General features: G+C 28.7%; 9 protein-coding genes and 1 long non-coding RNA gene across 19 annotated transcripts; 5 read left to right on the forward strand and 5 right to left on the reverse strand.

The window, feature by feature from the left end:
* Positions 1 to 15,158: 15,158 nt before the first annotated feature.
* Positions 15,159 to 15,907, reverse strand: LOC114194224 (uncharacterized). Its single transcript, XR_014984105.1, has 2 exons — positions 15,730 to 15,907; positions 15,159 to 15,484 (listed from the first exon to the last, which is right to left on the reverse strand). It is a non-coding gene; the product is annotated as an uncharacterized LOC114194224 (long non-coding RNA).
* Positions 15,908 to 31,520: 15,613 nt separating this feature from the next.
* On the forward strand, positions 31,521 to 32,196 carry LOC146884028 (uncharacterized). Its single transcript, XM_085665531.1, has one exon. It carries the CDS (start codon positions 31,606 to 31,608, stop codon positions 31,915 to 31,917), a length of 312 nt encoding a protein of 103 aa, XP_085521657.1. The 5' UTR covers positions 31,521 to 31,605; the 3' UTR covers positions 31,918 to 32,196.
* A 3,656-nt stretch (positions 32,197 to 35,852) lies between these two features.
* LOC114193025 (Ubiquitin carboxyl-terminal hydrolase family protein) lies at positions 35,853 to 40,428 on the forward strand. Of its 10 annotated transcripts, none has more exons than XR_003606203.2 (5): positions 35,853 to 36,090; positions 36,866 to 38,227; positions 39,234 to 39,320; positions 39,652 to 39,798; positions 39,981 to 40,428. XR_003606203.2 is itself a non-coding variant. In XM_028082718.2 (3 exons), exon 2 carries the CDS (start codon positions 36,898 to 36,900, stop codon positions 38,224 to 38,226), a length of 1,329 nt encoding a protein of 442 aa, XP_027938519.1. In that variant the 5' UTR covers positions 35,853 to 36,090; positions 36,866 to 36,897; the 3' UTR covers position 38,227; positions 38,870 to 39,060. The 10 variants fall into 10 exon arrangements, 3 of the variants coding, with proteins under 3 accessions (XP_027938519.1, XP_027938518.1, XP_027938517.1); XR_003606202.2 differs by lacking the exon at positions 39,981 to 40,428 and adding an exon at positions 36,345 to 36,497 and having other exon boundaries at positions 39,652 to 39,933; XR_003606201.2 differs by lacking the exon at positions 39,981 to 40,428 and having other exon boundaries at positions 36,844 to 38,227; positions 39,652 to 39,933.
* A 5,900-nt stretch (positions 40,429 to 46,328) lies between these two features.
* On the forward strand, positions 46,329 to 46,913 carry LOC114194225 (basic leucine zipper 4-like). Its single transcript, XM_085665245.1, has one exon. It carries the CDS (start codon positions 46,414 to 46,416, stop codon positions 46,822 to 46,824), a length of 411 nt encoding a protein of 136 aa, XP_085521371.1. The 5' UTR covers positions 46,329 to 46,413; the 3' UTR covers positions 46,825 to 46,913.
* Positions 46,914 to 59,074: 12,161 nt separating this feature from the next.
* ZCF125 (P-loop containing nucleoside triphosphate hydrolases superfamily protein) lies at positions 59,075 to 66,438 on the forward strand. Its single transcript, XM_028083391.2, has 18 exons — positions 59,075 to 59,296; positions 59,382 to 59,471; positions 60,423 to 60,541; positions 60,639 to 60,752; positions 60,858 to 60,939; positions 61,041 to 61,108; positions 61,206 to 61,283; positions 61,370 to 61,512; positions 61,608 to 61,710; positions 61,800 to 61,880; positions 62,484 to 62,552; positions 62,624 to 62,683; positions 62,820 to 62,960; positions 63,160 to 63,450; positions 63,952 to 64,044; positions 64,482 to 64,640; positions 64,734 to 65,000; positions 65,937 to 66,438. Exons 1-18 carry the CDS (start codon positions 59,146 to 59,148, stop codon positions 66,285 to 66,287), a joined length of 2,460 nt encoding a protein of 819 aa, XP_027939192.1. The 5' UTR covers positions 59,075 to 59,145; the 3' UTR covers positions 66,288 to 66,438.
* Positions 66,439 to 71,153: 4,715 nt separating this feature from the next.
* LOC114195512 (uncharacterized) lies at positions 71,154 to 72,556 on the forward strand. The gene is made up of 3 exons (XM_028086011.2): positions 71,154 to 71,713; positions 71,799 to 71,878; positions 71,988 to 72,556. The coding sequence occupies exons 1-3, from the start codon at positions 71,274 to 71,276 to the stop codon at positions 72,542 to 72,544; spliced, it is 1,077 nt and encodes a 358-aa protein (XP_027941812.1). The 5' UTR covers positions 71,154 to 71,273; the 3' UTR covers positions 72,545 to 72,556.
* A 446-nt stretch (positions 72,557 to 73,002) lies between these two features.
* PRP40A (pre-mRNA-processing protein 40A) lies at positions 73,003 to 88,172 on the reverse strand. The gene is made up of 28 exons (XM_028084223.2): positions 87,987 to 88,172; positions 87,040 to 87,088; positions 86,302 to 86,637; positions 86,015 to 86,200; positions 84,192 to 84,259; positions 83,973 to 84,042; positions 83,075 to 83,127; positions 82,922 to 82,979; positions 82,456 to 82,820; positions 82,297 to 82,357; positions 80,517 to 80,615; positions 80,340 to 80,408; positions 80,180 to 80,257; positions 79,925 to 80,011; positions 79,816 to 79,850; positions 79,609 to 79,714; positions 77,583 to 77,663; positions 77,403 to 77,495; positions 77,288 to 77,341; positions 77,092 to 77,208; positions 76,920 to 77,018; positions 75,948 to 75,995; positions 75,764 to 75,856; positions 74,965 to 75,072; positions 74,813 to 74,877; positions 74,600 to 74,702; positions 73,536 to 73,832; positions 73,003 to 73,436 (listed from the first exon to the last, which is right to left on the reverse strand). Exons 2-28 carry the CDS (start codon positions 87,070 to 87,072, stop codon positions 73,302 to 73,304), a joined length of 2,997 nt encoding a protein of 998 aa, XP_027940024.2. The 5' UTR covers positions 87,073 to 87,088; positions 87,987 to 88,172; the 3' UTR covers positions 73,003 to 73,301.
* A 2,960-nt stretch (positions 88,173 to 91,132) lies between these two features.
* LOC114193281 (protein BUD31 homolog 2) lies at positions 91,133 to 93,602 on the reverse strand. Its single transcript, XM_028083011.2, has 4 exons — positions 93,329 to 93,602; positions 92,538 to 92,639; positions 92,254 to 92,441; positions 91,133 to 91,562 (listed from the first exon to the last, which is right to left on the reverse strand). Exons 2-4 carry the CDS (start codon positions 92,629 to 92,631, stop codon positions 91,407 to 91,409), a joined length of 438 nt encoding a protein of 145 aa, XP_027938812.1. The 5' UTR covers positions 92,632 to 92,639; positions 93,329 to 93,602; the 3' UTR covers positions 91,133 to 91,406.
* Positions 93,603 to 95,819: 2,217 nt separating this feature from the next.
* On the reverse strand, positions 95,820 to 96,588 carry LOC114193677 (uncharacterized). The gene has a single exon (XM_028083564.2). The coding sequence runs from the start codon at positions 96,513 to 96,515 to the stop codon at positions 96,066 to 96,068; it is 450 nt and encodes a 149-aa protein (XP_027939365.1). The 5' UTR covers positions 96,516 to 96,588; the 3' UTR covers positions 95,820 to 96,065.
* Positions 96,589 to 109,737: 13,149 nt separating this feature from the next.
* On the reverse strand, positions 109,738 to 113,906 carry LOC114194340 (growth-regulating factor 1-like). Its single transcript, XM_028084501.2, has 4 exons — positions 113,187 to 113,906; positions 112,259 to 112,477; positions 111,585 to 111,939; positions 109,738 to 110,944 (listed from the first exon to the last, which is right to left on the reverse strand). The coding sequence occupies exons 1-4, from the start codon at positions 113,584 to 113,586 to the stop codon at positions 110,098 to 110,100; spliced, it is 1,821 nt and encodes a 606-aa protein (XP_027940302.1). The 5' UTR covers positions 113,587 to 113,906; the 3' UTR covers positions 109,738 to 110,097.
* Between the last annotated feature and the right edge of the window lie 30,273 nt (positions 113,907 to 144,179).

The raw sequence follows: 144,179 nt of genomic DNA on the forward strand, positions 1-144,179 counted from the left end.
GACAGTTTTCAATTTAACAATAGTTATTGAGACTTACCTCCCTTTTTACATTTATTTCTCTTACAAATGTCTAATTATTTTTATTTTTTTTAAATAATATGTTTAGTTTTATATTTTTTTTTTGTGCAGAAATGTTAATTGTAAATAGCTAAAGAAATATTGACATGTACTAAACTTTGTCGTTAAATCTTTCCATTAACATTTTATTAAAAATAATTTATATTGTTATTATCAGCGCAAAAAATGCAAAACAATAATCTAAAAATTTAAGGAAATATATATATATATATATATATATATATATAAATTATTCAAAACGAAATTTATCTTAAAATATGTTCATATTAGTACAAATGTTTTACTTCCACTAAATAATTTAGTGATGATTTATCTTATAATTTATTTTGTGAAACAAGCAGAATCACATGTATGTCATAATTTATATGTAATTTACTTTCTACATATTAAAATGTTACGTGGATTAAGATCTCCCCGTGACTTATTAATTACATGAGAAAAGGTTAAACTTTTACTTTTATTCCTAGTTGTAACTTGAAGTTGTAACTCACAAGAAAACTTGTTCGAAAAAAAAATTCAAAATTAAAGAAAAAGGTATTATATAAATTTTTCAAATAAGTTTGTAATAGATATATATATATTATTATGAACTTGATATACGTTACATTGACACCTTCAAAAAAACCATCAATAATTTGTTATTGTATGAAATTTTATTAAAAACAAATACAAATATATAGAAAAACTATATCTATTATAAAAAAATATAAATAATTAAATGGTAATAAATATTAAATCTTTATAATAAAAGTTAAATTATTAAATTAACTAATTTTTTAATACAATAATTTTTTTTTCACGGAAAATATGAGAAATAATGCATATGTCAAGAAGTTAGAATTTGATTAAGATCGTGAAGTATTCATATAATTTTGTCGATTACAAAATTATAATATGATGATAGAATTCAAATATATATATCATTAAACACTATATGAAAATAAAATCAATTTCTTTATCGATCCTTAATCAAACTAAGTTTACAAAACTATCCTTTCACAATACTTCAAACTTAATGAATCTAATTATAAATAATTTAAATTTAAACAAAAACTAAAAGAGTATACACGTACTTTTAACTTGTCAATGTTCTGGTAAATAAGAAGAAACAAAAGAAAATATGGTAGGATTTGTAGTCTTTGAGTTCTAGTAAAGTATACTTTATCGATAAAATAATTATTAAATTGTATTAGAAGTAGAGATTAATTTAATTTTATCTTTTGAGGTTTTAAATAGAATGTATGAAAATAATTAATATAATAAATATGAGAATACAGAAAAGAATACAAATAAAATAACAGAGTGAAAATAAGTTATAACAACTTATTATTTTTTTGCGTACATTAAAATTTAATAAATTGTATTATAATTCTCAAGAAATTTAATAAGGAAAATATATCAAAAGAAGCCATCTATTAACAGGTCATAAATAGCATTCATTTAAACTTCTTTATAAAAAAATAATAAATAACAACATTATGTTTCTTTATACAATAATTAATAAATACTACCATTATAATTAATAAATTCTAATGTTATTATACTTTGTGAATATGTATATACAAAAGAAAGTAGAAATGCATCTGGCTGAATGTAATTTAATTGTATAATTGAATGACATTAAATAAAAATATCAGGTTGGCATTGACTTTATAAAAAGTAATATGAATATTTATACTATATAATATCAGTTGTACAGTACATTAACTATATGACAGATAAATTATTTTAAATAAAAAATAACATAAAATAAAATGTAAATGTAAATCATACAAAAAAAATATAAGAAAAAAAATATATTAGTCATCTGACGAGTAAATAAAAATAAAAAAAATAAAGTAGGCATTTTAATATATTTGTAATTTTATAAATATTAATAATAAAATATTTATAATTTTATTACTATTAAATATGAAATGAAATCATGAGAGTACTTGAATACAACCAAACCTACTCATTTGAACACCGGAATGAAATTCTTATTTCCTTTTGTGAATAGTCAAAGAATGAATAATTGAAATATCTTTATTTATTTATATGAATTTTATGATTAATATATTAACAAATTATTATTTTTACATAATTGGCACTATCTATATAATCAGTATTTATACAACTTTTATTTTTTACTTTAATTGTTTATTTATAAATATTATAATATTTTATATAAATTTTAAACTAAATTCACTCTTTTAAGAAAATCTCATATTATATAGATTTTTTTTATAAATTTATTTAAAAAATTTACAAAAAAAAACTACCTTTTTTAAAAATCTTAATTAACAAATAATTTTTTATAAATAATTATTTTATAAAATTATAAAATTCGTAAATATTTTTTACAAAATTTATTATAAAAAATATTTTATATTAAATATTTTGTAAATATATTGACAATAATTTTTTGTAAATTTTTTTATAACAAAATTTATAAGTATTTTTTAAAAAGAATTTAAAATAAAATTGACATAAATATTAATTTTTTTAATAATAATTTTAAACTTTGTTATAAATTCATTTCTGTCGTATAAGTTTATTTATTCGTTTTTCTTAATTTCCTAAAATTGTATGTACGCTAGAAGACATTTCTTAAATCACCAGATATATAAAAAAAAATTACAGTTTTAATATAGCTTGTTAAAAAGAGTTTATTTTGATTTTTTTTTAGCTTATCATCAGTCAAATCGAACTGTTTTTAGAATGGACAAGAAATCTATGGAGAAGGCACAAATGGAAGTGATATGCACATGCTAGCATAATTGAAGCAGGAAAGTCAAAAACAAAATATTTGATAAGTTTAAAATGAAAATTAAATTATTTTATAAAGATTAAAATTTATTAAGCAAATATTATTAGAGAAATATCAAGATAAAAGTTTGTTCATTTTAAAACATTAAAAACATATTTAAATTTGTGGAAATTAATTTTGATAGAAGATTGTGATTCCTTTCCCTAATATAGAAAAATATAATCCGCCATTTTAAGATAGATTATATAAGAGAGGACAAAATTAAAATATATTTAAAACTAACAATATGAATAAAATATATTATTATACAATTTGGAAACATCTATCAATTTAACAACGAATATTAATTTCACGAGACACACATGCCCCTTGTCGTGATTGAAAAAAGAAGAATACTGAAAGAGAAAACATTAGCTTAATAAACAAAGCCGTACCGCGTTATCATTCTCCTGTTTGGGGTTCCATTTGCCAATATATCACCTTTTACAAAAACAAAATATTTATTAGTCTATATTTTCCAAACTCTTTCCATTGTTTTATAATAAATTCAAAGAACAGGTGAAGAACAAGTTTCCCTTTTAATCATGCTCTTAGTGATCTTCTTAGGGATAACTTTTCTCTTCTTGAGAAGGATCATGGACTCCTCATATACATTAATTATTTGTAAATGAGTTCAAAACCATTGTAAATCTAACATATATGACTATAACTTTCATGAATACTGCAAAGTCTAATTTGATGAACATTAAATGAGATTTGTTTTTTAAATCTCATTTGTTTTTGAACTAATTTTGAACAAATTTTTTATTCACTAAACTACTCCTACTTCTACTTCTTCCAGGAGTGGTAATGACAACCGGCTCGACCCATTTAGATCTGCATTACAAATGTGGACTGGACTGGCTCATCCTGCATTAAAAATGTGGCTTAAAAATTTGGTTTGTCCCACATAAGTTCTAGCCCATGGGCCTGTAAGCTGACATTTTTTTTTAATTCTTATGATAAAACTCTCAATATTCAATCAATTTGGAAACTTTAACAAGCTCACAAAATTAAGCAAAAATTTTGGAAAGTTGAAAGATAAATTGATAATTCAACATTTTCATCATATTCATATTCGTACTTTGACACACACGATGCATTCTTCAAATTTTATAATACATTCAAAAATACATAGCACTTGTGTTTTCCACTTATGCAGGAATTTAGAACATTCATGCAAAATTTCAAGATAAAAGTAATCAATATATACAAGTGCAAGTTTTGTTATACGGAACGAGGGCTAGCCCACACTAACTGTGGATTATGCAAACCAAAATTTTGCAGACCAACGAACTCTATATCTCAATCCATCCCACATTTTTTTGACGAGTCTTTAAATATATCTGCGAGACCAAATCCACATTATTATTCCTACCACTACTATTATTAGTAGTACCACCACCACCACCACCTTCATTATGATTACTACTACTACCACTACGGTCAGTATTAGTGATCCAACCAAAACATGTTAGAAGTATTAGTATTAGAAATGTTGGATTGTGAAATGATTGCTATCATATTTTTATTTTCTACTAATAATTCATTCAAAGTTCAAACTAAAAAGAAAAGTCTTTTATCATTTACTTTATTGTTATTATCATTCAACTTATGTAAATTCACTTAAAAAAAAAATCTGTATACAACTTAAGTGATGATTTTTTTTCTAGTAAATTAAAATCACTCAAAATTAGGAATGTAAAAGTGAGTTTGATTCGTAAGAGCATGTGAGGTTGGTGTTTCAATCTGTTAATCCATTTTAGTCCGTCAAATTGACCCGTCCATGGCTTGCTGGATATTTTAATTTTTCTTTAATTCTTTTAATTTTTAATTTAAAATAATTAAAAAAAATTAATTTTTTTATATTATATTTTTGTATAAATTTAAATATTAAATACTATTATTTAAATCATTGACACTTACAACTTAAGTTCCAATTATTAGTTATAATAAAGTAATTTAATCTGTAAATATAATAATTATTAATTGATCGATTAAAATTCTAAAAGTTATTTTTATGATTGAATATGCTCTAAATATTTAATAATAAATGTATATATATAAACAAATTTTATAAATAAAAATTTATAAAATTATATAAAAAAGTGGCCGGTGCGACTTTTCCTATAACAGGATGGATTGAAGTTTTTGGTTCATTTTTAATTATGGGTCAGCTTAGATCAACCTATTTTTGGCTGATCAAGAACGGATTGGATCAGGATGGATCGGACTGAGTGGTTTTGACACCCTTCTTACTCAAAACAAATTTTCTCTCTCAAACTAGGATCTCTGATTAAGACTAATCAATTTCTTGTACCATTAAAAGAAATAATTTGTGATATAAAAAAAAAAGTAAGAATACTTTATAAATAATTAATTATTACTCTTAATTCACAAAAGAGATTTTAATAGTACAATGGTGAGAAAAATGAAGAGTTTAGTTACAGTTGTAAGGTCATTTTCACAAAGTGGAGGGAAATAATTGTTTATTAAGCCACTGATCAGGAGGCGCCCCTAGTATTTAAAGAGAGTGCAAATGAAAAATTACATTTCTACCATCTTCTACACCCTTCTATTTGAGTCCAGATTTTTTACTGGTTCTTTTATTTTTTGATGTTGTCTTTTGTTGAACATTAAAAATACACTGTGTTGATATTTTAAATATTTTTTAATATATTTTAAAATATTAAAATTAGTAGTAATCAGTATATTATAAAAACACAATAAAAAAATAATACAACAAAATCCAACAGAGAATTTAAATTCCTTCTGCTTCCATCACCATTCCATTCACAAGAAAGAAAGAAGACGCATCTGTGCTTTTCATAGGCTAAACAAAACAACAACATCCAGAAGAAAATAAAAACAACGGAGGCTTTATGTTCCAGAAGAAATTAAATGTTTCTCACATTGGCAACTCAAAAATATAATATAAAATAAAAGTGGTTGAATTATGATTGACCTTCTTCTCTCACTTTCCTTCTCACAACTCAAATCACCGACAAATATGCCGAACATTGTACAACTCAATCTACTGCAACAACTTATCATCAATTTTATATATTTTTTTACAAATTATAGTCACAGTATTTTTTAATTATAAGATTAAATATATTTTTTAATTATAAAATTAAATATATTTCTTTCTTCAATTTTTAGTAAAAATCTAAAATAGTTCTTTTTAGAAATTTTGAACCAATTTAGTCAATTATTTTTATAAATTAGTGAATATAATTTTTTAAATCAATTTTTTTAAAGTTCATTTGACATTTCAAATATATTTTTCAACTAATATTGAAGCAGAAATGTGTCAAACGGTGTCAACAAACTAAAATATTATAATAAAATACGTTTAAAACGTTAAATAAATTTAATAAAATTTGGTTAAAAACAATAAATTCACATATTTATACAATAAAGAGAGTAAATTAGTTTAAAATTTTTAGAAAAGACTAATTCTAATTTTTATTAGAAATGGAAGTATGTAAATATATTTTTCTCCTTAATAATATTAAGGAGACATGATACTCGGAAGTACAAAATTTAGTTTTTAAATTATAAATTTAGTGTCTCTATGTTATCTGTAAAAGCTTACCATTACAATTGATTAGAAAATTTTGATCCGAACATGAACTCATATGAATAAAAAAAGCAACTTTTAGTTTTGGTGTAATAAAGTGATTTGTGGAGTGAATCCGTCACTCTCACTCTTCCTGCACAGAGACAAACACCACGTGAAAGTCAAAATGGAAGATTCAAAATGAAGCATTGTGGATTTAAATTCAACCTTTTTGTTTTAATATGCAAAAAACTGTGACAAGTCATGTCCATGTAGGAGAAATACAATTCAACAACGATGTCGTGTTTTACGGAAGAACATATTGCTATTATACACATCATCCCTAATCTATTTTATTCTCACCTTTCTAGAAACATAAATTAGAGGAAAATAGTATTAAGATATTTTTTAATATCTAAATACAAATTCAATATTCCTTTTCAATGTAATAGATTATGTTTAAATTCTTGTATTGAGATATTTTTTAACACAAAATCAACTTTTGTCTGATTAAAATATATTTATTTTTATTCAAATTGGTAATAAGTTCTGTCATAATCTAACATGTTAGCAATAGTTTTTTCTTCTTCTAATTCACTTAACTATATATGTTTTTTAAAATATTTGGAATAAAAGGATGTCTTTGTTTTTAATATAGATTTCATCAAACTTTGAAACATATTGAAAACATCTAGGTAGAAGAATATTATGTATACATAGTAGATCATTAACAATTAACTTCTAGTTGGACATGAGTAGATTAAAGCATTATCATCTATGTACAAATCATCTCTATTTACTTTTGACTTAATTATCATTTGGATTTCTACCTGAAACATAGTCTAATAAAACTATTTTTTTTTTGTTTAATACCTTAAACATGTTCTATTACTTGTTAATATCAAAACTAAAAGTTGGTCACCACTTTTAGTCTAGTATAAATTCCTAGGACACGATTCACTTTTACTAGTTAGGTTCAAAATCCTTTATATATGTATTTTTAATGATACCAAACATTTTATATTGTTTTTTTTAAATAATTTAAATGATATTTACTTGTTATTAATGTTATGGAAGATATATATATATATATATATATATATATATATTTATTTATTTATTTATTTATTTGGGTTTTAGTTAACACCCTAATGAAGATTAAGCATAACATTGAATAAAGTTTACTTGCATATGATGTTACATGCTAATATTTTTCAAGAGGAAACTTAATTGGTATTTTGGTCAAGAAAAGTTCTTATTTGAATATTTCATACCGTTAAGAAAAGGTGTTCAACGCTTTCAATTAAATTTTCAAAACCTTCTCTCCACGTATCAAACACACATCGTAAGAGCAAATATTTTTTTTTTTTAACAATTTCCTCACTTTAAAGATGCTCAATTAAAATAAACATGATTAACATCGGTTCAAAATTAGATTGAGTCCAAGTAACTATATTAGTAAGTAATGTTTAATAAAAAAAATGGGTATTGGAATTCAAAGCATAGATTTTGCTTCAATTTTCAAACCGTTAAATTGAGAATTGTCAAGTCCTGAGTATAAGGAACTGTGACGAGAATGTGTCCAGTGTTGTTGCGTTTCAACTTTGAATAATTGATATATACCTTTGGTTAAATAAATATTAAACATCACTCAAGCTAAGAAAATAGTTAAAAGTCACTTCATAAGCAATATTACAAAGTCGCAAAGAATAATATAATATTTTAGAGGATCAACGTATCTTTTGCTTATTATTATTTTTTAGAATATAGATTTTTTTTTTCAAGTGTGAGCCAGGTTAATCATGTTTAAGAAGAAAATAATAATCTAGGAAATTTTAGTTTAAATATAGGAAAATTGAAACTAATTTTGTCGTATTTAGTGATATTATTCTTAAAATGATTTATTTTTCAATTGATGTTTTATACTCAACATCAGATGTAGTGTTTTAAAATTATTTTCCAGTGATTAATATCATTAAAAAAACTTTTTTATATTTTTTATAAAGATCAAAACCTAAAACAACAGAATTATAAAGATCTGTTTATATATGTTGTGGAGCGAACAATGGATTAAAACTGGCCATAGGTTGGATAAAAGTCAGCCCAATTAAGAGATAGGCCCGATAATATGTTACGAAGATGTTGTACATTTTCTCTCCGGCCGCTATTTCCTGCACTCATTTTTACTTTCTGCACCCCCAAATTTATTAAAATCCCATTTTACTCATATGAGTTTATAATATAATATCACTTTCTTCACTTCGCCTTCTTCCTTATACGCCTCAACCCCTGAACTTTTCTTCATCTTTTTAAAGCTTTGTAAGAGACAAACAAGGATCTTCACTAACTAAACAAAAGTATGAGTTTTGTTTTTGTTTTACTGTGTCATAGCTGTTAGGTTGGGTGCATGTTAATTTAGGATTTGTGTAATTTCGAGGTTGATGAATCCATAATATATTTCCGGAAAAGATATTTCATTGTGAATAATTCGAAACACATTTGATAGAAAATGCATTTTTGAATTTGAAAAAATATTTCAAATTATACTTCTGAAACATATTTTTATTTCGAAGTGTTCAATCCAAAATAATCTTCTAGGTCCGAAAATATATTTTAGATTACTCAACCCCCCAAAAAAAATTTACATGTTGCAAAATGTCCGGTCAGAGAAAATTGTAGTGACCTTTAATATTATTAACTCCATGGTTTTGATCACATACCACTTTCGACCATGAATGTCCCATTGAGCAACGTAACAACAACGTTGTCATGGACATGGCTCAACACTTTCTTCCCCAACAGCGTCAAGTTTCCATATGTAACAGATATCCCTGCCCCCACACAGTCATCTTTCTACTCTTCATGAATCGATAAAAAACACACACACAAACTCGAAATGGTTTGATTCAAATCAACGGGAGTGCAATAATTGTTGCATATGGAAAGCATGGGCATGGAAAAGTGGTGGCGTGACCTTGTGCTGTGTGATCTGAATGATGGAGAAGAGGAATTGTTGAAGCTTCAAAGTGGAGTGTGGGAAGGAAAACGGGGGGTTTTGGTTGTTATTATTATGGCCCTTTCATCTTGGCCTATGTGTGCATGTTTGCGACACTAGTGTAAGAGGATGATTTAACTTCGCGGTTTTAATTTCAGAAGAAAAAAGAATCGAAGCCTTTCAAAAAATATTGACAATTTAAAAATTATATGTACAATTATAGTCTTCAATTATCAAAAAATTGAAGCATATATTAGCCTTTGGTCGGTTTTTTTTGTATTTCAGGGTTCATTTGAATTTAAATTTGTAAAAATAGGTTCGTTGATTTTTTTTTTTTTGTAAAATAGGATCAACTCGTCATGGTGAAGGATGACATTAAAGGTGAAGTCGTCCTCCACCATGCCGGTTTCTTTTTCTTTTTTCCAAAAAGCAAAACCGTATTGTGGGAAGCCGGTTTCTATCATTGTGCATGACGATTTCACTTTTTAATTATTTTTAGTTCAGTTTTATATTTGGTTTTTTAAAATATATTATTTAGTTTTTTTAAAAATATTTGTTTATAGTAAAAATATAAAAAAATAGTTTTAAGAAATTCTAAAATACTTAATCTTTAAACCTTAATACAAAATTAAAAAGATAAAATGATACAAATTAAAAATATTAAAAAATCCTTCAATAATTTTATTTAAAAATTTAATATGTTTAGGTTTATTTTATTTTATTTGTATTTTAGTTAGTCTACTGACTATCAAATAAAAAGTATCATTTAATAAAATACTAAACTTGTAAAATCAAACAAATATAAAGTTTAACATTATAAAAAGAATTGAAAGGTGAAGTCGTCATGCATAAGGACGACTTCACTTTTGAAGTGAAAAGAAATCGGTCTGTCACAGTACGGTTTCACTTTTTGAAAAAAAAAATAAAGAAATCGGCATGGTGGAGGACGACTTCATGTTTAATGTCGTCTTCTACCATGACGACTTGATTCTATTTTACAAAAACAAATTTAACGGACCCATTTTTACAAATTTGAGTTTAAATGGATCCCGAAATACAAAAAAATCGGCTTCGGTTCCTTAAATAAGCAAAACCTATAATTGTGCAAGTATTTACAAAACTGACATTGATGACATTTTTGAAATTATTTGTACATTTATAGGTTTCGGTTCTACGAATAATTCATATTGGATAAATCATTGATATAAGATTTGTCAAAGATGATTGACAAATATAATGTTCTCACACTAAATTTAAGTTTAACATTTAAGTTTGACCCTCTGAGGTCAAACGTAAATTTATGTTTGTTCTCGATGGGTAAGACATACAAATAAAAATTTGCGTTCGAAGAGAAGGAGTCAGACGTAAAAACTCATTAAAAGAAATCTTAGAGGCAATTTTTTCCACTTTCTCCTTCACATAGAGCGTATAGAAGCCCCTGAGAACAATGACGACGAGAGTTGCGACTTTCATAGGGCTTCTAGTGTTGCTCAAAGTTTCTGTTTAGTTCCTCTGTGGTGTTTACTGCATTGAAAAGCATCATTCCCATTAATTATTTTCGACACTGAGGTTGGTATTCTTTGACTTTTCTCTTGAACTTTGTCTTTGCGTGATGATGTATAAACATGATAAACTTTATGCTTTGTTCCCTTTGGATTTTGGTCTTTCTTTGAAGAATAACCTTTAGTCAGTGTGTGACGATGAAGGATGTATATAGAGGTTGATTTTTGTTATGAGTTTCAGATATTAAATATTTTTTATTTGTGAAAAAGAATGAGAAAGAGAAAAAGAAGAAAAAGAAGAAGAAGAAAAAGAAGAACGAGAAGGAGAAGAAGAAAAAAAAATGCAAAGAAAGAGAAGATGAAGACGAAGAAGGATAAGAAGAAGAATTTGGTGCAAATCTGAAAAAATAAATAAAAAGAATTTATGTATGCTGTTTTTGTAACATACATAAATTTAAGTATGTTATAATTGTAACAGATGTAAATTTATGTCTCCCACAATTATGTTTAACTTACAACAGAGGCAAAGAAAAAAAAAACCTAAAATAACAGACGTAAAATGTTCTTTGTGTTAATGTCTTCCTCTTCTTGTTCCTCATCTCCTCCTCTTTCACCTTTCCACCTCGATCATCATCATGTCTGCACTATATTATTGTCAGCTTCCTCCCAACTCTTCTTCTTCCTCTCCATTCATCTCGTTCTTCTTTTCCTCTTCCTCCACCTCCTCCTCCTACAACTTTGGTTGCCACTATTACTATCATTGTGCCTCTGCCTCCACCACCAACTCCAACTTCTCATTCTCTTCCTCCTTCTCCTTTACTTCTTCCACCCTTCTCTTTTATAAAAAAAATCATTAAACTTTGCGGTAAACTTGTTGTTTATTTTTCTAATAGATTTAAAAACGAAAAAAATCTATCAATAATATGATATATAAATTACCCATGAAATTTACTAATGAAATTAACTTTCGAAGACATTAATTGCCAACATTACTATTCATTAATAATATAAATTTTAATTTACCGACAGATTTTGTCAACAAATTCATTATCGGTAGATTTTTTAATCCATCAATAAATGTGATTTTACCAATTTGTTAGTAAATTTTTACCAATAATTACAAAATTTCTTATTGTGTTTGGAGATACCCTTTCAAAATCAACAATCGAGACTGAAAACCTACAAAAACTTCATATTAAGAAGACGAAAAAGAATAACAAGAATGATTTTTATTGGACATATTCGATCCAGTAGGAAAAGTGTATATTTAAAAATATTATCATTTAATTATTTATTAATTTTTCATAAAGAAAATTAATTTTATTTTTTAAATATATCAGTTTAAGAAAAAAATTATAACATACTATTTAAATCACTCATAATTGTTTTTCTTAACTTTTCATAATATTTTTATGTTGTGATGAAATTGATCGACTATAGTGCACCTTTTTCCAAATTAAGTAAAATTGCACATATTGTAACTACCCACTTCATTGTGGATGCTGGTATATTATATATATATATATATATATATATATATATATATATATATATAGTATTAATGTAGTGTGGTGAGTGTAGCTCCATTTATCTCCTCATTGACTGTTGACCCTGCTGTTTAGAATTTTCCCATTTACTCACTGCCTCTGCCTCTGCCTCTGACTCATAATAGTTTAATAAACCTAACTAATCACCTTCTTCAAAGTCTAACCCGTTATTCTAACCTGTTATTCTACATATCAATGTCATATTTTGTTAATAACATTTCTATTCTAAATGTAAAAATGGATTCACACATGAAACTCTTTTCATAAGAGAATCGTTTTATTACATTATTAAAACAATTTATATTTTCTGACAATTTTGTTTTAATTATTTTTATAAAAAATACTTATAAATTTTATTATATAAAAAAAAATTGTAAAAAATGACTGCTAATTTTTTTATTAAATATTTGATAAAAAATATTTTTTATAACAAATTTTGTAAAAAGTAATTACAAATTTTACAATTTTATAAAAAATAATTATGTACAAAGAAATTACTTATCAATTAAAATTCTTAAATAAAATAGCATGAAAAATTTTCCTATAAATTTCTTTGGCAACAATATGATTACCGTTTGTTTATTTGAATTATTAATGATACATTATTGTTTAGGGGCAATGATTGAGTTGTAATATTTGGATCCTTTGGAATAATGATCTTTATTTATTTATAAGTTTTGACAATTATTTTAGAATGTAATATTTTTCTATTTGTTTTGCATAGTTTTTGTTGATATTTTGTCCATGGTAAATTCTTGTCCACTCACTATCTTTTGCATTCTTATGGTGTCATTTTTGAACCCATACTTGATAGACAAGTTAGTCTATCAGAGAGAAAAAATGGATAATAGTGAGAAGTTGTGTAGAAATTGATACTTAGCATGGGTCATTTAGTCTTGAAATATGTGTTGCTTCGTCCTGGGACCTCTACTTGCCGACCTACTCTGAATTTCATTTCATTGACATCAACCTTTCTTCATTAGGGATGGAAATGGGACCAACCTGCATTTGCATTGAGTTTGATGAAAAAAATTTAAACAAAATTTATCATTGTTACCACTAACAACTGATCTTATCTTTTAAGTTACATAATTTATTTGTAAAAATTCATTGCAACCCATCAACCATACAAACAATATAATATGATAATATGGAAACATGAAATTTCATATTATTAATTTACAATTATGGAACATTAGAATCGATTTTTGTCTGAGAAAATCCGTTCTTCACTTCAATACTCTATTTTTCTTTGCTCCTTCGTGCTGATCAAATGAACAGGAAGCATGAGTCTACAAGAATCACTTTTGGAAAGCGATTATTATGGCACATGAGATGACACTAGTTTGATTTACTTGCACGTTTTGGAAGCAACTACTTGAGGGAATTCATACAATAATCCTCTCCTAAAACATGGTTATCCAATTTCAGAAACACTAATCCATGGATGTGATTAAGCTGTGTATGGGACACAACATTGACGCGTGATGACAAACAAACACAGCCTTGTTTGACACTGCTTTTACTTTTGTGCCACCAACAGAGTTAGGTGTTGGGACCAATTCACACCACAGTGGAGGACCATGAGATTGATAGTTACTTCAGAGGTTGAATTTTGGTCGGAAAACGTGAACGATGTTACACTTTCCAATTTTCTATCTTTACAACCCTTTAATTCTTTTCTGTCAATAAAAACAATACCATCGACTGTAGGTTACACAATTATTTCGTGGCAGTAGTCAGACTAAGTTACAATCCAAATAAGATATATAATAGAATAATTGTTAAGATAAGTGCTCGATTCTAACATTTGATATCAAAATTAAAATCACGAGTTCATAACTATTGGTTAAATGGTAAGCGTTTTATCTTACGACTAATTGATTAGGTGGGTTTGAACTCTCGTATTGAGTCTCTTCAATCGCCGATTTTTGTTATTTTAATTCATACATTATTCATTGTATTCTATCCATAATCGCAATTAAAGTGGCATTATATTTTTAATCTTATTATGTGACTTGGTTTGACTCAAAAGCATGGTTTTTAGTGCATTTCTCTCTCCCCCAGTCACCAAGATGGGTCTTATCACTAGATTATATATCTAGACATTTTAGTCACGTAACTTCTGTACATTGTTGGCATTTTCTTCTCTCTTTTTTCTTTTTCATTTAAAATGTGGTCTTCTTTATGTCATGTAAAACTGACGAGTATCTATCATTCTGAGTCTCGAGAAGGACACTACACCTGTTGAACCAAGACTTTCTGTGTTCTCACATTTCTTCTTCTGTGCACATAATTCACTCATATTTTAAGCTTTAGTCTTAGTTTTATTTATATTTTCCAAAACAATCAAACTGTTATCATTTAGCCATGTTTAATTATTTAAATGTAATTAAGGTGATGGGTTTTACTATCATATATAGTACATATCAATCATTGAGAGCTCATCACAGTTACAGTTAAGGAAACTGTGTTCAAATTGATTAAAGCAAAGTTTAGTTTCATAGCAGACATCAGAACAAGGCACCAGTTTATGCAGAAAGAGTTTTCTGAGTTTTTATGCAGTTCATGCAATAAGGCTAACAAAAAATGGTTTATTTCATTATAATTTATAATTTATAAGTACAAATCCAGGTTAAAAAATCTAGTGATGGATGCTTGTATTCATATCTTACATACAAAGAACTTAAGAACTTGAGAAATTACCATAGCCAAGTATATAAATACTTTTGATACATATACAAGATAACACAAGAATCAAGCAACAACAAGGTCAAAAGAACAAACTCAAATTCAACACATGTTTATTTATGAAATAGGTACACACATATATGTATAAGTATTAATTGTATATTATTTTTTTGTATTGGTATTTGGTCTTGAAAGTGTGTGATGGCATCAAGGTTTGGGTTTATTCTTCTGAGTGTAGATATAATCGACATGCGCAGCTAGTGTTCTTCTCATCAAACATTCCTCAGTTTCTTCTTCACAAAACTCTCCATCTACCTCTGCCTTCAATATTCAAACATGCCAATTCTCAAAACCAGAAAACATGAACGAAGAACAAACAATACTATTTATCAGACACAGCAATTCATCATGATGCGAATTAAAGGAAAACACTTTGACTTACATAACAGCTAATTTTGTAAAACCACTCATACCCAGAAAAGATTACAGAAGAAAGTTTTAGAAGGATTGATTCATTTAACTGTAACTAGATGGATGAGATGAAAGTGAGAAGAAATTACACGTACCACATGCAAAGAAGAGAGAGTGTTGAGTGAAGGGTTTGGACGTGAGGAATGGATCGTGATGAGATTGAAGCTTAGGAGAAGAAGCAAAGTGAAGAAAATGGCTTGTTTAGACATGCTCAATTTTCTAATCTTATTTTTTGATCACTCAGATTCTGTGTTGAGTGGAAGAGAGTGTGTGTATATATATATATATATATATATATATATATATATATATATATATATATATATAGACAAATAATAGAGGGTTGTTTGGGATTCAGAGTGTAAACACAACCACAAAGAACCCTACCAAAACTTCAAACATAAAATTCTCGTGTCTGAAACTTTGTTGACTTTTAACTGCTTCTATTTGGAACGTAGTTTCTATTTTCCGTTTCCAAGAAGGAAATTGGATGTTTGTCCCTCTACAGATTCTTTTACATAGGTTAGACTTAAATTAAGTAAAACATAACAAAATTGTAGAATAAATGTATTTGGTTCCCAAGATTATTAAATTTTACCAGTTTCTATTGTATTTCTATAAATGAATTCATGTAGGTTAAAAGAATTAATATTGGATACTACCTTTTTTTTTCTTCCTTTTGTTTTAATTTCAATAATTTACTTGAAATATTTTCTTTTACTCTTTTTTTACAATTATCGATTTTAGTAATGTTATGTTCTGTTTTCCCGTTTCTTTTTCTTAACTCGCACTACAACAATTCCTGCCCCAATCTTTGCATATTTTTATAATAAAAAGTTAAAATATTATTGTATTAAGATGATGATTTATTATAATTAATAAACATTCTAATATTTAAGATTGTATAATATAATCAAATAATTAATTTCGTATTATTTCATATTATTTTACTTGCTTAATAACTAATTGATCTGATTCTCATTTTTTTTAGTTTATAAATTTTTGTCAGTTTACAAATTTTAAGTTAATTATGAATTAGCTTTTCCTAAGACGTTAATTCTCACATTATTTTTTACTTATTAAAATATGTTTTTTTTATAGGAGACAGATAAATATCGGAAATTTTGAAGAGTCCATAAGATAAAAACATCATGATGACAAAAATTGAAAATTAAATTTATTACATCTCTCTTGCTTGAATACGACCATTTTTTTTATAGCTGAAACATCGTATTACTATTCATGTTTTGTTGGTTTCATGAGATTAAGGGTACGTTCACTTGAGTTGATGAGTTTGAGAGAGAGAAAATGGATGGGTTTAAGTGGATTTGAGAATGAATTTTGTGTTACTTTTTTAAAGAATTTAGGGGTGATAGTAAGTGGACTTGGAAGTAAAGTTTGTGAGTGATTTGATTGATGTAATAAATTAAAAAAAAATTAATGGATATAAAATTAAAATTATCAAAATACCCTTAATAAAATTAAGATTAAAAAAGTATTTTAATAGATATAAAAATGATATGTATACAATTTTTTATTTTTTGGTAATCCATATGTGGATTGAAGCAGGGAGGATTGGATCCACTCTCTCACACGGTGCAAATGGATTAGTTCTCCGGTTCTTCAAAGGTGGGAAGCGGGTCCTCCATCATTGGATTGATTCCAAGATCTCGTGGATTGGTTCCAAGTGAAGGGATTGGATCCCTCTTCCCTTGAGTTTTCTGTGAATTGGTTCCAAATTGACTTTTTTATTTGAGGATAAAAGGGTATTTATAAAATATCCTTTCAAATCAACTCTAACAATGAGATTGAAAAATCACTTCATCCCACAAATAATTGTCTTTCTTCGCTTTTATATCCTCGCTTTCAAATAACTTAATCCATTCTCACCAACCGTTAGGGCATGTTCACTTGAATGGATGGTGGGTCTGAGGAAGAGGGAGTGAATGAGTTTGAGTGGATTTGAGAGTGAAATTTATGTTTTTTTAAGATATTTAGAGGTGATTGTGATAGTATGTGGAAGTAAAGTTTGTGAGACTTTGTGGATGGTTTAATTGATGTGATAGATTAAAAAAAATGTTTTAATAAAGGTAAAAATTAAATTACCATATTGCCCTTTATGTAATAAATAGTATAAATTAGTATTTGTATGAGTTATCATTATTTTTTAATTTTTTTACTACTACCATCGAAAGAAATAAATTATAAAAATTAATTAAATAATTTAATTTTTCATAGTATATTGTAAAAAAAATGTTACGAAGCAATTGTGAAATTCATTTTATTTTAAATAATAACAATAATATGGAAGACTATTCTAGAATCCATTCTTCAAGTTCACTAGATCCGGATCTACCATGTTGGGATCGGTTCCAACCCTCCAAAGATTGATCCACTCTATTCTCAAACTTTCCAGATTTGTTCCAAACAATCAGGAGATTAGATCCAAAGACCCATGGATCGATCCTTAAGTGGATTGCCCTAACTTGCATCATGAAGTCATGAACAACACAACTTCATGCATGATTCACACTCCATTATTGACCACCACGTTCTTCTCCATTACCATGCACAATCACATCTCTTCATATGAACCATGCACACATGCAAATATAGACTAAGGAGAAAGCAACGAAAATAACCCACCTCAAATGCAGCATGTGAGTAAATCATGACCCAAGGTAAAACGGTCTTTGTTGTAGTAATTCCCTCAAATATGTTCTACACATGCGAGATTACAAAATGGATGCATCTCGCAAATTGCTCAAATAATTCACTCTTATTCAATCCAAACAAACGTCACAGTTACCTGATAATCCATCTTATGTTTTGATTTCAAACATAAAAACCCCGAAGACTCTTATGAAAAAATAATATTGATATTTTAGAAGACTTTCAATATTTTATGATTTCAATTTTTTTTTTAAATATATTGTCAATGCTTTCAATAGAATTTGATAACTTTGAAAAGAATATTATATTGAAAGTGTTTTATGGTATTAGATAAAAAATTTTCAGTGTACATGTTCATTAATTTGAAATTATTAAAATTCAATTTGAAATAAAAGTAAATATTAATTTAAAAGTATTCTTATTTAATAAAATTAACGGTTAAACAGAAGCCGCCAAAAATTCAAAATACTCTTCCCACATATATACAATTCAAAGCCCTTCTCTTCTTCGTTGTGACGATTCCCATTTGGCGAAATCAGAAAGAAAGAGTTCAAGAAAATGGGTGAGATAAACGTTCATGCTCAGAACGAACCCGTCACCGCAATTTCTCCACAACCAACGCCAGCACAAACACCTCATGTCTCCGCCGTCAACAACCCCATGAAACGCCGATCGCCGCCCTCGTGTTCTTTCTACGGGGAGCCCTCCGCCAAGAAGCTATTTTGTGACCAGGAGGACCCCTCCCTTTACGGCTTCTCCGCCGTCTCACCATTTTTATAATGAACTTTGATATAACGATGTTAACATCTTACATTAATCTCTATTAGAAAAAAAGAAAAAAAAATCATGTAGTGTGTCACAATTATGAGAATTAGTGTAACCTACTATAATGTGGAGACCAAATCCACTGTTAGAAAAATTAATGGGATTTTTCCACATATGATGTTAGTGTTTTACAAGGATTAATATTGTATATTTTAATTTTAGGAAAAAAAAATACAACTTTTCACTTTTTTTCTCTATTTTCACATTATTATTTTTCAATCTCTATATATTCACATGAACTTTCTTCATCTTTCATTGTCATTGCACTTGACACGATTAAACTTTTATCAGATCCTCTACAAATTCTTCAACCATGCTTTGGTAGTCATTTTACTTGTAAATAACTTTTTTTATATTGTAATCTTAGTTTTAATAAACACAATAATAGTTAGAACTTTGAATTGATAATTTGAATATCCCTTTTTTTTACTGCAAATACACCAATCTAACTTTTAGAATAACCTATTTAGAGAAAAGCATAATAAACAATTACATAGACTTATGACATATATGGCCCCTAAAATTAGCTAAGTCATTTAGCTTTTTTTCTTTAAACGTCGACATATAATATAATATAATATGCCTATGCACAAATCATAAAATTTTAGGGAAGAAAATATGTTTTTTATTTCTAAGGGATTACATAAATTTGAAAATAGTCTTGGGTCAAAATTTGTATATTGTTTGGTTTTGTATTTTTAAAAATATCTGTTTTGGTATTTATTTTTTCAAAAGGCATCAAAGTTTATCTTATTATCTTATGACAAACAGTATGTCAGATGTTATTTAATCCTTTTTATAAAATAAAATATTTATGTAGGTCTAACCCTAGCTTTTCTTGATTAATTAAAAAATAAATACCCAACATATAGAGGTGTAAATAGCGAATATGGAGGTCCAGGAAAAGGAAAAGGAAAAGTAACGGGCTCACCCCAAACACAACCTTCCTACTACTACTACTATTATTATTATTATTATTATTATTATAATTATTATAATTATTATAATTATTATTATTATTATTATTATTATTATTATATATTAATAATAATAACATATTATTTGGTATATAAGATAAGGTGTCATATTATTATTATTATTATTATTATTATTATTATTATTATTATTATTATTATTATTATTATTATTATTATTTATTCAATGTATGTTGTTATTTTATTGATATTGGTTAATATCACATTACATGTTTTATTGTTTTATCACATGGATTCAAGATCCAAAATACATCTAGTATTCCTAAAGAATACACACTCTCATATACTAATACTCACTCTTATCAAAAATCCTAATTCTCTTACTGATTTGAGTGATTTGAACGTTTTTTGTAAGATCAGCTCATATTTTATTATTTGTACAAAGGTTCACATTTCAAATTTTGGTAAGAATACTTTGATTGATTGATTAGTTTGATTATATGTCATGACATTTTTATAAAAAGGTAATGACAAAAAGTGACAAATTCTTTGACTAAAATTTAATTTTTTGGATGAATTTTGTTTCATAAATGTTATATGATGCATTTTAACATGAGAACAGACTAATGTTAATCACTTTGTTATTGAAGTTATTACAAATTGACGAAATTTTCTAACTATACAACTTTTTATACCTCTTTACAATTTTTATATATTTTTATACACATTTTTTTATAAATTTTTATAATTAAAATATTTTGTTAAATATTTTTAAATTTTATTTGTAAATATATGTGAACAAATATTTAAAAAAAAATGTAAATACACATGTAAGAGATAGAGAGTATAACAAATAAAATATAAGTATATGTCATCTATTTGGTCTCCACAAATAACAAATTCATTTCTAATTGACTTATTGGTATTTGCTCACAAATTTCTATGATGTAAATCCCTGTGTCATTTGCTTGAATAAATAATAACAATGCACAAATTTATGAAGATGGATATAGAAAATTGTACATGTTCTCATTAAATGATTTAAGTGGAAAAGCAAAGAGGGATTTGCATATTCTCTACTAAAACTCATCCACTCATCTTTGCGAAGATTTGAACAAATTTATACACATTTTACTTTTATAACCTCTTTATATTATAGATAATTATTAATCATAATATACTATTATTATTAATTTATTATATATATATATAATAAATAAATAAATTTATTAATAGTTAACATATCTAATAATAATTATTAATTAATGTATATTAATAATTAATAATATATTTATTTATATATATAATCTATTTATAACAATATATAAAAATAATACGTTTTTTTACATTTAATTTTTTCACTTTTATTCTTAATTATTATTTTAAAAAATAGTTATTTTATAAATAGTTTACATTTAACCGTAACTTTAAAAACTTTTCTTGTCTTTTTTAACAGTTATCTTAAAAACTTATTTTGGATACATATTTATTTGTCTAATTTTGAATAATATATAATTAATTTTTAAATGTTAAGTGAATGTGATTTGTTAAGTGGATATGATTTGTCTTCAAATTATAACAATTATTTTAAAAATCTCTTTTGTGTATATATTTTATTTTTTCAATTTACTTATTATTTTAAAAATTATTTATTTTATAAATAGTTTAACCTTTTAACCGTTATTCTTGAAACTTATTTTATTTTTAATAATTATTTTATTCGACAACTATTTTAACATTAGTTATATATTTCAAAAGTAAATATTATTGTTTTTAATTCAAATTTATAAGAAAATAAAAAAATATTTTTTCTCCAGAAATTTAAAATATATATAGTAACTAATAATATATTTGTATATAATGATATGTATAATGATTTTATAGTTAATTAATAAATTGTTGAATTTTAATATTTTTAATTCATTTAATTTATTACATTAATCAAATCACTCACTAACTTTCACAAAATTTATCTTTAAATTCACTCATCTTACCCTTTAAGTCCACTCAAAAAACATGCATATTATCCACTCAAATCAACACAAATTCATTATCATGCACTCTCAAATCTATCCTAAGTGAACAACGGGCTTAATGTTTTTACTAGTGCCACACTTTTTTTTTTATAGTTTTCTCTTAATTTTATGTCCCGAACTAAAATATCCAAAATATATTTTTTTATTAAATTGTTCTTTTAGTATGCAAAATATTGATCACACTTGCATTGAATGATAACAGGGAGAAAATACATAACATAATAAAATTCAACCAAGGCCTATTGAAATAAACAAGACTCAATCAAATCACATGTTTATTAATATATGAATAAGAACCATACACAAATTATGCAAATTATGATTCCATTAATTGTGGTGACCCTCTTTACCATCTTGAGTGTAGATATAATCAATATGTGCAATTAGTGTTCTTTTTCTCAAACATTCTTCTGCCCCTTCTTCACAATTCTCATCTTCTATATCAACCTTTGCAACACCCTTCAATTCAAACATCCCAAATCTCAAAACCAAAAATAATTTAGAGAATAAACAATACAAACACACAAACAAACAAACAAAAAATGTTTCATACTTTATTTGTTAATTCAACGAGGTAAGTGAAAATTGAGAAGAAAACTTACCCCATTCTCAAGGGAAGGATTAGGGCGTGAAGCATGGATTAAATTGAAGCTCAATAGAAGAGCCAAAGTGAAGAGGGTGGCCAGTTTACACATTCTCACTTCACTCTCTTTTTCTCTATTACTTGTTAATTTTTTGCTCAGTGAGAGATACCGAGTACGGTTTGTTATAATATATACAAAATTTAGGGTATGTTTGAGATCGACAATGTAATCAACACAAACATATCGAAACAAATTAGTATATTATTAAATGTAATTAATTTTAGATCAAAAAAATATTATTATTCAATATCAACTAATTAATAATATGATTGACAAACATATCAGATCATCTCGATTTGACCTGATTTGTCATAAACATTAATATTAAAATTGATACAAAAATCTTAACTTGTCTTATCAATGGATGAACATGAAAAGATCCATTGATAAGTTTGTATGCCAACTTTTTTTTCTTTTAAAAAATTGTTTTATAAATCACACACATAACTAATTAATGTCTTTAATTGGATAAATCAAAATAATTATTGCATTTACATGTTAACTTATTCTATTATAATTAGATGTTAGAACTTAATATGTAAATATTTATAATTTAAATTACAATATTATTTTATATTTTCATTTTTAAAGTATATAATATAAAACATTATTTTTTTAGATTATTTTTCATTATAATTTTTAATTTAGAAATAAAAGGATTTACTACTAGGTCTACTTCAATCCAACTTTAGTCCATTAATTTAATGAATCAAATAAAGCAGACCAAAATGGATTTATAAATTGAAAACTACAACCTAATTAGTTTAATTTTGACGGGTTCCACTTTGTCATCCAGATCGACAAGTTTCAATAAATATTTTTTATTATAAAGATTTGAATATATTTTGTTGTTGTTGGAATATAGAATTCTTCATGTAAGTAGATAAATTTTATGATGTCTTTGTAGATGTACCTTTGATTGTGTAATTGTTTCACCATGGTTTTAAAATACTTTTTCATGACTTATAATACTAATTTATTTAATATGAAATGTTATTTTATTTTCTAAAAGCAATATATTAAATTCATTTTAGGTTTTAAGTTCTCGAATTTTGGTATACAATTGTATTAAATACTGTCGCTATAGGCTTTTCTTACCGGAAAAATATATTCAATTGATGACCAAAAATTGCATTCACAGTTAAAATTGTAGTACTACAATATTTAATACCAAATTGATTGTATTAGATAAAATAATTATGAGCAAAAGCAAACAATTAATTGATGAAAGAAAAGGCAAAGAAAGATTAGATGATAAGAATTGTAATTGAATTTTACATTAATGTTCGTCAATGTAATTATGTAATTATGATTTAGAGAACCATGATAATGATCTATATTATTACATGGAGATTCATCATTCTGGTTATTGTTTTTCAATTTTTTCCTTAATAATCACATTTTTTAAATTCAAACAATTATTCCTAATAAAAAATTATTTGTGATATATATATATATATATATATATATATAATAAAATTATACAACTTATTTATTTTTATAATTATTTTATGATTTAATAATGTTTTGCGACATAGGAAAAAAAAATACATGATATAGATAATGCATAGAATGTGTTTTCATAGGCTTATTTTTGTTGAAAATGCATTCTCAATTTTATACCATCTAAAGGTATGTTTTATTTTGTATTTCAAAAAATAAAAAAATAGAATCCAAAATAGAATCTAAATTATAAATTTTAATATCGAATTGTTCATTTTAAAATAAATTTGAATTTAAAGTTATATATATTTTGAGTTATAAAAATATTAATGTTTTGGATAATATAATTTATGTTTAATTAGTGATTTGATACTTTTATATTTAGGTTTATAATTCACTTTAATTTCTATTTTTTAATTAATTGAGTTTTAATATTTGTTGAATAAAATTAATTTGGATATTTTTATTAAATTGGGATTAGCATCATTTGAAAGGTCTCTGGTGTCAAAATCTTTATCATTTTCTATAAGAAAATTTCTTGTTTTTTTCTCCTTCACTCCCACCACCTTTCTCTACGATCCTCTAGCTCCCATCACCCTTTTACCTTTGTCTTCCTTTTTCCACCATCCACCACCTTTTGGTCTTTTTTTCTCTCTTCTCCACCATTATTTTCCCCTTTTTCTCTTTGTCCTCCTCTATTATGGTGTGTTTGAATGAGGAAATTTAAGAGAGTAATTTATTTATGGCTTAAATGTACATTTGGTCCCTATTCTTTTTGATTTTATTCAATTTGGTCCATATTTTCGTTTTATGTTCAATTAGATCCTCATTTTCGTCAAATTATGGTCAATTTGGTCCTTTTCACTAACGATGTTTAAATAGTTAACGTTTTTGAACAGTACATGCCACATGTCAGCTCCTGGTTTTTTTAATTTTTTTTAATTTTTTAATTTTAAAAAAATAGTCCATGTGTCAAGTCACAATTGTGCCATGTGTCAATGCTAGTGTCACATGTCAGTTTGTGGTAGTATTATTTTTTTGTTCAATTTAGTCCTTATATTCGTTATTTTTGTTCAATTTAGTCCCAATTTTTGTTAAAATAAATCAATTTTGTCCCTTTCAAATTGACACTAAATTTAATATCTTTTATACAAATTATATTAATATCTTTTCTAAAATTGACCTTTGAATTTATTATTTTTTAAATTCAATTATAAATTATTAAATTTAATTATAAATTGAATAAATTCTTATATTTAATTGCTAAATAGAATATAATTATTTAAAATATTATAAGAATATCATTATTATTATTTTTCTAATATTTATATTCTAAAATATTTTTAAAATTGATATATAAAATATTTTAGAAAAATAAACTAATATTTGTAAAATTAACATTTACATATAAAATATTTTAGATTTTAATATCTAAAATGCAATAAAAATATTAAATATTTTAAATTTAAATGTGAATTTTACAAATGTTAATATATATTTTTAAAATTTTAATAATTATATTTTAATAATATTTAAATAATTATATTCTATTTAACAATTAAATCTAAGAATTATATTCAATTAATAATTAAATATTATAATTTATAATTAAATTTAAAAAATAACTAATAACAATGTCAATTTTAAAAATTAAATGGTTATATTTTAACAAAATTTTGGACTAAATTAAACAAAAATAACGAATATAGGGACCGAATTGAACAAAAATAACGAATATCAGGACTAAATTGAATACAACTGCAAACTGACATGTGACACTAGCATTGACACGTGACACAATTGTGACTTGACACGTGGACACTTTTTTTGAAATTAAATATTTGGATGAGGAAATTAAAAGCATATTGAAATTGATGAATTTCAAGAAAGTATTTCAAATAACTAAAATAATAGAATTTGAAATTCACTTAAAAAAGAAGGAAGTTGAAATTCTCCACGTTATGGAATAAATTAGGAAAAAAAGTCTACATGTCCAAAAAGTCAAGTCAGACCTAGTAGAATGTCGAATTGAGTCGCACAAACCGAAGGTCGAACTGGGTCGGTCCAGGCCAAAAGTCTAACTAGGTCGGCCAAGGCCAAAGGTCGAACCAGACCGACCTGGGTCAAAGGTCAAACCGTACTGGACCAGGTCGGGTCAAAGGTCGAGGCAGGTAGGCGTAGGCCGAAGGTCGAATCGGGTCTGCCCAAGCCAAAGGTTGAGCTAAGCTGACCCGAGTCAGGCCAAAGAAACAAAACTAATTTTTTAATTTGTTGGGCTCGACAAGAATTAATCCTTACTTCTACGTATCTCCATTCACAATGGAGAATCAAAGGTTGGTTATGTAGTTCTTTATGAAAAACCTATTTGAGAAAATATTTGATTTTTACTTGGTGAACCCGACAAGGATTGACCTCACTCCTATGTATTTTCATTCATAATGGAAAATCAGGGATCACGTAGTTCTTAAAGAACCTTTTAGAAATTGTTGATTTGATTTCTTGTTGTTTTTTTATAATTATGAAAACATTTCTATGTTTTTAGTATTTTTAATTATTTGGAAATGGATGACATGCGACGCTAACGATCAGACAGACATAACAAGCAAACAAAGATAATTATTTTTTATTTTTGGTTCTTTATATTTTTTTAGAACAAAAATATTTTTTTTAAGATTTTGAGTAAAAAATTTGTAAATAGTCAAAAATAATGTACCTAACAGAAAATGTCAAAGTTATGTGTAAAAAAAAAAGGAAATACACGTACAATATTAAAACAAAAAATAATAAAACTTGAGAATTCACAAATCACAAGAAATAAAGAAAAATTCACACATTGCATACTGATATAATTCTAGCCCTTAATTGTAATGAACAAGAAAATGAGTGAATTGGTCATGATAGCAATACATTATAGAAATCAATAATATTGATTCTAGTTATTAGAAGAGATATTGCTTCTAATTATTATAATTATATCTCTATTTTCTCTATTAGATACAAATGGTAGAAAATTTAAGAGTAAGAACGAAAATATGTTGGATTGTTTGGCTCATGAGAATGGTGTGATAATTAAAAAGGAATTGGGCTCTTCCTTTTTTTTTTTTCTTTTTTTTCATCTCTCTTTTTTTCTTTTTTTTCCTAAAATTAAAGTTTAAAAATCTTCGAAGAAATTTTTATTTCACATTTTTTTATTTACCATTAAATAATTTTTTTCTTAAATAAATTTATTCACCTGGAGGAAATTGTGTGTTGACAATATCCATTTACGACAGCGGTGAAAGTGGATAAAGTTTGTGTTTTTATTCCACTCCAACACAATTCTCTCCACCCATCAAACACCATCACCATTCAGCCTCTAGAACCCCATTTCTTCATCATTCTTCGTCGCCCTTTCGAACTCCATCATCTTCATGGCATCACCATCTCCAGCCTCTATTTTTCGCTTCTTTCACCATCGCTTTCACCATCCAAATACACAAACATATTCAAAAACTATCACTTTCCACTTTCATCTTCTTCCTCTCTACTATATTTCTCCTACCCAACTCCAATCACCTTTTGCGATCAACGCCTACCTCCATATAGTCATCTTCGCTTGCAAACGCGGTGATGCTCTAGTGAAAGGGGAAAGCCCTACACATTTGTTTAAAAAGAAAAGGGAAAGCATTAGTGACACCGACAACGTTGGTGATTTTGATCTACACGATGAGGTCACAAGGAGGAAACCTTCAGTTCTTTGTTTGGGTATCCTACAAGAGCAAAGAAGGGCATCTATGTTTTGGGAGAAGGAAGGATAACGAAGTATGTGACACCTCCAGTAGTGATAGGTGTTGTCAGCGACAATCTTGTGTGGAGGTGAAACTTGCAACAAGGATGAAACAATTATCTTTACCGAACATGGTCAAAATCATGAGAGGAGGAAATCCCCTTCTAGGGTTTAAGTGTGATTCATAATAAATCTATATTTGGACGAGAAATGTGTTGCTCTTTTTATCGACGAATTTATCAACTACAAATCTTTCGGTAATAAGCATTCTAAATTATTGACAGATTTTGTCAAAAAATTTTAAAATTTATAACTACCAACGAAATATAATATGTATTACCGATAAATTTATCTATGAATTTTATCGATAAAAATAAATTTTTCGGTAATTAAAAATTTAAAATTCATCAGTAAGATCTGTCAATAATTTAAATTTATAGACAAATTTATTTTTTTCAGTAAATTTTGTTAGTAATTTCAATAGTATAGTAAAAATAGTTAGGGATTTTAATCATAGTTTTTTTTTGCTGCTTTTATAAATAGTTTAATATATAAACATATTTTCAATGATCAGTAAAATAACTTAAGTGCTTCTACAAATTTCATTTTCAGACAAAACTTTGATGTATAAACATATTTTCAAATCTCAAATAAAAGACACGACGAGAAATGAAATTCGGTATGTGACGAGAAGAAAGTAATATGTTCATATTTGTAACTGATAAATAAGTCACTCTAGACTAACCTCATAGCCTCATATAAGTTAATAGAATACTTGAAATATTTTATTAGGTTAGTTCAACTCATTTTCTTAAACGGCTTCCAACTTAGATTCGCCATATACTGGGCAAACGAATTATTTGAACTTGAAAAATAAAATAAAATAAAATATCTTCTTTTATAGTTTAAATTATCATAATAAAATTAATTTTAATTTTAGATATAATTACTTGGTCTTAAGGCATTATAGTTGTGTGTACTATTAACTACTTTAATGCTAACACCTACTTAGTCTTTTTTTTTTTGTTCGTCAAGGTTGTCACTTTCGATTTACCATATTAAATTTAGGTGTTGGGAATGTGAGTTGATTATAATAAGCATGAAGTGATCCAGAAGGTTGAAGACCTAATCCAGAAAGAAAGGCAATCATGAATCGTGCATAAAGTATACTACATTCACACCTTCACCTACACACTTCAAATTAGGTCTATGATTTTAGTTTTTTGTTTTATAAGTTTTAAATTATAAAATATTTAGTTTAAGTGGTGTATCAAAGTTCTATAAAACATTTTATGTGATAAATGGAGTTGTATTAGTGGACTATAATATAATTTTCTCGTATTATTGGTTGGGAATGTTGTTTTACATTATTTTTATAAGTTGTAGGAAAAAATGTTTTATAATTTAATTTAGGAACAAAACGTATTTTTTTTATAATAATTCGGGGTTGAAAAATATGTTTAATCATTATTTTAAATTGACGTATAAGAAGAGAGAGAAGATTTGAATACAATTAATCACAAGTCATTCGTATAAAAGAAATAACACCAGATTGAACTCAAATTTTGAATGAGATATTCAAATCATATTTTGTTTCTATTTATACCTTATAGCAATACATTATAAAGTGTTGGAAAGACAAAAAAATAATAATAACCAGCGAAAACAAATTAAATCTTCCCTATATAATAATATGCACACAAAAAATAGTATACATAAAACAAAAGAAAAAAAAAGTTTAGCGTACACCAAAACTTTTTAATGAAATAAATCCAATATAGATGAAAAAACTAGTTTAATAAAATCTTCCACTAATAATAATTAATGAAAACACTACAAATTATTTTGAAACTTTTAAAGATGAAAAAAAAAATATTTTCTTTGGTAACAAGGTGAAAACAACATAACCAAATTTTAATGGATATTTAACTAAACAATCAAAGGAACCTAATATATGAAATGTAATATAAAATTTTTTCTCCAAGTTAATTTCTTTACATAGATGTACACATGATATATTAATTACTCTATTATTTTTCTTCGTCACTCTTTGAATACTTCTTTTAGTTTCTATATATTTGCTTTTATATCAATTTTCTCTTAAATTAGATAATACAGATCCATAAAAAAATACATTTTTTTCTTTTTTCTTAATTAAGTAAGTGTGAACATAATAAATTAATGATCCTATTTACATACAAAAAGAATTTGACAATATTTCATTTAATTATGTAATAAAAAGCTTAATTAATAAAAGATCAAACTTACAATTTTAGGTTGTGTTGGTAAAGTGAATATTTTGTTGAAATCAAACCAATTATACCCAAACTCTGGCATTTTAATTAAATCTTAGATTTTTTTCTAAATGGAATTCAAAGTAACCTCATGAAGCCTTATCCTGCGCACTCTTTTTCTCTTTTGTTTAGTCAAATCGGAATGTGAAAATGGTGCCTTTTTTTTTCTTCTGCCATCGCTTTGCAAGCAATATTCTGGACCAATTATTACTGGGCCCTTCCCATGGACTGCAGGCCCATTATTGTTTGTTTCTATTTTAATATCACCACCATCATCATCACTACTCCAAAACAATCAATAGTACTAATGTCATTGACACCCAATTCTTTTGTTTTTTAGAACACACCATCTATATCATTATTCAATGTCACATCAACAAGTTCAAAGTGATTTAAATTAATAGAATTATGATATTTAGATGACCCAATTAACATAATTGAAACAAAAAACTTAAGGATATTAGCTTGTGATATATGAAAAATTAACAAACATTATTGAAATTTGAGAGAACCAAAATCACGTAGTATTTGTGGAAAAAAGATGTAATTAAGTCTAGTTATTCACTTAATTACATTTTCAATTGAAGTTTTTTTTTTTTCGATTTAGCTTGGTCCCTCTTATTTTAGTTTTGTACTTTTGATCCGTATGTTAATTTTACCATTGTTATTTAAAGGAAATATGGACAAAAGTAGTGCCTACTACTTTAAATAAATATTACAAATTTAAACATGTATCTAATTCATAAAATTAGGTAAACATGTCTTTAGTTATTCAATTTATATTTTATATAATATAATCTTCAGCACTTGAAACTTACATTTTTTTTTTATAATATGACACTTGGACACGACTTAAATAAAGGTCATGGGATAACTTATAATCATTTATGTTACCATCGCACGTCTTGATAAACTAAAAATATAATCATTTACTAAATTTGAGAACATTAACTTTTTTATTTATTTGAGAAACTAAAATGTAAAAAAAGAAAGTTTCTTTCAAATCTCATAAACTAAAAACACAATTAATCAAACATTAAATGTCAAGAACAAATAAATCAAAATTGTTAAATGAAAACAAAAAGGAAAGCTAATCAGGGGAATGAAAAAGACTAAATTGAATTTCCATTATACTAGGACACCAAGATTATTATTATTATTATTATTTTTTTAATTTTGTCAATGTTCATATATATATATATATATATATATATATATATATATATATATATATATATATATATATATATATATATATAATCAAATTACACAGTTATAACTAAACCTAGCAAAAGTTCATTAGCTACCAAAACCTTCACCATCTTCTTGTTGTTGTGGCCACTTCAACAGTAGCCATGGCAGCCACCACCTCCTCCTCCACCAACGGCTTCTTCACTCTCCGATCAACAAGTAGCAGCGAAAATGGTGGCGAAAACAAGATCAGAGGTTGCGGAAAACCTGATGGGGTGGCCATGTGGTTCATCAATGGCGTCACCACAGCTTTCTTTGCCTCCTTGGAACATTGCTGCATCAGAATTGCCACCCAAGAAGATGTCGATGAGGCCAACGACGACATGCCGCTGATCCTCAACGACGGAAACCTCCGCCACCGCTCCGCCGCCGCCACCACCACCGGAAAACGAAAAGTGAAAGGAAAGAAAAGTTAACATTTTTCCTGTTGACCCACCCAATACTGAAAGTCAACGTCTCTCTTTTCTTGGTAAGTGTTGATGTTTTATATAATATAGTGTGAGGAAGTTCTTGGGGTTATGTAATTTCAGCATTGTGAATGAAAAATTGGACACCACTTTTCATTCATTGCTTTTGGATATATACAGAGAATGTTCTAAGTTTGATGGAAAAAAAAAATGTTCTTGTAAGCTTGATTGATTTCAAATGCTAAAAGGTTAACAACTTCAATTGGGTTTTCTGGTTGAAATTCTCAACATTCTTGAGATCAGTCAATGACTAATTTTTATTCAGCAATTTTAGTGACAGATTTTAAACTCAGAATTTGGATTGAGTTTCACTCAAACAAGGTAAATAGATCGATGAAGAGAAAACACCAGGAACATTTTTGAGTTCTGGTTTTGTGAGAAGAATTATCAGTTATTAAGATCGAGCACGCTCTAATAACTCTGAATCATTATGAGATAAACTTGAAGAAAAAGTTTAAGAGTAAAGATGGTTTAAAAATTTTTGTTTGAAAAAAAAAAAGCTGTTTCTGTGTTTTTGTGTCCCTAACATGTTCATGATATTCAATGATGTGGTCTTCTTGGTCATGATCATCGCCATCTTTCACCGGGTAAAGTTTCTTTTGCTTTTTTTCAACTTTCTTTTCCATCACAAAAGTGATACGAAGTCCGAGAAAAAGTGAATGTGCGTCAGAGTAGATCGAAATTATTGCTCCTTTTTCGAATTTCATCGTTTTTTTCCCTTTCACAAATATGGTAATAGGGTTATGACTTAAAATATATGTTTGCTCTGGTTTTTTAACTGTGATTAGAAAAAATGGAAATTTTTAGAAGGGAAAAAATTAGATGGATGTTGGGGAAATTTGGGAAGCACGTGAAGAAGATAAAAGGAAGATGATGATGATAAATTAGTATTTTAGAAAATACACTTTTAGGTAATAGAATAATTGAGTAGGTTAAATAGTAGTTATGTCATTATTATATAATAATTTAAGTTGGATTTTTATCCAAAAAAAACTAAAAAAAGTTCGATTTATTTATATTAAATTAAGTCATCATATTATTTAACCTAATAAACACTCTTATTAATACTTATTAAATACTATTTGAGTTAGCTCTAAAAATGTTTAAAGATTACTATTTGACTAGTTACAAGTTAAATTCAAAGGTGTTTGACATTTTAACATGAGGATAATAGAGAGAAAGTTTAGGAATTGAGGCTAGGACTGAATCAATATATGAAAAACCTTCTTAACTTTACAAATATGCATTTCCCATATGTAAAAGCCTTAACTTCAAACCATAACTTAACCAATAAAAAAAATACAAAAACTCAATAGTTAATTAAGATTTGTATAGAAGAATAAATTTAGGAAGAATGGGATAATGTTTAGGAGAAATTTATTTTGTCTTTTACAAATAGATGGTTGTTGATAGAGAATTTTAATAATTAGTATGCAAACATATCATTAGTTTAATTTTATTCGTAAAAATTTTAAAATATGAATTATAATAAACTAAAATATTTTAAATATTTTTTTGTCCGAATATTCCTATTTTTAATTGAGAATATGTATGTTATTTTAATTAGACAATGTAACAATGATATCAATTTTAGTATTCAAAACAAAATATTTATTTAAAAAACTTTATATATATATATATATATATATATATATAATATCATATTATAGTATGCATAAGAAGAAAACAAATGCACACGTAATATATTTTACATAATTAGTAAATTGATTCAGGGAAGTAAAGTGTTGGAAAATTAGAATTCAAAGTAAAACATGCTTTTTGAAAACGATATTTTCATGTATAATTAAATATTATATTATAAATCTTATAAAGATAATTACTTAATACTGATAGGAATAACATAAAAATATTATAAATAATAAAAACATGGAAAGAATAAGAGGTTGTAAAAAGTATAAATTTCATATAATTATGATGATGGTTTTGTAGGTGTATAAGAGTTTTTGTTGGTGTTGAAACCACCTTTTGTTTTTACAAGTTTTATGTGGGATTCATGTTATATTAACAAAATTCTCCATTTTTTGTGATCTTTGTGTAGTGTTTGCATGTTCCCTTTGAGATGGCTTATCTTTTTTCATGTTTTTTTGATTCGCTTGAATTGAAATAATACTTTTTCTCCACGTTGTGTTCTCTTTAAAATAACCCTTCTTCTCCATATTGCAGATCCTATTTGAAGTAACTATTATTAATCAATGGTGACTTTTGAATGATGTTATTTGTTTTTCATTTCTTTAATTTGAAAATTATTCTCGGCTTTAGCAAACATATTCTTGTTTAATTCGGTTTAATGTGTACTCTTTCAAATCTTACATTTTTTTTTTAAGTATTTTGTCACGCACTATTTGTATTTATTATTTTCAAATTTTTATCTTACCTAATAATTTTCTAACATTGAGCTATGTAACTTTAAACATCTCTTATTGAATATAATATCTCATATTATTTTAATAATTAGTTGAAGGTTAAGATATTATTTTATCTCATGCTTGATTTTTTATTTTATTTATGACCATTTAAAATAATTGAGTCATTCTAAAAAAAATGAAAACTTTTTGAGAATCATGTTTTTTTTCATATTATAATCTTGTAATATACTTTTTTATTTTTGTCGAAAAAAAATATCGAGCATTATCGTCTTTATCATAAAGAATCACTCTACTGACAAATAAAATAAAAATAAAAAATACGATAAACCATAATTGTTATTTAGTGACAATCAATAACTATGAAAAATTTTATACAACACATATATTACTCTACCATAACATTTAATCCCAAGTTTATTCAAAATATAATAAAATATTCTAAATGACTACATTTGATAATAATTATTTAACATAACTTCATCTTGACATATTTACTAATAAACCGTCTTAACTCATTATATATATATATATATACTAAAAGAAGTATAATTAAGAAAATAATGACCAATTAATCTAGATTTTTTTTTTCTATTTTACCTAGCATGTTTTATGATTTTTCATCATTGTGACCTATTTTAACATCTTTAGGTTAAAATTTCAATTAAAAACATTCAAATATTTATTATTTTATAATTTTTTTTGTCTGTCTAGTCTATTGTAGAATGAATACTTAGAACATTAAGATCAAGGGAGAGAGAAATGTAGTAAAAATTGTTATTATTATTTGATAATTAATATAATAATTTTTTAAAGTAATCACACATGCTAAAAGAAATAATTAATTCAATGAATTTATTAAAAATTTTAAAACAATGTTATTAATGTACTAATGTATCTTACTATTAATAACTTGTAACATTAATTTCTCATTATTTATTAATAAACATATTTATGATATTTAAGAAATATAAACATGGAAAAATTTAGGTTTGATAGAAAGTATAAAATAATTTATAAAAAGAGCATAACTTTTTTCTCATAGATTATACTCTTTTATGTTTAATTGACATTTATGTGTCATTTCCTAGAAATAATTTATACATAGGACAACATGTGTAAAAACGAATTTAGCCTCATTTGATGAGTACCTAATAAATTTATACTGTGATTTTTTTTAGACAAAGTCTGATCCTATCTATATTGCTCAATAGATCATTTTGAATTGTTTTAACAAAGGTAAGAATAAAGAAACTAAAATTTTTTAAATAAAATATGAAATATGTATATGATAGTAATGAAATTAATATTTTAAATATAAGTTAATAGTAAAAAATCTACAGGAATAAGTGTTTATTTTGAATTTAGGATAAAAAGTTCATCTTATTTAATCCAATAGGAGTTGAAAAAAAAATATTTATTATAATTTTTAAATTAATTGGAGTTTGAGTTAAATTTTGCTTATAACATGAAAAAAAAATAAAAATCAAAGGCATAATATTCAATGGAAACTGAAAATTAGTTGAGTAAAATATTATAGCACGAACCACGGTGACGCAGGAACGACAACAATGTCTTGACCTGAGAAGCGCACCACCACGCCAATGACCGGAACGACAACGACGTCACGAACTCTGGCAACAACGACGGCGTGGCGAACAGAGAGAACGACAGCGCCGTACGAACAGAGAGAGCCGCCCGCGAGGAGAGGGAGAGGAGAAGAAGGAACCTAAATGCGGTGAGTTTTTGTTTATTTCCGCACACGAAACGACAATCAATGGCGTCGTTTCCGTAGTTAACAGTTGAGCATGCTATCTATGATTTTGACAGTATTTTTATGCTTCGTTTTTATGTTTGGTTCTAGGATTGGGGTTTAGGATTTTGTTCTCTGCTTCTTTCTTTTTGTGACCGCTTTTTGCTTCAGTTTTTTTCTAAATTTGTGGCTGGTTCTGTGTTATGATGGAGGCAATGATAAGGATATGGTGGTTACAGGATTTTTGGCTTGGTGGTTGCAGAATGAACTTTACAAGTTGTTCTTGAATAGTTTGTTCTATGCTCTGCAACCGCTTCGTACTGTGTCTTTTTAGAGTCTGACGATCTCAACTAAAATCAATAATGTAAAAGCCATTCAAGTTTAGTTTGAAGGTATTTGATCATCAATATAAACTATACTTCTGATCATTTTTTTTTGGAAATATGACGAAAGTTTCAATTTATTGGTTTTAAACTAAAGTTCCCTTTTCCCTTCTCACATGCTCTTAGACAGAACAACCTTCCAAGTAGAAAATGCCGAAATTGTTCCTGATATAGACCCGGTATTTGACTGCACAATTGTTATGACACTTTATCTAGCTCAACTAAAAACCTTTTCAATCCAACAAGGCTACACCATAAACACCTTTTTTCACTATGTGAAATGCAGTTTCATGCAGTATGTTGTTAGTATTGTTGTTTCTTTTTGTTGATTATTGGATAATTTAACTTATGCTAGATGGTGCTCATTGGAATTGTAGATAGTAACATTGAGAAGTAAGTTGGATTAGTGATGTTGATGTGTAATCGGTGGTTAGGAAGAACAAGGGATCGTTACTGTTACCACGGTGAGTTTCTGATCCGATGGATGACGAGCAGCAGGAGGGTCCAAGATAGGAGCAAGAAGAAGAGGGTTCACGACCTTGAAGTCGTAACCGAGAAATGGAAGATAGTCTCCAAAATCATTTACTTAATGGAGCTTCTGAAGCAAGAGCCCGAAATGATTATTCCTGTTCGCTCCCTAGAGAATCACCGCAGGCAAATCAACCTCCCTAAGCCCCACCGAATCTCTGATTTCCTCCGCAAAACCCCCAAACTCTTTGAACTCTACAAGGACCAAAAGGGGGTCCTATGGTGCGGCATGACCCCAAAAGCCGAGGACTTGATGGAACAACAGCAAAGGGTCATCGAGGATCATGCTGACAAGGCTGCGGAATATGTTACAAGGTTTCTCATGATGTCAGTGGAGAAACGTCTTCCGTTGGAGAAGATTGCTCACTTTAGAAGAGATTTTGGGTTGTCCTTGGATTTTAGAGTCCATTGGGTGCACAAGTATCCTCAACATTTTAAGGTGGTGAAAACACTTGATGGGATTGAGTTTTTGGAGCTTGTGTCTTGGAATCCTGAATGGGCAATTACTGAGTTGGAGAAGAAGGTGGTGAGAGGAGTAGCTGGAAGTGGAAGTGAAAGTGAATTCCCTGGCGTGCTTTCAGTTCCGTTCCCTTTGAAGTTTCCTTCAAATTATAAGAGGGTATATCGGTACTATGCTGAAAAGATTCAGCATTTTCAGGAGATGTCTTATTTGTCTCCCTATGCAGATGCCCGTGGACTTAAAGCTGGTTCTTTGGAGTTTGATAAAAGGGCTGTTGCTGTTATGCATGAACTGCTTAATTTCACTATTGAGAAGAGGTTGGTCACTGATCACCTTACTCACTTTCGTTGGGAGCTTGTGATGCCTCAGAAGTTGATGAGGCTTCTGCTGAAGCATTGTGGGATCTTCTATGTGTCAGAGAGGGGGAAGAGGTTTAGTGTGTTTTTGACTGAGGCTTATGAGGGTTCTGAGCTCATTGAGAAATGTCCCTTGGTGCTATGGAAGGAGAAGGTCCTAGGGCTTGTGGGTTACAGAGGGAGGAAGAAGAAGTTAGAGGTTTGTAGTGAGGGGTCTGATGCGGAATGTTATGATGATTTGGTTTCGGACCAGTGTGATTCTGAAATGGGGGAGTTGCATGTGCAGATTGATCAAACTGGTACCTTGGATTATGAGGATCCTTTACTTGAGGATGATCTTGAGATGGATGTTGGAGAGATTGCTCACACTTATCGAAAATTTGAAAACTCATGAGGTCAGAGTGTGTTCCAATTTCGATAGAGATAGATAACTGCTTCATTTTTGAGGATTGTATTCCTTGATGTAACATCAAACTCTTGGGAGAATGCAATTGTTTACCTTAATGCATCAAATTTTGAGGGTTACTTTTGATTTTCATTGGAAGTAGATTTCAAATTGCCTGTTTGGTGTTGCTGCTGTTTCATTTGGTCGAATTTGGTCTCCGTTCTTGGAATTTGGTGAACCATTATTTTAGTAGTGCAATTTCAATCAACATGTTAAGATGACTTCCATATTTAAAGGAAATGCTGATATGACATTACACAACACACCCACCTCATCACTGTACTGCCACATCAACTTTTGCATTAAATACTGGATGTAAGTTAGCAGATAAACAAAAAAGAGAAGATTAAAATAGTGAAAACCAAAATTGACAAACAAAAAAATGGGCGATGGGTGGGGACTAAATTCGAGAAATGACTCGATAGTAAAGGATAAAGAATGTTATTAAATACTTTCTTTAAAAAATCTTCAAAATAAGGTATGATTATTAAGAAAATATTGGTGAACCTAGTGGGTGTGTTGTATGGCATGAATACTTCACTTTATATTGTTGTTTTCCTCCAAAATATAGAGATTGATAGTGTATTGGTAGTTTGGTGCCTCAGGAGCTGAACAACAGACCAAGTGTAATTGTATACTGAGTAGTGTAGCGCTTATAAGGGCAAGTTGAAAAGCTAAAACAGACTGAAGAGATCTTCTTGGAGATGCTTGATGTGGAATGTGATAAAGATGAAGTTGTTTGTAGTACCATGCTTTCATCGTATGCCAGATGGGGATGCTACAAGTTTATGTTGTCTTTTTATTCTACTGTAAAAGAAAATGGGACAATTCTCTCTGCTAGTGTCTTTAACTTTATGTTGTCTTCGCAAAAGAAATCACTCCTTAGAGTTGTTGTACAGATGTAGAAGGATATGGTAGAAGATGGGGTGATACCTAATAGTTTTTTATCTATGCAGTGGCCATTGGCTCACTTGTCAGGGGCTGCTGAATATGCTTTCAAGACCTCTGATGAGATGAGGAATAATGGAGTTAGACCTGAGGAGGTAACACAATCTGTGTAGTTTGGTTTTCATTGAGTCCACAGTAACAACATGGCAGATTTCAAGGCATCTGCTTTAAGTCCTTTAAACTTTTATTTCTTTTAAATGAGTATATTTTTGGAGGATCTTTGTTTGGAAATGGCATTATTGGTTTGGCATTGGCTTTCACATATCCTTTTTGTTGTTCCTTACATAGTTCTTCTGTCCACACAATTTCTAGATTGTTCAAGATTCCACTGTTTTATTTCTTTTTTAGATTTTTTAGATTTTTCAATGACTTGTAGTAGGGCGCATGACGCTATTTCATCTAATATATCTGTTATGTGTGCTGCAGGTTCAGTCTTTATTTGTTACGTTGTTATGTAGCTGTGTCTTGATGGAATTCATTTGTTAGCCATATTCAGAGTGTGTTGGGTGCATCCTAGGTCCTTGGGCCAGTCTTGTGTGATCAGTTTTGCTGGTTCATGTGAGCAGTTTTATGGTAATCTGCTAGCTATGTTATTCTTTGAGAATTAAACTTTATTTTTAAGCTGTCTACTATAGCATGGAATTGTGAAAAATCATATGTAATCTGTTATTTTGAGAAAATGTGAAAGTGACAACCATTTTAGCTTCTTGTTATTTTGCATTTGGTAGATAATTTTGTGTGTAATTCGTTTCTAGGAAAACATCTGTATGCTTAGAATTTTATACACACGAGTCTTGAAGAAAACCTGGAGCTTGACACTGCGCCTTCATTAAAGCCATGCTTGAAGCAGGTTAATATTAAGTATCTTGCATGAACAGGATAGATATAATGAAACAGGAGGCTTGCAGCAAATTGAATTTTGCATCCAGTATTTTTTACCTAAAAAGTTCTTCTGGTGTTGCTCCATCAATTGAAGCATCCAACACAATGATAAGATGAATTTGATTTTGTTTTACCAGATTTTCATCACAAAATCTCCAGTTTTTGTCATTTTTTTTGTTTCATGTTTATGATCTCTTTGCTCATTAACTTATATATTGCTCTAAAGAAACTCCGGTTTTAGGATTATGTATAATTTATATGTGAATTTTAGTCAGATCCCGGTAATGGTTATTTGCAGTTCATTGGTTCTGCATTATCATATTTCCTGCATTGAACAACATCAAATATTTTTCATTTCTGGCATCATATAGTTTGTAATTGTTGAATAATGTCTATTTCAGATCAACAACATTTATTTTACTTGTTTACACGCAATGCTTTGCAAAATAAATATATGAAATCACTTAAATACTTCTCGTTTTTACAACTCTATTGAGAAGCAAACAAAATTTCAAAACTATATTCCAAGAAAACAAATAAAAAATATTAAATTATTCACTTTCATTGTTGAGAATAACAAACAGGGTGATGATAGACAAACACCCTCAATTCATGTACATGCCTATCCAACCCCAATCACATCAGATTTTTATTTTAAAATATATAACAAATTACGAAGAATCACCTACAGAATTAAAATACTATTTTTTTATTAGGTGTTTATAGGAGTAGAAATAAATAAAAATATTCATGTAAATTTTTTTAAAAACCATACCACTTAGTTAGAATACTTGTCATTATACTACAAGGACTCACATATCAATAATATTAATAAATACGATTTTATTATGAAAAATTATTCACATAAACTTATTCGCAAATTAGGAATAAAAATAATAACAAATAATTTTACTGTTAAATTTATTTTTAAACTAGTTTCCATTTGCGACAGAATTGATTCCATCTATTCAAAAAAGTTTTTTACGATTTTGTTTTTTAAACAAAGCAGTAAAAAATAAAATAAAATAATTTTTGTTATGAAATAAAGTTAATAATAAAAAGAAAAAAGAAAGAGAAAAAGAGAAAATAAAAAACAACTTTTAGGTATATTTTTATGTATATCATTACAAAAAAAGATACATATTTATATACATAAAAGATAACTCAAAAAATATAACTTCAGGATTACAATAATTAATACAAACAATTTAAATAATATCAATAATAATCATGAATAATTATTAACAGTACAATAAACATTTATTAGTTTCATGACGATTTTAATTACAGTAAACCATTGTTTTGTCAAATGATTGAATCTATGTAAAGTTTTGGGTACAATTAAGAATGTTGGAGTGACATCTAATTGTAAAGTTCTCATACTTAAGCATATCATATACGCAATTGGTTCCCTCACTTTGTTCTTCGCATTTGATTAAGTTTTTGTGATTTTGGAAGAAAAATGACAAAATCAGAAAAATAAAAAAAAACGGGACACTCACTTTCATACTTTACATTATTGAACACTCTTCTCATCACTTACACAATCTTGTGTTAGAGATTCCCATATATAATAAGAAGGGGAAATTGTTATCATTTCATCCCATTATAAATAAATATCATTAACATTAATTTTAAAATGGAGATATATTTTATATTTTTAATAAAATAGTATTCACATTTTTTTTCTTGATTTAAAAGTAAACATCCGTATCCCTCATGTTCTTAATAAATAATGATTACTTTATGATGTTTTTAATAACTGATATTAAAAAAAATAAAAGTATTTATAAATACTATATATATAAAAAAAAGATAAAAGTGTCTACCTAAAACTAAAATAAAAAAATACCTCCAAAAAGAAACGATAATGTAAATCATTGTATGAACCACTGAACACCATGTAAGTATGTTATTTTTTTATAACAATAAAATTATTATTATTATTATTATTATTATTATTATTATTATAAAATTAAAATAATTTTTGTACACTGTTGCTAATATTTTTTATTTATTTTTTTGGTATTTCTGTAATTGTAAAAGTGATTAAATTTAAAAAAACAGTCAAATAAAAGAAAGGTTAAATTTAAAAAGATAATCACTTAAAAAATAAATTTGATAAAATATTTATTTTAATTTAATAAAAGCTATTTATTTAAAGGAGTAAAATTAGAAAATAAATATGAACACTAAAAAACATTTCTTTTATATATAAGTATAGACTAACTCATAAACTAAGTTTTTTCATTTCCGCATAGGAAGTGCAATTGGACTGTTCGAAATAAATTCTTTGATATATTTAAGAAAAAGAAAAACTGATTTCATTTTAGTTTATATTAAATAATTAAAATTTAATTACGTATTTGATCCATATTTTCATTTAAAAACGTAAAATTAACTCTCTAGTTTTTTTTCTTTTTTTTTATCTCAATCTGGTTTTGATTTGTGAAAATTGATGAAATTTAGTCTTAATTTTTGAAAAAATAATATAACTTTATCCTTTTTGTTAATTTTTTTGAAACAAATAAATGATTCTTCAAACAAATTGAAGCTATTAATAAGGATAATTTGTTTTGTTTGTGTAATTAACATATTCCTACTATAAATTTAATGAAAATCCTAGATTCATTTTAAGAAACTTAACAAAAAAACAAATTAAATTGCATCAATTTTTTAAAAGTCAGGACTAAGTTGTATCAAATTTTACAAGAATTGTGACTAAGAAAAATTAAAGGTCAACTTGACATTTTTTTTTTGAATTGAAGTTATTAATAAGGATGGTTTGTTTTATTTGTTTAATTAACATACTCCTACTATCAAATTTAATAGAAAATCCTTGATCTGTTTTAAGAAACTTAACAAAAAAAAAAATCAAATTCATCAATTTTTTAAAAATCAGAACTAAATTGTATTAATTTTTACAAAAATTATGACTAAGAAAAATTAAAGACCAACTTGACATATTTTTTTTTTACGAAAATAGAAACTAAATGATTAATTAAATTATTGATCAATTACAAAATTCAAAACTTTGGGAGATGTTTGCACATTTAGTTGGCAATGGAATATGTTTTGATATTAAAAGCCCTAATAGGTTGTTTTTGTCCTAAACTCTTTACTCAATGATTGTGAATTTGTATAGTTGTTTTTAAGAAATGTTAAGCAATGATAAAGAATGTTTTAAAATAGTTTGTTAAGTGTATTATGGCTACTTCTTTCCACTCCTCATAAAAGGAAAGAAATAAAGGAGAGTGCATTAAAATTTATGAAGCACATGCATGCAAACCACTTTGGGTTGCTAAATTCTCTTCCTTTTGCTTCTTTAAATTAGTCATATTACACTGAAACGGCATAGAAAGGGTCGCATGTTATCCTCCACTCACAACCCCTTTTATGTTTTCCTCATTCTTCAAGGGAACCAACTTCCAACCAAACCAAAACCGGTCCCTAGTTACCAATAGAATCAAAACTACCCAAGAATATTCCCTTTGCTTTTATTTCTATTTTATCTTTTCCATTTTCTTTTAATAAAAGGATTTTTAGTTTAACTTGTCTAAAACTAGATATTTGTGGGTGGTCTTGTAGCAATATCGTAAGTCCTACAAAACTTGTTAGAATCACCCTAATATCATATTAAGAAATTAGTGTAATTCATATTCACAAATCCAACTTATAAGTTATGATTATCTGCATTTATAAATTGTAAATTGATTTTATCTCTATTTACTCTGTGTTATGATCTTAAGTTCATTGGTTAATCAACGCATTTGAGATATTAATTATTTTGGAGTTTGGAACTCTTGTTACAGTTTTGTCTTTAAAAGTGTTTAAAAAGGTTCATTGAAATAACATTGTTAAGAACAATTATTGTATCTAAGGTATTATCTGCTTTGACTTTGGAGCCTGAAAGTCCTATCACATTTTTGTCCTTATAAGACGTTTCGGAGGGTTCGAGGACAAAAGTATCTTAACTCCTAAGTGTTGGAAATCCAAGTGTCAGTCTAAACTATACATTGAGTAAAAGTGAAAAAGTTGATTATCATATAAGGAATAAAACCAATAAATCTATTGTCTCTAAGATTTTGGGTTGGAGGTGATGTTAATATCTTATTTATAGGTTGTACTCATGTTTCACTGGTATTATATCTCCCCAATGATATTTTCTCAAAAGACCATCAATTGTATGTCAATGATTTGGTCTTGATAGTCAGATTAGACGAGTCCATGTATCAAAAGTCTTCTTTATAGAGAATTAGACAAATGTGTTCTGTTGAGATGAATGACAATACAAGAAAGGGTACTCTGTGAAACTATACGGGGTGTACTAGAATCATATGAAATATCTATTACTAATTGCATTAGGATTCCTTATTTTCTTTTTCATGTTGCACGTAAAAACTATGGGAAGATTAGTGTACACTATGCTGTATATAACGACATCCATAAATCTTTATAATTTGCCACATCAACTATAGCTAGTGAAATAGTAAACAAGCAAATAAAATTGTTCAAGATACTTGGTATCTACAACTAAAATCAACAAAAAGAGTGAAAACAAAGCAATCAATGACCTTTGATAGGTATCTCCATCTTCCAATTTGCACTTAGAATCACTGTATGGTCGCGGATCGTACAGTGTCTCTTGCTTTGACAAAACCAAGTTAAAGTTGGTCACGATACATAAGCTTTTGATATTCAACAAATAACCTAATAGCTAGTAAAACTTTGTGTTATAATCTTTTTCTTTAGTCATGTTGGATAACTCATATATATATAAATGGAGTCTAATCTATAACTCACAAACCCTTTTGACAAAGAGAATAAATCGATCACCAAATGGTGACAAATTCATTGTGCAATGCGACAACGATGAGACTAGTGGATTTTTTTTTAATTGTGGTTGTGGCTACGTTGAAATTGGTGATTGTTGTAGGGTTTGATGAACGACGTGGGTGCATTAGGGTGGGAGAGGAAAATAAGAAACTCATAGCCACAATCACAATGGCTAATATTGTGGGCTTATGTGGCCATAATTTTCCACGTACTAAACCCTAATTAGTCCACCTTGACGACACTAATTAATTTTAGTTTTGTTGGTAGAAAAATTAATAAGATTATTATTATTATTCCTTTCTTTCACTTCCTTTTGCACCTTCCATGCATGTGCGTGTCCAAAATGACTTCGGCGCAGTGCCTCTGTCTGGTAACTTTCTAATCCAATTCGTTGCATATGCGTTTTTGGTTGATCCTTCGTCATTAAGCTAAAGCAAAATTTTCATGAGGACCCCATTAATTATTTTACCATATATAAATAAAAATACACAAAGAAACAAAAGCTAGGTCATTCATCATCCTCAAATCAATCCCCACCACCACACTGTTTACCCTTCAAAAGTTTCCATGCTTCATCTCAAACTTTCAAATCCACCTCATTCATTAACAAAATGCGTTTTTCAATTTCTTAACATGGGTCAAACTTAGTTTTAGTTAACCATGCTTTTAAAATATGTATTAATTTCTTATCTTCTCATTCATTATGTTGTCCAAAAACTAATCCACTACACACAATTAAGAATTAACACTCCCTCAAAAGCAACATTATGTTATCTTTCTACTACGCATCACGGAAGAATATCCTTACCACTTACTAGGAGATACATTTTTTTATCGTAAAACAAAAACCAAATACATAAAATACAAATAGGCAAGGAAAATAAGTCATATGAAGACAAAAATTCAATTTATATAATTATATAAAATATATTTGCTCCTCATTCTTATTCTTATTCTTGTTGTCATATACAAAATCATTAATCGTGTTAATCATTAGAATTATCAGAATTATCATAATAGAAGATTAGCTATTTCAAAGGTTATATATATAATGAAAATGATCTCAATTGTTGAAGTGTTGACAGAGATTAAATAAATCTCTCTTTCACATTAGCTTTAACTTAAATATGATTATCAGATTGGTGGAAAAGAAAAGGTTAACTTAAATATAATAACCCTAATTTTTGTGTGTGGGTGTGTGTAAAAGAAGTAATTTTTAAAGTGTAAAAACGAAAATACCTAAAACATGTGTTACCCTACTTTTTTTCTTCTTTGGAGAAAATGCGCACATAGCTTTCTGGCCCCACATGTTGGAACGTTTTGCAGCCTTTTTCCTCCTTAAATACCCAGCCCCTACGCTTCACTTCTTCCCTTTTCCCCTTCTTTCCTCTCTCCGGTTCGTTTTTTCCGACACAACCGGTTCACTCCTCTCCTTCTTCTTCTCTTCTCGCGTTGCAACAACCAACGACAATGTTCTTCCACCAAGAAGCCCAACCGGTTCTCGAAACCATGTTCACGCCGACCGAAATACAGGAGCTATTCTCCCTCGTTAACGAACCGCCCACCCCGGAGTCCGGTTCGCAGGAATCGAACCGGGCGGTCCGGTCCACGCACGAGAGAAAGCTCCGGCGAATGCAGTCGAACCGGGAGTCAGCTAGGCGGTCCCGCTGGAGAAAGAAGCGGCATTTAGAGAATCTCACGAACCAAGCGAACCGGCTCAGAATGGAAAACCGAGAATTAAAAAACCGGTTATGCTTAACCATGCACCAGAATCTTCTTCTCTCCGTGGAGAATGAACGTCTTAGATCCGAATCCGTGACCCTTATGGCTACACTCTCAAATCTTTATCAAATTTTAGCCACCATGATTTCACAACAGTAGTATAGTGTCACTCGTAAACTAAAATGTAACAACAACAACAAAATTAGACTATGTCATTATGTGTATATGAATATCACATTGAGTAGTAAGTACGACGTCGTTTAGTATCTTACTGTACAATAAATTAAGCTCTTCTTCCTAATATACTAAATATCCCACACCATCAAATTTTTGTTGGGTGCATGTGTTCAAGTCAGAATAATTAAGCTTTTCTAATTTCGTCAACTTTTTTTTTTCTTTTAATACAATATGAAATTAATATATACATATATACACACAACATGCATGTGGTGGTTTCGAGAAACCCCACGTTGTTGGAAGAGGAACGTAGAGAGATTTTGAGGGTCTCTCTACTTTTTGGTGTTGTTGCCACTTTGTTTTGTCTTAGGTAGCTTTTGTAATCATATTGTAAAAGATTAATTAGTGTCTAAATTAAGGAGAGGGTGAGTGACAATTATTTAAGTCTCTATATGATGGGAATCTTCAAGGAATATATGTATGTATATATTAAATATATGTGTGTGCATGTATTTGATGTAAATATAAGGTATAGTTATGGGTCAATGATGGAATTAATGTTATATAATGTTGTTTCTTCTTTTTGTTGTGTCTTTTGGATTTGGATAATCGTCAAGTATTGTTGATTTGACTATGACTTGAAGTGGACAAAGATATTTGGTTGATCATGCCTTCTGCCCTGTCCAAAAGGAAATTATTATATATATGAGAAAAAAAATGAAAATATTATATGAAAAAAGGGAAAAGAAAATAAAGAAAGTTGCCCTAAAAAAGTGATTAAAGAAGGAAAAGAGAGGTGTGGCCAAAATTTTAGCAATGAGGTCATAGAGGACCCCCCCAACATGTGAACAACCCTGTTAATCATAAGGGATGGAATTACTTTACTTTCTTTTTTCTGAAGAAAAAAAAAATGAAGTTATGTGAAAAATAGTTTCGTATCAATGTGATATTGGCTACAATCACACCATTCGATCCATGCTTATTGAATTAAAAGTTGGGTTTTTTTAAGTGGTTACATATTTGCATTTTTCTAACCAAGTTGGGTTATAGAAAATATGTTCTTTTAACCAAGAAAAAATGAATGTATATATCAATTAAGATGGATTATTTACTACAAGAGTGTATGGAGTATTTACTACAAGAGTGTATGGAGCGTGGAGTTACTTCACAGATTTGTCCTTCAAATACACCTTGAAGGTTAGAGGGAGAGTAATAAGTATTTAAATTACGTTTGATCTCGACTCCTAAACAATGTGAGACTACTGGATGTACTGAAACAATGTTTAACACCATTTGTAATAATTAATTTTGTTATATACAAGCATATAACATTACGTTGTTGGATGTTTCAGTAAAAGAACTTTCCTGTATAAACTCCATATATAGTAACATATTAAAATTATATGAAGCGCATAAAATCAAACTAAACATAATAAAAGCACATAATATGTTATTATCTTTTTATTGATATTGTATTATGTATATTTGAGATCATCTTAGTCTTTACATAATAATTGTATAAATCATGGAGTGACATCTTAAGATCAACCAAGTACTCCATGGTCATCTTGGTATGTTGTGAAGTCATCTCGACCTTAAGATGACTTGTATATGTTCTCAATCACCTTTAATATATATATATATATATATATATATATATATATATATATATATATATATATATATATATATATATATATATATATATATATCTTACAATGGACGATATCAAGTAAATCTCATCAGTCGACACTATATATGTCAGCCTAGTTACAGCTAAAATCATGTCGATCTCATTATTACATTTCAATATGAATGATATTAAGAACTAAATTATTTACCAATATTATTAAACAAATTAATTCTAGTAATTATCTATATAAATCAGCCTCAATCAGGTAAGAGTCCATAAACATAGTATTTAAATCTAATATTTAATATAAATAACATTATTCACGAGATAATTAATAAATTTGTCATTATTACTGCATTTATTGCATTTCTTATTTCTTGTCTGACTTGAACACAGAGTATCATTGCATGGACAACTCACATTCAATTCTGGCGAAGAATACATACCAACACATTCAAATTGAATATAAGAGAAGAATTGTTGAAAAAGGAAGAAAGAAAATCATAATAACAATCTTTACATAGTGAACTCGTAAGAACATATATAATAAACAACATAACACACTATTTAGAAAATCATGCATTATAATTAACAATATAAAATCTAATGCATAACTCTGTGTACATTGATTATTGAGAGAACCATTTTATTATTTTTGGGTTTAAAGACATTACTTTTTATTCAATTAATAGTGGACAATTGGGATTGATTTTGATAGTCAAAATTGATTGAAAATGATGGTCATCTCTAATGGTCGTCATTATCTTCTTAACAGAGTGATCAGTGGTCTAGTCCAATTTTTTCATCTAAAAACATAAGAAAATTTCATACAATATTCTTTACTATAAAGTAAAACTCGTCTATTTTCACATAAATAAAGGTGATATATATAATCTAGTTGGTTTCACATATATTTCTCACAAAATATTTTATTTCTCTTATACAAATCATAAAACTTGGACCAATACATTAAGTAGTTGACATAAAGAATCTATAGATGGAACCAAAAGTTGCATTTGTTCAATGTTTTCTAAAGTTATCTTTTCTAAAATTCAGTAAGAAAAAAGTAAATTCACATCTTAAAAAAGAAGAGGTGGGACAGATAAACATATCCTACTTAAATGAGAGGTTAGACATATGGGCCAATTTTAATATATATATATATATATATATATATATATATATATATATATGTATGGTTCACTTCTCAATGTGTTATTAGAATTGATATATGATATGAATTGTGACCTAAAATTTAATTTTATGGTAAGGTTGATATATAATATTATGTCAATATATAACAATTTTATGGTAACGTATAAGAAAAAAAAAAGGTATATTATTGTGTTTTATTCTTTTATTTTTATTTGTATATATTATTTGATAAATTATTTCTATTTAATATATTTATTATTGTTGATAAAAAAAAGTATTTAAGATTTAATCGTGCTAACTTATTTTCTATTATCTATAACTTAAAAAAGAAGAACTTTAATAATAGAAGAGTAACATATTTATTCTTGTGCGTGATAAGATAAAAAAAAAAAAAAAACTTCTAACATTATTTTGTAAATAGAGCTGGAATTGTAGAGAAATGAAAATTGGATATCTAATATAATGTTTCAAACATTTTAGCTATTATTATTATAATTATCAGTGAAAACACGAATGTGTATGTATATTTATTTTTTGTTTCTGATAATAAAATTATTATGTAATAATTTTTATAATTTTATTGTAACTAGTTGTTGTAATATATATATATATATATATATATATATATATAAAATAAAAAACTTATTATTAGTATTATATTAAAGATAAAATCTTTACAAAATATAAATAAAAATATTTTTATTTATAAATTTTTTTTCCACTGTAGACTTTGATGAAAGATACATGACACACCTTGTAAAGTATGATACATGTTCAGTGTTACATTCTACGAATTTCATCCACAAATCCACCCATTGAACCTTATCACGCGTCATGCCAGCTTTTAAAGGTTTTCATATCTTAGTACCAGTACCAGTGTGAATTTGCAATAACTTTCAACAGCAAACATCATCTTTTATGCTATTTTTTTTTTATTTTATTTTTTTTCCGACAAAGATAAATATTTACACAACAAAAAAGAATATGTATAAATAGTGCTTTAACTCTTACGTACTCACCAACTTGCATCATGCAATCAATTTGAAAAAGAGTGGTAACATCATTAATTAAAGTTGATAAACTAAGACATAATAACAAATCAATCACATTGATGGATTTGTACCTGGACACGTAATTCATTTTCAAACATTTTCACTCAAACGTGTATAAAAAAAATTCTTGCATTTCTAATTTTATTAGATATATAAGTTATCTTATTATAAGGATAGTATTTTCCTTGGCCAACAAGAAAGCAACTTCTACATTAATATGACACATTATAATTCTTCTAATTTTTGGACTTATATTCTTTTTTTATTCATTTAAACATTAAAGTAACTTTATAACTACAGCTGTCATCTACATTATTGTTTAGAAGACAAAAAAAATAGATGAAAAAAGTTCTAATCAATTTATATTTTGCGTATTACATGAATTTACTTAAATTTATTTATAAATTTCACTTAAAGTTTATTTTGTTATTGTGATGAATTTGTTGATCTTAATCATTCCTTGCTCATATCGGAATTATACTAATGGTAAACATATACAATACATCATAAATAGAGAACAAATGACAAACACATAATCAAATAAGATTATATTGAAGTCAATCTACGGTTGTTATGATATTAAGGATACACTCATCAAACATACAATATATGCAATAAGATAATCCATTTGTTTATAATAGGACGAAAAAGTTTCTTCGGTGTATGGTGTTCTTGAGCTTTAAGTCATACAAAATAAGAATTGTTAATACAAAACATTCTAAATACAAATTTATATGTAAAAAGTTAATTTCTCAATAGTTATTCAACCGATGAACACGGATCTACAATTTGTCTTTGTTATTGATTTGGTACTTCCTATAACTTTTACTATATTTTAAATTTTAATGTTAAACATTTGATAGCTAAATTTGAAAATTTATATGTAAACAACAAATATACGATATCAAGGATGAACAAAAATAATTGAATAAAGACATTCATACATTCTCTTTAGATAAAAAAAAAAAACATTATATCAATTTTGAACATAGAACAGATATTTAGACAATTAACTCAATAAAAAACTATATAAACATAATTTAATTAGGTAAAAAACTTTCAAAAGCAAAAACATCCAAATATGAAAGAACATGTCTTTGGATCACTAATGCAAAGATCCTAAAGTCCGACATAAATATTGTTATTTTGTATAATAAAATGATCATCTCACATTTTTCAAGTGAGATACTTTGCATCATAGGTTATATCATTGATGTTATATTAGTGATATAAATGTCTCATTTTTCACTACACTATTAAACAAATTCATATTTTTTTGTCAATTTTGTTTTGAATTTTTTTTTAAATAGAAAATATTTATAAATTTTGTTATGAAAAAAAATTTACAGAAAATTGCTGTCAATTTTTTTGCAAAATATTTTGTATAAAACACTTTTCACAACAAATTTTGTAGAAAATACTTACGAATTTTATAATTTTGTAGAAAATAATTACCCACAAAGGAATTACCCGCCAATTAATATTCTTAGAGAAAATAGCAGGAAAAAGTTTTTTCTTGTAAATTTTTTTAACAAATTTGCAAAAAAAATCTCATGTAATATGAAAATTTTTGGTAGTGTAGTGTAAGCAGTGGCGGATCTTCAGTCAATATTTTGGATGTCAAACTTTTTGTTGATTTACCCTCTCAATCTATTTTTTCGTCAAAAAATGTCAAGTCCTCTAGTTTTTTTTAGTCTTAATTTTGTTCTGATTTTTAAACATTGATGCAATTTGATCATTTTCGTTAAATTTCTTGAAACGGAGCAATAATTTTTCATCAAAATTGACACTAGGATTATTTCAATTACACCAACAAAGGAAACCATCCTTATTCACAACTTCAATTTTGATAAAAAAAAATTTATCCAATTCAAGAAATTTAACAAAAAAAGGATCAAATTGCATTATTTTTTTTAAAATCGGGACCAAAGTGAGACTAAAAAAAATTGGAGGACCGAATTGATATTTTTGAAAAAAATTAAAAACAAAAAATGTAATCTCAAAATTTTTATATAAACTAGTAAAATATTTTATTTATTTTTTTATGATAATAAAAAATAATAAAATTATAATTATTGTTATTATTATAATTATAAAATTAAATATAAATAATTTTTATAATTTTACTATAATTAATTTTCATTTATAATGATTAAGTTTAAAAAAATCAAATAAAAAAATTTTAAATAAAATAAATGATCACTTAAAAATAAATATTAATAAAATAATTAATTTTATTTAAAAATATTTAAAAGGTAAAATTGAAAAATAGATGTGAAAAAAAAATGTTTCCTTATATATAGATATAGATGTATAAAAATGTTTTAAAATATATTAAAATTACAAATTTTTTAAAAACACAAATTTTTAAAAAATATATATTTATAATTATATATTAAATTATATAAATATAAAAAAATTTAGGGACCATAGCCCTTAGTCACAACAAACCGCCACTGAATGTAAGGATTCTTAAAATAAGTAATATAATACTTTAAATTTTATAGACTAACATTTATAATTTTGAATATGCCATTATAATAGAAAATTAATATCTATTACATACATTTTGTAAGCTTTTATTGAAGATGAACCATTGGACACAAAATAAACTATATAAATTCGTCACGATCAGAGAAAGTATTTTCTTTTATGCATTATAAATTATTAAATGATTTGATTTAGTTTTACTAATTTAGTAGTAACCTTCGTTTTTTACTAAACTAAAATGGACTTAAGTATAATTTGTTGAACTTTAGTAGTTACTATGGCTACAAATTTACATATTAGGTGTAACTATGATTCTTGACATTCCTAGTGTTCATCAGTAATATGTCATCATATAAAAAATTACTAACTTTAATATTTATTGTTTTTTTTAATTTGTAATTAATTGAGTTCAGAAATTTATGTATAACATTCTATCATCATAGGTAGAGACATATGAAAATAAAACCAATTTAAGAAAATAATGTCACATTACTTTGATCTTAATCATGTGACACTTTTTACATTTGTTATGATGTAGAAAAGCCACATATTGTTGCTTTCTGTTAAAACTAAAGAAATATTATATATTGATTATATCTATAATCAAAATATCACATCCAATTTTTACATCAATAAAATTTATCTCAATAACACATTGGATATAGATTATGAAAAATAATTTATGGAAAAAGTATATATTTTATGTTAACAAAGTTAAAAATAAGTTCCAAATAAATTCATGCTAAATATCACTCTTACTGCATGAAAAATTTATTAAAAGAGAAAAACATGAGTCATGATAAGATTACATCATATAAATATTATTTATATATATATATATATATATATATATATATATATAATATCTATTATAAAAAACAAAAATTAATTAAAAACATGAATGAATAATAGTAAATCCATGATTTTTTTCACGAAAATAATTTCGTACTTTGAACTTTATATATCAAGAAAAGGCAAATTCCTCAAATTATTATAAAAATACATCATTAGTCAACAATTTAATTAAGTTTTAAGTTTATTGTAAATTTGAATATTTTTAATTGAATTTCTATCAAGTTCTTTTAGTTTATTAAGTATTAAACATTTTATATTCTTTAATTGAATCTTTGTTGTTTAATCTTTCTGATAATTGAGTGATGTGATTTACTCATTACTTGCTTAATTGTATCTATTTCTTAGAAATGTGAGATTTTGTGAACACTATAAACTGATATTATCGTTAATATAAAACGATGAATGACTTCTATTATCTTCATTGGATACATGTTGCATGTCAACAATGGTGATAGTGAGAGTCTCATAATCGCTATAGGTGATGTCGTGAAAATCAATAAAAGCATGGTAAATGTATTATCTAACACTTTATTTATGAGGTCAACTAAAATTCACCAATTATTTATCAACATTAATATCATTTTTATATTAATCACATAACATCACATTTATTAATATGTGAAAACAAATGAACTAGATGATGGAATAAAATAACATTCACGTCGCTTAGTTGATGAATAAATTTACCCGTTGAGACAACTCAATTAAAAACTATAATTTTTTTAATATTTAATAAATAAAAAATATAATAAAACCTCAATTAAAAATTGGAACTTAATTATTTCTTCTAAATAAAAATTGTACTGTACCTGACCAACTTAACCATATAAGTAACAACGAACAATCCCCACATATATGCCGGAAACAACTAAGGTACACGGCTCAGGCCGGCATAAACCTAAACCGGCCTCAACTCATAACAAAGGTCACAAAAGGAACGGTCAACCTAGGATAGTACACGAACACACGGACAAGGACGACATAAGTCAACCCAGGACAGTACACGGACAAGGATGACATAAGCCAACTAGGGAAGTAACCAGATCAGACCACTCCAAAAGACTTAGCGAAATCAAAGCCCTCTGATATTCAATAACCTGTCATTAGAAACAACAAAATCAATATTAAAATGTTATATGAGTGTGTTCACTTGTGACGATTAATTTGGGGAGGGAGATAATAAATTTGAGTGTATTAGAGGATAAAATTTATATTTTTAAGGGATTTGAGGGTGAAAGTGGGTAAATTTAAAAGTAAAGTCTTTGAATGATTTAATTGATGTGTTAAATTAATAATTAAGTTTAGTTGAAAGAAAAACAAATTTATCAAATTATCTCGGATATTAAAAAGTATTTTAAAATTATATTTAGATGAGTTAAATTTATTTTATAAAAAATATTTAATAAATAAATTGAAAAAAATATTTGTATAAAAAGTAATAAAAATACAATATATTTCCATATTATTTTTTTAGTAAATAATTTAAAAATTTGATATATTAATTATTGTTGTAAGCATAATTTTAAAATAAAAAAGAAACACATATACACATGAATAAAAAGTTTAAATGAGTTGAAGGTATAATGACGTGAACTATTACTACACAGCTTTTGGATGTCTAGCAATGGCAGAACATGTGATTAAATAAAGCTTCATTTAAGTGATGAATTCCATGGATTACTTTCAACTTCAATTAACACAAATATGTTATATGATAATTTTTTTTTCAATCTAGTTTATTTTATTTTAAATAATGGTTCTAGCAAGTAGTTTAACTTCAAACTACCTAATTAACAAAAAATAAGAGTGATGAATAATATTTTTTTTCTTAAATTACTCTTAAAATAACTTAATATATCTTTGTGTTCATTTTTTTTTATTTATTGTTGTTTCATAATATCAATCATTGATTTGGATAATAAAGATGGACATGCACATTGAAGTCAAGTCCCCTTAACAAAGTTACAACCACTTTTTGATGATTGGTCGTTTTTTATCCAAATGCAAAGAATCGATTTGGAATTCAGATTTGTAGCCCCCATGAAATCCACACAGAATCACTCTCGTGAAATTAAAAAATTAAGAAAAACTTTAAAACAAACATTCATATACAAAACTATGTAATTGGTGAGAGTTTAAGAATATTATTATTTTACTAATTGACATGTGATTTTTTTTTTCTTCCATTTTATGTTTGTCTTCTACCTCTAATTTTCCATTTATTTCTTCACAAGCAAGTTTTAAGAACTCAGCAAAAATCGTTGTTTGGTTGGAAAGAGTAAATAAAGAGGTGTCATCTTTTGACCTAGAAACCATTAACTTTAGTTCTAAAAAAAGAAGACATTCTACACTACAATATCTTATAACAATCTATGATTTTGAATTATTTATTTAGGGTGAATCTTCCTTCTTTCTAACGGATAAGAGGGAAAAGTATTTACTATTTTAATGTTTGGGTCACTTTTATGTAAATGCGTATGTTTTGAAAATATATAAATTATGGGACATTCTTTATATATGTATATTATAAGAAAATTTATAAATAATGATAAATTTTAGTGACAAAAAATAATTAGTCATTTGTTGACTAATTTAAATACCAATCTATAATTACAAATTATTGATAACTAAAATAGTTTATAAATTAATCTTTATAGTAATGACTATAGTTAATGATCTCTAAATTTGTCACTAATATTAGTTACCCAATTTTTGTCTACCAAATGAATTAGTTCCTAAATTGATTACTAATTTAGAGACCAATTTCTTTGATTGTCAAAACCTGGTAACTAATATTAGTGAGCAATCTATATATCAATTCACTATAGTGATTAACTTAGACATCAATTTAAAAATTATTTTAGTTACCAATAATTTTTAGTTTATAAGTTGATATCTAAATTGATCACTATAGTGACTAATTAATTTTTGTCATTAAAATTGATCATTGTTTAGAAATTTTATTATAATGATAATTAAATTATTATATATATATAAGTGAAATATTTTAAAAAAATAATTCAGTTAGATTTTAAACTTAATGTTATTTTTTAAAATGTTATTATTATCTATTATTCTAACTAATTTGTTGGAGCTATTAAACTATCTTATTAATTGAGTTAAATTTAAAGTTAATAATATAAGTTTTTATACTAAGTACTATAAACTCTCTTTATATTCAAGAAAAAAATCTCGATATTCTATTTAAAAAATAAGAACCTGGTTTAATCTATCAAACACATTAATAGAGATTATTTTCAATACTCAATGGTGTTATGTCTAAATAAGTAAATATATAAATTATTATATAACTTGAGTTAATTTTTTTAAGGTTTAGGATTTTAGAGTTATAAACATTTTAGACTTAACTTAATTTAACGAATATCGAGTTATATTTTAGTTTATAGTTTTTCTTAATACAAAAGTATCTAATAAATTTTTAATTAATAATAATTTCACCTGTTTCCTATTTTGAAAGCAAATAATTCAGTACTGATCACTAAGTGCATTGGTGAACCGGTATGATTCTAGGTTACCTTTTGAAAATCTTATAAATTTAACATTTTATGTAATACGCGTTGCTTAATAAATAAGAAAAGTAAATAAATATATGATTTTCCACATACTGTTTGAATTTCATGTAGTCATAACCAATAAAAATGCAGTTATTATATAATTTATTGCCAACTTTATCCTCCATGCATTCCTTTATTCATCTGAATTTATGATAAAAAATATTAAAAAATGTAATTGAAGATGATATGAAAAACAAATCTCAATTTAATGGGAAATTATAAAGTAACATGGAAATATTTTAAAATACAGATAAATATAACATCAACTATTACAAATTTAATTAATGCACTATAAATATTTTAGCTATGATAGTAAATATTAATAAAATTAATTATTATAAAAGCTAATAGAATATACAGTAATCAATGCACTACACAAGTTTTACATCACCACGTAATAAACAATTGAATTTTAAACTTATTAAATTTATATAACAAGATTTTAAATTTGTGGATGAGTTTATTTAAAATATATATTTTTATATTATTACAGATTTATTAATACAAAAATATTAAAATTTAATAGAATGATTAGTTATATTTTTAAATAAATATGTCTTCTCTTATAAAATATTAAGTTTGTTAAAATGTTAGTGTGTTCATAGTAACAACAACATTAACCTACCTTGTTTTTTGTAATCCACAATCCATTCTTCTACACCTGCTAAGATAATTTATATATGGTTGTTTCCAACCAAGCCTAGTGTCTTTCTTAATCAGCTCAGTAAAAGCACTCCAAATTTTTTTAACGAATGTTGTTTGTCTAAAATTGAATCCTGTTATAAACACATGTATGTCCCTTTTTTGGATTTTTTTTTTCACAATTTTTCACTTTTTCTTTAACTAAAATGTGTTCATAACTTTTTCCCAATATTTATCTCTTTGATGCATTTAAAAATACGGTCAACTAAGATAATTATTACTTATGCATAATTTTATAATATGACCTATATTAGATCGAATAATGTAAAATTCTAATAAACCAATTTCAAAAAGTTCCAACATAGATATGCCTGTTTCAGACATAGTTCATACTTTGTAGGGAATACTAATTCTAGCTTAAATTAAAAATCAAGAATATATCACTTTAATAATTATTTTAGATTGTTAAGTTAAAGTTAAAGAAAATTGAAATATATATATTTTTTTTAATTTTCGGATACATCTTTTTAAAGATAAAATCATAAAAGTAATTTTGATTTTAAAACGGACAATATCTAATAAAATCTCAGAGATATTATGTAAACGGACATACAATTCATGTGTTATTAATGTCTTTTACCACAATTTTTTTTTATTATTTATTTACACATTTTTGATAATTTACTTTTTATATTTTTAATTTTTACTTTTATTCTATCTTGGCGCTCCTGGTTGGCCCACTTGTGTGAAGGTCCAGAAATTAAATTCAACGGTTGGGCCGCGATCGACAAGGGTGTTTCCGTCAATGCACAGAAATTCAAACGTAGTGAAAGAGAGAAAAGGATCGTAGCAGTGCCCGCTCTGTTTGTTGCAGAACAGAATCACTGAGAAAAGCAGCAAAATGGAGAGGATCTGCGTCGCCGTTCGCCTCCGTCCTCCGGTGTCCGAAGATTCCTCTTCCGCCGTTGGAACCTTCTGGAAAGTCGAAGATAACCGCATATCTCTTCACAAGATCCACGGCACTCCTCTCTCTACCTCTTCTTACGGTTTTGGTACGTCATCGTCATCGTCAATTTCTTTCTCCTCTATTTTTTATTTTCAAATCACTCTTCAATTTTCCATTTCTAACTCTTTCAGATCATATATTCGACGAAAGAAGCACCAATGCTAGCGTCTACGAGCTCCTTGCCAAGGATATCATTCACGCCGCGCTCGATGGCTTCAACGGTATCCAAATTCGATACTCGTTCACTTCTAGCATCTACTACTCTTTGTTATTGTTATTTTAGTTATTTTGGTTATGATATTCGTCTTAGTCTTAGCTTAGCTCAAGTGGTAACCAACTGAACAATGCTGTATTAAGATTTTCCAACGATTCATGAAGTTACATAAACTTCGCCGACATTTTTAAAATATTAAGGGGATAAGGAGTGTAGGTATGATTTTTTTAAACATTCAAGGGTGGTTATTACACGATTAGAAATTCAGGAAGAGTCTGTGTAATTTTTGGAAATCCCAAGAATGGCTAATATAATTTATTGTAAGATTTATGTTATGCTTTGGTTGTATTGTTGGAGATCCAACTTCAATTAGGAATAAAGATAAATTATTGTAATACATAAATTTGATGAGATTGAGATAGAGATAAACCAGCTTACTAAGAATTTTAGCAGTGATAAACGCATATTAAAGACTGTGTTTACTAAAGTCTATAATCTTCCCGTAGAGGAGTAAAGTTATAATTGGGATAACTATAGCCACTAAGTTAAGTTGAAATGAAGTGATTTTATGTTTAAATATTTTATTCGAAAATTAAGTCTCATCATCAAGTTTTCTTTCCAATTGTTTCAACTAATAAGCAGTTTTTCAATGGACTAAAAGTCTGAACATTTTCTTAAGCGTAAAATAGGGATAACTACAGCAACTAAGTGAATAGCTTAACGTAAAGTTAGTTTTAAAAGGAATTGATTTTATGTTTAGATATTTTATTCTAAAAGCAAGTCTCATTATCTAGTTTTCTTTTCAATTGTTTCGTTCGACTAATAATATAATTTTCAATGGACTAAATGTCTGAACGTTGACCTAAAATTACTAGTATTGTGACTGATGTAATTAAATTTTTGTAATTTCTAAATATGAATGTTGATTTGTTGAGATCATGTCACATGCTATGCTCAGGAACTGCATTTGCGTACGGGCAGACCAGTAGTGGCAAGACTTTCACCATGAATGGTTCTGAAACTGACGCCGGAGTGATTCCTCGGGCAGTTAGAGATATATTTGCGACAATTGATACGGTATGTTTAATACTTAGTACGAAATTGGTTTAGTTTGTTCAAGTTTGTGATTATTTATGTAATGTTGATGTTTGGTTCGACCAATTCGGTGCCCCAGATGTCTGATCGAGAGTTTCTGATCCGAGTTTCCTATATGGAGATCTACAACGAAGAAATTAACGACCTTCTCGTTGTCGAAAACCAGAAATTGCAAATTCACGAAAGTTTGGAGGTTGCGTAGTTGCTATATGTATTCTTTTTAAAAATTGATGTGCATTTACACTATAGAAAATGTATGGTATAAATGGGCTGACTTTTGTATTTTAATTTTTGCCAGCGTGGAGTATTTGTTTCAGGGCTGAAAGAGGAAATTGTAAATAATGCTGAACAAGTGCTGAATCTCATTAAAGCAGGGGAAGGTTTGTGTTTATACTGATACATTTTTATAATTTGCTCTGAAGTTTGAACGTATATGCATGCTTATTTTTAAGTTGTTGATTGTTCTTTGATACTTTTACAGTTAACAGACATTTTGGTGAGACAAATATGAATGTAAGGAGTAGCAGATCGCACACAATATTTAGAATGGTATCCCGCAAACTTTTTATTTGCGAAACTTATGTTTATCAGAAAACTTTTCCTCATAAAATTACCCCTAACTCATTTGCTAAAATGAAATATGCAGGTGATTGAAAGCAAAGGAAAGGATTCCAATTCTTTCAATGATTCTTCAATTAATGATGTTGTTCGAGTTTCAGTCTTGGTTTGTATTATTTTTTCACACCTTCCTTGTCTATAAGAAATTCTTACGAGTAATTGGCATGCTTATTGTGGAGTTTGTGGAATTAGAATTTAGTAGATCTAGCTGGTTCTGAAAGGATTGCCAAGACTGGAGCTGATGGAGTACGTTTAAAAGAAGGAAAATATATTAACAAAAGCTTGATGGTTTTGGGAAACGTTATCAACAAACTAAGTGAGGGTTCGAAGCAAAGGTATATAGTTGTTTGTCCAGCCTCCTGTGCAATATTTTAATTTTGGGTGCTTTTCACAAGATAATAATGCTCCGCCCCTTTTTGTTTCATGGCAGGGGGCATATTCCGTATCGTGATAGTAAATTAACTCGTATACTCCAACCTGCTCTTGGTGGTAATGCGAAAACGTCCATTATTTGCACCATAGCACCAGAAGAGGTAGAGGCTTTGATTTCGGTTTTGCGTTGCTCTTTTCATCTGCTTGAGGTCAACAATATTTTAATGCAAATATTCGGCAATCCATTCAGATTCACATTGAAGAAACAAGGGGAACTCTTCAGTTTGCCAGTAGAGCCAAACGCATAACGAATTGCGTTCAAGTGAATGAGGTCTGTGTATTTTCGGTGTACCTCGTAACTTTTACGTTATTAAATTTTATTTTCGGTCCTTAAAGCTTCATATTGCTTGTTGAATAGGAACTCGGTGTAGGTTTTGTACGTGCATATGTAGTCACGCCTAGGTACCATTAATCGTGAAATGTTTACGTTTTACAATGTTAAGTTTCCACCATGATGATCTTACTGATGATGCGTATACCTTTTACGATGTTGAATTTTTTTTCTTTCTTTCTTTCGTAATCTGCATAAGTACCTTTTACGATGTTGAATTTTTTTTCTTTCTTTCTTTCGTAATCTGCATAAGTACCTTTTACGATGGTGATTTTTTCTTTCTTGCTTTCTTTCTTTCCTAAACTGCATAAGTTTGAAGAAATTTTAAAACAATTTATACATTTCACTTGGGTCAAGCCTGAACTTTTCTCTACATTTCACTTGTTTTTCTCAGGGAATATAGTTAACATATAGGTACTTAAATAATAAACCTTCAATTCCTTCGCAGCTAGTTATATGCGCTTAGGGTGTGCTTTCATGTGCATGCCGGTACTTGTTTCTAGCCTATATTTGGCCACTGTCTTGACAATAGAAATTTTACAGATATTGACGGATGCTGCCTTGTTAAAACGGCAACAATTAGAGATAGAGGAACTACGTAAGAAGCTTGAGGTAATCATCTCCTGATGATAATTTGTACATTCAAAATAAGAAAATGTTACATTATAGAAATTTCTTTTCAGGGGTCCCATGCTGAGGTGCTCGAGCAACAGATTCTTAAACTCAGGAACGATTTGCTGAAGGTAGGTCTGACCTTTCAAATTCCTATGCACTATACATATTTAGAGCCATTAAAGTTCATTCTAAAGCGTTACCGTAAACTCTGATTTGTATTTTTGTATTAGTTATTTAACTATCTTCTCATATCTCACTGTACAGTATGAAATGGAGCGTGGGAAACTTGAAATGGAACTGCAAGAGGAGAGGAAATCACGTAATCAATGGATTAGGGAACAACAGATGAAATTTGAAAATTCTACTACAAAATCTTTCTCAGACTGTGGGACGAACGACAGTCAGGTGAACCTCGTTTATTTGAATGATCATTATATCTGTATGTTAAACTGAATTGCATAATCACTTTTGTTCCATGGGAACAATTCACAGTTTTCCTTTCTGTACCGCGTTGTAGTTAACATGATTTTCATTCTCACTTTTCCTGATTTTTTTTTTTATCAGCATTCTCACTTTTCCTGATATTAACCATTTTATTCATTAGGGACCGGGATTTTTGAGGCACGGATTTATGGAAGAGTACAGTGACATTAGTAGTATATCTCAAGGAGATATTTTCAAATCTCCGAAGGCAGATCCCAGTGTTTTTGTAGTCAGGCGATCAAAGTATTCAACGTTGCCAGATCAAAGCCCCCTTCCAGATGCTTTCTGTAATGTGGCTGATGAAGATATGTGGTTGAAAATGAACAACGGTTTTGTTGCAGATCTTGATTCCCTTCAAACTACTCCTCCCACCAACAGAAAAGTTCAATCACTCCCGACAATTGATACAACTGTGAGTACATATGTATTAAGTTTTTCTCCCCAAAAAACTTTCTTTTATGTGCTCTTGCATTTCTATTGTTTCCCATCCATCCTCATCTCCCCCAAAAGGAACAAAGTTAAGAGTAAAGGGTAGCCCTATACAGTTTACACGGGTTGCCCTCCACAACTGAATATACAAGAGATAGAAGAGAAATCGGTGTCTGGACATACATAGAGGAGATTATTTTTTATTTTTTTAATTTGTTTGGTTGATGGATTTTTCAAAATATTCTTTGTTGAATTATTAAAGAATCATAGACTCACCTGATCATGATCATGTATTAAAAGGTTTTACGAAAACTGGAATTTGTTGTAAACCATTTTTGTAGTTCAAATGTTCGGTAAGTTTACGCCCGTGGATTGCGTGTGGCTTTTAATTATTACATATTATGATATTAATATCTTTATTAAGTAGTATATGATGCAATTTTTTTGCAGTCGTTATTTAGTTTCTTTGACCCGTGTTTGTCAGGGTTGTACAAGTGCAATTGAGAAGTATGAGCAAGAGGTTCAAGATTTGAGGGGACAACTGGAGCTAGCTAAAGAAAGGATAAATGAACTCGAGGTCAGTATCTGATGGATATCCTATCCCAACATATTTTTGGGAAATTTAAATTTTGACCATAGAATTGTAATCAATCTAGAAGACCACTGAAAATAGTGTAACCTGATTTATGAATAAAAAAGGATAATTCTTCCAGTATGACGCTACAAATTACAATTGTGATAATTATACATATCTCTCATGCACTCTTCTAAAATGTTTTTAATGTCTATATTTTGAACTACTGATACAGCGATATAAAACATCGCTTTTGTAGAGTCGACCGTCCATAAAATACTACTATAGTGAGCTTCCTTTTTAATAAGAATTAACGATATATCATTTGTATTCGTCTCATGTCATTGTTCGTCATGATCTTATGTATTATTAACAGTTGCTGTTTGAACTTCTTTTTGTAATTCGGTATGGTTGGCTCTATGTTAATTGTGTGAATCCAGCAAAAGCATTCGAAGGAAGTGCCATCAAGCCAGAAATTAATAGATGAAGCAGCAAAACATCAACAAGAAACACAACTAAAGCTTGAATTGCCTCTGGGGTTATCTGAATCTGTGGGAAATTTCAAGGATGGCTTTGAGGAGGTTTTGTCAGTAATGCAGGTTGGATGAGTGCACTATATCCCACTTTTCGAACTTTATTTGCTTGATCATTTCAAGAAACAGTAAAGTATTTTTCTCCTGTGTCCTAAACAGAGATGTGCATCGGGTGGCACACTATCGACTGAGAAGATACTTTCAACTGTGAGTGAAATTGGAGCACATCTATTTTCAACTTTGGAAGGTCATATTGCAGTGAATATGGATGGTCAAAGGTCTTCCACTGAAAACTGTACTGTAATCAATGGACAACAAAAAATGTTTCGCGAGAGGATTGACAATATAATTGCATCGCTGGAGTTATCGAAAACCTCAATAGCAGAAGAACTGGAGAAGAAACATAAGTGCAGCTGTGAACACAAGGTAGTTGTCTGCTCACAAATATCAAGATATCGATCATCAATCATGGTTTTATTCTTTGTCTTATTTTTAGGGCATCTTCTGTCTTCTTTAAGAATTCCATTGCCATTAGTACAATAGTAACCGAAGCCTTGCTTGGCATATGTCCAGTAGATGAAATTGAGCAAATGATTAAGATATATAGTAGCTTTTCACGGGGTTGTCCTGTTTATAAAACGATAAAAATCACCGATGGTTCATTTCTACCTAGTGGAATATGTGTGTAGTATAAGTATTGTTAGAAATAGAATGTTGTTTATCGAGTTCCTCTCGTGGTCTCCTTGTTGCAAATAGAATTGTTAGAAATACTGAATTGTTATACATACCCTTCAAATCTATAATTATATGTTGTTTTCTTTATTATAATAGCCATCAAATGATGGCAATATAGTGTCTGGCTTCTTTTGACAAGAAATATTGGAGAAATTAGATACTACTGAAAAAATTAGAAAGATTGCAAGATTCCATTTCCTTCATGTTACAACTTACAAGAGTCGATTTGATTCATATTGTGCTAGCTTGTCTTGTCCATAGAATAGTCAGGACCTCCAAAGTCAACTTGTTGAATGTGGCTAGAGCTTAGGGATATATATTGGGTAGGAATAAACAGTCAGGTTAATCACTTTTATAGTTACAAATTTGTATTGACTTCTCTTTAGCTCTTTATAGAATGAAATGCCATTGAAGAGAATTGTTGAGAGATTAAAACTCAGGCTGAAGGAAGCCGCTAGTTGATTGAAAGTCTACAGAGATATTTGTCGTTAGTTTAGGCACTAATCTGTGAACTAAGTTTTCTAAAGACTGGCATAGGTGAACATATAGAACTGCATTCTAGCATAAAATGAGATGAAGTATAGTAGGTTGTTCTTGATTATCCTAAATTAAATTTTTGTGACAAAGGGCTCTGGTTTGGGAGGTGAAACTGCTTACTCAAAGGAGGATTTATGTGAAAGATATGAAAGCATGGAAAGGGAGTTACAGCTTTTGAAGGTCGAAAGAGAGTCTTTGCTGCAGAAGTTCTCTGAATCATCTGAGAAACTATCAATGGTTTCCAGTCAAAAAGAAAATGTTTTGAAAGATTTAAATACTGAAGTGCTGAGAAGGAAAAATCTAGAAGGGGAAGTTAAGCAGTTTGCCGCAGCTTTTGCTAGTCGTCAGGAATCACTCATTTCCTTTCATAGTGATCTTAAGACCAAAATTGAGAAATGGAGAGCTCAGACTCCAATTTCAGTGCCCAAATCTTTTGGGTGAGTAGTATATATGTTGTGAATATTTGAGTCTTGAGCAGTTCATGTATTAAATTTATTATTACAATCATTTGATTCTAGCCAAACCTAAAATATTCAAGGATTTTAGTTTGTATTTATTTCACATAAAAAAGTATTTTCATTTTCTCTTGCAAGTGATGCCAATAGCAAACTTGCCGCCTGGTTGTGCCGTTGTGCATTCTTCGTACCTATTTTTCTTTTGAAAAATAATTCATAGACACACGGACGCTGACTAACGTAACTTATGGATTATAAGAGAAGTAAATGGTATAATTTTTCACAACTTATGTTCAGTTATATATTCACATTTTTAAGTTGATTTTTATGAAAACGTTAAGTAATATTTATAATGTGTTGTTAGTGGAAATTTGGGATGACTTTATAGGAGACTTTTAGATTGAAAGAACCAGTTGACTTTCTTTATTGCCTAATCAATAGCATTTAACTTTCAATTTGAATAATATCAATTCAAGATATTTGAATGTAAATTTACAAAGTGTAAGTTTCACCAAGTTTATGAAGAAAAAGAAAAATATAAGCTAAAAATGTAAAAGCTGAAAAAGAAAACTCAAAATGAAGATGTCGAGAATTTAAAATTTAAGATAGATATTGTTTGTAGGTTCTGGGTATTGTTTGTACAATGAATTCATCAACAAATGACAGCAAACAATTACTCGTTTTCAGAGATTTTTTTTGGTAATGGTCAAGAAATGTGGTCCAAACAGCCAAATGTTCAGAATAATCTATACACAAAAGAATCCAAGTTAACAATAGCACTATTTTTTTTCACCCACAGTAAAATTTGTTACTATAATAATGTGAAAAAATTAAACTACTCGTCGTACAAAAACATGATGAAAACTTTGTAGGTTTTTTCTAACCATTGGTTAACGAGAGAAAGGTAATATATGCTTTCTCTTTGTGCGAAAACTCACCTGTTTGTATCAAATGAGTCAAAATTTGGTGAGTTAATTTAGCTGAAGGCAAAGAAATTAACATATTTTTTCCATACGGTTATGAAGAAGTTGGAGTGAGAAAAATGATATTAAAATTGGTAGGCTTTCTCATCTCGTTGATGCATTGTAAAAGTTTGTGAGTGAGACACAAAGTGACAAAGAAGGTCTAGATGGTGGTAAAGGGAAAGGTATTGAATTAGATTTTGACTTGCAGGAGAATAGTACAAAGTTTGTGGTTCTATCCATCTCAAAAGTTGGTACCATTTATTATTATCGCATTGTCTTTCATCAAACTTTTGCTTCTAACCATGCCAATTGCACTCCTACTCCTTCAACTTTTCCAATTTCGATTTAGAATATACTACAAAAATTAATTCAAGAAATAACAATTATCTCTTGAAGATTTGATATAGAAGATCTTGTTGAAGATTAAATATAAAGTTCCCAAACTTGTGATAATAATTTGATAACATGTATTCAATAATATAGCCACTCAAAGATTTGATAAAATATTATCGGAGGTGTGAAATTTGTTGGAAATGCAATAGTTAAAGGAAGGGACAACAGAATCTCTATATGTGTTAAGAATTTTTTGTGATTATTGTCTATTTTTTATTTGGAAAAGGTTTCATGAAAAAAAGAAAAAAAAAGGCTTATAATATAGTGTCTTTTGGGTAATATCATAAAATTAAAATTTGAATTTAATTTAACCTAAATTTTATTACTATTTTTGTCCTACAACAACCTTTGAGGGCATTTCTTGTTTTTGTTTTTGTTTTTGTCACATTTTGGAATCCTATGAGGACCACCTTAAGCAGTGATGAATGTTTGAATTGAATGGCGTATGGTGTTATTTGTAGGGTTTGGTTGTTTGCGTTAAACATGATTGCACGCTTCTCAATGCCGTAATTAGACGACTTTCTATTTATTTATTTCGGATTCTCACGCCAACCAAGTTTTGGAAAAGAAAAAGTTATTTGACACCATTATTTTTAAATAATTATTATTTAACATTAATAATTTTTAAAAAAATATTATTATTTGAATAAAATATTAATTTATATGAGTGTCAAATGATAATATTAGTGTAAAACTACCACCATCCAAAAAAGAAATAATCACATTTTTCTAATACTTTGTTCAATTTAAAAAAAAAACAAACAAAAATACTAAATAATTTTCTAAATTTACAATTCGATGTATTACATTTTTCTCATTTTTATTTTATGATTTTTAAATATTTAATGTTTTTTATATAATGTATGGTAATTTTCATGATAATAATTTTAGAAGTGATGTTAAAATAGTTAGATTGGGGTGTATTTTTCATCTCTCTTTGGTTTGTGTTATTAGTTTTGATATTTTGTTAAACTTAAGAAGCAACAACCAACCAACCAATTATTCTTGCAAGAAAAAGAGAGTGGACCATGGTACTTGTTGAAGCTGAGAGTGGAAAACAAAATTTTAGACAACATTTATAATCTACAAATTGACCAAAACTCCAACTAACACATGTTTCCATGTCAAGTCATGGGAATGATTTGAAACACCAACACAAAAAGAAAAAATTTAAGATTAAATATCTTTTTAATTTCTAAATTTTGATACCAAATTAAAATTATTTTATGTTTCAAATTTTGGTATAATTTAGTTTATAAATTTTAAAAAATAAATAGATATAATTCTTATAATATAAAAAGTTAATTATTTTAATATTTTAATTATATTTTACGATAATATTATAACATTTGATATGTTTCGATTCAGATACTAATTTTAGTTAAATTACAATAATTATATTTATTTATTTTTAAAATAAAAAAAATTGTATTATACTCATATTATTTTGATACTAATTTATGAATTAAACTAATATTCTCTCTGCAACTTCTATCACTTAAAAAAAGCCACTATTTAAATTTATAAGATTGTAAATTAGCATGTCCAACAAAAAGTTTGCGAATTATAGATATGTATTTTTTTTAAATATAAAAGTTTATTTTCCTTCTCTTCAACTTATAATGATCTCACCCAAAATAAAAAATTATTTGTGTATTGCTTTTGATATTCAATCCTTATATTTCTTATTTAAAATATAATGATTAATAAGAATTTTATTTGTAAATGTTTGTATCATTTTGCATTAACTATTGAGGTTATTTCAATTTATAGAAGATAACATGAAGTTCCATTAAACTTTCAAGAGTTTTGTAGCATATGATAATTTTATTAAACTCAAATGGATATTAATACACGTGTTTTCTTAAAAAAGGAAAAAAAAAAAATTAAAGTGTAACATTTGCTTTCGTCATATGGCAATGTCCTTATATTAATTGTAAAAACTAAAATATGAGACCCAAACATTAGACTTTCTCCGATAAGAGTTATTCGGATTAGATGGTACGAATGAATTTGTACGTTACATTAATAATGTGTTTATTATGACTTTTTAAGTTGTAAATAATCACGGAGAAAATCAAGAAAGATAATGGCTTCAATTTTAACAATTCAACGAAAAAAATTGAAATCATTAAATGAAGGAAGATGAATAACCAACTAATTAAATCATAAAACATATTTAATTAAAAATAATTTGAATTGTGAATTTAAACCATAATTAAAGCGTCACGACTAGGAGAACTCTTCAAACTCACTCAAAGTTATAAAAATATAACCCATGAGTCACGAATTAAGATAAAAAAAATCAAATTATTTTAAGCAGACTAAAAGTATGATAAAATAAGGTATTTTCACCATTATCATATATTAACATATGAATGAAGTCTTGATAATGCAGATAAATATGTTTGAATTGGTGAAACAAGTACACTAGAATGCTTAGAGAAAATTGTCAAAGATGTCACCAAACTATTTAACAAAATGAAAAATAATTTGAGAAACTATTTAACAAATTAAATATATAATATTGTACTGCAATTGTTGAAAATATGCGACAATTATATGTATTAACTGTGACAATTTTTATTATGGTTTACACGATTAATTTATCAATCACTCTAGTCATTAGTGATCATTGATATGACTTTAAAATATACTTGATAAAAGAACATACATACAACAAAGGTAAGTTCATCCACAATTTCAAGCAAATTCAGTGAAACATGTTTAGCCATTGGTCATGAAAAAATATAAATTCAAATGTAAATTAAATATTTATTATTATGTAATTTTTTATAATTTTTAAATTTATTATGAACCCAAAATAAATGTAATGATTTTTTTCTATTTTCAAACGTTAGTGAAATAAATAATACTTTGAGCATTTTTTTTAATTATAATTATTAATTGAAATTAAAAATAAAGATATAATTTTGTGACAAAAACTATAAATATTTAGAACAGCATGTGAGATAAAATTTAAGTTCTTAATGAATTTTCTATTGAAGAAAAATATATGTTAAGTTTATAAAAATTAATGTAACATGTAAACAAGTTAAGAAATTTATGACAATCTTTAATAAAATAAATTTGTTATTGAAGAAAAAAAGAACAAGTTAAATTTATAAAAATTAATGTAACATGTAAATAAGTTAAGAATTTTATGACAAACTTTAATAAAGGTTACTGATGCAATATATATGCATGTTATATAATAGTCCTATACTAGAGCCAGAACAGGACAAAGAAAAATCACAAGCCAAACCTTTAAGATAAAATGATTTTATATTATTATTTACTTACATTTTTTACATATAATAAATGTATGCAACTAACCACACTCGGTGTAAAAAAGAATTGTTTATTTGTAATAATTAAAACTTTCGACATTTATTATATGTTAATTTAAAAGTCTGAAATTGGAGTTAAACATAGTAAATATAGGGAGAGTTTGGATTAAGATTGTGATTAAGAATTTGTATCCTATCTATCTGTGTGGTAGCAGAGACTGCCAAAGCTTCTTATATGGCTCTCTTCTCTATCCTCATTTTAACTGCAAAATCTTCTCTACTCCTTCCATTACACTTTCAAACCCTTCAACACACTCACCTCAAATGGCCTCACCAACACTCCAACCACAAAAAAAATTAGCAGAGTTTCTCAATGACGAACAAGAACCTTTCATCTTACAACTTTACCTTTCAGAAAGAGACTATTCCAACCGGTGGAGCTCCAATGGTGAAGATTCAACCAACACTTCTACCTTAAACAGAAAGAAGAAGGGTCTTCTCCCTTTTTTCTATCTCCTAAAAGCCCTATATAAGAAGCTCTCTTTCCCCAAAGAAACCAAAACTGTTCTAACCAAAGTTCATGAGTGTGACCAGAGAAACAAACATGAAGGGCTCGATCACATTCTTCAGTTTTCATCAGATACCAGATTTACTATGTTCAGTTCATGCCAAGATATTGATGAAGAAGGAACCTCCGTGTTCTCACATAAACAGCAGCACTTGTTTTATTCCCACACTTTATACAACATGGCACCGCAGCAGAGGTAGGACTCAAATTCTTAAATATTTTAGCAACCTCAATTTCTTACGTTAAGAAAAATTATTAACTGGTTTTGTTGCTCTTACCAGAAACAGAAGGCAGCGGCAGAGATTGATAGAAGGTGGTGATGAGTTGCTGAGAAAGATTCATGTACCAAGAGCTCCAAATGGTAGGTTGTTTTCTTTGGCTTTTTAAAAACCAGAATTGAATTAAGTCTTTGACGAGATAATGTTGTATGTATGAATGAGATAAGATTATTGTATGTGGTGATGGAACAGTGATTGAGGATATGAGGAGAATGCAACAGAGAATACAAAGTGGTGGTGGTGATATTGTGGCGAAGAAAATCAGAGGGGAGTCGTTGTTATCAGCAGCTGGTGGGTGGGGTGGTAGAGTTGAGGAGACAAAGAAGAGAGGGAAGTGTGGAAGTACTAGGGTTGTTGTTCGTGGGACTAATGATGTTTCTCAGATGTTGAAATCTAAAAGGGTGTTGCATAGGATAAAGAAGATGCTGTTTGATTGTGTGAAAGATATTGCCATAACGCTTCCAACGGAAGAGGACACAAAGAGAGGTTACAGACAATTTATGGGACCTCTACAGATTGGAAAGCTCCTTCGTCAGAGAACAAACAAATGGGACCAACAAGCTGTAGCTCTAGGTGGACCAAACATTACTTACTTATTGACTTTGGATTACATGAATTCAATCGTGGAGTGGAAAAAGTTCGAACCCCATGTCAAGGACATCACCATTGAGATCACCGATGCAATTTTAGATAGCATCTTCAATGAAATTGTAATAGAAATTACTGGAACTTCCACACTAAATACGTGATATTTCTTCAAATGTCTTGCACCCTGACACATTCAAAACCCCCGTGTTGAATTTGGTTGTTCGATCATAACTCGGCTAATTTCCCATTTGTCGACGTTGCATTCTATCTAAGATCACTCGGTTTATAAATTAAACTAATTACTTTTTTAAAATACTTTTCATCCGAACTTGGCATCAATAGTGAAATGTGTTGAAACCAAAATATGTAAGAATCGTAAGAAGCTTTTAAAAGTAGCCAAAGTTTATTTATAATCGAATTCGGAATTAACAGCCTCATTTCACGTCAGTAGATGAATAATGATCCCTTCGCCCTGAATTATCGAATACAAATATAGTTACAAAACCAAACTTTAATCTGATACTAACCCGCGTTGTTAGAGAAGTCAAATGTGTAGATTATAAACATGCCACCTTTGATGTCTGCAGATTTTAATTGTTGCAGTAAAAAAAACTTCAGATACTCTAACGATTCAACATTTATTCACAAATCATCTGCAGACATTGAGCATACAAACTAAAGTTTATGATACATTTAATTTAAACTTGCATTTGCAGTAGTACTCAGCAGCACTCTTGGTACAAATTCCGCGGCTATAAAATTGTCGAAACTAAAACGAGGACTAAAAGATCTCTCTTTACAATCAAGGATTCTAAATTCACAGCTGTGTCCAGAGAAGTGAGAAAGAAAGTGAATATTCTCTAAAGATGGAGGTTAAGTTCTCCATCTGATAACTGCAAAAGGGTTAGGAAAGAAGAATTAGTTTTCAACATCGTCGCCGAGCTCTCCGTCTTCAAGTTCCTCATGCCCCCCAGATTTCCTAGATACATCCCAGTGCTCCCTCTTGTGTCGTCTGTGCCGGTTTTCATTGTCTGATTCAGGAGAGTTTGCATGCTGCAAAAATATGCTCACACATTTCAGATGCCTATTCCTGAACCATAAAACATAAATGATGAAGATTTAACTAAATAGAAATTCAAAATCAGTTCACACCTTCCGAGACTTCTTGCGTTCACTGCCATGCCTTCGTGATTTTTTTGATTCTTCCTTATCTTCCTTTTCGGAATCCACGTCATCTATACTGCTCTGATGCCTTTTCCGATGCTTCCTTTCCTTATCCTTTTCTTTTTTCTTCTCCTCTTTGTAACCATGGACGTCAGCCATGTCTTGATCACTATCTGTTTCATCCTTCCTATGGCGTTCCTTTGACTTATCCTTTTCTCGTTCCCTATCTTTTTCTTTTTTCTCCTTCTCCTTCCGTTTCTCTTCCCTTTCTTTCTCCTTTTTCACCTGCAACAATTATTTATAATGTTAAATATCATTCCAATATAAACACTAAACTACAAATAATCAATATCAATGCAGTTCCCCGCCAAGCTCGATTTGTTATAAGGTGCAAGGATATACAAATGCTTCACAAAACACCATCGTCTAAAACTGCAATCTTATGATGATTAGAAAACTGGTACAGAAAAACCAAGGGCAATCCAAGAACAAAGGTTTAAAAGAAATAAAAAACAGATTTGTTTCCTTGATTGATTTTCATCTTCAGGACCGCACACGTACACTATTAAAAGAGGACATACGATTCAATATCTCATCTAAAATCAAATTGTAAATATCAGGGCAATTTCAATGACAAAACCAGATCATTCCAATATAATAAAAACTTGAAAGGTGAAGCCTATGATAGTAGATTGTCTTAAAGAATAATACAGATGCTACTATGATGAATCCTACAGAAAATACAAGTCTATGATAGCAGATCTGTAATTTGAATAATAGTTTAAGATTTTAGGCATTTTTGTAATGTTTCAATTCTGGGGATATTTAGATGAAGATAAGGATATTATTCTTATAATTTATATTTAAGATGTTACCAATTTGATTTTAAGATTAGGATGAAGCTAACATATGAATGCTTTGTTAAAGCTCTATATAGAGTCCATGAGTAAAAGTTAACCAGCTCCATCACACAATACAACACTTCATTGAAAAGTAGATTTTCTGCATAAAAAAATAACAAAACGAAAACCTGAGATAATAAAATCACGCACCTTCTCCTCTTCACGCTTCCGTTCCTTCTCTTTAGCTTTTTCCTTCAAGTATGTGATGTATTCTTCAAAAATTTCTCTACTATAGCTTTCGTCCCCAATTGACCTATGGGTAAGAACAGGATGGTAAAACACCAAACAAAAAGCCGTCCATCATGGACACGCTGTACTAGGAACAATTTCTACGGGTACAAGAAACAAAAAAACTAAACATACCTGTACTCTTGAGTCTCCTCAAAAAGTGACTGGCAATCCTCCCATTTTGAGGAAGTAGTGATATCCTTAAAAAGTAAAATACGATGCTTAATATTAATTTATCCAGCCAAACAATGTAAAACATAAATCAGCACTGGTAGAATCTTATTTACCTTGAATGTGTATAACAGATTAGTAAAGTCATCAGCAAGGCGTTGGCGCTTCTTGACTTCTTTCTCCTCCTTCTCTTTAGCTCTCTCTAACAACTCCTCAAATACAAGCTACAAAAGAGAAGCAAATTGCCTAAGTCATATAATCCATATTGCGAAGGCATATACAACATCAAACATCTGGTTAACAGCAAACTATTAATAGAGATTTTTTCCAACATGAACAAGGGGCCCCATGCCATTTAAGATAATCATAAGCATCATAAGGAGTTGCATATCACAATTGAAAGAATGAGAAAGTAAATTTTAAATTAAATTTACAAGCTCAACAACTATAACTAAAGATTTTACATTTCACAATAGATTTAATTCCATATCACTAACCTGCAAAAAAAAGCCTTAAAATTATATGCAAAATTAACCAAAAGAAGGTAAAACTACCGGAACACAGTCTACCATTGTCGATAAATAATATTGAGCTTAAAAAATTGTCTTTCAATTTTCTATATAGCAGCAAAAGTTAATGAGACGTCAAAAGCAAATAATGAGGTCCTGATATTGCCTTGCACTGTAATAACAGATGTTACTTATTTGGATACCTACTGACTCCAACACATCACATATTGAGCTTAAAAAATTGTCTCAATTTTCTATAGCAGCAAAAGTTAATGAGACATCAAAAGCAAATAATGAGGTCCTGATATTGCCTTGTACTGTAATAACAGATGTTACTTATTTGGACACCTACTGACTCCAACACATCACATAATTTATATTTTCAAAGATTACAATTGAAATCAACCTTTAAATTGATGTCAGATATTGTTTGGCATGCAGCATCTTCCAACACAGCAGCCTTAAACTCCTCAAATACTGATGTAGTTACCACAGTGATCTATTTCAATGAGACAGGAGACTTGGGTAAGCATGGTTTGTCATCAAACATGTTACAGATAAAACGCAATGAAGATCTTTTTGGTGCCTACCTTGCCTGACTTAATTATATCTTTTATGAGTGTCTTATCTTCATGATACTGTAAAAAAATCATGTCAAAAATAGATAATTCAGAAACCACTTTCTCCACACAAGCACGCAAAGAGTTACTATAATACTCTAGGTTGGCAACTAGGCATTACTGAATAGATATCATAATACTAAGAATTTAGTACTTCATTACTTAAATTCAGGTCATCCCAGAAATCTTCAATAATGACACTAAATTTAAAATTTATAAGGGCTCTTAGCTCCTTGAATTTATTTTAAATTACTTGAAGTCAGCAAAAAAATACTCTAAATACAAATGGAGAGCATTTACTTTCTTTCTATTGGCTTGCTGGAATTCTCGGAACTAATCAACTAAACATGGTAGGATTTAGTCAAAACGGAATTTCGGAATTTCACGCCAGACATATTGCCTAATGAATGATTGACTAAAATAACAGTAATCCAGCAGCACAACCCATGATAATATCCTTCAAGTTTCCAACATCAAATGTGTAAGCAGGTTATACCCAACCTACAAGCTTGCTCAACTCAACCCAACTACATCTTGTGAGGGTTGAATTATGTCAATAAGTTGGGTTGGGTTTCATTTACTGCATCCAATTTGATTTGGGTAATGGGTTTATAAGTTTCAAAATCTAATAATTTTGCCATAGAGTAAATAATTCTATAGTTGATCATACGAAATATTGTGTTATTAGTATTGAGACTAAATTTTCATATCACAAATCGTTAAAAGTTATAGAAGTGGTCATACTTTTTAAATTATTTAACCCAATTATATTCGGATTGGGTTGCTAAATAAAAAGACAAAACTCAACCCAACCCAACTCAATAAAATTTAGTTAGGTTGGGTTAAAAACTAGACTAAATTCAACCCAACCCAGACCACCTAAACCTTTATGTCAAACACATCATCAACATTTAAAAGAAATTACTAGAACAAATTTGACACCTGTTTCTCAAGATCCTCTGCAACATCCTCAAACAAATCTTTTGGGGTGGAACCCAGTGTATTTGATGCAACAGCTTGATATTGAGGTAAATCCCTGACCTACACAAAGAGGAAAACATACTTTATTTTTCTTTCCATGTTATTCCATCTTTCATTGTAACAATCCAATTACCTTCAAGCAATATTCTCGCCATTGAGTTTTAGCAGTAAGAATTCCAGTAGCAACATGTTCTTCAAGCAACTTGCGAAATGCATCACGGTTTTTCCTTTCACCCCGACGGACTCGATCCTATATCACAATGATAAGCGCATATACATACAAGCATATTTACTAAATCATAACCACTGATCATACACTTAAGCCATACCTTCTGTATTCGTCTCTGTTCCTCTTCTTCTTTCTCCAAGTCCCGAATATAGTCCTGCCAAAGCCAATCTCAGTTCATAGATCCATCATAGAAGACCAACTAAAAGACAATATACCTGAAAAACTAGCAAGCGATCAATTTTTTCAAGACGCAAGTATCTATCATCATCCTCTAACCGATCTTGGATTTTACGCCAATGACTATTCACCTAAAATTAAATACAAATAGTAAGGAGATGATTCAAGGACATAGCAACCATAACAACTAAAATGAACTTCATATTTAAAATGTGCACCTTCACATAATCACAGGACTCCAGAAATTTTCTATATTCTGCTATATTCTGCCGGTGTTCCTCCGCTGCATTTTCCTTCTCCTAAATTTTTCACAGAAAATATAACATTAAGAATGTCATGAAATAAATTTGAAATATACCTGCACAAATTTATCCTTTCAATTTTAAAGAGCAACTTGAATTAAAATTGGGAGTTAACTTGCCACCATCTCATTGCTATATTTTATTCTAAACAAGAATTCACTCTCCCCAGTGCCAGGTGCCAATTGCCTGCTGTGCACTCTTTGGAACAAATAGAACACAGTATTCCAGAATAAGCAAACCTTTTGTCAACATTATAAGCATCCACCCCTCACTTCCAGGAATAGACAGACCCGCCCCAGATTACAAAACAATAAACAGTAGCAGACTCGTCAACCTCCCCATCTGTTCATAGTTCCAAATAATAAAATGAGACTAGAAAGAGGTTCCATGATTCTTCTCCGTGCACTTAATTCACACTTAGGACAAAACGAATTTGGATCTTATGTTAATGCTAGCAATTTTACAACATCCAACTCCTGAGAGAATGGTGACAATCAAACATCTCAGCATGCAATTTGGACTACTCCAAGACGTTAAGGAAGTTAAATGCTGGATAACATCAGAGCAATAGCCTTTTTGCCATTTGTTGTAGTTCTTACATATTTTGGGAATGAGCTTGGACTTCAGTGTATCAATGTGGCTAATCGTTGAGGTTTCAAATTATTCTAGTTATTATGAATGGGGCTTATATAATGAGAAAACTATTTTCAGTCATTGGTTCGCTTTGGCTAGAAATGCTTGGACATTAAATTCTAGCGTAAATATTAAGTGCACTATTTCTTTTTAATGTAATAAAGAGTTTTATGTTTTTGTAACAAATAACTAACTTTTCAGTAGTCAACAATGCACTTGAAAACCATATTAGTATCTTGCACATCCTACACAGAATTATAATCTCCATCAAAGAAAACAACCAAGCTTATGACAACATTCCACATAAAAATAGCTATTATTTTTCCCATCATGAGATTTAGGACATGCAGAGGGGTAACAAAATAATATAAGCCCCGCGCAAGTGAGGGCTAGTGAGGAAGGGAAGATGTAGCTTGGGGCAGAAAAAACCTAACCTACAAAAAGGGAAATGGAAAGCAAGGAAGAGTACAATAAGGAGGAAGGTAATAAAGAGGGAAATGGGTTACAGTTTAGAGATTGAGGTATATGAAATTAAATTAAATGGAGTTTTAAAAGGAACAGGGTGGGCACCTTCAATAGTTTAAAGCTCTATTTATGTAATAACTGCATTCCCTCTGTTTCTTGAATCCATGTTCAACAGTGGAGAACTGACGTGTGAATTTCAGTTCTGATTATAAGTCTCTACAATCCATGACTTCATTCTATTTTTAGTTTCTTCTCACATGAATTACAGAAAGTGGTTCAACTTTAACCATAATTTTAATTACAATAATGATACATATCTAATATACTTGTCTCCATGCCATGAAACAGACAAGAAAATAAAGCAGCCATAAACTGCATACAAAGTCACGGTTCCTGACAAAAGGCAGTCAAATAAAAACCTACAATGCACTGAAAAACATGTGAACAAATTACAAAACCACAAATCCCTTTAAATTGTGTTTACAACAAAAAAATGGCTTTTGAATAAGATGGAAAGATGCAAGCTTGACCAGTGCCAAACTAAGTTGAGCTTTTCAATATATTTACTCAAGCCAATAATACAATTCAAATTATTCGCTACATTATGAAATAAACACACAACCCAAAATTTAAAGTTCTAGATGTGACCATAAAATCCACTTAGCTGCCACAAGGCCCACTACCCACCAAATAAAACAAGATTCTTCCTCAAATTTACATTTAAAGAAAATTCACAACTTAAGAAAAACAATTTATGCAGCTTTCTTGGTCAGAAGATCTACATTTAAATGGTGTGTCATGAATGCAAAGGTTCATATGGAAACAAAATGTAACATAATCTCACCTTCCTCTCAAGTTCCACCATGTAGCTTTCAAATAAATCTTCTCGGTCTCTTGGTCTTTCAACAGCATTATATCTTTCATCATTTTCAAACATACTAATGGCTTTGCTGATTACAGTAAATAATTAATTAGAAAATTGAAGTTGAATTATTTCAACCTAAGGAGACCAGCTAAAAACAAATTGTTACCCAAACATGCAGAGACATACCTCCATCTCATGGAGGATGTAAGTTCCTTGCACTCCTGAAAGCATAATATGCAGAGTTAAGTAGTTAACTAATAAAGAACAAATTAATCAGGTATTATACTCAACATACTTCCAACATCTTAGTGAATTCTTCGCGGGCTCTTTTCTGCTTCATCCGTCTCTCTTCAGCCTCCAGCTTCTTCCTTTGGCCCAAATACTGAAGAAAGATTAAATTGATTCAATGTTACAAAGCCAGACAGAATCGTTACAAATTCATTGAAAATGATAAGCAACTATGTCACGTAACTGAAATACTTGGTTGATGCAAACTTAAACATCAACTTCAAGATAGTGCATAGAATTTGCTGTGAGGCTTGTTTCTCACCTCGTTAAAAGCTTGTTTTCGCTCACCAAGTGTTTTCAGGGCATTATATCTTTTGTCATTGATGATTTCTCTCATTGCCTGAATTACAATTAAAAACTAAAAGTTAGCATTTGCATCACAGACAAAAAAACAGTAGAAAAATGAAAGGAAGGCCATCTACCTGTTCCCAGGTCCAATCAGACTGAACATTCACAGATTCCAGAAGCGCTTTAAATGCATTTTTTGCTTCCTAAAGCAGTAAATAATTTATGTGGCATTATATATATATAAATAGAAAAAATAAGATCTCTTAAAAGATTTATTAATGAAAGAGAATTTCGATGATATGAATTCTTACCAGCTTATTTGCGTATACCAAAGTTTCATCATCATTGGTTTTCTCCTCAGATGGAATCACATTATTCTTCCCAACCTCAGCCGATGCTTTTTTAGCTTCCTGCAAGAGTTGCAAGAAAAAAATCTGTAGACTAAATACAGATTCTTAATTGGACAACAAATTAACGATATTGTCTCCCACAAGCTTTCTATTATCAATGATGATAAATGTTAAACTGCAGCCATGGCAGTTACTTAAAAGATTTCATGTGGTGGGACATGGCAGTCACATACCATTAGCAGTCATGGCAGTTGTAGTTTTCATCCTCTAAATTTCAATTCACAGTAGTTGCTAGGTGTTTCCAAACAGACTTAACCTTTGGAGTGATTAAAAATACAACAAAGGTGCATGGACTTCAGATGCAAAAGCAGAACCACCAAGATCAGGAGCCTTGATAGGAACTTGAAAACTATTTGAAAGGAAGAGATTCAGGGTATGTTTGACTGTGCTTTGGTTTTAGTTTATAAAAGAAATCAATTTTAAAAGAATAGGGAGTGAGGTAGTAAGATTTGAAAGTGCAAGAAAGAACTGTATAATAGAAAACTGGCACGAAATTGCACAGAAGAAAAGGAGCAATAGAAACTGAAAATAGAAAACCAAAACAGAAATTTTCGGTTTTCCTGTTTGTGAAAACTTACAAAGAGACATTAGTTTTGTAAACAGTTTTCAAACATTTGGTTTTCAAAAACATCAAAATATTTTTTGCAGATATAGGAAAGAAACAGACAATGGAAAACACAAATTCCATTACACTCATTGTGGAATTTTAAGAGACTGGGTTATGTTTGGTTTCTATTTTCAAAAACTGTTTTCAGTATTTAGTGCCAAGGAACTAGGAAACTGGGTTATGTTTTCACTATTTTCAAAGACTGTGTTTCACCACCACATGCAGCAGCACTCTAGACGAGGCACACCCTAGAGCTAGGACCACAAAATAGGAGAATGAGAAAACATCTATCGGTGGTTTATGCTGTTTTGGTTTTGTAAACAGTTTTCAAATGTAATAAAATTTTCATGACAAATTAATTACGTAGTAGCATGAACTTAATTTAGGAAAATACTCTTGAAACAAATAAATGAGAAGGAAATCAAACAATTTTCAACATTCTGAGTTTGGTATTGAAGAAAGGGAGGGAGGGAGGGAGGGAAGTGGGTGGGGTTTGGTAGGAAAGAAAAGAGCAGAAACGCGTAAAAAACGTAGGTCCGGCCTGCAGGATATGTTTCCATACAAAAAGGAAGAGTAGGAAAATGTGAAAACTATCACAAGCCAACATAAACAATTATGTTGCAAATTAAGCAAAGGATGAATTTTTAGGCTCCACAAAGATAGTCGATTATGGAGGCATTTATATATAGTTTTGTTTTCATAAATACTAATATCCTGTAAATAAAATTAATAATAAATAAATATTAATAATGAATAATAAATAAGTATCACCAACGAATGAATAAGAATAAGAATAAGTAAACAATATTAATAAAAAATATAATTTTCAACATTAAATAAAAATCCTCTTATTTTTTTTATTTTTTACTTTTCTTTGATAAAGAAATCTCTACGTTCATTCTCTTTCATTTATTTCCTTCCTTACCACCAAACAACATCTATTTTCACTCTTTCTGTACTCTCTTACTTTCTTTTCACTTCCAGTACATTTCTTTTCTGTCTACCAAGCAGAACATAAGAATCTGTACATGCTAATTAATGATAAAAACAAGCCCCATCAATTACAATAATTACCTCAATATTAGGAGAAGATCCATTTGCAGGAGCAAAATCTTGAGATGCTTGATTTTCAACACTGCAGAAAATTTTGAATACACAAGTCATTATTGGAAAACTACAACTCAACCACACAAGAGGGAGAAAACAATGAACATGCAGAACAGAGTTGTATACATGGGTGGCATTTTGGATAGTTGAGGTGAGTTCTCAGGTAGTCCTGAGCTTCCCGCAACTACTATAGGTGCAGCAGTTGTAGTTCCCGCACTGCCTGGTTCAACACCTGTGGTGCTTGAGGTAACTGTAGAGTGTGAAACAGAGGTCCCTAATAATCCAGAAACCAACTGCTGAGAATCGGTTGATGCAATTGGTGTGACCGAAGATGGGCTGGAAGCAAGCCCATTTGATGTCAAAGAAGGATTCAAGCTAGCTGCATTAGCTGTTGTTGGTGTTGCAATGGATGAGACAACAGCATTGGGTGTATCACTTGTTTCTGACTGTATTCCCTGGTTTGCAGCTTTTTGTGCCTGCTCACGAGCCAGCTGAAAGAAAATATTTCAATTTGAGACAAGAAAAAAAAAAGTTGAAGTGAATAAAATTAAAAACAAATACAAATATAAGCATGTAATCATTACTAACAAACCTGAAGTTCCTCTGGTATTGACCACGTTGATTGTTGAGTAACCTTATTGTAATAATACCTGAAAGAAGTCAAAGCCAAAATATAAATCATTACATACTAATGACAAAAAAAGAGGCATAAATAAGATGTCATACAATAGGAGATAAAACACACTTTTTTCCATCTGCAGAAGTGAATTCTTTCCAAACAGTCGATGCATCAGCTCTCTGTCACATCCAGCAGAATTAGTAGGATTTGAAAATGCTAAAAGTATACCACCCAAGAAAGATCATGTATCAAGGTTATGATAATTAACTACACGCAGCAACAAGAAACTACAGGTGGAAACTAAACAAATAAAGGAAATAAAACATCCCTGAAAATTGTTAAATGATATTATTGCCACAACTAACAAATTACAATAGATAATACAATAAAGCAGAAGTTGCATATTCCTATACACAAATATGTAAGCCAACCCCAGTGCAAAGCACAAGCCACCACAAGATTGTAAAAAGTGAAGAGAGCAAAGATAGAGAGATGGACAAAGAAAAGGAAAGCATAAAACTTGTATCTCTACTTGTATGTGTGTATGCAAGAACAGAAAATAAACTTGCAAAAGATACAATTGATAAAAGACACCACAAAGAAAACCCTACAAAATTGCTGGAGGAAGGGGATGGGAAGGGTGCTGTCAACCATCAAGTAATGGTATTGCAGAACCATAGCTATACAACAATCTCACATTTTATGTTTTAAGAAAAAATAAGATTGTAAATAGCAAACTGTTGCCTGCCTTGAGAAAGTGCTAACCCGCCTTCACAGTGACCATATAGAGCAGTTGTTAAAATTTCTCCTGACTTGCCATGACATCTACAAATCAGTGGAAGCACATGCACATAAAAGGATATTCGCACCATAAACCTTCTATGATCATTGTAAACATTGTAGAAATGACCAACATCCATATAAGATGCCGGTCTGATTGACCACCTTACACTTTCAAAGCATGTTCCACAGTAATAAAAAGTGACATTCACAAGAACATCAACAAATTACTAAAACCACTCACCTCAATAGGTGACATCAATTCCAAAGGTTTCTCCCAACTTGATTGCCTTGTCCTCTTGTTGTAGTAATATCTGGTTAATTTGAGAAAACAAAAACTTCTAATTATAATTCCAAAACAAAAACACAAGACAAATAAATTATTTCAAAAAATAGTTAATGACAAATATACAAGATATTTAGTTTTTGCTAGCAAAGTAGACATGATTATGTTCACCAATACCTTCTCCCATCTGCAGAAGTGTGCTCTTGCCAATCAGATAAGGATTGTTGGTTAGTAGCATTAGTTACCTAAAATTGGTCAGAGTAAAACACTGAGAATTGCAATAATAAGCTCAAATTTCTCAGAAATCATAATATAACAGAAGAATAAATTAGTTACTGAGAAGAAATGTAGTTCATTGTATCACATTTAAAGAAAGCCATCACCAAAAGCATCTTGGGCTACTGAGATTCAATTAGCTACTCTCAAAACAAAAATTTGCCTCAAATGACATCATCAACAGGAAAGTCACTATTCTATTCCATGATGGATACCTAGACCCAGACACAGAAGAAAATGAAAGGCAAGCGAGAATGCAAGTTCAACCAGACCACTGATTTGGAGAGTTTACTCCAGGTATGAACAAAGAGCAATAACTACCATGAGACGGTTATTGTTAGGAGTATGGCAGTCAATATGACAATGATTCTCAGAATCTACAGTGCAATAACTGCAATTAGGAAGTTATTGCTATGAGTAAGTCAATTTTTGTATAGTAATTTTTAGAATGTAGAGAGTATAGTACAATAACTGCTGTAAGCCAGTTATTGTTAGGGAATATTGCAGTTTGTACACTACAATAGAGTTAGGAAATAGGGAGATAGATATCTGTGCATGCAACACTCTGATGTTTCAGGTAGAAAGTCTAAACTCCAGTGCAACATGATGTAGCCAGTAGGAGCTTCATGCTCTGGATGAAACTTGGTTCAGTATTTACTAAATAAAGTAAGTGTTACAAATGTGGGATTTTTTCATACCACCAAATTTATGTAACGTGACTTAATAAATTTCCTCATGTGTCTGATTACTAATTACCAATAACATATAATTCATGCAGCTATATTTGAACAATCCAAAATCCAGCGGCATGCAATATAAGGATCACATTAGTAGATTAGCTTAACGTCCATAAAAAATCGAGGAACATACAGATATAATGAACTGATCCTATTGCTTTCTTTAAAAGTCAGACTCATGTACACATTCTATGGAAGCAAATAGTGGTCAGCCATTTGGAACACATGAATCATTTCATTCGTGTGGGGTGGCTTTGATATTGCAGCAGATGTGACTATGTTTTGTGGAAAAATCATGGTGGCTACACAAGCAAGTAGCCAGAGTTTCAACTTCTGGGTTAAACCGTGTCCATGAGAGCGAATGAATTCGCCTGTTTTAACGTTTTGTTTTACTTTTCTCTTAAAAGAATTTTGTTTTCAACTTTTGGTTTATAAATTTTGTGCCGCCATTAAGTCTTTTATCCCCCACAATAACTTCCCTTTTTTTATATGAACATTCATCCCTTACCAATTCCTCTTTTTAGCTCCCAACTTCTCACAGTTTTAACCCTTCTTCGCCAATTTCTTCTAGTCAGATATTTTCCAAATTATGTTCTTAATCTCTCGTACACCTCTTATTTCTTAATTTACTATTTAAATTTGCATATTTTTCTGTTTTACAGCCTTTTATATATGTATGATATAAAACTATAAATTGTGTATGTGTTCGAGACTTCACAACAGCAACCATCCCACTAGCTTTTTGGTGGTGGCCTCTCCACACTGGTGTAGGATTAACAATGTATTGCACACATCTATAGGAGGAAACATAGTATAACAACTAAAATATAAAAAGCATAACAAAAAGGGAACTCCACAATTGGAATTCCAACAAGTTGTCATATATATGTAGAGCTTGTATAAACAAAAGCATTTGAACTCTAGTGGAAATTACTGAATAATGAACACAAAGATAGTACTACGCATTAATATCAACAAAACACTTACTGCATCAGTCAATGTAGCTCCTGATGATTGCAACCCAGCCGGCTGCACAGATGTAGAAGGTGCAACACTCTGAGATGCAGATGACGGCCAAGGTTGACCACCAGGAGGAGCAAGCATCTGAGGTGGATGCTGGTATTGGGCCAATGCATTTGCATTATCATGCTGCTGACCATATGATGGTGTGAACTGAAAATGTACAATGATGTTAGAGTGTAGAAGGTACAAAGTAACTCAAGGGAAACCTACCAATATAACAGTAAAGCTTTAAAAACTAAGGCAGCACATACAGTATATGAAGAATGAGGAGGTGCTCCAGAAACAGGTAAGCCAGGCATATGATTGCTTAAAGGGGGAACAGTTTGTGAATGAGGTGGAATGGATGACATTGGTCTGTTTGTCTGCATATATGGCATGGGTATAGGTTGTGATGAAGGAGCAAGATGACCAGGCTGCATTGGTCTTGGAGTCAACTGCTGCATTGGTTGAGAATATTGCAGCTGTTGACCTTGAATGACAGGCATTCCCACATTTGAAGAAGGAATAGCATGGCCTGCAGGTCCAAATTGTTGTGGATTCATTGGAACAAATGGTTGTCCTTGCTGAGCTTGAATGACTGGCCGAAACTGCAGACGAAAAGACACGAGTGATGGAAAAATTATGATAGATTCTTATTTTGAGATCAAGAAATTGTAGTTAATATCATGAAGAATAAAATAGAATTTGCAAAAATAAGGATGAACCAAAACATGGAGGACCCAACCATCAGACACAATGGGAGAGAGAGTCACAGAAAAAATTGAAAATTAAAAAACATCATTTTTAGCAAAAGTAAAGACAGCATTAACTCAACAGAGAAAACACATAAAAAGAAGTCAGACATTAAGACTCGAGCTATTGCTTCTATCACCATTCGACATTACCATAATCAAAGCAAGTACGTCACTAGACACAAACATTACACGTTACCAAACAAATATTTCATCGTAACAAGATTCATGGTAGGTATTGAGAGAGAAATACACTACCTGCATGCTGGAGGGCTGAGAATTATTGGCCATTTAACACAAACAATCCCTGCAAAGAAGAAACGGATGCATCAATCAGCAAAAAAGCAATTGCATGTTGAAAGCTTATTACATTGCTAAATTAGTATGTCTTTTTGATACATGGTAAGAAAACCTTGTAGACAACATGAATACTTTCCCAACAACGTAGCATTTGACAGAGTTTTACCTTTGCTTCCTAGTTCTATTAAAGGTTAATGATCATCGAGAAAAGCTTGCATTCTAACTGTTATTATGCCATGTCAGGAAGAAAAAAGAGAACAATAGAAGGCAGCCATTAGAGAAAGCAAAATTAATTATTCATATTTTTGGGCACATTTTATCCTTTTAACCTCAACTCATGTACTGTAACTGTGCAATCTCCAGTTTCAGTTTCCATTTCGAGCATAATCTATGCTATAAACCAAAAGCCCTCATTTTCCTAATCGTATAAATAATATATGCAAACAGAGTGGATCATCGACATGATTTGCAAGTAAAAATAATAACAGTAAAAAAAAAACAACACATGTAGAATCGCTGCTCATGTATATCTACAGGAACTTTCCTCATGCAAAATCATCTCGAACTCTCAACTGACTGGAATTTCAAAAAAACGAAACAAACTCTCGAATGTTACAATGTCCCTGAACACTTCACACAGATCAATCACACTAGGCAAATAGTTTTGTATCTTCAATCCTATCAGGGCCCAATCGAAGACAGCAAATAATGTCACTCATTCAGAGGAAAATAAGAGAATCAAAAATCTTTAATTCTACCAAAGTCTAATCGAAAACAGCGATGAATATCGTTCAGTGGCGAAACTTATCAAGATTCATTGCACCTGGATAGATCGCTTTTGCGAGCAATCACAAAATTCACCAAAAATACGACCGAATAGAGCGAATAGGGACGAAAAAACTTACAGCTGTTGCAGACAGAAACGGGTCAAAGCTATTCGTCTGGCTGACCTCGCAGAAATTTTGTTGTCGTTTCGAATCGAAACCCTATGAATTAGGGTTTAAGAGGAATTGCAACGACTCAGCAACGTAACTGGGAAAAACCAAGAGTAAACAATTTTGAGGAAGGCGAATGTAATAAAAAAATAAAGACCGAATTATATGTTTATTTATATATATATATATATATATATATATATATATATATATATATATATATATATATATTAATTTATATTCGGTTTGGGATCTATAATTAATAACTATCTCAATACACAAGTCTCTCTTTATAACTGTAGTTAATAATTATAGTCATTAATATAATTTATTTATTATAGTTTTATCTTTTATGTTTTGTAATTGGTTTTTCAAAATTGTAATAAAAAATATATTTTATAATTATTTTTATGGGCATATTTTTTATAAAGTTTGAAAGAAATTATTTAATAATTATGATAAAATTCATTTTAATAATTATGATAAAAATAATTTATTTTATTTGTTTTTATCATAATGAAAAGGTTAAGACACACGTATTTTATTTCATTAGTATTCATAAAAGATATTTATTATCTAATTGTTTAATTGATCTTTGTGTAAAGTAAATAATATTTTGATCGGTGTTTAAGTTCTATTACCTGTCTAAGTTTTATTACTTGTTTAAAATTTTTGAAATAACGCATTAATGACTAGGTAATTAGGTAGTTTTTTAATATACATATGACAGTTAAAATCTTTTGGAATAGAATAAAGATATAAGATAATTTGTTGTCATTTAACTTGAGAACAAATGGAGCAATTAGTATTTATATGATTAATTAATTATCTGTTCTATGTAGACATGTAAGATATACTATAAACATAATTGTTTTTGCAGATCACTCCCTTAGTTAGTTATGGTGAAGGCTTGTTATAAGATACACAATGCAAGAAATGAAGCTTTTTTGTAATACTTTTGGAGATGTCTTGATGTGATAAAGTTTAAACAAACAATAAGGTGGGAAGCATGGGAATATATTGACCAGAAAAGAAGATCAACATTTGAAATAGATAAAAGTATTCTTTTACATCAAAATGTTTTGTTAGTACAAAAATGACATAAATATATTATGATTATTGTAATGTAAAGTTCTCTACGATATAAAAAGAATATTATATATAAAAGAATTACGTAATTTTTTGTAAATTGGATAACACACCTCAAGTTGTCCTATTATTTATATATTTTTATCGATAAAAATAAAAGGAAAAGTAAACTTCAAAAAACACTCATGTGATATTCGTTTTGCTAGCTTTTTATGTTGTTATTGTTAGTTTTGTTAAGAAAAATATCTTTATAACTATTTAACTCTAATGAAAGTGAATTAAAAATATGTGTGGATAAAAGAAAAATTGGGATTCATTTTCAAACTAGAATATTGAGATGTTTCTTTATGTTCCATATCGATTATTATATACTCAAATGTGTTTAATTGTCATGAATTTTCAAGGTTTATCCATGAGAGGTGTAAGAAAATGACTTTCTCATTGTGACTATGGAGAGTGTGTGATTTTCTTAACAATGAGAATAACTACCAACTTAAAAACCTTGAAAATGTTATGAACATTACTATATAGTATATATTAATCTTGAAATGTGTTAAGGCTTTTTATGAATTTGCAAATGACATTGTAATCATCAAACAAGTGTCAATGAAGTTGAGTGGATTATGAATTAGCAAAAGTCAGTGTAGAAAATGGTTGAAGAATTCTACTATATTTTGCTCTCCAATGCATAAGTGTTGTTATAAAATTTACATTGGTAAATTTAAGGTTCAAATCTACTTGCTCCAAATTGCTACTTTTTTTACACACAATTGCATAAACCTTATCTCTTGTCCTCATAGCTGGCTTTGATGCTCAACTTTTCTTAGTTTGGAAACAAGAGAAATTGAATCTTTGAGATTTAAAAATTTAATATTTGTGTTTAAATAAACTGCAATGTTTAAACACCTTTAACATCAAATATTATTTAGACATGTGAGATAAAGATAAAATCATATCAATGATGTGTTATTTCACCTTATGAAATAAATGGAAAAGACTAAATGGAAAATACAAGTTCAAGTTTTTTTTTCTTAACAAACAAAGAACTAAACTACCTTTCTTTTTAGGGCCAGAGAACAAAATGAATAAAAGTAAGTAGATAAAGGATCAAACATATATAGCCAAAAATAAAAGTACAAACATATTTTTCATTTGTGGAATTTAACTAATCTTTACATTAAGTGGCACTACCTGTCATAATTGGATATAGAAAATCATATCTCACCGTTAAAAAGCTAGTTAAAAGTGAATCTTTCAAAATCATATCTAACATAAACTTATTTTGAAACTTTAAATTACGAAAAATATATATATAATATTATAAAGTAATTTTTAGAGATTAGGTTAGTTATTTGAAAAAAAAAAGATTTAAAAAAAACTAAACTTAAAATTGTTATTTGACAGACTTCAAAAACTAATATAAATATATTTTTATTAAAAATAGGTTTAATTATTTTTTAAAATATAAGATAAAACTTGAAACTTTTCAATTTAGTCTCTTTTAAAATTTTATGATTTATTAAATACTCAAATAAATTATATTTTTCAATTGAATCTTACTGTATAATTTTTCATTTTTCCGATAAATAGGTGATGTGGTTGTTAATTAGATAATATAGTGGTTATTTTCGTCACATATAATGATGGGGTGAATGGGAACTCTTTTGTTGTTGATTTTCACAAGTTTTAAGGAGAAGGTGGGGTGGAAGAAGACTACCAAGCCAAAGAAGTTTGGAGGTTTAGCAGAGTTAGGCAAGGCAAATTGGCATGAAAACTGTTACACCCCCAAAGGTACTATAGTCATCTCTGATATTTTTTTAGCACATATTTGAAGAATGGAAGTGTTAAAGCTCCCGATTTTTGAGAAGATGAAATTAAAATGAAGAATGGGATTGGCGAGTTTGACTTTTGAAGATATTGCAGTCTACTGGATTTAAAGATTAAATTCTCGAATAAGTAGTTGACGGAAGATGCTTCAACTTTGAGTTCTTTCCTCACAAAAATAGTTTACTTCGAAACATTAATAGTAATAATAATAATAAGATTCTTCTAAGCCCATTGATTAAGTTGCACCATGTTAGGCTAACAAAGATGAATAGGCACAAAACTAAGTCAGATTCTGAACTAGACATATAACTAATATACCTAATACATAACACTCATGTAGTAGACAGCAATACAAATGGAGAAATTGTGTCCCATCTGAGTTTCGGACAACAGAAAATAAAGGATCGACGAAATTAGTACGAAATTAGTACTAAGAAACCCTCCACTAACACCAATACAAGAATTGTTGTCCAATCAGTCTCCACTTGCACAACCCTTGCATCCACAATGAACACACTCAATCACCTTCTCCTCCCTAAGTTGCTTCGGAACTCTGCAAACACAAGTGGTGGCAAAATTGTGATCGCGTGGCTGCATGCACCTCAGGCAGCATAGACGTTCATAACCAGGCTGCAATTCGGACCAAAAACATGATGATTTAGGTACTCAACGTCCAACACAGATAAATTAAAATCTAAGTACCAGTAATACGATAATATTGTTTTTAACACTTTTTGGCTGAGAACCAAACACCATAAAACAATTAACATCTTCAAGAAGGCACAAATGAGTACAGCATTAACATATTTTCTCATTTCACAAGTACTCAATATCAGAATGAAAATGAGTTAACTTAATTTTGGACAATCTTGACTTCATAATGTTGTTTTTGATTAAATACGAGTTTGAAGCAATGTGATTTATGTATAAATTTAACCCACCTGAACAAAACCAGCATGTTTATATTACATTAGAATCATGTGTAATCACAAATTTCTGTTTGAAACAGACACAAGATGTTTTTCACAACAAGTTTACAAATGACAAAATCATGGTCAAAAGTTTGTGAGAAATGCAAGCATGCAACCTAAAGCAGTGTAACCTAAAGCAGTGTAGCAGGATGGCTGCTACAACAGTGAATGTTATGTATACAAGATAAACCATTTTCTACTATACACATAAATGCTAAAGAAGCCTAAAATTAAATAGATGATTAAGCCTTCAGTAACAATAAATGCCAGGGATATAATGAATCTATGATAAAAGAAATAGAAAAAACAAAAGCTTTTTCAAAAATAGAATAAAAACATATTTTAGGTACCTTCTTCCACTTAGCAATTAGATTGCGGTCAGCATATCCTTGATCTAGACAGAATTCATACAGTTCTTTAGAAATTTCTTTCCTCCGATGGTAGAGGTCAAATATGTAGCGGCTCTTCTGGTGTGCAATCTTAAATATTGGCCACAATGTCTCACATTTCCTTTTACCATCATGTGGATCATTCTCAGCTGCCACATAAAGGATATAAAACCATTAATTTCTAATTTCATAGAACATAATATAATATAATATTGTAAGGCAAGCACATGATGTAAATTTCCAACCTTCCCTCATCTTTGCTTGAAGTTCCCGGAGTGTAGGCTCAATTAACTCCCAACCCTCTGGGTATTTAACACGATTTGTCTTTACTTTTGGCATTTTTATATCTGTTGAAGGAAACATGGGACCAAAGGGTCAATTTCGATACATTCTACTGAGCACTTCATACAGATCAATCACATACAACAACAATTATCTATTAAACAAGAAAATTATCACAACACAAATAACCCTGCAATATATAATAACATAACTGATTCAGTTCAGGCAGGTTCAGAAAACTAGCAGCAGAGTTTTATTTTATACGAAGAGCACATATAATGGGTCATAAAAAGCTATGTACATGGACTATATGCAAGATCTATACATTACATTCTACAAGAATAAAAGCTTTCCCTTCTATCAGATTAGGTTCCCTATCTTTCTAAATGCCCTCCTTCCAAGTTCAACGGACATCATCAATATGATTGTTGCTTTAAACCCCTGAATGTCTAGCAATGGAACAACCAAAAATTTCATTTACATTACTCGGTATTAATACAATAGAAAAAATATTCTTGGATAAGAGGGAGAGAAAAAAGTGCAGTGGCCGAGGATAGCATATCCTCCAAAGCTACGAAATTGAAATTGGGGGAAAATTTAAGAATGAACAGCGATTAACGGCAGCATCTACAGCAATTACGATTCACAGAATGGGTCGTGGTGGTCGGAAATCACGAAATTTAGGGTTACGAAAATCAGGAATTTAGGTTACAAATCGGAAGAAAGGGAACCAGAACGCAAATTACGAACAAACCTGTCTTTGCGGTGGTCGTGGCGGTCGGAATCGTTCGCCAATCGCAGTCCGATGGTGGCTCTGCGTTCTCCGTGCACTGCGCTGTTTTCTCGCTGCTGCCAGCGACGTGGTGGATGTCACGGTGGAGGAGAAGCAGGTATGGCCAGCGGCGACGTGGTGGCCAGCGTGTTTCGTGGTGGCCAGCGGCGACGTGGGTGGAGGAGAAGCGAGTATGTGTGTGGCGCAGAGAAGAGAGCGGAGAAGAAGAGTTGCAGTCTCGCAGTTGCGGAGAAGAATGGTTTTTATCTGCACTAATTTTTATTATTTTTTAAATAACTAATTTTCTTAAACTAAAGCAATTGTCTTTATCATTTTTATTTAAAATTTAAGTATTTTTCAAACTATAATAATTATCTTATTGTTTCATCTTTTTTAATGATTATTTATTTAAGTTCAACCATTTACTGAATTTTAATTATCCGGGACACATGTTTCCGGTAACTACTAATAAATATACTATCTTTATAACAACGAGTAACTATTAATTAAAAGATATTTTCTATAAAGACTCTCTTACCGTTTTTAGTATTCATATTTTAAAACTCAATTATCAATATAACTTATTGTATTATTTTACCTTTTATATTGTTGTGATTATATTTTTAAATGTCTACGAGAGAAAAAAACTACTTCTAATAAAATTGTTGAGTTATCAAAATAAAAAGTAAAAATGAGAAAAAAACTACTTCTAATAAAATTGTTGAGTTATCAAAATAAAAAGTAAAAATATGTAAGTATTTGTATGTTCTCACACCTCATTAAACTCAAATATATAAAATTTCAGTGAATATTAAAATTAATCTTTTATTATTTAAAATTTGATCTAATTTAGTTCATCAACTTTAAAAATATATTAATTTAATTATTTTAACAAAAATTTATTATGATTATTTAATGTTTTAAATATATGTATGAGTTAACATTAAAATAAAAATAATGTATAAACAACTAAAATATTTTCAACACATCAAATAAATATAACAATGATAAAATAATTAAATTTAGTCAAAATCTCTTAAAAAAGACTTATTCAAACTTTTACTAAAAATTAAAGACAAAAAAGTATATTTAACTCTTACATGTCTCCAAATTTAACATTTATGTTTAAATAGACGAAGATATTCGATTGCATTTTGTCAGATAATTCATTTGCCATGTAACTTTATTCTTATTGGCTTTTATGTCCAAGTAAGACTCCTCACCACAAAGGACCTTCTTGAACAATGTAAAATAAATGTTTTTAAAATAATCAATTCTGAAAACATGTAAGTTTTGCTTATTGACATAAGAGAAAATATTTATCTTTAAACGTAGACAAATTAGACAAACATATAGAATATATATATATATATATATATATATATATATATATATATATATTTTTTTTTTTAATTTATTAAAATAAGAGTAAAATATAACTTTAGTATGAGAACTATTATTTAGTTTTGTTTTATCAGTCTTTAAACGGTAAGTATATGTCCTTTAAATTCTTATTGAATTTAATTGATGGTGTATTTAAATTTCCAAATGTTCGATATTATATGTTTTTAATAGATACATAGAGTTGCTATGATTTTTAAAATAATATCACTTGTGTAAATAAAAATAATAATATTATATTACCTGTATTAAAAAAAAAAAAAACTTAAAGAATAAAAAATTTCATCATAATTTCTTACTTTGAAAATGACTCAGATTGACTTTCTAATACCGAAAGATTATTTAGTTAAATATATGGTATAACAATATGTCACCAAAATATTATGTTTATTTTATAAATGATTAACTAATCCATTGAACTTAAACTTCACACTAATTTCATTACCTTTTTATTAACAAAATAAGTGCAAAATAATTTTCTCAAAATTTTAATCAAACAATGAAGTGACACTTAAATTATTTACAACATCACTTATATTCATATATTTGTTAAGAAAATAACTTCATTGTGGGTTATGATTTGAACTTTTAAATTTCTTTTCTTGTCCTGTATTGGTCATCCATTCCAATAACTTCTTTTGGTCAATATATCAATAATCATACTTTATACTGACCACTCAAGAATCAACTCATGTATTAATTCTACCATATCTACATGTTTTTAGAAAAAATTGTTTTGATGAATATCTCTGACGACTCTTGTAAAAGTAAAATAGTTTTAACAAAAAAACAATTTTTATATTTTTAGAAGAAAGAAAAAATAAATAGTAATAAAAGACAATATTAAATAATAGTAAAAATAAGTGTGGTGTCAAAATACCATCTTTTTAATTCTATCACATTCTTTTAAGAAAAATCTATTAGTGAATTAAGGTAACATATCTCATAAATTTAAACTTGCCCCTATGAAGTTCTCTAACATGTTCAATTCCTACGCAGATAAAAGCAAAATTACATGAACTGTGAAATAAGCCATAGCAGGTTATCAACTACACCTACACAACAAGTAGTATTTAGAAATAACTATAGCCTTTTTGCAAAGTCATACATTTACCACTGCCTTTGAATTTCTAGTCAACAATGGCTATCGATAGCATAAGGTTCAGCAACCATCATCATACAGAAAGCATACATAACAGCAGCAGAAATATTGCAACTTTGATTATTCTTCACACATCTATTATACCATATATACCTTCACTTGTAACTTGTGCAGGAATCACCCCAATAGAACACCAGATTAAGAAGTTACAACATATCAATCATCATCTAGATGAGAGATCCTGAGTAAATTGGTGTCATGAACGGTGCAAGATCTGGTACATGAGAAAAAGGACATGCTTTTCCTTACCCTCGACTCGATTCCATGTTTGATAAACTTTTTGTTCACCTTGTTGCCACTTTTCTGATTCTTGGTGCACTCTTTGAAAGCTGCTAGAAAAGGGTCTCTGTCCTGAAACCAGAGACCCCTCTTGGAGGAAGTTCTGTAAAAAGGAGGCTGAAAAGCACAAGGAGGAAGTGGAATTTGGAAATTATGAACATGGTTTTTGGGAGTGGCTTCTTCTGGTGTACAAGGAGGGGGTGGCAACTTCGCCAAAAACTCTTCCTCTTCTGGGATGAGAGTTTCACTTGTTACTTTGGACACACCAGGTTTTTTTTCCCATGAGAAGGTTATCTTTCTGGCTGAATGATCCTTTGGTTGACTCATTCTCTCAGTTTTTTGCTAATGGAACAATGACAAGACCCTTATACTTATATGTGGCGTGAGGACCTGAGGTGGTGGTGGAAGAGTTATTTATTCTATGATGAGGCCATCATAATTTATTTATAGATTTTTTTGGTCCACTTCCATCACAGTGTGTGTAATGGCACAGTCTCAATGGACATTGGACAAGCACATAAAACGTAAGCATAGAAAATTTTAGTTTTGTGGTTTGAAATTAACTTGGAAAATGATGACACATGAGTTGGGCAAAGAAGACCAAGTTCACACGGGTTTTACATCACTCAGAAGAAGACAATAGCAAGGAGATACAAGAGTATAAGACAAACCCATGATGGTTGACTTGTTCCTCCTCTGTCCTCACCCCTCACTTAGTACTATATTAGCTCAAAACAAAGTTTTCAAATTGCACAATCTAGACCAATCAGTGTGTAGCTTAGCAGACGCAAAGCTCATCCAATTAATCAATGATTTCAACTTCAAATCCTGGTTATACACTTGCATCACTCACAGGCTTATCTAACTTGAACAAAACTGTCTCTATAAAATATACACAATGTGAAACAAAATCTATGTTTCTGTAAGATCACAGGGAAACATTATGGCTATTTGTCGTTTACAAAATCAAATGCATAAAAATGCTCACAGCAGGCCAAGGTTCTAAATTAGATAACATGAATCAGTTTTTGGTTGCAGAAAATTATAAACTAGTCAGGGACTATGCTCTTGCTTTCTTATTTTATTCCACCAATCATTTTCTATACAAAAAAAAAAGACCAAGGTGCTTCAATTGTCATATATGATACTTACAATAAACAATAAACAAACCAATATAAAAGGCTAAATGGCATGAAGAAAGAGTTTGGAGAAAGTGGTGTGAAGAGAGATCGATCTCAAAGCATATAACATTCCTGACTGACATCATGTGATTCATGTAGCCGACCACCTTGTCTGACTAGATATGATGACAGAGTTTTTTGCAAACAAAGAATTGAAGATATCATCATCATCATCATGATCCGAACTTCTATTTGTGACTACAAAACATCATTGGAGTGTTTGCAAGAAAGAATGTTGACATACTTCCTTAAGGTAGGCCAAGATCTAATGTTTTTTTGGACCCTATTGCTGTGTTGATGTATAAAGGGGCTTTGAGTGCATTTCTTGTAAGCTTCAACAAAAGGGTCTTCCTCCTTCTGAGTCTCCATCCTAAAGGAGCTGATTCTGAGCGAGCTCTGCACAGCACACAGAATCTGAGACTCCTCCTCCACTTTGTGTCTATGATCTAATGATGAACATGGAGGAGGCTGAAGCACCAAGCCAGAGCCATTGTGGCCATGAGCACTGACTTTAGAGAGACCAGGTTTGTGTTCCCAAGAGAAAGGAACATTAACTATGTTCTCTTCATCGTTGTAACCATAGTTGTTGTTGTTGCTGCTGTTGTTGTTGTTGTGCTGTTTCATGGTGATGATGATGATGATGGAGTTGTTTTGGTTGCAATGTGGAAGTAGTAGTAGTGTGTGTAGGATCTTAATTAATATAAAGGGGCTATGCTATGCTATGTTATGTTGCTATATCACGTGATTTGTGATTAATAATAACGGCTAATCTAAATTCTGGTGAAGAGGGGTTATAGCTTGTAGATTAATCTACAGAGAGAAGACAAAAGATGCAAGTATGCACTTCACACAGCACAGGTTTCCGTCACGAATCATGATTGGAACTTGGAACTAGGAAGCGTAGAGAAAGAGCTTTCTTGTTAATTAACCGTGACCAAAACATTATGCGTCAAATTTTCAGTTTTTGGTTTGAAAAATTCTAGCAAAAAAGAAAAAAAAAAAACACTTCGTTTTCGTCAAGAATAACTCTAAAATTCTCAGCCACTTGCCACTGTCATCTTCTACAGTGAAATGGACTAGAATTCTGAAAAAAGAATATTTTAACATCAACAACGAGTTTTATTATGGACTTTCGAAAATCAAGTGGGAATGTTCTGATGTATCGTCACAATTTTTTAAGGAATCTTATTATTAAGATATTTAAGTAATCTTAAATGACTGTTAGAAATAAGTTCAAAGGAATACAAAAAATGACACTGAAATTATAATTCAATATATTTTTATTTTCTTGGTTGCTCCAACATTTGCATCTATATATATTATGTAATGATTATCTAGGATCTTCTCTGTTTTTTCTTCCCTTATTTTGCTTCGTTACTATGCAAACGATCCATAGCAGAAGTACCTTGAACACTTCGAAGAATATGTCAAATTCAATGGATACCAAAATGATTAGATTCCGAAATTCTCCAATGGGTATCAACTATGTTGTTTTCGTTTGGGGTACCAAAGGAATAAATAATCAAGTGCACTAATATTCTTGTGTCCAAGAAAAGCAGAATAGTAGGTTCGAACATGAAATTGAGACTCATTTAATAAATAATAATATTCATCATAAAAAAATTAGTAATTTGATAGATATAATTATTTTAATTCTTATATTTATTTTTGCAAAAAAGAAGAATCTGATCATTTTCTTAAATTAAATTGATATTTGAAAATATACATGTCAAAATTTAGGTGTGTCATATATTAAAATTTGGATCATCTTTTAACTTTAAATCTCTTTGATTTTAATACATTACAGTTTTAATATAAAAGATGACCTAGATATTGACATGTGACAGATGCAGACATATGTGACAACTTTAAATGTTGTTAATGTCAATTTGACGGAAAAATATCACAGTGAGATTTTTAAAAATAATAAAATTTAGATCATTTTCTAACTTTAAATCCCTTTGATTTTAACATGTTGCAATTTCAATATAAAAGATGATCTAAATATTGACATGTGATAGATGCAGACATATTTAACAACTTCAAAAGACGTTAATGTCAAATTGACTAAAAAGTTCACATCGAGTTTTTTTAAATAAAAAAAAAAGAACTGGTAAAAAAATATATAGGGATTAAAATAAATCAAAGTACTAAATATAAGAATCAAATTACTGATGAAGTCATTTTATTAATTTGAATTTTGACAAAATTGATAAAAGAAGTCATTCTTAATTTTCATATTTAAATTTAATTTAATCTTATAAAATTAATTTATTAGATAAAATTGAAACCTTCGTTATGTATAGGATTATTTTAACTAATAGAGTTAAATGGGGACGTGTAAAGTTTTGTTGAACTAGTAGTAAGGTTTATTTAAACGGCTGCAAGGTTGGTTAAAAAGTAATTTTCAAATTGAATGAGAGTGGAAGATGTTGATTAATTTGAAGTAAGCTATGTTGCATATATATGTAGTAGGTTTGCTTCATCAAGGAAATTTGTGACTATGGTTTTAAATTCAATACATTTTATTTCCTTTCATGGTTTTGTATCATATACATGCTCATAAAATCTAGCTCTATGAATATATACACGCACCTATTATGCCCTAATTGTCAAAGTGTTGTTATTTATTCAGCTGCAACTTTTTTTTTTTCTCCTACCATCTAAGACGTTTTTGTTAATTTTAAATTAAAGGATAATGAATATGTTTTCTTAAACAAAACCATTAATAGATTTAAATATTTTATTTATTATAAAATCTTAATTTTATAAATTTTTAAATTATTTGTATTTTCTTTCGGTTTATAGATTGATTTTCTATCATTTTTCAAGATAAGATTTCATCTTTGAGAAGACAACAAAAGAAAAGAGATTGAACAATCATACTATAAAAAGGGGTAAGTTTTTTTTTTTGGTTTTTGTTTTTTGTTAGATTCTTGTCTTAAGAGTTGAATCAAATTGAGGATAGGAACATTAAGTTGTATTAAACTAATGTAATACTTGAATTCCTAGGATTTTGCATTAAAGTTGGTTTTGGAAGTCCATGTTTCCTTTTGCACTATTCTGAAAGCTGGAAGTTTTGGTTTAAAAGAATTCTTAATACATGAAACTACCATTAAAACTACTGCTTACATACATTTGTTAAATTCATGTACATATGTTAGACTTTTATCATATATATATATATATATATATATATATATATATATATATATATATATATATATATATATATATATATATATATATATATTCTGATGATGATAATGATGGATATTTTGATATAAAATTCATTATAAAGATATAACATCGATAAGATTTGAATTAATTTATATAAAAAAATTGATATAATTGTCAATTCAAAATTTTAAACTAATGAGTTTATAATTATTTTTATTTATATATTACTTAAATTTTCATTTATACTCGATTTGAAGCTTCGACTCACATTTAGATTCTTAACAATTTTTCTTTTAAAAGTGAGTCTCATCAACATAGGTACACTATCCCAGTGAGAACATTTTCGAGGACCATGAATACCTCACATCAAGGGTTCTTCGATCATAACAACTCCCTGCATACTTTTATAATGACAATAAAGTTTATCTATGTAGTAAACAATGTTACACACATCTACAATCTTAATTGTCAAACCACTACTCTCCCAACAATGTTACACACATATAGACTCTTTCTCAACTTACACACATAATCTTCCTTATCTTCAACAAGAAAATTATAAGTTGTTTCATGTAAATATCTTCCTCCAAATTACTATAAAGGAAGTTGTCGTCACATCCATATGTTCAACCTTCAAGTGAAGAGTAGTAGTTAAATTTAGTATAGTTCTAATGAATAACGTTTTTACCATATGTGAGGAGATATCATTAATATCAACACTTTTTCTCTATCTAAAGCCTTTCACTGCAAGTTTGACTTTGTATCTTGGAGATGTAGAATAAACCTCAAGCTTCACCTTGAAGATCTACCTATTCTTTAAAGCTATTTTATCCTTAGACAATTTTACCAAGTCATAAGTGTGATATGGAAAAGATTTCATCTCATCTTGCATTGCATCAACCACTATTATTTTTCTTCACTTTCCAAAGCTTCTTCAAAACATTCATGTTCACTACCATCAACATGATATCTAGAAGATGGTTTTCTCAACCTATTGACCTCTTGGTGACATGTGGTAATTCAAACGTATCACCAAGATAATCATAATGTACTATATAATGTTCCTTTTGAGCATCATAAATCAAAACCTCTAATTTATCTCCAACTTGTTGATCATCAACATCACCATGTTACTCATCATTTTGAGCATCACCTTTAGCATTATCTAAATTTGAACAAGCAATCACATCGAATTACTAAAATTTAGATTACTATCTTTCTCAAGTGTGGTCTTCTCCACCTTGTTAATATCTTTAATGGTTTAATCTTCTATGAATTGCACATCATGGCTTTTGACTAACTTCTTCTCAATAGAATCATACAACTTGTAACTAAATTTATCTTGATAATAGCCAATAAATTGCCTAGTCTTTCTAATCATCTTGAATTTTTCATCCTTTAAAGTATAAACAAATAGCTTGCAACCATAAACATACAAATTATAATAGCTAACATTCTTTCCAAACCAAATTTTGTCGAACACCTTAGTATTCAAAGCAACCATAGAACTAAGATTAATAACATGTATGATTGCAAGCAATGCCTCTCCCAAAAAATGCTTAGTCAACTTTATTTCAAAAAGTATACATCTAACTCTTTCAACCAAAGTCTTGTTCACTCTCTTTGCTAAATCACTCAACTAAGAAGTCTTAGGAAGAGTTTTTTCACGTTTGATACATGTTGCTTGTAGACATCAAAGGGTCTACAACATTCACCATCATTACCAGTATGAACGCATTTCAACTTCTTTCCTTATTGTGTTTCAACCAAACCATTATTTTAAACTTTTCATGTACTTGATCATTTCTTTGAAGTGCACAAACTCGACTTTTTGGAACAATCTTGTGTAAAAGTAACAAAGAAAATTGCACCACTAAATGACTTTACTTTTAATGAGTCATAAACATCAAAATACACCAATTCACGCAACACCGACATACTTAAGGGATGATGCTTCTTAAAGGATGGTTTGTTTACCATCCATGCAATGACAACATTTCTCCAACCCTAAACTCTTCAATTACAAAAGCTCATCCATTTTACCTATGCAATTAAGCCCTTTTCCAGTTATATGAGCAAGCCTTCGGTGCCACAAAGATTCTTCCATACACATTACATTCACAACATCCTTATGAATGAAGCTTTACTCCAATACAATTTAAAACTTTTCTTCCCTCTAACCATAACCAAATTACCTTTTGTGAGTTTTCATTTATTGGAATCAAAGTGATTGTTATAACCACCATCATTAAACAAATGCAAATAGATTACATTAAAACGCACATTATGGCATGTTTGACTCCTCTGAGTAATGCAATCCCATGTTGATTTGCAAGTTGTTGGAAATATTTATTATAATTTAAAAATTAAATAAAAAAATTATCTATTGTTACTTATACTTTTATGTACTATTAATTTTATGCGTAAATATTGTTTATGGGTGAAAATTTCTTTTAACTATATATTACATTTATTTTAGTTTAATCAAATTTATTACTATTTATTATTTTATTTAAATTAATTTATTACTGTTTACTATTTTATGTAAATTAGAGTTAATTATTTACTCTCTTCTACGTATAAATATCATATAAATACAATCTATATGCATGAGAAAAATACACCATAAACAAAACAACTTACATAAAAGTTTTTTTAGTGTTCTATTCTATATCATCTTTTAAAATATTAGTGTTCATGAGATTTAGATATCTTTCCATGTATTCAATCGATCAATCAAATAGTTGTATCTTGATAAATGAGCGCATATTATTCTGTCTTGCCTTATGTAGTGTGATGTTTTCTTTACAAAGATAATACTCCGTGTGAAGCTCTTTCTAATCATTTTTTTATTTACAATTTTATCCTATATTCTAATTATCTATTATAAAATTTATTTAGCTTGATTAATTCTATTTTCTATATCTCTATCTTATTATTATTTTCTATTTTTGTTTTTATTTCTAACTAAAGCAAGCATCACTGATGGAGAATTAGCAAGTTATTCATTAAGAATAAGTGGACTTGCAACTTACAACTGACTAATAGTGACATATACACAACAATTGGAATTAGAGACAATGAAATTAAAAGAATTGAAAGCTAAGAAGTATCTATTTCAAGCTATTACCCGATCCATCTTGTAAACCATTCTGATGAAAGAAACTTCCAAATATACAATACAAAATTAAGCAATTAAATCAACCTAAAGTCGGTTAGCTAAAAAACAATGAAAAAAAAATGTACAATGACATGTCACATGATAAAATAATCCGTTAATTTTCTCTATTGCAAGAGTGATAACAAATGGTAACCATTATTAAAGTAGTTATCCCTATGGATTAATATTCACAATTAAGATTTTGTTGGGATTTACGTTTGAAAAAAGTATTATGAACAATAATCATAAGTGTATTCCAATCGATTTCTAAATAACATGTATTTAGATTTTCAATAATTAACAATATTTGATTAGATAAATATAAATAAGTTGAGAATGACCTAATTATTTCTCCACTTATGTCATACTCAATATACTTAGGAAGATCTATGTTGAGGTGTTAGCTAGAAAATTTCGATTCATGCATGTGATTAATTAATGAAATAGTTGCAGACAAAGAGTTGGAATAATTAGGTACAGAAAGTATGATGAAACAATAGATATTCCACCATGTGTGGCTGTCTTTTACATGACATATTGGTTGTGATATTCTACCCACCGATGGGGAAAGTGGTCACTAACTAGGGCATGCAAACTAATGGATTCTACAATACTGTTTGAGTTCTGATGTTAATTTTGAATGCAACCTTGTTAATGGAGGAGAATGCTTGTCGTGACATTGGAATCATTGCTATAGATGTTGAGAGGGTATTTTCATGCTCCTTAGGTCAACAATCCCTTCGCCATTATTCATGCTTACAAGGTCATCACTTCCTAGCCACTCCCCAAGGAAAAGTTAGATGGACTTAAGAAGGGTAGATAGATCATGCATCATAGAATACTAATTATTATAAATTGGATTAAATATATCTTTTATGTTTTAAATTATTGACTAAAATTGTATTTTTTTTTCCTGTTTCAAAGTATTAATTAATCTCGTCCTTATATTTCATAAAAGAATGCAAAATATCTTCGATATACACATCTCCTTATAACTTTCTCTCCTCAGTGCAAAACTAATTACTCTCTTTGCCTCGCTTTTCCGAACGAATTAATCCCTTTGATATTCCTTCGTTTCATCCTACCCTACCTTCTACCAACATCAACACTCTTGTTGACAATCTCTCTCTAAAGTCCTTCACCATTGGAGTCAATTCTCCTCTCAAACTACACAAAGCTCTTATTTGAAACTTAAGTCTTCAATTCATTTGTTGGAAATCTCACATCGATTACAGATAAAACAATTACATACTATATAAGTGGATACAAACCATACAAGTCGGTTTTATGGGGTTAAATTAAACTTAAAAGTCTACTTCTTAGCATGGTATCAGATCTTGTCCCTAAATCCACTATGATGTTAGTTACAATTTGTTTACATTCTTTTATAAAATATAAAGACAAAGTTGATAAACATTTTAAAATAAAGGAACAAAATACAATTTTAATTACTAGTTTGGGAACGAAAACATATTTAAAGGTTTGTAAATATAAGATTATTCCTTTTAGCATAAATTTGTTTAAGATCTTAATATTTCTAGGAATAAAAAAATATTTATATTGGTATTGTTTGTTCACTTTTATAAATTTAATTTCTCTAATATTAATAAAAAAACAATATTCAAATGACTACACTTTTATATATTTTAAATAAGCTTGATTATTTAGAAACTTGTTTTATAAGAGAAATATATAGTTTTTTTCCTCTTTTTTTGGTAGGTCAGCACAGCTGGTCAAGTTTTTCAGTCAGATTTTCATTGACAAGTGAGTCGAGACATTTAGGCATACTAAGAAAGGACGTTGAGCTTCTCACTTACAATTTTGGTCCAAGGGTATTTGACCAGGTTGAAGCCCAAGGCCACAACAATGGCCCATTAAGAAGTCCACTTAGCTGTTATTGGGTTTTGAGCCCAAGGTTACAGACCACCTTGAATTCGAATATCTGCATGCAGGAACATGACAATAAATTAAAGGCGTATACCTGATGCAATTTAAAAATATAACTATAGATAAAAAAAAATCGAACAAATTGCTATTTTTAGAAATTTATTTATTTTAATTTGATTTTTAGCTCATTTTAGAAGTTAATGTCCACGCTATTTTAAACATATTGCTGGTTTGGGTTTGATTACTTTTAAAGAAATACTCATTTTTCTAATTTTCCTATGAACTAGACAATGATTATTTCTTAAAATAAGTTTAACCAAAAATAGCAAATACGCTCTAAAAAAGTTGGTGTATATGTGTACGTTTGATCTAGGAAAATAAGGGAAATAAAAACAATACATGTTTCTTAAGTTTTTTAACAAAAAAATAAATTACTTTAAAAAATTGCATACAAAGAAACATAAAATACCAATGCCACGAAAATAAGGTTAATTTAATTATTTTATAACCAAAAACTTACTTTTCTTCTTCACCTTTTGTACTTTTCTTTTACAAACACCACATTAAACCTTCTATATATATTCATCCCTTCTAATACTTTCCTTGCTACTTGAAATTTGTGTACATGATAAGATAAAATTTGAAGGCAATTGAATAAAAGCAAATATAGTTGTCCAATCTAAAGCATTCAGAAAAAAGAATCCCTATCACTTAATAAAAGTAATCAATTTTTGTCTTTAAATAGCACAATGAATCAATAATTGAATTCACACGGTAATCTATACATGGTGGCCAATTTGAGTGCATAAAGCCAAACCATTGAAAGTGTACTAAAAATGGAAAAATCAAAGTACCTTTCTTTTTTATGATACATGGTTTTGAGAACGGATTGTTTCATAGAAACATGCCAAACACTTCACTTTTAGTACACAACTATTCCGACATTTTCCTTGTTGGTTCCCTCGGATACAACATTGTTTCAAAACCATACAACAATGGAACAGAACATATAGAGTGCTATGAGCTACTGCTTGCAAAATCACCACATTTTTCTCTTTCTTCCTCCCCCTTTTTATTCTATTTTCGGAAATTGGTGAATTTCTAAAGTTAGATTGAATAGTAGTTTTAATTTCCATCTGTAACATTTTATCAGAGGGAACAAAATTAGCTTGCAAGACAAATAGATTAGTTTTTTGTCCATGGCATGTTAGTAGTAACCTATGCATTGAAGAATTTATTGAGTTTTTATCAGTTTATGTGTTTGACAAGGAGAAACAACAATTTGAAGTTACCATTTTTAAAAATCTCAAATTTAAAGTAGTGTTAGATTCTTCTCCTCTTCATATTTTAAAAGACAGTTTTTTTTTTTTTAGGAAATAATATAAGAAAAAAAACAAGTATGCAACTGCAAGTTGCTGAATTATTACATATGTTAGTAACTCTTTCATAAAGGATATGGGTATATTCGTTTAAAGTAAAAATGTAAAAATATATTTAGTGATGATAGTCAAAGCAGAAGTAAAATCACACAAAAAATTGCGATATAAAACTTAAAATAAGATAAATTAGAAAAAGATATCTTCTTTCTTGAAGAATATTAGAGAGAAATCAATTATTTTAGGGTTAAATATGTTTTTGATCTCTTAAAGTTCACTAAAGATTGAAATTAGTCACTTTTCAATATTTTAGCATAATTTAATTCCTCAACTTTAGAAATGCGTGAATTTAGTCTTTTCAACCAAATTTTGTGAAATCTATTTGATGTTTTTTTATGTTTCAAACGCGTTTCATGATAGCATTTGAGTTGTTCACACCGTTTAATACATTTTTACTTCAATGTTAATTGAGAAACATGTTTAAAGCGTTACATAAACTAAACAAAATTTAGTTAAAAAAACTAAATCTACTCATTTCTGAAGACGAGAGACTAAATTGATTCAAAGTTTTGAAAATGGACTAATTTCAATTTTCAATTAGTCCAAAATCTTAAAGCAATAAGTTTATAGGTCGTATACCTTATATGTTGTTCAACTTTCTCATTTCTATCCAATGTGAAACTCAAAATTATCACAATTGAATCTCCAATATTATAAAAATTTTCTAATATCTTGAAGGATAATAAAAAGGTGGGAGAGTGAATTTGAATGAAAAGCATTAGCATGAGAATATATGAACAAAGTCTTAATCTTTGTTGATCTTAGATGCATGGCTTTGATTCCATGTCTCTCTTTGAATTGAAGAAGATAATGTAAATGTTAAAGATAAAGAAGAATAAGAACAGTGTGCTCCTTATCTGAGAACTGTTTGTATGAAAATTCTTGATACCCAAATGCAAAGTATGTATGGTTTGAGTGACAGAGGAATGGGAAGGACAAAAGGTTTTATGGTCCATTTTTTTTGTGTCTAACTTTCACTTCATTTTACTTTTCCTCAACAGTGATCAAATGGCACGTTACTCCCTATAAAGAAACAATAAATGGGCATGGAGTATGGACATATATGATATATGAAGCAACCCATAACATAAGATATTGTATTATACTATACATTGGAACATCATGGTGTTTCTTTGGATCTTAGGCTGTGCTGCTGTAATGTTCGAAAAGGACAATATGCAAAAAACTAATGCACACACTTCTCTTTAGAGACAAATTTTTTTGGTGTCCGTTTTCACTCAACTTATGCCACATTCATTTCTAGAGATTTCGGACTTCCCTAATACTTTATACTTTAATTTTACATTTTATTTTGAATTATTTTTTATTACAATTACATATGTTGTCATGTTTCTTACACCAGATTGAATGTCTTTGAACCAAACTAAATATATGATATCTTGCATTATGAGTGGAAGATGAATAATAAATAGTTTAGTCGATAGCATATGAAAATTAAAAATAGTGTAACATAAAATAGAGATTTATGAGAGAATAATAAATAAAAACTGTTATTATTGTTGTTATGTATTAAAAGTGAAGATGAATTTTAAATTTAATTCAATTTTATAAAATTAATTTATAAAGTGACACGTTTGAATCGATTATATATATATATATATATATATATATATATATATATATATATATATATATATATATATATATATATATATATATATATATATATATTATAGTTTAGTTTTTATAGTTTAATCTTATATTTAATTCATGTATGACTTTCAAGATAGAATTATGTGAAAGTTGTATAGTTGAATAAACTATTACCTCTAAAAGAAAATTGTATGTTTTTATGTTATGAGATTGAATAAAGATGGTACAAGGATTGAAAGAGTGTCTGAAGGTCAATCTTCCTATTGCGATATAATATAGTATTAAGTTTTGTAGATTTATTTTTTTAATGCTAAAATTCTATTAAGTACTTTGTGTTGTTGTAACCCAAATAATAAATTAGAAATATAGGAATATATTTAAGTGATTATTTGTTACAAAACTAATTTATAAAATATCTAGTTTATTTTTTAAATGTATTGAATATAAATAAATTTAATATCATTTTATATTACGGGTAAAACTCATTAACATTGATGCACTATCACATAAGATCGTATTGGAATTTAACACAGACATTGCCTTAATTAAAAAAGCTACATTAATTGCTATAAGTAAAAAAAAATGTTGATAAAATTAACAAAATCTTGTCTAGATAAGCTTCTCTTCATGTAGAAATAAAATGATTCATTGTTTATAATCAGATAAAACTTCACCCACAAGAAATTAGAAAGAAAACCTAATTAGTTAATCCAAGTCGAAGTTGATCGAAGTTAAACATGAGAGAAATAGCTATGTTCCATGGTAAAATATAGAGAGTAGTACAACCTTGTGAAACCAAAAGATTTTGCAAGATCTTAAAGTGAAAGGGACAGAAGCAAGGGCAAGCACAACGCAGTGGTCCACATTCCACAAACGCCAAATCATTCCCAAACAAACAAACTTTAAAAGCAGAACAACACTTCAAGCTTCAAAACCAGGAATCAGAATTCTCTATTCCATTTAAGACCATGACAAAAACTTGTGTTTCTTGCATTAACTTTTTCTAAGTGCATGTGCTCACTCATATCATTCACACACATTTATACAATATACATATATATACTATAGTAATGCAAAATCATGGTCTCAACTTGACCCCAAAACCTGTCCATCATCATCATCATCTTCTTAAAAAACAACCAAGTCCAAACACTCCAACCAACATCACTTACAGTTGAATACAAACTTTGCCAAAATGCATGAATAGAAAGAAACAAATTCAAGTCAAGCAAACCAAAAACCTACCTACACATCCAAATTATGATGAGGGCAAGGTATTAATAAACAAGAACACATATTTCCAAATTCTAAGATTACCATATGTATTTATATATTATAATATATATAAACTTCACTAATGATTAAAGTCAAAAGAACAAAGTTCTTTTCTTCTCCTTCCTTCTCCTCTTCTTCTTCTTCTCCTTCTTCCTCATTCCACCAGTTGTTGTGGTTCACAAGGCATTGCAGAGTGTGGTGGCACTGGCACCTTCTTTCATGTTGTTGTTCTCTGCCCTTGGACTGCTTCCAGCACTGCTATTGGAAAGTGATCCAAATGCTGTTTTTTGCAACACCCCATTAGGAGATGACCCTAGTGGAGGACTACTGTCCCACCCATCTTTCATGAGATTAAGGGCAGAAGTGTTCTTGCCACAGTGATCACTTCCATTGCTGTTGTTATTACTGCTACTCAGGTTCAAAACCTCACCAAGAGGACCACCCATAGAACTCTCCCAAGTGATTGGAATCCAATTGGCTTGCCTAGTGTTTGACTCATTGGGAGCTCCACTTCCCACTCCCAACCCCATTTGAATAGGGTCTAACTCCCTTGAAAGCCTTAGTGGTGACAGTGTGAGCTTCTCATTAGAGGGTGAAGAAGTAGTGAATGACATGAAATCTGAGGAAGATATTGGTATGGAGATTGATAACTGAGTCCTATCTGACTGCATGTTGTCAAGTTCAGGCCAGACAGAAGAACGGTGATGGTGGTGATGATGAGACTGTGGTTTTGGAGAGTCATCGATGAAGTGCCTGAGAGAATGTTGCTGTTGGGACTCAGAATCATCCTTTTGTGAAGATGATGAACCAAAGCTTCTCTTCTGTGAAGGGTTGAGCAAGGAATCAGAAGTGACAAGCCCAAACTCATTGTTGTTCCTTGAGGATGATTCATCATATGGGAGTTGGTGTTTATGAATCATGAAAGGGTCCTTTGGTTTCAGCTCAAGAGTTGGAGGCACCATGGGAAGTGCATCCTGCATCCTCTCACTAGCGTTGTTGTTGTTCTCTTTACTCATAAACATCCTGCGTGCAAAGGAAAAACACTCCATAAAGAATCAAAAGCATTCTTTAAAACACAGATAAAGTAACAGAATTTGAACCATCTTTTTTTTTCTCTCCCTAACACGAATCTCAACTCAACCACTATTTACACGACCAGTCCCTTTCTGCCCAAAAGGGTGATGGAATACTAGATTCTTTGATTCTATTTTGTGCAAAGTCCTAAAGCCCTACACCAAGCAAAAATATATCACATAGATCTGCACACACTACCTAAACAAACCACAACGAGGAAACTCTTACTTTAGTCCTCAAGTTCCAACTTTAAGATTTCCTTCACTTTACCCATCACTTTAGGAAAACAATAACCCCCCATGTTGGAAAACACAGTAGAAAAGCACTTGAACGAATGACAGATATACAAAACTTGAGGCCAAATTTAGAATCTTATAAATTCAATATGAGAACTGCAGTCAAACTTTCAATATTCCCACAATATGTTCCCGTAACTCGGAAGAGTATTTGAAAATATGTTGTAGGACCACACTGAAATTGAACCTTGAATTTAACTTAAATGCAGTGATAGAGTAAAGGACTTTTAACCAACACAGTTATTCAACCACAGACATGATTATTGATAGATAGTTTGCGAGTGGTGACTGACCTATTGATGGTGTTGGCTGGAGAGGGATGAGAGGGAAGAGGGTGGTGCACATTGGTGTGTGCGAAGGTGTTGTTGTTGTTGTTATTGTTGCCGGGCACCACGATGGAGTTTGAGGAAGCATTAGGAGGAGGAGTGGTGGTTGTTGTGGTGGTAGTGGTGGTGAGGGCATGGCCTGATTGGCCTTCCACAGGCTTTCTTGAACGATGGCGTCCTCTGTTCATGTGCCGCTCGCAATACTTCTGATCAACTACGGCATCTCTCGAGCACCGCCATTTCTTCCCATCTGTTCTCCTACACCTCCCTGGCTCAGGGTCTGTGTTGTTCGAGAATCCCAGATGGAAACCTCCCCATCCCACTGCCACACAAAACATCAACAACAACAACATCGTCATCATCACACCAAACAACAACAACAACAACATTCGTGAATTGTGTCTAGATAAGACCATAAAACTGTTTTATACTATGTTGCTCCAATTAGAATACAAATTCCAATTCAACAATCTATCCCTGATTGAAAAACACCATCAGAATATTCAAATAACTACAATACATTAACTCAGTCCTCTAAATCATATACTAAAAACAGACCAAAGTTAATTAACTCACTTCTCAATGCAGGTTACACGATTCTTTTTGTTTTAGGGGTAAAATAGGAGAGTTTCATTACATACATGTGTTGGGTCTGAGGAGGCCGGTTGAAAAGTTGCAGAAGGCAGCAGAATCGAGTGCTTTTCTGATGGGTATGAGAAGATGAGTGGGTACAGGCACGTTTGCGGTGATGTACTTGTAGATCAAAGCTTGGTGTTCAAGTTCCATCCACTGTGAAGGCGTGAATGGCCCTCTCACACCAGCCAAAGCCCCATGCATGCTTATGCTTCCCGAACTGTAACCTGAGAATACATATCAACACACGATAAGCTCAAAAAACATGCCAACAACACTGTCGAGATTGACCACTTTTAAAAAACAGAACACACACTCACACAAAAAAAAAAAAGTCACTTCCTAGCTTAAAAGAAAACAGCCAAAAGAGGGGTAGCAGAAGTTCAATCAATGGCGTGAAACCTTCAATGATTTGATTTTCTTTACTTCCCTTGATTTCCAAAAAAAAAAAAACAGTCAAGTCAACCTTTATTTTTCGTGTGAGGAAGACATGAAAAGTGGAACAGAGATATTTTTTTAGGGAAAGAGACTATACTATTTACCACGACCAATCAAATTTTGGACTTTATTTTTTTTTTCATATAAGGCTCTTCATATGTTTTTCTCATTTGGTACCCTCTAGTTTACCGTGCAATTTTTTTACCAAAATCCCTCTTCCTAAAACGGGAAGAAGTGGAAGATTTCACATCTAGGGAAGAATTTTTGTTTTACTTTCTTGTGACATGACTCGCAAACAGAGACCACTCATGTATTTCCATGAAAAGACCCTCCACCGGTACTGTAGAATCAGACCGTAACAACCCACATAATATTTTGGCTCCCCACAAGGGATACCATATTCCAAGTCCAAATCCAAAAAAAAAAAAATCAGTCCTTTATTAATTAACAATTAATGATTATTATTTTCCTGAGATAAACCCCGTAATGAAGTAGTACCTGTATTTCTGCTGTAAGTGGACAATTGGTGGTAAGAAAAAGGCAATGTAGCATTTAAGGAGGCCTTGTCCATCATCAAAGGCTCTGATTTTGGTGAAGAGAAACTCAGCATTTGTGGTTGGTTGTGGCCCTCAGAGAAAAGGGTGACATTAGATCTCAGCAGGGAGTTTCTGTGGTGAAAGAGCATTGCTTTGGATGGCGCAGACATGTTGTCATCAGTTTTAGGCACTTTTGAAGTTCTCCACTCATCTTCACTTCCTGTGCCAGATCTCTCTTGCTTGAGCACCCCAGATCCGTACCACTTGTGTTTTGTCTCAGGATCTGGAGCAAGAGAAGAACCAAAGGCGCAACTGCTTTCTGAACCCACCAACCCCTCCAAACCCACCACCCCAAGATCCATCAAGACAAAGAAATAACCAAAAACAAATACAAAAAAAGAACACACAGATAACTAGAACTAGACACTGATAATAGCATTAACAACACTAGGCTTCAAGGAACAAGGGAAGTGTTGGTGATGGGGCATCTCTTCCTCAGAGGTTGTGGACAACAACAAGGAGTAGAGTACACAAGTTGTTGCTGCTCCCTTTGGAAAAGTAAGGCACATCTCATGTGGGTGGAGAGAGAAATTCAAGAAGAGAGAGAAAGAGTAAGAGAAAGAAAGAAAGAGAGAGAGAGGTGACTGTGGAAGAGGGGTGAAGTAGAAATAGAAGATATGCTTGACACCTTAAAGCTAAGCTAAGCTGAATCTGGAAACCGGAAACCACACTGGTTTTGTTTTTTTGGGAGTTGATGTCTTGGCAAAGATAAAATAATTGGAGAGATAGAGAGAAACTGGTGGGGAGCAAGAAACTGACTCGACAATGGTTTACAAAAATATCATCATTTTCTCTTTCTCTTGCAAAATCACATTTTTCTTCTACTCAACACAATCTTAATCAACTCAAAAACATCATCTTAACTGTCAAAATTTCCTTTTCAAGAGACGCTAAGTTAATCTTATATCTCACTGTGTCCAGAGTTATGCTAAATACTAAACAAAACAAAAACTTTACTCTTACATACGAACTTATTCTTAATTTTATTCTCGTATCCTATACCAACTGTCACGGGATTCCTCAGGTCTAATAAGTATTTTTCAAGTTTAGATTTTGTTAAATATTTAACACTAAAAATAATCCGTAGCAATTACATTTAAGAAATGGTCTCAAGTTCAGATAGTATTTAATACGCAAAAATTTGACCGATATAATTGTCTTACTTGCTTCTTCTGTTAGAGTATTTCCTACTAAAGATTTTGTGGATTTTCAAAAAAGGTTTTGTAGGACATCCTAATCCAACACCGTGTATTTGTATGGCACCATACACCAAATTTGATGACAAAAGAATTGAGTATATATATATATGATGATATATATTATTATTTTTTTATATACTATTGGAAGATAATATTTAATGTTATTATTATAGTATGGTATACTGGTTTTTGTTTTGAGTCACGGTCTACTCTACTCTACTCTAGACTGTCCTGGGAGAGGGCATTTATGGAAACCTACACAGCAAAACCATGGGATGTAGCTGTACTGAGAAGGATGTGAGTGTCTTTTTATGTGAACATGTTTGGTTCCACAACCTTTGTTGTTCTTTTCCATTTCACTAATCTAAAAACCCCAAATTCCACTTTCATGATAAACTTTGCACAACAATGTTGTTTTCAACACCCCATTACCTAGTAAAACAACTCAATGTGAACATGTTGAAGTCTAGAACCGTTGAAAGCAATAGGGCTATTACCATGAGATGAAAGGATAATAGTAATTAATGTTGGATGGGAATGGACATAAAAGAAGAGAGAGAGAGAGAAAGAGTGTAGTTATTAGTTTTATAAGCAACAATTATGGTTCTGGTTTGGCTTGCGATGTGCCTCACTTTTCTTTAAGTTAAAAGGGGTAATAAAGCAAACAGGTGGTGGGTTGCATGAACAAAGATGCATTGGCACGTGACAGTGTGACACAATCCTCACTCAGAAAAATTCTACCTCATCTCTGTCTTATTCTCCTTTCAATCCTCACTCTCTTCTTTTGCCCATGTCCATATATACCATCACAGATTTCTATATTTCATGCTCATTCTTTCTCTTCCTATGCATCACAAATTTGTTAAAAAAGTAAATTTTTTAACCCACTTGAACGTTTCGTTTATATATTGTAATTGAATCATATTTTTAATGATTTTCAACTAAATTTGTAATCTGAGTAAAATATTAGGTGTGAATATGTAGAGTGGATCTATGAATATATCTCTTTTCATTGGGCAATGACATAACTTGAGTTCAAAGGTAAACACATGCATAGCTAGTGTTCCCACCATTGCTATATATAATAATATAGTGATAGATCACAGTTTTGTTCTGCTTTTAAGGAGAGAAAAAGATACTTGTTTCATCTTTATTCCTTCACAAACCTAAATTTTAATTTGGGTTTCAGATTTTAATGAACATTTGTTCATATATGTTATGTAATAAACATTGAGAGGGAAAAGGTTTTGGGAGTTTACTATAATGGAATCTTTTATCTCTTGAATAACGCTTCTGATCTGTATAATCAAAAAAATAAACATGTGGTGTGATTATAATCATTTTAAAACACATTTTTTTCAAATTAAAATTTTTTGTAATTAACATTAAAACTTACTAAGTATGGTTTTTTTAAAATATTTAACTGCCTTAAACTTACCTTTCATATTAATAGACGTTTTAAACTTTAATTTTATCTTATTTACTTTCTATTTTTATTTATCTATTCTGATTTAAGTTTATAGTTTTACATATAAACACATAAACTCAATTTTAGTTTTTGAATATTCTTGTATTACATTGGGATTAAACTTACAAAGGATAAATTTCTCTAATTTATTTATTCAAATCCTAATAAACTATTAGTTTTAACTTTATAAATCACTTTTCCAAACACTGAAATGTAATATTTTAGAATTAAGAAAGCAAATAAATATTTTTTTGTATACTTTCAGATTAAAATAGAACTGCAACAATGAAATAAGAACATGAATCAATGAAATTTAAGGCAAATAGATTGCATCTAGTTTGACAGAAATAATTATTTGTAAAATGATTGGACTTTAAGAAATAATTAAAATGCAAAGAAAGCTTGTGATATTTGTGTATACAACCAATAAAGATATAAATTTAATTGAAACAAAATTAAATTTTTAATATTTATTTACTACCAAAAAAAATTAAGGACCAATAGAATAATATTAAACCTCACAATATACATTTATAAAGAGGTAAAATTTAGGAACTTGAATACAATTTGTTTTTTTCACTTTTATTCAATAAAATTTTAATTTTTTTTTTAACAAACCAAAATTATATAGTTGATTTAGTTTAAAAGAAAAGTTCCACAAAATTTATTGAAGAATAAGAAAATTTATACATAGTACATTTATGTATATTTATTATGAGTTTTATAAGTGAAAACCATCTCCATCAACCTCTCCTTTAACATAGTAAATAACCCCTTCCATTAAGATATTCTCCCAAAGTGTTAACCCTATTAAAGGGCTATAGTTTGTATCTGTCCTAAAGCATTCCCAACATCATAATTATGAATCAACAACACCACTTTGGTCAAACCAATTGGTTTTTGCTCAATAGTCAAATAAATTGTTACTAATTGTTATTATTAATCTCATCTTAATTATTTTAATTACCCATTTGATCATGCTAGCTAATTTATTAGGATGTCAAATTCACACTTGAGTTTCTTTCACATTATATGCAAGAAAACAATGGATTCATGAAACAAGTAAAAGTAGTTTTTGTTTTTAAGATGAGAGGTGATTATTAGTTTAAAGAATTTTTCTACTTGGTATAAAAATTTATATTAAATATAAATTCTGACTAAAGCTGTAAAGGTATGTTATTTAACCAATTTATCAATTCATTGAATTAAATAATATCTTGTTATTTAAATTCTTTGAACAAATATAATTAAACCAGCAAGGGGAGTGGAATCTTTTGTAAATTATTGTTCAGGGCTTTCTCAATGTTGAAAACTAATCTCACTAGTATTATAATAAGGATGATAATTAAATAAATTTGTGATGCCACTGATAATTTTTTTAGTAAGTATATATAATCATGCAATGTGTGAATGCAATATGTCTAGCCATTACATCATTCAATTGGACTATTTTTTTGTTAACATGTATTAGTTATTAAAAAAGTGAATCAATATTTATATTAATAATATAATCATTTAAAAAAAATACAAAATTGATGAGAGATGATCATGAGAATTGTATAAATATATTTTTTTTAACATGTATTATATAGATGGTTAGGATAGTAGTGCATGTGTAGTATGATTTAGGAAGATTAATATAATGGAAATCAAAAGCACATGACCATCATATTAATAATAACAATAGAGATAATTAAAAAAATAAGAAGCACATGATCTCCTAGACTACCTTATTATTTTTTTATTTTCTAAGCACATGATGCTCCTATATGGAAAATATAGTGTTTTTGTCATCTTGCATTATTATTTTTTTTATTTGGTAAGATCTTTGCATAAATATAAAATTTTTGCTGAAAAGCAAATGCTAATTGCTCAACTAACTTTTAGTCAAATTGACCAAACACATATCTTTATCAATGTCATAGCACCTATCTGTCTACCTATAAAATAGACATGGAGAAGAGTATTAAATGCAGTTTTTTTTATTTATATATAATTTTTATTTTTATTGAAGTGTATTATAATAGTGTCTTGAGGACACTAGATAATAAAATAAAATAAAATAAATATCAGGATACATAAACAAATATATATATTCTCATGTAGTTTTTTATGTGTATTTTCATATGTTTTTCAATGAAAAGTAACTCATTCTTTTCATTTTTTTATCCATCTTCTTTAATCAACATTTACATTTCGTTTGAAAAATACTGAATATATTCATGTTGATTAATTTAATTCTATGTAATGGAATAGTATTATTTGTCTATAAATATTGAAAGATTTTCCTTCAGATATATTATATTTAATAAAATTTAATAAGTGCATTACATTTAATAATACAAAATTTAAATGCCATGTTGTTTAACTTGAATATATGATATGTAATACAAATATTTAATGTCCTATAGCCCATTTTTTGAACTATACTAATCATAGTATTTATTAAATTAAACATAATAAATCTAATCTCTCTCACATTCTCTTCGTATATACATATTAAAATTGCATCAAAATTTTATTACTTTTACTATTACTTAAAATAATTATGAAACAGGGAATTTCACTTATAATATACTTATTATGATCTTTAGCAAATATAATATATTCATTAAATTTTATAAACTTAAAATATATTGTAATTCTCTGAAAAAGTATTTGTTCGTTATTATTTAAAATAATCAAATGTTAAAAAGTACATGTTCTAATATTAATAACCTATCTATTTTTTTATACATATACTTAGTAACTTTGACTACAGATTATGTTTAGTAATACAGTGCTTAAAACTATTCGTCAATAAATTTATATATAACATATTATTTATTATATTTATTAAATATAATGCATTAATTGAATTATTTAATAAAGATGATCAAATTTAGTATGGTTATTGTATAATATTATTTAAGATCGTCACTATATTTATTAGCGTAACACAGGTGCTATCGCGTCGGTGTGTATGCATTTTTTAAATATGCATGATAATATATTAGTAGGTGATAATATTATAATGTTATTAAGTTAATATATTAATTTAAATTATATTTATTAAAAATAAAGTAAAATATATCAGAACAGATAAAAGAATAACCATTGATAAATAAAGAAGAAGAGAAGGAGCAGAAACATTCGATTTTATAAAAAGTTTGTAAAAGTAACGGTCAATTTTTAAAAATTTAATAAATTATTATATTTAAAGGGTAAAATCGATATTTTAAAAAGTGGACACAAAAAGGAGAATCCCCTTTATATATTGTTATAGATAATTAAATATCTATTACATATTAAAAAAATAAGATACTACCAAAATTACTACAATATTCATTTTCTTTTATTGACATGTGTCATAAAAATTAGTTTTTTTGTCAATTTAAAACTCTGGTACAAAAGGATCCGAGTTCAAATCCTACAAAAGTCAATTTGTTTTTATTTTTTCATTTATTTATGATTTCAACTATAAATTTGATTTCAACTATAAATTTCATTTATTTGTAGTATTTTTATAAGTATTAGTATATCTAATTATTAATAATATTGTTATTATAAATATTATTTATAGTGATAGTAGTAAAATTATAACAAATATTAGTATTATTATGATAATAATAATTGTTATTATTTTTATATGTTACTATTATATATTATTACTATTAGTATTATTAACATTATTAGTAGTAAAGTTATTACTCTTATTTGTAATATATAATATTATTACTATTATATATTTATGTTAGTAATTACATCTCAATTTTTATTAGATTATGATAAATTATTTTTTTGTCTTAAACTTAAAAAAATAGGTATATTGATAAATATATGATTAGTTTAAAATATCACTCCAATATTGCATTGTTGATGTTCATACCCATTCAAATTTGAAGGATTTCTCGACCATTATTGAATTATGTCAATCTTCGACCAAAAACAAACAAATTAAATATATTTTACTTGATTGATTGTTTAATTCATTTTACTTAACTCTTAATGTTTCATTTTCTACAACGAAGATTATCAAAACAAAAATTGGAATAAGATGAAAGATGAGTTTCTTGAACACAATATGGTTATTTACATTCAAAAAGGAATAACTGGAGATTTTTATTCCGAATAAATTATTGATGAGTTCAAATTTTTTCACTATAAATTATTTTTGCTCTTCCAAAATTATTGGTCAAGATCCGACGGGTTATTATTATCAACTACAATTAATAATCATTATTACTATCAACTATAAATATTATTATCATTATTATTAAATATAATTATTTCTATTACTATATTACTTATTATATTACTAATATTATTATATTACTATTATTATTATTATTATTAAGAACTATAATTATTATAATAGTTATTATTATTATTAATTATTTTTATTATTATTGTTAGATACACATTTTTAGGGATGTCAACGGGGCGGGTAAGGTATGGGTAGTAGTTCCCTCATACTCTCTACCCGCTGGAAAAATATCCACCCCGTATCCATACCCATATCCGTCGGGTATCCGTTATGCGGGTACCCGCCTATTTTTTTTTTCATATCAGCGGGTATTGACAGGTACCCCTAGATATTTACAAAATTATTTAAAAAACAAATATTTAATCATAAATTCAAATAAAATAAAATACATCACTGTCATAAATTTTAGGATTAAGTATGTTTTTGGTTCCTTAACTTCTAGTGAATTTTGGAATTAGTCCATTTCAAAACTTTGGACCAATTTAGTTCTTTATCTTTCGAGATACGTGAATTTAGTCATTTTAATCAAATTTTGTTAGGTTTATTTGATATTTTGTATGTATTTCAGAATTGTATTTGAGTTGTTTATACTGTTTGACACATTTTTGCTTTAATGCTAAGTCAGATACTATTATAAAACGCACTTGAAATGTCAAATAAACTTAACAAAAATTGATTAAAATGACTAAATTCACGTATTTTGAAAGATAAATGACTAAATTAGTCTAAAGTTTCAAAATGGAATAATTCCAAAGTTTACTGAAAGTTAAGGGACCAAAAATATACTCAACCCTAAAATTTAAATAAAGTTCAAATAAACTCAAGTTCATACAAGTCCAAATAATTATAAAAATAAATATAAAATGACGTTTACCACAATGAAAATTCTTTAGTTAGTGTTTTGATCAATAAGCTCACTTTCTCCGATTGATTCGTGCAAAATAAACAAATAATAAAACTCAACTACCACGTGCCAAGTATCTTATTTTGATTCCATCATTTGACAACAATCATACCATAAACGTCATTGTCTACATAGGATTTGATGTATATGCCCAATTTCAAAGAAAGGAAAAAGAAGAATATCAAGGGATGTACCTGGAAGAAGACAATGTACCAATACTTGAAGTTGGAAGAATGAAGATAGAAGACAAGATGTACAACTTAGAAAAAATTAGGTCATAGTGTTTTTACTAATATATATATATATATATATATATATATATATATATATATATATATATAAGGGTATTTTTGTGAATTAAAGTTTACTCGGTACGGGTATCCACGGGTATGGATACTATGATACTCGTACCCGCGGGTATCCATTTTTAACATTCGTTTCCTACCCGTTGTCGGTTTTATCCGTGGATGCCTACGGGTACGAATTTTTTTGACATCCCTACACATTTTACTTTTACTTACTATATAGGAATCATGTTTCAATTACTTGTCATTTTTATTTGTTTTGTTCTTCATTTATCTTTCCATTTGAACAATTATTTCAATTTAAAAAAATAGTTACTAAAATTAGTAAAATAATAAAACTGAAAAATAATTTTTTTATTATAAATAATTATTTAAATTTAAAATATAATAATTAAGAGGATAAAATTGAAAAAATAAAAAGGACACCAAAGATGTTTATCTCTTTATATATGTAGTTGTATTGATATTAATATTATTAGTAGTAGTATTAATATTACTTTTTTTTATCATTACACGATATTATTATAGTGGTATTATTAATATTAATAATAATAATATTATTATTGTTATAGTTAGACACATATTTTACTTTTATTTACTACAGGATCGTATTTCAATTACTTGCTATTTGTATTTGTTTTGTTATTCATTTTATCTCCATATCATGGTATTTTTTGAATTGAAAAAAAAAATAGTTACTAAAAATAGTAGAATGATAAAACTGAAAATTTTTTTATTATGAATAATTATTTAAATTTAATAAATAATAATTAAGAGGATAAAATTGTAAAAAAAAAAGGACATAAAAAATGTGTATATCTTTATATATTTAGTTAGTGTATTATTATTATTATTTTTATTATTATTACTATTATTATTATTATTATTATCACTACAGGATATTATTATAATGGTATTATTATTATTATTATTATTATTATTATTATCACTATGGGGTATTATTATTATTATGGTATTATTATTATTATCATAGTTAGACACACATCTTAATTTTATTTACTACGAGATCATATTTCAATTAGTTGTCCTTCTTAATTGTTTTGGTACTGATGTATATATTTTTATATATAATTATAGATTATTAGTATGTCAACATTAGCTTTGGTATTTGCATCGACATTAATATTTATAACATAAACATTATTATTATTATTATCATTTTTTGTTATTATTAGTATTGTTATTATTTTTATTATTATTTTTACTATTCATAGTGATGTTATTAGTATAAGTGCTTTTTTTTAATTATAAAAAACGTTATTATACTAAATACTTTTGCTAAATAGATTTTTAACCTTTTAAAATTTTTATAATTTATATTAATATTATTATCATTATTATTTTTAATGGTTAAATAAATATAATAACAATTATATTATTATTCTAAACATATTTGAAATAAAAAAAAAATGTGCATACACACAAATGTCATATATTATTATAATTATTTTTTAAAATCAATTAACTCCACCATATTGTGATATTAATTTTATTTATTATATTTAAAATTGAATTTACAACTTCATTTTATTGATAATAACATTTACAACAATATAACCTAATTTTCATGATATTATTGTTATCATTATTATTATTATTATTATTGTTATTGTTATTATTATCAATTATAACTCTAATTATTGTTATCATTATTATTATTATTATTATTATTATTATCATCATGATATTATTTTAGTGTTATTATTATTATCTATTGTGATACCCCTCTCTTTTGCTTCTTTTTCTTTCCTTCTAAAAACATAAACACTCCCTCTCTTCTTTCTCATTCTCTCAATATTCTCTGCAACCCAACCTTCTCCCTCTCTCATTTCTATGCTGCCATCTCACTGTTTCAGCCTCTCCATACTCAAACTCTAGAAGGACCAGCCAACAGGACCCTCCGCAGTTCCTCCCTCAGCTTCCATCCTCCTAGGTAGGTTATATCTCCAAATTGAGCTCAATTCCTGTTAGAATCCACTAGGCACTCTCTGAATTATGAATCTGATCATGTTATTCTTCGTCTCCCATGTCTTGATGATGGATTCTCCTAGGTTAAACGGAAGAATTCTGCTCTCTTGCTATCCATTGACTCCACCAATCTAGTTCTTGGCCAAAAAGGTAAGGGAAGTTGACTTTAATCTAGTTTTCGCATGAATTGTGTTTGGGAGTGATTGAATTGCTTGATTGTATGTTTAATTCGTGTTTGAAACTGCCCTTGCGTGATATTGGATGTTGGATGATCCTGAGCGAGCTTGCATGTGAAGAACATAGAGGATTTCCTGGTAGTTTCGCCCAGGCGAGCCGCTCTCGTCTGAGCGAAAATACCAGAAAATCACCTTTGTCACTGCGCGAAACCTCGCCTAGGCGAGCTGGAGTCGCCTGAGCGAGATGACATCTCGTCTAGGCGAGCCAGTTTAGCCTGAGCGAGAGTTCGCCCAGGATTTGTAATTCGCCACTGTATGATGTCTTGCCCAGGCGAGATCAACTCGCCTAAGCGAGATAGACTCTCTAGCTTAGGCGAGACTCTCTAGCCTAAGCGAGATTCCCTGCAGAAGTTAGTTTTCTCATTGTTTGGCTTGCATGATGCTATATTGATTGCTTTAAGATGATGATAGTTGGTCTTGTATGTGATCTTTATGCATGTTAGACTGTGTGATGGAATTGAATGCGAATTTGATGTGAATGGGAACATGTTGGAGTTAGGATCTCAAGGGAAATCCTAAGGAATGTGGTTTTAGTGAATGTAAGGGCATGAGGACTCAGATTGGTGGCATCCTGACGCTCCTAGTAACCATCAAGACTCAAGTAGAGTATGATGGATTACGTCGGGGGGAGTAGCAGGAGGTCCTGGTCTATGAATCTGATCCATCATAGAGGTGATGGGATTTACCTTGAGAGTGGTTGGGTGAATACCCCTTGTGCCTAAAACTCTGCAGAGTTTAGGAACCATCTCAAGTGCAAATCATCAGGAGCTCCAATGCCACTTACATAATCCGGATATCGAGTCTAGAATGGTGTGTGTGTGTTATGGTTGGGACTAATTGGATGATTTTGATAGATTGTGTAATAAATCCTGTTTTCCGCCTCTGTATAAATTAAATTGCATGGTTTGCTCTTCGTTCAAGTTAGCTTACCCTTCTAGTTTCTATGGTGTGTTCTGTGTGTCTTCTACTTTTGCAATGATCGTCCCTACTGAATGGCGTGAGCAGATAAAAGTGCAGGTGAGGATACACCCTCCGAGATGTGAGATAATTGTGTTAGACGTACCAGTTGTAGATGTAGCCTTTCCTTTTTGCTTAGCTGATCAGGTGTTTTGTAACTCTTTTGAAATGTATGGCTGTATATGTTGATCAGTGTATGTATGGTTATTTTTGAGGATGACTGTATTATATATTATACTGGTCTACGTCATCATCTGCTTTTGAATTATTAAGATTTAATGTTTTGTTTAAAAGTTTAAAAACTATGAAAACGGGATGTTACATCTATTATTATTGTTATTATTATTATTATTATTATAGTTAAATACATATTTTACATTTATTTACTATGAGATCATATCTCAATTACTTGCACTTTTTATTTGTTTTGTTGTTCATTTTATTTTTATATTTCTGTAATTATTTGAATTAAAAAAATAGTTACTAAAATTATTAAAATGATAAAATGGACAAATAATTTTTATTATGAATAATTATTTTAATTTAACAAATAATAATTAAGAGGATAAAATTGTATAAACAAAAGAGGACACAACAAATATATATATATATATATATATATATATATATATATATATATATATATATATATATATATATATATATATATATATATATATATATATATATATATATATATGTAGTTATTGTATTATTATTATTTTTATCACTACGAGATACTATTATAATGGTATTATTATTATTATTATTATTATTGTTGTTGTTATAATTAGACAAACATCTTAAATTAATTTACTACGGGATCGTATTTCAATTACTTGTCATTTTTATATATAATTATAAATTATTATAGTTAACATTAGCTTTAGTGTTAGCATTAATATTAATATTTATAGCATAAATATTATTATTGGTATTGGTATCATTATTATTTTTATTATTATTATTACTACTAGCGTAACACAGGCGCTATCGCGCCTGTGTGCATGCATTTTTTAAATATGCGTGATATTATATTAGTAGGTGATAATATTATAATGTTATTAAGTTAATATATATATTAAAATTATATTTATTAAAAATAAAGTGAAATATATCAGAACAGATAAAGGAATAACCATTGATAAATAAATAAGAAGACAAGAAGCAGAGACATCTGGTTTTATAAAAAGTTTGTAAAAATAACGGTCAATTTTTAAAAATTTAATAAATTTATATTTGAAGGGTAAAATCGGTATTTTGAAAAGTGGACACAAAAAGAGGAATCCTCTTTATATATTGTTATATATTCATAATGGTGTTATTATTATAAGTGTGTTTTTTTTTAATTATAGAAAATGTTGTTATACTAAATACTTTTGCTAAATAGAGTTTTAATCTTTTAAGTTTTTATAATTTATAATTTATATTAATATTATTATTAATGTTTTTAATGGTTAAATAAATATAATAAAAATTATATTATTATTCTAAAAAAAATTAAAATAAATAAATAAATGTTCGCACGAATCATAGGCTATTATAATCATTTCATAAATTCAATTAACTGTATTATATTGTGATATCAATTCTATTTATTATATTTAAAACTTAAACTATTATTGCATCACTTAGATTTACTTGTTGGTATCGTGCAGCGGAATGTTTGAGCGTGTGGACAAAAACCAAGAGGAGGGTGAATTAGGTTCTTAATAAAAATTGTGCTTTTAAATTTTTCCCTTTTAAAATCAAAGATCAATTAAAATTATCTCCTTTATTTTAATAAACACAATAAAATAAAGAGAGTAGAAGAAAAAATTGCACAGAGTATTTATACTGGTTCGGATCAAAAGACCCTACGTCCAGTTGTTAATCTCTAAAACACGAGATTAACTCAATTACTAAAATAAACCAAACTTACTTACAATCAATGATAAGAAAGATTAGAGTTTAGAAAACACCTTTCTTGAATCACACAAGAGATGAAGACACCTCCCTTGAAATCTACAAGGGATGAAAACACCTTCCTTGAATCACACAAGGAATGAACACCTCCTTTGAATCACACAAAGGATGATCGGCTTCTCCTAGCAACAGCAACAACACTCAATCCCTCAAGATCCCACTTGATGAAAGTTATCGCTCTACCCACACTAGGTTTTTCAAAGCCTTCCCACAAAGAATTCTCAAGTACTCGGACTTCTCTAACTTCTGTATTTTTTAATGAAAGCTTGCCACTCTAATTATAGAAGCCTATTTAGAAATTAGGTTAAGAATATGAAAAGTTAAGTCACAACTGCCATAGATAATCGATTATCATAAGTGATAATCAATTATCACAGAAACTTTTATGAAAATATTTTTCTTGCTGTGATAATCTATTATCAGTTAGGATAATCTATTATCAGCAGGTGATAATCGATTATCAGCAGTGATAATCGATTATCAGCAGTGATAATCGATTATCAGCAGTGATAATCGATTATTCTAGAGACTTTTCTCAAAAATCAGTTTTAATTGAGATAATCGATTATCACTAAGAATAATCGATTATTCCAGTGAGTTTTGCAAATAAATACAATTCTCTTAGTGCTCTACTACATGGGTTTTGCGTTTTGACTCTTGACATACTAATTTAACTATTTCAAATAACATACACATATTACAAAACCTAAATAACTAAACCCATAAGTCTTCAATGTATCTCTTGAATTGAAGCATTCTTTTAAGTCTTCAACATTTTTCCATGCATCATCACCAAGTCTTCCATATTTCTTCATAAGTCATCATCATCATCATCAAAACTCCTTATTGAAGAAAGATGTTCATCTTCTTCTTTTTGTCAACATTACTATTTTATTACTTTAATAACAACATTTATAATAATATAACTTAATTTTCATAATATTTTATTATTTTAATATACAAAATAAAATAAATAGATCTCGTGCGTATGTACGGGTCAGTATACTAGTATCATTATAAAAGAATAAATGGGTAAAGATATTAAGTTATCTCTTATTATTTTTCCCTCGTAATTTGAATGTATACCATGTTTATCATTTTTTCTATTTTTTTCAAAAACCTTGTCATTTCATTCATGATCAAATGTTTGTTTATAAACTCAACTTTATATAGTTTAGATAGTGGAAGAAAACTATTTACATTGAAGAATAATAGACCCCACTTATAAATATCATTCTTGCTTCCATTTACTTTTTTTCTACCCCAAACTTAATGTTTGGTTTAAAAATCTCACTCTTATCAATACACAATTGAAAAACTTGTCTCCTAATAATTAGTTTTCTACTACAATTTGAACTTTATAAGAAATCAAATATACATTTAAGACAGCTAGACTAGTAGTATTCACGTCATAAATCTAATATTTAAGTTTTATAAGACTTATCCATTATAATATATATGACACAAATTTTAAGACTTTAACTATAAAAATAAAATAATATGTTTATATCTTAAAAGAATGTATATCATCGGATCAAATGGATTAAAAATATCATATGATAACTTTGTTATTAAGGATACATTTTTATTAATGTAAAAAAAATGAAATAAAAAATAGAAAACATTTGTAAAGTGTTATTTAAGAAGTGGTGAATTCAGTAATGTAAAATAATGTAAAATAATAAAGGTAATCTTAAATAGCGAGAATTTTCGTACAATCCTCATTGATGTATAATTAATAATATATTTGAATAACTTTTTACTAGAGTAATTTATGTATGATGATAATCGCTTCCAAATTGTCATCATTTATCGTTCATTTATAATTTATAATAATAATTTTAAAGGAAATTATTATTGTTATGCATATTGTTCAAAAATAGCCATTGATATATTTTTTATTTATATAATTACTTTTGGGTTAAATATGTTTTTTTGTCCTTCAACTTGTACTGAAAATTAAAATTGATCTTTCTTGTAGATTTTAAACTAATTTGGTTCCTCAACTCGGTAAATGTGTCAATTTAGTCTTTCTAAATTTTATTAAGTTTATTTGACATTTCAAACTCATTTCATTGTAATATTTTAGTTTGTTTACACAATTTGGCATATGTTCGCTTCAGTGTTAGCTGAGAAATGCATTTGAAATATCAAATAAACTTAAAAAAACTGGTTTAAAGGACTAAATCTAATAAAAATAAGGTACCAAATTGGTTCAAAATTTTTAAAAATGATTAATTTCAAATTTCACTATAGATTTAATGAACAAAAACATATTTAATTCATTATGTTTTAATGTGTTTTTTTATATTTTTATTTTTATTTTTTCTTTTTTCTCATCTTCTTGGCATACTTAAGTGTGTTCCTTTTTATACTCAAAAAAATGTTTGTAATTGTCATTATTGTTGTTGATCTTTCGTGTGTTATCATTACTACTGCATCTAGTTTGCAAGTCCAGCACTTACTTTTCGCATTCTCACTACTATTTTTATGCCCCTCTTTATTGTCATTGTTGTATATTATTTCTTACATCATTATGATATTATTGTCGTCATTTTCAAGTAAATAAATTTCTTACTCTTAATTTTAATTTTTTGTATACCCAATTTTATTATATTATTTTTACTTGAGTTATGTATTATTAATTTATGTTTCCATGTGATATTGTTGGTTTTAGTTAACTGTGTGATATTGTTGATTCTAGTTAGTTTTGCAATGAGTATGATGATAATTTAAACGATAGAAACATTAAATAACAAATCTACTTTACTTTATATACAATTGTGTAAGTTTATCTTTATTAAATAACTTATACTTTTAGTAATTTAAATATGTATTGACTAATTTTCAATGCAATCTTCATTGTCAGCTCCTAGTTATATCAATTCAAGATCCTACTGTTGCATGGTTTTTTTCATTGCATAAAATAAGAAACCCTAGTTACTTGAAACACATAGTAGAAACGTAAGTCTATTTTAAGAAACATTTACTATTACATTGACCTTTAATATGAAATGTTATTTTTTTTCTAATATTAAATGTTATTATTTTAGTGCTTATGGTGTATATAGCATACGAGTGGTAGAACAAGTATCACATCTCAAAAACTCACATGGATGCTCCTCAATGTATTTATATTGTATTATTAATTTTCTTTTTGTATTATCATTTAATTGATCTAAATTTTTGTACTATTGGTGTGATGAAATAAACAAACTAGAGACTATGAGTGTGACTATTATATCATACATTATATGGTGACCATTGTGTAAACTGATATTCAAAGAGGTAGAGATTAGGTAATATTATAATCTATTGTTTTTTTACACATGCATTAATCTTAATTTCAATTCACTTTTACAGTTTTTTTACGACATACAACCTTTGGAATCAAATACAATATCTTATGTCAGAAAAACATAGGCAAAAAGTATTTTGTTTATAGATATGACAATTTAGAGTAGTTGAGAAGTTAAAGTATATTAGTTTTATAGGACTTTTATATCTTTATCAAGTTTTGTTTAGAAGATTAGATAATTATTGTTAGAACTTTTATGTTTTGATATTATTTGAACTTTTTGAAGAAGCAAGGTGAATCTGTTCCTTGAAAAACTTATGTAGGATTGAGATATATGCCAATTTCAATCGCAATTTAAAAAGAAAAACAACTTTCAACGACGGTTTCTACTCAAACTATTGTTGTTTCTTATTCTTTAACGATTATTGCAACGTAAATTGTCATACTTTCTCCATTTTCCTCCCATTCTTTTTAATCTATTTTAAATGATGGTTAAAACCTAATAGTCATTATTTTTTATTTAGATTTTTACGATGAATTACTATACTAATCATCGTGTTTTCTTAACTTTGAAATGTAATTTGAAACCATCGTTATTTAATTTTATAATTTTTAATGACTACTAAAATAACAACATTTTTAAAATCGTCTTTATAAATCAATTTAATCGTTGTTAAAAATGTATTTTATAATAGTAAATATTACCTCGTGTCATAGTAAATATTATTTCAAAATTTACTATTATACTACTTTTTATGTTGTATATGAAAACTACTGTTGTACTAAAATCTTGTAATATTTATTTATTTTTTCGATCCTAAATTTTGTAAAGAGTAACTATTCACTTTTATAATATCATTAATACTTTATAAAAATATATTGTAAACGGATAAGTTTAACTTATTAAAATAGTGTAAAATTTAAGTTAGAACTTTTTTAAATTAAATTTTATGAATAACTTACTTTTTCTTAAATACTCTATGAAAATATCATGTAAATGGATAATTTTAATTCATTATGGCAATAACTCAATCGACACCGGTCACTTGTATTGTGCAAAAATTTTGATGAAAATGATATAAAATAAACATAACACGATAAATATTAAAAAACCTATTAGACCATCTATTCTTATAAAAACTATGGACTGTCCATTTAACATTAAGCCTAAGAAAATTAGGTTTTTTGTTAGAAGTCTAATTAGTTAATCTATATGAACATTTATTTTCTTACTTATAAATGTGAATGTTAAAAAGATCATAATAAGAATAATATTATCTATTAGCATATTTAATGACCAACAGTAAATGATCATAAAAATATCATAATAAGAATACATTTATTTAATGACCAATAATTATAAAAAATTAATTTTTCATCTTTTATAAAACATAATTGATTATGCGAGGTCTATAATTGATTATAATAAGTTTATAATTAATTATCTCTAATTGAACTAAATATAGAATTATTTAGTTTACAAATAATTGATTATTTATAAAAAAATATTTTCATGAGTTTCGTTAAACAAAGTAAACATATATGTTATTTTCACATAATATTAATCAATTTTAAAATTGATTATGTTTAATAATAATCAATTACAATGATACTATCTATATGAATATAATATAATTGATTATGTTTAATTTAATTGATTATTTGAGTGAATAAATAAGCACAAAAGTGTTTCAAACTTCTTTAAAAAGGATATCATTCCATTTCTTTTAAAACTTACTCTTTTTGAATACTTATGAGAGTTTTTCAGTGACTTTCTAAAAAGTTTTCATGAAAAATCTTCTTTTTCATTTGAAAAAATATCATTGCTCATGATCAAGATTGGAAGTGTTATAGGTTATTTGTGTAATTATTTTGGAAAATATTAGTCACTTTGGATAATATATTTCATATTTTTATATCTTTATGTTGTAATACGCTAGTGTATAGTGTATTTATAGACAATTGAGTACTTTTATTATATTAAAGTTTTTCTTGATGAATGTTCTAGAAAGTATTGTGTAATTCTTATTTTAGTTATGTAGGTGCTATTGTAATATAATCATTCAAAATTATAATGCAAAATTCAGCTAATTAGAAAACTATATGTAGATTCTTATAAAAACAAATCATTATAAAGTTTGGGTGCATTTTTTTTCATCTTAATCATATTATTAAGATTTCCCTTGATTCATTGTAATCATTGTCATTCCTTTTTCTTTTTATTCTCTCCATCAAATATTCATGAAGAACATTTTTAATTAGAAGACGTTAGTTTTTTATACCAATATTCAATTCCCTTTTAGTTGTGATTTTAGTCTTTTATACTTTAAAATAACAAACACTAAGTAGATTACCTTCACATTCAGAATCGACTCCATCAATGTTATGAGAGGTCCCAAGAGAATATTAAAATATTTTAAAGTTTTAAAATCCTCCAAATAGTTTTAAACATTTTAAAATCCTCCATGTAGTAGAAAGTCCTACATATAAACATATATATGCTTCTAACAAATATTTTATGAAAATAAATCTTCAAAAACTTGAGTGTAAAAGTTTAAGCAGAATAGACGATCTAAAAGTATAAAAGAAGAACATATAAAGATTTGTTCTAATTAATTATGAGTTATACTTGATAAGTACATTTATTATTGTTCAAATTATTAACTTCACAATGGTACAATGTTATTCTTTCAAAGTCCATAAAAGTTGAGTAAATATTATGGCCTTTAACAATTGTATATATATTTTTAATTTTTACATGCAAGATTGTCTTCTATTCTTCTTTTTTTCATGCAACTTGGCTTTACCTTTTTCTAGAGATCTTTATGTATGTGACAGTCGTTTGTAACATGTTTGTTTGTTCTATGTTTTTCTTCCTTGAACACGTATATATGTTTTTGATAAAAAAAAAAAAAAACAAAGTAACTTTTCACTCTTTTAGTTGGTTGGTTTTCATGTAGTACAGTGTTATCTATATTAAACATAAAGACATGTTTTTTTTTCGTCAAAAGTGAACATGATAAACTATAAAGTCTATTAAACATCATCTATAAAAGATGAAATAAAATCTTCTCATGTAACCGTGTTCTATAATTTTAGTATTTCATCTAATATTACGTGTTTTTTTTATGAGTAATAGACCATATACTGTTGATAAAGCATTAGAAAAGTTGACGTAGGAAAGAAAGATGGAAAGAATTAAGATAAATATTTGTTAATAATTTATTGAGGCATTTAAATTTGTGTGATGATGATGAGAATGGAAAGACAGAAGGAACATTGGATATAAAAAATGTAATTTAGAATAAGTGTATGTAGGTAGCAACATGGCATTCCCATGATTCATGTATGTGTTTTCCCTAACGTGAAGGAAAGAGAAAGAGAAAGAGAAAGTGAACATTTGACTAATGAGAGCCCACTATGGTCCCTTGTCTAAATTTGCAGGGAACACAGATTTATTTCCTTTGATTCTCAGACCCCAAAATTAGATCCGCATTCATTGGCATGGACCTATTGCCTTCAAAATACTTTTGTACAATCACACAACGCTTGCCCTAAAATTAATACTCTCATTTCTACTTCCTTCAAATATATAATGCCCTTCTACCATTTTAACTTCTTCTTTTTTTATACATGTGAATTTTTTTAGGTATTATTATAATAGTATGATGTGCTTAATTTCATTTATGTGATATCTCTATGACTAGTTTGTTGATATCACCATGTGATGTATATGTATATACTTTTTCTTAAGAAAGATCATGATAGGTGTTAATATGAATTTTGACATTTTAATTAGACTTATACTTTAAAGTTCATCTATTATTTGTTATTATGCGAATCTCACTACTAAAAAGAAATAACAAAGACAAACATTGATCGTTCTACAAAAAGAGAGTTAACTCATTTGAAGTAAAATCCTAGGTCTTGGAGACGAACATTGACATTGTCCATAGACGAGAAATCCATCAAAATTTATCTATGACACTATTACATACGGATTTAAAGTCATTGATAATTTGTGAGTAATTTATGATTACTCAGATTTTTGTTGTCTGTAATTCTTGTTTTTTTTTTGTAGTATAGATATAAAACTAAATTACATTATATAAATAAGTGTAAATTTTATTTTACAAGTCAATTTTGTAAAGTTGAATTAGACTTAAAGTTCAATTCTTAAAATGATGGTATTAAAGATATTATATCACTCACTATCAGACCACTCATTGATATTTAATACTTATAATATGTTAATTAATTTTTTGATGTTGATTTAAGCTTAGAAAATTGTGTTATTCACCATCAAAGTGAAAAGGCTTATGTTTTATGATTATTATTTCATTATACTTATACTACCTCTCAAGTCATAATTTAGTTTCACGTTAATAATTACTTTTAAAAAGTTAATGAATTGTTAAAAATGACATACTTAATGACTCAATTTAATTGATTGTAACCATGAACTGGTTAAAACAAATTCATTAAAACAATTTCACTCTTTTTCAATATTTTTTTTATCTAATGCAAATATAAACATTGATACAATTCACCCGGAGTAAATAAAGAACAAAATAATAAATGTTTCGATGTAAACGAAAAATATGAACCAGTTTTTAGAACATCAAAGACTACAAATGCAGGCATTTCATGACAGAAAGTATATGCAGGGCATTGTTGGAAAATAATAACATAAAAGGGTCTTTCAAAAACAATTATTTAAGAATAAAAATAAAATAAAAAATAGCATAAAAGTATATGAGAGTTGATGTATTATTGATTTTGCACTGTGGAAAATGGTAGAGGTAGTGTATATGGGAATGTTGGGTGGAGTACACACAGGTGAATGTCACTTTTGAGAGAGCATTCTGATTGTTACTTGGTATTTAATTAAGCAAAAAATGTGAATGTAGGTGGTGGTGGCTCTAAGAACACGCCATTGAAGTGCCTTTTAAAGGGTCCATTAATTTCTTTGTACTACCATTGTCTCCTCAGGATGGGGTTTTACCCAATCTTGTCATCACAATCAACTACACCAACCATTACTAATTATTAGGTCCAATCAATTATCATAATCATCTACTCTTCTCTCTTTTCTAACCTTTGCATAATCATAATCATAATCATAATCAATGTCTTGTGTTTAAGAACACAGACAAATGATGTTGATTAGAGATAATGATGTTTTTTTAAGATAATTAAGGATTGTGTCTAGAGAGAGGGAACTAGGTTTTAGTACGTGTGAGAATAATAAGGAAAACCTTAGTTTCCTTTGAAGATAATTATGTGATATAGAATTTGGTAGTGTTTGAACCGACAGAGAAAAGTGAGAGAAAATGTGATTGCGATGGATGCTGCTAAATTTGAAAACTGAAAACAAAATAGGAGAAAGAAACAAAGACAGTTAAGCAGTGGGACATGGTTAGAAGGTGTGGATGTAGATTGTGGCAATGCTTATCAACAATATTGCTTTCTTATTTTTTTTCATTCGTCTCAGTAATCATGCAATTTTTTCAACCGACAATAAAAATCAATACTCCCCTACTACCCTCACCTATATTTATTTATTTTTTCACTATTTTTCTTTTTCATTTTCTACCTTTATTATTCCCTTTTTAATTTCTCCTTTAAATGGCTTTCTGTTTCTTTGAAGTTAATGCTCACATTTAATGACTTCTTCTAGTTTTGAATAAATTCTCAAGCTTTGAGAGGGAACGGAGGAAAGAGATGCCGATCTTTTTTTTTTTGGAAGCCTATTTTTTATCTTGTTTCCATTTTCGGCTGTGAGAAATGAATTACTTGAAAATTTCAATTTTTTTTTTCAAGTTTAATTGGTTTTTCTTCTGTAACCATTAAAATTATAAACATTCGATTGTGATGATGTGTATTAAAATTTTAGTTTAGTCAGTAATTTGGGTTTTATATTTAGATTTTTTATTTGTTTTGGTTTTTAAAGGTTTAATGGGATTCATTATGTTAAATTAATTTTAATGTCGTTTGGAAGACGAGACATGTCAAAATCTGGATCTGTTACATAGTTTGGAAGATGTCATGTGTTAAAATTAAAAAAAATGGTTGAAAGTTCCATATCAATTATAGATAAAATCAATTTACAATATATAAGTGGATGCAAACCTCACTTTATAAGTCAATTTTTGGAGAATGAGTTAGATTTAAAATTAATTTCTTAACATGATATTAGAGTCATGTGCTAAAATCTATTTTGTGAAATTTGTTGTTTCTTAAGTTTATTTTTTTCATTTGCTATCGTACGACTATTGAATCATCCATTGTTTAGTTTCACGCTCAAAACATATATACCTTGACGTGAGGGGGTGTGTTAATAGTATCACATCAAATAAAGAAAAATGTCAATTCACATATATAAGTGAGTGCAAACATAATCTTACAAGCCAGTTTTGTAGAGTTGATTTACACATAAAGTTTACTTCTTAACAAAAGTTTTAACTTTCAAATAATATTAACATCAATTTAACGGAACAAGTCATATTGAATCTTTAAAAAAAAAAATCAATTAAATAAAAAAAAGAATTAAAACAAATCAAATGTGTAAGTATAAACTTAAATTACTAATTAAACATAAACTTTTTTACTAATTCATAGTTCTGTGTGTTGGGTTGTTAAAAAAGTGTATGATGGAATAAAAAATAGTGAGCGGTTGTTTATGTACAGTTTGTGTAGTGTTGGTAGGAGCATATGTAGTTTTGTTGTTTGTTATGCGACATTCTTATTATTAGGTAGGAATTTGAATTGGGGTGGCATGAACAGCAAATAATTGAAGAAACAAATGGAGAAAGGTTGGAGTTTGTGGAGGTTGATGATGAACATTTGTTTATCTTTTTTCTGTTTTGGTGTGGGTGGTAGAATGTAAGGGAAATAAGAGGAAAAATTCTGTCAATAAATGACAGCATGCAATGCAACAACGTTGATCCAAAGGGCCATAACTTTCTGACACCACGCAAGGAATCTGTTCCAACAATTGCTATGTGGGGATCCTTCTTATTATAAGCCTACCCGTTATTCCACAAACACTTCATACATACTTCAATTCTTTACACTAAATTATCAAATAAATTCCTTTCTTTACAAACTACTCTACTTGCATTCTTTTTTTTTTTTTTAATGAAGAAGTTTTCTGAATTAAAACTCTTAAAAAATATAAGTCTATTGGATTTTTCAATCTTTCCTATGATAAATAAAAAGGATTAAGTATATTTTTAGTCCTTGAACTTTGGCCCAAAATTGGAATTCGTCCCTGGTCGAAACTTTGATAAATTTTGGTCCCTAAACTTTAAAAATAAATGAATATAATCCTTTGAATCCAATTTTGTTAACTTTTTTTTTTAGATTTCGAACGCATTTCTCATTAAATATTGAAGTTGTTTACGCCATTTGACAAATTTTCGGCTCAATATGCATTGAGAAATGCGTTCGAAACCTAAAAAAAGGTTAACAAAATTGGGTTAAAAGGATTATATTCATTCATTTTTAAAGTTTAGGGACCAAAATTTATCAAAGTTTCGATCAGGGACGAATTCCAATTTTGGGTCAAAGTTCAATGACTAAAAACATACTTAATCCAAATAAAAAAGATAGAAAGAAATACGAGTAATTAGTAATTCGGTCTTTATATTTAGATTTATAATTCATTTTGTTTTTTATATTATTTTTATTCAATTGAGTCCTAATATTTTTCTAATGGAGTAAATTCGGTTCTTATGTTAAACTGACCTTAATGGTATTTGGAAGGTGTCAGGTGTTAAAATTTAGAAAGTGTTACATGTCAAATTGTTTGAAATGTGTCACGTGTCAAAATTTAAAAGATGTCATGTGTAAAATTAGAAGGATCTCGAGGTAGAAGATGGCTAATATGAGGCATCTTTCAAATTGGGTTAATGTAAAATTAATGAAAATTACCAAATTGAGTGTTTTTAAAAGTGTTAAATATGTTTTTGTTCCTTAAACTTGGATGTAAAATTGTAATTCGTCTATGTCCCAAACTTTGATACATTTTTGTCCAAACTTAAAAAAGAATGAATATGATCATTTTAACCTAATAGTGTTAATTGTTTTTGGCTTGTTAAACGGTGTTCTAGGTTAATATCCGAGTTTAAACATGTTAAAATAATGTAAACAATTTGAACACCATCTTGAATCGTAGTTAATAACATAATTGAGTTAGAATGACTATATGTATTCATTTTTTTAACTTAGAGAATTAAATTGTTTCAAAATTTATGATAGAGACAAATTTAAATTTTACAACAAAATTTAGAAACTAAAAATATATTTAAGTTTTTAAAAATAAAAATAAAAATAAAAGATCACATTAATTCTTTTTAAAATAATAAAAACTCAATTGAGTAAAAAAACTTATAAAAACTAAAATGAATCAAATTCCTAACTACCCTAAACCCTAAAAAAATAAGTGTAATTTATCTAATTGTTGAAACATGTTGCTAAAAGTTGGCTTTGTGAGAGGGTGAATAGATGGAGATAATATAATTTTTGTTATATTTGTTTTGTTAAGAAAATATTAGGGTGTGATAATTTATTTTGAGTGAAATGAAAATAGAGATGTATTAACGGATATGATAATGATATTTTAACATTTTTTTTACTCACTCTTAACCTATTATTTTATCATCATTAGATTGTCTATTTTAATTTTTTTAATGATGTGATATGATGATCCAAGAATAATTAATGTGATGGATTAAAAGTGAGTAAAAAAAGTTTATTAAAGTATAATTGTCGTGTTGGATATTTGCAGTCCCCCACAGTTGATGTGAGTTGAGAGGGAATCTCTTTCCCATGTATATATATCCACATTAAACTTTAGACACACTTCAATTTCCATGGGACTGTCATCACTCAACTCAAACTTCTTCTCTCATTTGGTTGCTGCTTCCTTAAGGATGGAACTGGATCCACTCCTGCACTCTCTCTCATCATTCATGCTCTAATGGAAAAAAAGAAATGATTCTATTCTTGTTACATCACGCTACAAGAACAAAAAAAAAAAAACAACTTCGCAATTCTCATATCATAACAAAATTAAGTTATTCAAAACCATATTTTACAAACAATTAAATTAATTCCTCTGTCATAATTTATTTACTTAAAATAATCATAATGAAGAGATTTGTGTTAAAATGGAATTTGTATTGATGATTAGGTTTGTTTAATTGTGAGCATTATGATGTGGGGTTGTGATGAAGTGAAACGTGGTGAAGTTGGGTACAGAGGGATGGAGAATGGAGAGGTGCTGTGGTACAATGACATTGACGCCTCATCAAACACAGACACTGTGGTCCTTCTTTTGCCACGTGTCCTTAAAATAATAAGCCCAGTTTTCTATGTATATGTACCCTCTTCTTATTTTTCTTTAAAATTAACTCTTATGTATTCTATCTTCAATTCTCAAATAATAATTATTTTTTTTTTCAATTTTTTACACATCCTCACGCACCTTTTTATGGCAAAAAAAAGGTTTTAAAAATTCATACTTTCTGTTTATACTATGCAAAAAAAAAAAAAATCAGTAATGTAATTTTGTTCAGGTTTCTTAAATATCACTTCCATTAAATGAATGGGAAAAAAAGATATCCAATTTTAGTTATAGGAAGAGATTTTGAAGTTGCATGATATGATACGATATGTATTGTTAGAAATAGAATTGTATTATTTTCATTGTATGTGTATAAAAAAAGAAGGTAGGGAAAGTGAGAGATGGTGAAGGTATGGGGAAAGGAGATAAGAAAAGGAAAAAAAAAATTGAAAAAAAAAAAAGAGATAAGAGAGAGTGAGTGAGGAAGAGAAAGGTTTGTTGGGCTTAAAGAGAAGGAAGAGGTTCGCCTCCCCTCGGCCGACAGGTTTGGGCTGGGGCCCACTTATCATTTATGCTTGTCCTATTCGTCTCACCCTTTTTCGTACATCTAACGCCCCTTTATTGCTCGTGGGCCCCACACCCTCTCTCTCTCTCACTCTGCCTCACTCCCCCAGACACAACACAACCACTTCTCCCAATTCTCTCTTTCTATCTCTTTTTAACCAAACATAAATACAAATTAATTACTTTTTCAAAAGGGTAAAACTGTAACACTACTAATTCATTCGTGTTTTTGGTAATCCAGATATTATTAGGTTGAATTTGAGTCATAAGTTTTGATAGAATATTATTATTAGTATTACTCATCCTTTTTCCCACTTTAATAGTAGTGATAGTGTAGTAGTAATAACAAGAGAAAAATAAAATACAATTATTCACGTAAATGTCAAAGTTTAAGGTCTAAGATTTCAAATTTTGGGAGAGTTAGAATTTTTGGATTAACTATATCTTGTAATGTTGTTCATTTTGTAAATACATGTATTAATTTTAAAATTTACTAAAATTAATTTTGTTTTTTTGTCATGTTAAAAGTGGAGTTTAAGTCTAACTCAACATCACAAAATCGACTTGTAAGATAAGTTTTGCACCCTATTTATATATTGTTAATTGGTCTTATCTTTAGTTGATGTGTGACTTCCAACATGCCAGTCACAAATTTAAGCTTTATTTACACTAATTTACAAGACAGATCAAATAAATTACAGTATTGTGCCTAAAAACTCAAATGCTAAGGTATACTTTTGTAATTTATAATGTTTGAATAATTAAAAGATTAAAAATATAAATTGTGACATACTCCATTTAAAAATTGTTAAGTCTAAATTTCTTAGACACAATTCCACGTAATATGGGTGGTACTAATATTCACAATAATTAAAATAAGATGAAAGAGTGGAATAATAATAAACTAGAAATAAGATCAACAGTACACGAGGAATTACGAATTACGTATAAATTATGAATTATGTGACAAAGTTATAATATGTAAATTACGAATTATGTAATTTGAGAATATTGCATTTTTTATATATATAAATAAACTATAAATAGATAATGCAGATCGACATTTTGTGTAACCCTTTTAGTTTTTTATGTGTATTTTTTTCTCTCTATAGATGTGTGTATTAATGGAATTTAAATAGATGTTTTTCTTCTGGTTTTATAAATAAAACGAATGAAAAAAGTTTTTCCCTCCTCCCCGACAGAAAAGTTTTAATAATTGTTGCAGGATAGGGATATTTGCCTCAATAATTGTTCTCTTCTTCAACTATTAAATTTACTCATTCAATTCTTATTTCTATCGTTTAATAATTTGAAGAAGGCAACTATTTATTTAAATTTTAAATAAATTATTCAATCATATTCATATTGATCGACTCAATTATATGTGCAATATATTAATTGAGTGCTAATAACTTTGAATTATTTTTTTCTTAAGAACTGCTATATATCTTCCAAATCTTAGGGAACTATGAATATATATATATATATATATATATATATATATATATATATATATATATATATATATTATAAATTAATTTTATTTATAGTTGATAATGTGAAACATTCAACGTGAAGTGAGATGAGTTATAATATTATATACGTTATTATATGTCATATTATTAGGTATGTTATTATCATGTTGCATGTATCTTACTCTTAAATATGATACAATATGTTTAAGACCTTTAAAACAAAATTTATTGAACCAATCTTCTTCATATAAGTTTTCCACTTAAAGTAAGAGTTTATCTTTGTTAATGATACATTTATTATTTTTGTATAAACTTGTTACTAAGATTACAATATCATTCAACGAAAACAACATGTTAGCAAGAAGAAATATGTTAACAAACAAAATGAAAAAAATTATGAGTTAATTCTCTTTATAATAAAAACTAACAAGTAATATTTATCGATACACCAATGTAGTAAGGGTTTTTGGTCCCGGTTGTTTTTGATATTCTGTCTCGATTCCAGAACCGAGGCATATTAGAACGATGTCAAAATAGGATAGCTTTTGGTATCGGGTGTGAACTGAAGTCATAGAACTACTCTTCTGCCTCGGTTCTAATGTGAAGCGAAGCCATTTTGTAAAAAATCAGGAGCTTGCGTTTCTAGCCACAATGGCTCGCAATAGTTTTTCGTCGTAGTGACTAGTCAATCAAAAGTACTTTTGTAACTGAGGTCTAAAGTCTCTTTACTATATCAATTTTCAGAGATCCAAGACAATATAGTTAGACAAAATTACAAAAATGTCACTACCTCTTCATAAATTTCGGTTTCACTGTAACTAAACTCTATAAAACGAAATAAAATGTCAAATCCGCACCGATAATTAAAAACGATAAAAAAACGAACACGTTCCACTGCGATATGCGAGAATTCAAAGGTACATTCAGGTCCTAGTTTTGATACAACAAGAACAACCGTTGCACTACTTTCAATTACCTTTTCCTGCTTTCCAAACTAACTTTTACTTTTAAATCCAAAAACATTTGGAAAATATTGCACTTCAACGTTGTGTGTTCAACTTGTTGGGAATTTTAGGGCTTTTGATAATATGAGAGATATAAGAGATATATGTGATATGTTATACGGAGGTGATAGGTTATATTTTTTCATATATGGTTTATAGTCATGGTCATGGCATAGTTATGGTCATTGAGAGATTGTGGTTCTATATGGTTATATAACATTAGTCTTACACATATAAGACCTTAGACACCACTTTTACACCAAAACCTTAAGGCAATGTTGTTATGGGTCTTTATTCTTATATAGTGTTTAACTTTGTCTTTTCTATCCAATGTGGGACTTTTTGACTCACACTTGGACTATTCCCAACATCTCCCCTCAAGGGTGAGTCCCTTGTTGTTTTTTTTTCCTTTTTCATATGGTATATTTTCCCTTCAGGTGTATGAGTGACCCCTTTGGTTATGGTTATGCGGTCAGTCACATCGGTGACCCCTTTTGTTTATGGTGGTGGTTATGCGGTCAGTCACTCCGAACCATCGGCTCTGATACCACTGATAGGTTATATTTTTTCATATATGGTTTATAGTCATGGTCATGGCATAGTTATGGTCATTGAGAGATTGTGGTTCTATATGGTTATATAACATTAGTCTTACACATATAAGACCTTAGACACCACTTTTACACCAAAACCTTAAGGCAATGTTGTTATGGGTCTTTATTCTTATATAGTGTTTAACTTTGTCTTTTCTATCCAATGTGGGACTTTTTGACTCACACTTGGACTATTCCCAACAGGAGGAACATGTTTTTGTATTTTATTGATATACTCTATATATAGAGCAAAATATAACAAATATCAAGTATAAAATATTTAGAATATCTCACTCGTAATCTAAAATAATAACAAATTTCTAAAACTGACACATATCTCTAAAACTGAAATATTTTTTAAAAACTAATTTAAATAAAAAAGATATTAAGTAATATTCTCAACATTCCTCCTTGCTTAATATCTGTTTATTTTATATCTTCAGATTTGATTCTCCATTTTTTGATGCTTGATTTTCTCCTCTTTTTGTGTTTGCAATATTTGTTTTTCTCCTTCTTCCATGGCATCACATCTTTCTTCAATTTGGCATCATCCTTCATATTTCTTCTTATATCAGCATCATCTTCTTTTTCTTTGTTCGGTGTGGATTTCATTGGAGTGACATTGGACCTTTTGTGAATATTAAAATGTGAACCTCCATCTACTTTCTTCACTTGGACATCTACTTTCTTCCAAAGATATTTATCTTCTAATTTTGATCCTTCTTTCATGTTCACTTTCTTTGTATCAAATTCCTCCTTCATAAAATCCAGCGCAAATCTTTTGTCTTTCATGTGGACTTTAAATACCTCTATGTTGTTTGCATTTTTGATCACACATACTTTATTTTCAAAGGAGACCTTATAACCTTTCTCTAACAATTGAGCAACACTTAACAAATTCTGGGTAATCTCAGGAACATATAAGACATCAAAAATTAATTTGATACCTGAATGAGTTTTAATTGAAACTGTTCCTGTACCTTTCACAGCAAGTTGTTCTCCATTCCCAATTCTTACCTTGGAAATATTTGATTTATTCAGCTCCTTGAAAATTTCTCTATCATGAGTCATATGGTTTGTGCAACCACTATCTATAATCCAATCTTTTGAAGATTGGTTGGTTGTGACACATGATGTTGTAAAAAGTAGATCTTCCTTTGATTTATCCTCATCTGATTTATTCTCCACAATTTGAACATCTTCTTCAGAATCTTTAGATTTGCATACCTTTTCCACATGTCCCAATTGACCGCATTTGTGACATTTGACATCTGGCCTCCACCAACACCAATTGGGTTGATGACCTTTTCTCTTGCAATGGGGACAAGATGGAAAAACCTGTG

This window comes from Vigna unguiculata, chromosome 8, assembly GCF_037176805.1.
Source record: "Vigna unguiculata cultivar grain cowpea cultivar isolate G323 ecotype 2 chromosome 8, ASM3717680v1, whole genome shotgun sequence".
NCBI lineage: Eukaryota > Viridiplantae > Streptophyta > Magnoliopsida > Fabales > Fabaceae > Vigna > Vigna unguiculata.

What these genes read in the sequence shown, in the direction of transcription:
- LOC146884028 (XM_085665531.1), top strand. Translation starts at nt 31,606, where the DNA reads ATGGCAGCCACCACCTCCTCCTCCACCAACGGCTTCTTCACTCTCCGA.
- LOC114193025 (XM_028082718.2), top strand. Translation starts at nt 36,898, where the DNA reads ATGTTGATGTGTAATCGGTGGTTAGGAAGAACAAGGGATCGTTACTGT.
- LOC114194225 (XM_085665245.1), top strand. Translation starts at nt 46,414, where the DNA reads ATGTTCTTCCACCAAGAAGCCCAACCGGTTCTCGAAACCATGTTCACG.
- ZCF125 (XM_028083391.2), top strand. Translation starts at nt 59,146, where the DNA reads ATGGAGAGGATCTGCGTCGCCGTTCGCCTCCGTCCTCCGGTGTCCGAA. An exon ending in AAATTCACGAAAGTTTGGAG is followed by an intron (nt 60,753 to 60,857) that starts GTTGCGTAGTTG and finishes AATTTTTGCCAG; the next exon opens with CGTGGAGTATTTGTTTCAGG. An exon ending in CGCACACAATATTTAGAATG is followed by an intron (nt 61,109 to 61,205) that starts GTATCCCGCAAA and finishes TGAAATATGCAG; the next exon opens with GTGATTGAAAGCAAAGGAAA.
- LOC114195512 (XM_028086011.2), top strand. Translation starts at nt 71,274, where the DNA reads ATGGCCTCACCAACACTCCAACCACAAAAAAAATTAGCAGAGTTTCTC. An exon ending in AACATGGCACCGCAGCAGAG is followed by an intron (nt 71,714 to 71,798) that starts GTAGGACTCAAA and finishes TGCTCTTACCAG; the next exon opens with AAACAGAAGGCAGCGGCAGA. An exon ending in TGTACCAAGAGCTCCAAATG is followed by an intron (nt 71,879 to 71,987) that starts GTAGGTTGTTTT and finishes GTGATGGAACAG; the next exon opens with TGATTGAGGATATGAGGAGA.
- PRP40A (XM_028084223.2), bottom strand. Translation starts at nt 87,072, where the DNA reads ATGGCCAATAATTCTCAGCCCTCCAGCATGCAG. An exon ending in CTCCTCATTCTTCATATACT is followed by an intron (nt 86,201 to 86,301) that starts GTATGTGCTGCC and finishes GTACATTTTCAG; the next exon opens with TTCACACCATCATATGGTCA. An exon ending in GGAAGCGTGAAGAGGAGAAG is followed by an intron (nt 73,833 to 74,599) that starts GTGCGTGATTTT and finishes TAATTGTTGCAG; the next exon opens with GTGAAAAAGGAGAAAGAAAG.
- LOC114193281 (XM_028083011.2), bottom strand. Translation starts at nt 92,631, where the DNA reads ATGCCAAAAGTAAAGACAAATCGTGTTAAATACCCAGAGGGTTGGGAG. An exon ending in TCAAGCAAAGATGAGGGAAG is followed by an intron (nt 92,442 to 92,537) that starts GTTGGAAATTTA and finishes TTTATGTGGCAG; the next exon opens with CTGAGAATGATCCACATGAT. An exon ending in TAATTGCTAAGTGGAAGAAG is followed by an intron (nt 91,563 to 92,253) that starts GTACCTAAAATA and finishes TCCGAATTGCAG; the next exon opens with CCTGGTTATGAACGTCTATG.
- LOC114193677 (XM_028083564.2), bottom strand. Translation starts at nt 96,515, where the DNA reads ATGAGTCAACCAAAGGATCATTCAGCCAGAAAGATAACCTTCTCATGG.
- LOC114194340 (XM_028084501.2), bottom strand. Translation starts at nt 113,586, where the DNA reads ATGGATCTTGGGGTGGTGGGTTTGGAGGGGTTGGTGGGTTCAGAAAGC. An exon ending in CCTCCTCAGACCCAACACAT is followed by an intron (nt 111,940 to 112,258) that starts GTATGTAATGAA and finishes TTTGTGTGGCAG; the next exon opens with TGGGATGGGGAGGTTTCCAT. An exon ending in CCAGCCAACACCATCAATAG is followed by an intron (nt 110,945 to 111,584) that starts GTCAGTCACCAC and finishes CTTTGCACGCAG; the next exon opens with GATGTTTATGAGTAAAGAGA.